The sequence below is a fragment of the Lutjanus erythropterus genome, chromosome 14 (genome assembly GCF_056507025.1).
Source record: "Lutjanus erythropterus isolate fLutEry1 chromosome 14, fLutEry1.hap2, whole genome shotgun sequence".
Taxonomy (NCBI): domain Eukaryota; kingdom Metazoa; phylum Chordata; class Actinopteri; order Lutjaniformes; family Lutjanidae; genus Lutjanus; species Lutjanus erythropterus.
Window position 1 is genome coordinate 17,850,168 of NC_139330.1, and position 143,177 is coordinate 17,993,344.

Below are 143,177 nucleotides of genomic sequence, written 5' to 3' on the forward strand. Positions count from 1 at the left end.
AGCATTAGTAAGTGATTCATTCACCATTAATAAATTAATTAGTTATAAATTATAACCCATTTATAAAGGTTGCTTTATTACAAAGATTTGGTGGTGAAATTAATAAAACAAGGTTATTTCTTTATTTCCAGTTTCCAAATTGTACAACATTTCCTGAGTCATAATAATACTCTAATGATTGATTGATTAAAGAAGAAAACATATAAAAAAACAAATATGTATCATTAAGGTTTGAATATATTCTTAAGGTCTCCAAAAGTTTTATTATTCTGAAGGTGTTTTTTATTGTTACTATTTTTAATCACCACTTTTATCTAAGTTTCTTGTTGGTGTTTCTTGGTGTCTGAAAATAAAATTTGAATTAACAAATGAACGAGGGCTTACAAACTGACAAAAATAAATGTTTGTGTTGCATTTATTGCCACTGCCATGAAATGAACTTTTGCAATGAACAACATCTGGACATCAGGACATAAATCTGCAAAAAAAAAAAAAAAAAAAAAAGTATGATAACTCCAACTTACCAGCAGCAGTAGGACCTCATGTGAGCCAGGAGGATGAAAATGTAATAGAAAACCTCCAAATGCATGAACATCCTGACAGGTGAGGGGAATGGCGGAGACTCTGAGCCCGTCCAAAGCGCCTGCTGACAGTCAACTGGATGGAGAGGAAACTGAGCTCCACCAGCACATGAAACTTCACCAGGATTCAAGGAGGGGGCTCTGAAATGGAGCTGCTCTCGTCCCAACAAGAGATTATCTGCTTAATTAAAGATTTTCCCCCTTCTTACTCTCTGGGCCAATCAGAAGTATTGCACCAAGGAGAGACTGAAATGATCAAAAGGGCACCCTGGGCCTTCAGGGCCGGGCAACGGTGGGTTCCCTGCCTCCATTCAAGGAGCGGAGGAAGATCTGTTTAATCCTATAGGAAAAGTGTAACACTGATCCTTTGAATTTCTGCTTAGAAGAAGAGTTTATTTAAGCTATCTAACGCGCAGCTGATTGTCAGGGATTAGTGGGAGATAGTGCGCTCTGGATGGCGGATTGTTGGTTTGATAGGACCTCAGAAATAAGGAAGTAATTCGTAGTTTTAACAAAAGTGTGATTGAATCATTGTTTATCACCCTGAAACACGAGGACTGTCACTCACACAGAAGAAGACAAGCAGCGGTTGCCTCAGAACTGTCATTTAAATGAGAGTTGGAATTAAACTGCCTCCTTAAAAATCAGCTACAGGTGGACAAGTAACTGCTTCTTATAGCCTATAATCATCATGGATAATCAATTCCCCCCGGGGCTATGCAGTTATAGTCGCAGAATTTGATGTTACTCGTCATTTGCAAGAGATGCAAATAAGAAAATTACACATATAGTATGATTTTCTATTTGAAAATGTCGCAGATACACATCAAGTTATATTCCGTATTGCAGTATTCGTTTGTAATTTTGACGAGTTTTCCTGCAATATTTCAACCACGTAAAACGTAGCCTACCATGAGATTATTCAAAAATTTTAAATAATGATTTATTTAGATTATTTACAAATGTTCTATATGCACAAAAAGTTGCAACAAAAACCATCGCGAACAACAATGCGAGACCAAAAATAAATTAAAGCAACATATCTGCAAAAGTGATTTCCAAGCCCTCTAAATAAAAAAAATATACCTTCATAATCTCACACCTTTTGAGAAACATCCATTTATATTTATATTCTAACTGTACAGACACAGCTGATCTCGATAACTTATGAACGTCAAAAAGAAGCATCAGTAATAAACTGATTCATAACCATTTCCCCTAATATAAAATAAGAGGTGGATTCGTTGGGACAGAGTGAAGGCCTGCGTGGCCATTGATCAGATGGGCCTAAGGGACATTTGCATCACTAATCCAGACGGTCGCTACCCTACCTAACGCTGGATGAAGGGTTATTCCCCAGTAACCCCGTCTGACCCTTAGGACCCTTTCCTTTGGCACAGGCAGCCCTTTAGCCATCTTCTTGTGTGCAAATTAGGATTAGAGAGGAAAAAAAGTGATTTGGAGGGGGGTGGACTTCTGAGGGATGTTTTTGGATTAAGACTCCAAGAGGAATGACAAGTAAAATGAGACAGCAGCAGTATCCGTCCTGTTGTTTTGGCATTTTTAATGCAAGATTAATTATTCTTTAACAGATAGCACCAAAAACGAACAGTTAGCAGTATATTTTATCAGAAAAGTTTCCAAAACTTCCATAAATGCAGTAAACACTTACCTCGTACTGGAGTGTGAGACTAATTGGACATGATGGGAATTTAAAAAGTAGGGGAGACTGGGGGCAATTGTAACACACTAGTCCTCCAATCAGAGACAAGTTAGTGATGACACTTACTTTGCACATGCTCAGTAGGATTCTCTCTCTGCCTGTGGAAAACAGCAGAAGAGGTGTGAAAGTTATTTTGTGCATGTACAGAATTTTTCCTCTTGTTTGGGCCTGAGCCATGTGGTACAATTAGCAAAAACAAAGATGGATGCTGTGTCGCCTTTTCCTCCCGCTGTATAAAAATGAAGCCAAACTATCCCAGACATCTTGTTTGTCATTGTTGACATATATTTTTGTTAGAAAATTAACATATTTAAGTCAATTTAAATGCAAAATTTCTTTGAACTCACTTCTAATAATTACAAGTAGTAGTAGTTACCACTAGAATAGTTGCCCAGTCTTCTGTAAAATCAGAAATAGACTTTTGGTTTGAATGTATACGGTGCCTGACATCTAAAAGAATTTAAACCATACAGAGAGCTGAAGTCATGCCCCTTCTGGTGGGCCACCATGAGACCTTACTTTGGAAAAAAATATGAACTGTAGTCAAGGGTCAAACATGTTTTTTAAATCCCATTTGAATTTTGAATTGTGTCATTAATTACACATATGATATGTTTGCCAATTAAAAAGGTCATTTTACAAGTCAAGAAAGTCACCATTTGTCATAAAACTGTTGAAGTATAAGATTATGAAGATACATAGTCAGAAAGATACACACCCAGAAGTGACATAAGTGACATCATGTCTTTCTCTCTCCATGCTAATGTTAGCCACTGAAGCTGCAATGCCGGTGTGTTTTTGTACCAGGATGTAGTCACACAACAGAGGTTCATACTCGTACTTTCTCTTCTCGGGTGATAAAAGAACCAGGTGTCACTGAATAAAACACTTCGGGTAAATAACGATACAATGGTCAACAAGATTGGTGTTGGTGATGTATAACAGGTGAGACAGCACATGTAGTTTACTTAGTACTTTTACATAAAACTAAACTTAACTACAACAAACTGAGACTTCCTTGACTTGTAAAATTATATTTTAAATTGACAAAAAAAAAAAAACGTGTGGAATTTGTGGCACAGTTCAAACAGAATCAAAAAATAAACTGTCTCTTGCCATGGACCACTGCTCATATTTTCTTTCCAGATTTAGGTCCCATGGAGCGCAAAAGAAAGGGTGTGACTTTGTCTCTCTGTAGGACCTTCCAAAAAATTTTATACTACAGCAGTAACATGATTACATTGTAAAACATTTTTGCTTTACCTTTAAAAAGTTATTATCCAGACTGCCTTGTGATTTTGTAATGATTCAAAACAAATAAACTTTTCTAGTAAAATCAATTTTTTAAAAATATAGTAATTCAATTGCGTTTGAGAAACCATGTTCAATACATTCAAGATATTAAGATACTTTCTTCAAGTAGTCTGTGAGTTATGAATGTAAAGGTAAGAAATGTTACAGTTGCCCCTGATTTCCCCTTCAAACACAGAATCATGCATTAAAAACTGAAATAAAATTTTCCAATAATAATACAAATGACAAATTCATCATGTATTTGAATAATTTCAGTCTTTTAAGCTGTGACATTACATCTCCTGAAAAGTTCCCTATGTTGCACAAGTTTGCACGTACTGAACTAAAACTGTGCGACTGACCACAGTGGAGTGTCTGAGCTCTCGCTGGCTGTGTGACCACACTGAGGTGTTACATGCCGAGAAGAGGATGGCCTGACAGTCAGCAGCCAATGGACAGAGGGCTGATGTCACTGTTGGGGCAACAGAGATCAGCAGTGGTGGGACCACTTACAGTAACATTTTGGACCGGACTCAAACTGCTGGCTGCACTCTGTAGCCTACTGCAACAGTCTGGCCAAAGAAATCACATATTGCAACAAACAAATCACACCGACGGGTTTTACACAGAGCAGAGGAGGGATGCACTGTTTGCTGCTTCTTTGACTTGCCATAAAGTAATTCTCCAGCAGAGGGAGCAAGTTCACAGATCCTTCAAATGTTTGAAAGATGTGTTGATAACAACAAACCCAGTGACCTCAGCAAGGAAATAAAAGGCTCTAACACAGGGCGATGACATCCGTCCACCCTGCTGCTCCCACCAATACTTTAAAACATAAGCATAGTGATACATAACAAGAAATCGAGAGTCTGTAAAGGAATGGACAAAGCTGCAAAGCAAGAATTACTGTATTTACAGTAATCTCAAGGATCCTCAAGGAATGTTTAAACAATATCTGCAGGAATTTTAAATATGTATGGTGGTGTCACGCATGCAGAGGTGTTTCAACAATGTCAGATGCGTGTGAGACAAGTGAGCCGCGCATGAAGCAGTGGTAGATGCCCATCAGCACAGGCATGTAGACAGGACACAAGGCTGTTAATTAACAAGTACAAGATGTCCAAGATGTCAGCTCATCTGCTGCTATTATGTCAGCAGAGAGATGGAGATAAAAACATTCTGCACCCCTGCTGGAACAACTCACAGGATCATATAAAAACATCTTGTGCAGATGGACTTTATTCACACCCACACAACTCTCAGTAAAGATCCCATGGTTTCTGAAAATGCGATATGACATATCACAACCTTGAATTTATAAAGCGTATCTGTGTTCTGAATGGTTTTGAGATATTGAGCTTGAAGGTTTTTGCATTCCAAATAGCAAAAATGATTTGATGTAGAACACTTCTCTTTCATACATGAAAATAACAGACACCCTAAAAGTATTCTAAATGTACAATGTCGAAATCTATCACATTTTTTAACTTTTTTTTTAACAGGTTAAATGCAGATAGAACCCTCAAATCCTAAGAACTCACTTTCTGCTAGGAATTATAAGGTTCTATCTCACAAATCACAAAAAAGCAATTAATTTCAAGGAACAAATAGAGTTTAGAGTGCCTACATGTATGAGAAAGTTAAATTAAATGCTTTTGATGACATTTGTTTTTCATCAGAAATGTTGATTATTATGCGCCAATGTCTTACTTTGGTGGTCAAGAAAAGAAAAAATAGATTGATGAATGAAATTTCTTATTGTTGTAAGTAAGGCCTCATCAGTTCAAATGCAGACCTTTATTTCATAAAATGTGAGACATTTCAAGAACTGCAAGAAGACAGACATGCTTTCATGTGTCAAGTTTTTTTTTTTCTCAATTGTTGAATTAACAGATGAGTTAACCTGATTGGTCTTGTTATGTACCTTCTAAGTGCTGATTGGCTCACAGTGAGAACCATATAAAACCAAGTCAGATAGAAACTTTTTGTTTTCTGAAAAAAAAAGTGTGGGAAGAAAAATAATCCCCAGTGAAAACATCTTAATTTATCAAGAAATTCATGAGATTTCATATTTTTATTTGTGCTTGTGAATAGTTCTTAATCGTATAGTTAATGTAATAACCATATAGTCCCTCCAGGATTTCATTGGACTTTTGTTCCAGCCAAAAATGCCTGACTTCATGGCAGCTTTTTTTTTTTTTTTTTTTTTTTTACATTGTGATGCATGTTGCAATGTTTTTAGTTGCAATAAATTTGCAGAACTAAGAAAAAATTGGGGAAAAACAGAAAGAAAAACATCGACTCAGTCCCCTGAGACATACATGTATGAAATTTCCACTGGGCATTGCTTTGATTGGTGGAACTCAGAGGAATCTATGATGATTGGTCAAATTTGTAAACTCATGCAGAATTCATGGACATTGAATTTATTAATTGCTGCGATCACAACATTGCAACTTCCTGGAGGGACTACCTTTATAGTAGTTCATTATCATTATCAGTAGATGTTGTTATTATTGTAGTATCCACAAGTGATAAACTACTGATACTGATAAAGAATATAACAGAAATAGCATGGTCATATTTTTTATTCAGTGTACGACAAACAAACAAAAACAGCAGAACATACTTTGTCACAAGTAGAAAATTTGGTTTATTTATGGTACATACAGTGGGCAAAAACATTCTTTGAAAAAAATGTGCCATTTTTTAAGGCTTTCAAACTTCAAGAAGTTAACACTGTAAAAAATTGTTGCTCTGTAAAAGAGGAAGTGTGACAAATACTACAACAGTATCTATAATGATATCATCACAAGTTTGGATCTTGTTTTATTTAGAGCAAAGTATTTTTTTTTCAACAAAATCATAGTAAGGAACCTATAATTTTATTTAGGATTTGTTGAATGGTCCCACTTTGTCTATTATAAATGAGGGAATTCAGTTTTTGAAATGTCCCTTAAAAACAGACAGACGCCACACAGCCGTGATTAGAGAAGCCCTAATTTCGTCCCAAAACTTGTACCCCTCATAAGGCATTTGGGCAAGAGTCCTGACACATTTTTCAATATCACACAGCACGAAAGGTAAATGCACCTCCTACACATGCCTCAATGGCCTTATCTGAGGGACAGGGAAACCTCATATCTCAGTGTTTTTCAAATGAATACAAAATAAATGCAAATAATTCTCTTTTTTCAGATTACGAGTGAGAACTCTGGTTCTATGTTTCAGTCCAGAGGCGCCTACATGAAAAGGGTTAATGATTAAGTCTGAGTTGGCTTCAATACTCAAACAGAGGTGTACACTGCTTTAAACCAGAGAGCTCGATCCTCATTAGGAGCCTGTTGGACAGGAGACAGTGGGTGTGAAAATATCCCAATCTGATCCGTATTCACCTAAGGTTACTCTGATATGGTAAACGGGGACAGTTCAGTTGACTGTCGTGGTGTTGGCATCGAACACGGCAGCTTATGGTTTAGTAAGACTACTAGCTTACCAAAAATAAAGATATACCTTAGCTTAAACTAGACAAACACATATCAAGATGAAACTCCACTCCCTGTGGAGGGAAATTTGAAGTTAGAGCAAAAGGCAAGTCAGCCTTGCCTGTAGAGAAACCTCACTGTTAAGGGCTTCAATAAAGCTTTCAAAGTGCCAAAGACTATCAATAAATAGCACATTAACAAATAAGAGATACCGTAAATTATTCTGTAATTGCTGCTTTTACACACCGCTCACACACAGACTTGTTTGGTTGTCCTACTGCTGCCAAAAGAGACTTAAAGCCCAGTTAGCCTTTTGCATTCTCTTCGTGCCCATTTGATATTATGGTGAAAAAGCTGTGCTTGCACATGTAGCCAAGTCGCTGGCTGTGGCTAATAGTCGGTGAGGACACTTCAAAACTTAAAAGAGACCCACACAATTTATGGAAAGGTCTACAACTCTTTAAAGCCAATATTAGTCTCAGGAAGAGGTTTAACTTAGAATCAGAAGCATGGTAATCACCCCCCATCACTGAAATGTCGCTATACTCGTTGCTACGTTCTGTCTTGGTTCGACACAGCGGTATCATGTGCAGAGTTTGTAGCTAGAGTGACTCAGCCACTTTTGTAGCTGCCATCACCCGTTCGCTGTACGCGGGCAATGATTGTTTCCTTCAACACCCTCCTGCGGTCCTTGGCTAAACCCAGGAAGCACATCAAGTCTATAAAGGCGGTGGTGAGGTTGAGCTTGCAGCCAAACTCGCTGGTGGCGTAGTCAAAGGGGAACGTGTGATGATAGTTGTGAAAGCCTTCCCCTGGAAAAAACGAAAAAACAGAAAGTTAGAAAAGGAGAAGAAGATAAGTGGGCTTTCTTCAGGCACACTTTCAGCAAGCCAATGATGTATTTAAAAGAGAAACCTTTATCTTATTTGCTGTAATAAATCATAAAAGTTAAGGAAACATGCTACTCGCTTCTCTGACAACAACGCTTCAGCCACAGTGTTTTTGTTTGCCTGTTTCCCAAAAGTTAGATGCTGAATGGTGAACATATAAGTGTCTGTTTATGAGTCATAAGAAAATATTAATAATCTAAACTGAGCTACACGTTAATTAAGTCTGTGAGGCAGTAAGGCTGATGGTCACTGAACTCCAACTTTACATTGACAAACATTTGACAGTTATAAACAGCTGATCAGCTCACAGCGTAGGATGCCTGAGCTTCCTCAAGTCTGGGGAAGAGATGGCAGGAAGAAACAACTTCACAACAAAAATATTAGATAGGATAGGAAACTCACTATTTGGACTAATTTTTGGACACACAATTTATAGATTACTTCTATAAAATGCCTTTATTAGTTAGGGCAAATCAGAGTAAATAAATAAATAACAAAAGGGGGAGGCCAACTGGTTTCAGCCCACACTGGGTCTTCCTCAGAGAAGTTAATACTCACATTAGTAATTATAATTGTAACAGCAAAATTAAAATAACAGCAGCACCAACAACAATTTAAGGGTTACACAAGTTTAGAAAAACAGTCTGAAATCTATTGCCTCCCTGAAAACCTAGATAAAGCAAAGCACCACATTTAAATATCCAATACAGGTCTCTCTGAAGTAGTTTATTAAGATGATTGTCACAATTACTTTTCTGAAAATGCTGTGCATTAGTCTTTATGGTGTGTTTGTGTTCTGCCACTCCATCTTTCAAATGCCTCTCAGTATGCCTGATGTAAAAACACTCACATGGGCATCTGAGGTGGTACACAACATAAATGAGTTACAAGAATTTTTTTTTTCCTTTTTGCTTCTGTGAACAAAAGTTAAAGTTAAAAAATATAACTTGAATGACAATATGCATGGCTATAATACAGTAGTTTATGAGACTGATAATCATATGGTAAATTCACACTAATTTGAACACACCACAGGACTGTGGCACAGTGACAAACAGCTACAAGCAGCATGTGACTGTTAATGTGATTTGATGCTAAGTGGAGAGCATGAAGTGGGGATTTACTCTTTGCATTTAATGTAATTTACAAGCAACCCAAATCAGATGTGTTCCATTAGTCATTATGAAACCGCTTGGTTGTCACTGTACCAACGCAGGCGTGCAGCGCAGGCTCAAAGCTCAGGCAGGCACTTTGACAATGACAAGAAATGAGGAGTCCTACGTGGATCAGCTGTTTATAACTGTCAGTTGTTTGTCAATGTTAAGTTATGCCTGGTATCCCAAAAACAAAAGCTCGCTGCTCTAAAAATACACACTCTGGAGTTGGAGTTTGGTAACTGCCCATATTACTGCCTGTCAAACCCCATTAACATATTGCTCAATTCAATAGTTATAAACATCCACTCCATCTGAAAGATTATTAATGATTTTTTGCAACTAACTAATTCAGTGAACATTCTGTATTAATTTAAACTCTAATTAACATGAAACCAGCAAACAAAAACAGGAGAACATGCTGGCTGTAGCGCTGTTGTTACAGATGCGAGAGTTTCAACTCAGCATGTCTCCTTAATCTCTGATGACATATCATGGTCATTTTATGATACAGTACAATAAATAAATGACATATTTCTCCTTAAAGTTTGAAAATGCCTCCAGAACAAGCAGCTACATTCTTTCACTTCTCTATTTACTAACAACGTGTTTACCACAGCTGCTCTGGGTGCTTAGGAACAAGTGAGTAACGTGGAACAACTGCTGTAACTAATTAAAACAACACATTAGGTGAAATTAAAAAAGAAGGTGTAAAATGGACTTCGGAACACAGTTGTTTCCGTTTGCTCTCACAGTTGCAAAAGAGCATTTAGTTCAGCACAGTTCAACAAAAACAAAACAATCTTGTTTAAAAGCTTGGTAGATAAAATGGGTCTGACAATGTTAATTCTTAATGCTCTGTGCTTTTCGCAGCATCATACCCCCATGGTGTCAGTCACCACAAATAAAGTCTTGACTCGTTGGAAACAATATTACTGAAAAGAACATCGCAATCTAAAAAAATAAATAAATAAACAAATCAAAAGTTGACCACCTCATAGTTTCAAAGTTACTAAACTGGCATAGCCAGGATAAAATAAACATCAGCCACAGGATTAGCACACTGCCCCGCTACAGATGCCAGACTCAATCAGCTGTCAGAGAGACCCCACTGTGGTTGACATGACAAGCTTTCAACAAGTGATGAAAAGATCATTTAAATATCCCACAGGCACAGAAATGCACTAAATTACACAAGGATGCTTATTGAGTCACAGTACAAGATAAGCACATCACTGGAGGTGAAATAATAGTGATTAAAATATGGCTTTGTTGAATACTTGATTCTGATTGGTCAATGACCCTTCATAACACACTTGAGCAAGCATGGTAGGCCGACCTGAGTTACCTTCCTCCTTTCCTGTAAAAGCAGCATCTAGTCACATCTTAAGTGATCTAATGTTAGCAAAACAGTAGCTAAGTAGTTAGCTAATGGTTTATTTAGATTTATTAGTGAGTTAGCTAGCGGTTTCCTAACAATGGCAAACTTAAGATGTGACTAGATGTCTGTTTTACAGGTCCCCCAGCAGCATCTTTTAACCATCTTCAAAATTTCTTTTCTACATAGACGAGTTGACCGAGGAACCAAGCTTGCTCAACTGTTATTAGAGCACAGAGCAAAGAGGAGCATTGACTGAGGAAGGTTAATTAGGGCATTTTCAGGTCTGCTATTTTTGAATTGCAGACCGCTGCCATGAATAACAGACTACTGCTATAAATAAAAATCTGTTGAATGAATAACAGACTGTAAGTATGGATGCAGTTCTAATCATAGATTCTATAGGATTGCATGGGTCATTCTGGTGAAATTAATTTGCAATAATGACCAGCTCACTGTGCATTATCCCTTAAATAATGAATGTGCTCTTTCCTTACCAATGGCACTGAAAGCAACCAGTGAGTTTTCCCTCGGGTTAATGGTCTTGTCATAAGGCCTGTTGCCCCATATGTGCGCAGCACTGTTGACCAGCCAGGTGGCGTTGAGCATCACGGTATATCTCAGGAGTCCAGGGATGAAGTATCCCACAACCAAGGATTCACCCCAGAAGTACCAGGGCACCAACATCGGCACAAGGAAGCAAAGGATCACCACAGAGATCTTGTAGTACCTGAAATGAAAGAACAAACCGTATCTCACACGGATCCATTCTCACTTAGTTGAATTTGAGGCAAGATTACATTAAAGCTTTAAACAGATTTTTAAACCATGTAAATAGTCTGTTCACATGGAACCGATATTGAATAGCAAAAGTCAAACAATACATTCTATATTCACACATCAAAAAAAGGAAGTGAAAAGTAATATTAGATCTTGTTAGGGAATTTTCCAATCTTGGCCTTGCAGCCACTGAGAGACCTACACTAACTTTTAACAAACCTACTGTCTCTCCTCCAGACAGTAGATGCAGCTGTCTTCGCCTTGCAGATAAACAAGGGAACAACCTGATAGTGTCGCTATGGTGGCTGAGGTCAGAGAGGCGCTGTCTTGTCTCTCTGAACAGAGAAGACGTAACTGTAATCTGGTTTGGATAACACTGACTGTGTCAGAGCTGTGGAGCCAGGGGTGTTGAACTGTGTTCTCAGACCTTGTGTATTCATAATTCCTGTGTTTGGATTTACAGACCGATAGGCTAATTCAGTGTGTTGGGCCTGACCTTACTTGGGCAAAGGTTCATCATGACCTTGTCTGTGAATGTTTAAAGACGATCTATACTCCAGAACTGAAAGGAACATCAATACCAACTATGTACTTGTTATCCCTTCATTCTCCTTGATCAAGTGTCAGCTTGACATATTGGATCACTGTGTACTTCCTTCTCCTGATGTATGGAGAAAGGATAAAATCATTGCTATTTCATTGATAAAACACCAAAAATCTACACACATGTCAAGATAAGGTGTACTCATTTTTGCCATAATTTATGGATAGTTCATATTGTCTCAGCACATGAACTCCATGCAATGATAAAGTTGAATCTGATCTAATCTAATGGGTCCCATAATGGCAGCAAATTTAATCCTACATCGCTATGACGGCAAATCTAAAGATATCAAAGTGATTATCTCAAGACAATTTGCACATTTCACTGTACAGAGCTGAAGGGGCCTTGTGATTAGGTGGCTCTGGCCAATGCTGATCTCATTTGCCAGAGAGCAGAAGTGAAAATCCACAGTAGTAATGTTGACAAATGACCAGTCAGTGGACACTACAGGGGCACGCTGTGGATGGATCCATGGTGCAAGAAGCATCCCTTATCAGTAGATCTATCCTCATAGTCACTGTAACCCCAGACTACAACATCCTGCACAGCTCAGGCCAGAGGGGAAATGACTGTTAATGATTATTACATGTGGACGCTCGTTACGGCTGACTACTATCTGTTTAGTCTGCAGCTTTGAGCTCAATTCAGACAGACACATTTGACAACATCATTAAAAAGAAATTGTGGGGACTGTTCACTCACCGTCTCTGGAACATGACCACTTTATCTGCCTTCAGGTCTGTCAGCTCCAGTTTTCTGCCCTTTTCAATGACATCGGGATGTTTACGAACCAGCAGCCAACCAACGTGAGCGAAGAAGAACCCCCGCGTGGCATTGTGGGGGTCTGCGTCCGTCTCGGAGTACTTGTGGTGGACGCGGTGATCTCTCGCCCATTCATATATGTCATTCTACTCACAGACAGATATGCAGAGATAGGGTGGATTATGTAAGACACCCATAGAAATGCATGGTTTCAGATCATCAGATTAAGGCCAGGGATCATGTGGTAACAAAGAAATAAATGCATATCCCTCACATTACATAATCTTACTGAAATCATACACAGTTATTTAAAACCACACCATTGCCACTTTATTATGCTAGTAAATGTTGGAAAAAGTACAAGGATGAATATAAAGCATTATGGGTTAACATTCCCTCCCTGCATGCTTTATGACATATTAAAGGACTGCTTTGAATAATATTTTGTGTTTAATTCTCCACATGGCAGCCATTTTCCTCTGACGTCACACTCAGGGTAGGAAACTTCAATGAAGTACTGCTATGTTCCAGGAGGAAAGTCATAACACAGGGAATCTTACAGATCATTATCATTTTGCCACTTTCTGATTGATCAGCAACTGAAAAATCAATGGAGAGTGAAAATCTGGGGACATCGAGCCATTTTTAAAGCTGAATGTGCATACTGATAATCCATTAGCTATGTTAACAACAGCCAACATTAGTATTTAACCACTGGAACACACTGAATACAAAAGTCTTATAAGTATGATATGGAAAAATGTTCGATCACACTGTTATTTTGTTCCAACCTAACATACTGGTGCTTTAGCTGCCTAGCTTACATACTTGCACAAGAGACAGCAAGACAGTAAACATCACATTGCGAGCCTGATTACATCCAGTGCATTTTATTCTCATGCTCAAGATGTGCATCGATATTTCAGATGTTTCCCATCATATTGTTTAACACCACCAAACAATACTGTTAGCTAGGAAGGGGAAGAATGCTAACATTAGCTCACAATGGGTTATCAAATATGCTATTTTAGTCTCAAATATGGTCCGATGTTCTTCCAGATTTTCACTGTTCATTATCTTTTCAGTTGCAGATCGATCAGGAAGTGGTGAAATGATATTTGTCAGACTTCCTGAGATTATACGTCTTACAACCTGGAACACAGCAGTATGACATTTGAGCTTCCCACCCTGAGTGTGAGGCCAGAGGAAAATGGGGATTATGGTACTACACTACCCATATTCCCAAAGTCTAACAGCAATGTCTCTGATTGGTGGAGCACGCTGTTGCCATGGAAATATTTACTGCACATGACAGTTACGCTAGAGGGCTGGCTAGCTAGGTAGCTAACATGAGTCATACAAATAATGTTGTTTTGCTGCAGTGGATACAATTTATATACACACAACACAAACTACAACATATTGCAACATTTTTGACAATAAACACTATAATATTGACAAAAATTAAAATTGAGAAGATGGCATCATTTGCAATGGTTCATGCTACGAGTAGTTCCTTCACTCTTAAAATAATTATGCACACTGTCTCATATCTTTGCCTTTTTTCTGTTTTCCAATCTTTTTTTTTTGCTCTGATTCAAATGTTTTTGGTCACGATTCATCTTGTACCTGGTTGGTTTGGTTCAAGGATTAAAAGTGTTTATATGAGGATTTTCAGAAGCGTCAGTGGAGTGAATTAACAGGAAATTCATTTCTGGAACCAGCAGCAGTTGAAAACGTGGGTGGTCACTGCTGAGCTCTATGTCTGTGCACTGGAAGCTCCAAGTTTCCTCATCACACTTGTTTATGTTGCATACTGGACCAAGACTGGCTTCCAAACCACCTGTGATATATATTTTGATATGCGAAAACAGCGCTCGGATGTCTTTTTTCTCTTTTTTTTTTCGGTTTTACCTGAAAGGCCATGGAGTTGGCAAGCGCGAGAAAGACTCGCAGGGGAAATGAGGCCTTGTAGGATCTGTGGCTCCACAATCTGTGTGCACCAGCAGTCACACCGAGAGCACTGATGAGGTAGCACACTGCAGCTGGAAGAGAGGGAGAGAGGTGGAAAGGACAGATATCTTAGGGGGAAACTGTCACCATTACACTGAGATTAATTTTACACTCATGAGGGCAGAGTCACTGGGACACCATGTTCTTTCCATTACAGCCAGGCCTCATTGTTCAGAGAAAAGTCATCTGTGTGGGGAGATGGGCTGCTGGGAGCGCGCAGGTCTGCCCTCACACGTTTGTTGTTCTAAAACTGCTGAATGTGTTTCTATGTGAAGCCCAGACAAGACTACCCAGGATTTGAGACCCGGGGGCTTCTGACTGGCAAAGAGCAGTCTGTTGTGGTGCCACGCAGCTCACAATGGGATGACTATGGGAATGGTGATTGTGCTTTGTCTTACCCAGTGAAATAATATGCAGCTCAGCATTGCAAAGAGAGGGGAAAATTATGCAGTGCCAAACTGGAAACAAAGTTGAGACTGTTCAGGAATTCAAGTCATGCCTCCATAGTCTACATATGTATATACATGTCCATATATAAAATAAAATTCTAATTATTTAGCAAATAGTTTGGCTTTCATCACTGAAATTCAAGCACTTGCTACAAATTCCAACATGCCCACATAGTTTTCAGCCAGCCACAGGTTTGAGCTGGTGAGGAAGGGACTAAATCGATTTGGAGGATTTACAAACATGGATGTGAATGATGAAAACTGCAAGGCCAGAGTGACTCATTCTCCATTATTCCCATAGGCATAACCCCTCAGGCAGTATGTACTGTAGTTAGCATTGATCACACAACATCAGCACATTCTGTACCCTGACTGTGGCCTACAGGGAGGGAAAAAACCAACAAAAGCTGCAAAGCTAAAGCCTGCTGCTACAGTATTTACAATACTTACTCCATGCAAGAGTTAAAACCGATGCAGAGGGGATGAGAACAAGTCCATAAAGCGCAGCGACATGTAGGAGGCTCATCAATATGATATTTCTCCACACCAGCCTCCTCGGCGGTTTGGGTCCCTCTTTCTCTTCGTAGGTGTCGTCAAAAACATCCTCCACCGTCGATGTCTCTGCCATGGCACCAGCTCCGTTCTGCTGCTTGCCAGCGTGATGATTCCGGGTTTCCGTTTCGGTCATTTTTGCTGAAGTGGTTTTCTGTTAACAGCAGCAGCGGCGGCGGCGGCAGTGCGCAGCGGCGGCAGCAGGAGAAAAGGACAGAGATGTTGTTCGGTGAAATGCGTACAAAGCGGATGGGATGCAGAGACAGAGAGGGGAAAGTACGGCGGCTGGCTGTGCACATGCAGCAGTCTGCGGTTAACTCTCGAGCAGCGCCCACATCGAAAGTGGCTGTGACAGCGTGCCACTCTTGTCCTATAAGCTCACGGTTATGTCACTGCTGGGGTTTGGTATGTCGCTGCCGTTATACTGGTTACTTATCCATGTTATCTTTGCTTCAGTCGCACACAGTGATGACATTTATCATCCCTGAGATATGCGAATCGGTTTATAATAAACAGATATACATTTTAATCAGCAGTTAAACCGGTTGTAGTTGCTGTATTACCTGCACGTGGCACAGGTGTCAGTCCGCTTCATTACCATATACGGAAGCACATTCACGCCAAAAAAAGAGAAACTTTCTCAAAATGACTTGTATCCCAAAATCATGAGATAGCAGGTCATTATTTTTGACGTACAAGTCGCCATTTTGATCAAGTTTCGAGACACTATGTCCTTATTTTTGAGATATTAAATCATTATTTTGAGAAGTTAAATCATTATTTCGAGATAAGTTGTTCTTCCAATTGTTTCTCATTATTTAAATGCTTATTTCTGAAAGGGTTTCTCGTCATTTTGGGATATTAAATCATTATTTTGAGTTACTTATTTTGAGGTATTAAATCATTATTTTGAGAAAGTGTCATATGTTTCTGAGATACTAAGTTATTATTTTACAATAAGATGTTATTTTGATAGTCTCTTATTATTTTGAGATACTAGTCATTATTTTAAGTTTCTCATTCAATTTAGATACTAAGTCATTATTTTGAGATATTAAATTATTTAGAAATAAAAAGTCATTATTTTGAGTCATTACGAGTTTTTTAGATATTAAGTTGTTATTTTTAGAGTTTTGCATTATGTTGTGATACTTAGTCATTATTCTGACAAAGTTAAAGTAAGTTAAAGTAAAATAAATATTGTTGAGTAAAAAGTACAATGTATATTTCTGGAATGCATAAAATGGAAATATTCAAGTAAAGTACAAGTAGCCTATGTCAAAATTGTACATGAAGTAGCAAATGCACTTATACTTTCATTCCACCACAGCATGTATTGATGGTGACTGTATTTGACCATTAAGAAGCCAAATGACAAGATGATGTATGTAAAAAGTGGTGCATGTCAGTGGTATGTCAGTGGTACGGCATTGTAACGTCAGGCATAACACTGGCATGTCTGTAATATGTCAGCAGGACATACTACTATTCAAATATCATTTAAATTTGCATATGACATTGGCGTCTGTATAGAAATGTCCATTCAAATTCCTTTCATTTAAATGTTTGCTGCTAACCCTGGTTGAACTTACCTTGCTTTTCACTGCATAGGAGGATACTACAGCTGCAGGGGATCCAGGCACACGTGAGATAAAGAATGAAAAATATGATGTGGAAGGTAATACCAACACAGGTTCCCAGTTAACATGAAATTGGTGTTATCTTGAAGTCTGTTCCCAGGTGGTTTTTAAAGCAGACGATGTAGAAATTAATGCCACAGCCTCTGAATATCCCATTGGCTGATTGCTTACCAGCCTTTTGGCCACCCTCCACTTTTTCAGCAGACAGTCTTATCATATAAAATCAATAGCTGTTGCCAAATCTTCCCTGTCTCGATCTTGTATGACATAATCTAATGAAAAGTTGCCAGAGACTGTAAACACAGTCAGCTTCTCTGACATCATGATGTCACACAGTAATGACTGCCTCAGTCTAAAAAGAGAGAGAGAGAGCAAACAAGAAAGTTGCATTCACATGACTGTGTGTGTCCCTCTTTTCCAAGCTAGTGCAAACAAGATCAAAGGCAATTTTGTTGTTTTGCAAGTTTCCCTTAAAGCTATTTAGAGAACTTTCATGTTTTGTTGATTTTGGAGGCCCCTGTGGACAAAAGTGGTAGTATTTCCACTGTAATAACCACAAAATATAATGTAAAAAAAATTATCTAATAAAATATCTCATCTCACTTCTTTTTAATGGGCTAAAATGTGACACCCTGTAATTTTTCTTTTAAAAAATGTAAACACAGGCTGGTTACATCTGATTTCAAGGAGAATGCGACCCATTGGCCGGTATTAAGAATAACTACATTGAAATAGCCATTAAATTATGTAGGTCATATAGAGGCATCCGCAATAAATTGAGACTGTTTCATAACCAGTTAAAACGCTGTGTAGTAGCTTTAAAATTTTCAAAACAATTTGACATAGTTTGTCTGACATAGTTGTCAGCTGTGGTCAAAGTATCCCAACTTTCAGTAGCTACTGCACATTAGAATATATTAAAAAAGATTTTCCACAGATGTTGACATCAGCAGTCAAAGATAGAATAGGTAAAAAAAACTGTTTACTTAAAATGAGAAAAATAAGTTTTTGTGTGAGACTTAGCAGATAAAATGTGACTATAACATATTTCAGACTTTTTACTCAACTTTCTAAGTAAAATCTGTCTTATATAAACTGCAAAAAGAGTTAAATATGTGACTGCTCATTGCCAGCATCCTGGCAGCGTTGTGGGGGTAAAAAAGTTCATTTCCCAATCTGTCTGCTGACCCTGGTAACCTATGATTTTGTGCACGAGGAAGATCATCCCATTACTTCACCCAAGAGATAAAAAGCACATCCTATCTGCCAAGGCCGCCTTGTCGCAACGTATGAGCTCACATAAACTGTGGTAAACTCTGAGGAACAAAACTGGGCCATTCATACTGTACTCTCATTATGCTATGAACTTTAGTGAACTGGAATGACAAGGGTATTTCCTAAAAAAAAAAAAAGATGGCTCCAAAGACGTTATAATGGCACCATCTGCTGCACAGATTCAGCTACTGCAGGACAGAACAAGAGAGACAAACATCAAACAACATCTTGTTGCAAAAAAGGTGAGCCTGTGAGACATCTGGCATATGTAAATAAAAATGACCACAGGAAAGAACATCTAAATCTCTTTGACAAAGTCTTAATAATTTAAAACTATATTGTAAGCTGAACAATAGTGGTATTTATTCTAGTTTTTTTCTAACTAGATTGCATTGTACTATCCCCCCTCTATAGTAAAACACCATCTGTCTGAGAACAATGACGTCCCGCTGCAGGGTTTACAGGCCTGCTACACTCACAAATATGTTTTCAATCATTATTGTTAAATAGTGCTCTGTTTAGGAGCTCAAGTGAGTTCACCAAACTCCATCAACTAACAACATTAATAAAGGTGTAAGTTGTCTAAATGAACAACAGATCAGAGGAGTTGTCAATCAAGCAGTATCTGTATGTGCCCACAAAGTCATGGCAAGGGCTCTTTCTCACAGCAGCCATACTGACAGGAAACAGTACAGTAAACACAGGTGATAATGAAGGTCCTTTTCCGTTTGTATGAGCCAGCATGCACAATAGCTGCAATTATTGTAATGTTTACAAACACTTCCATACAGCACACATAAATAGGGACAGTTTCACCATTTTTTCATGTCCGATACTGAAACCTTGAGTATATTAGCTATAAGCTATAAGTAACACATTTGTGTGGATGCACTTTGCTTAATCTAGCCACCTAAAAACATTATGCTCAAACTGTGAAACAAATATTGTACTCTCATGAAGGAATAAATACACAGCCCGCAACTTGACTCAGTTATGCAATGCTGCTGCTGCTTCTTTTTATTTAAACATTTTCACGCAAAAAACTTAAAGCAATATTTTTGATTGGTCAGAACCATTCAAACAATCAGAATGAAACTTAAATTAAATGTAGAAATACAGCCTCTGAACACCACAACAGGTGTTTTCAGTTATTCTTATTATTAGATCTTTGCTCAGGTTGATGGTGAGCTGGAGCTTTAATGGGAATTTATTAGGTCACAAATCTCATCTACCAGTAAGAATAATAGAGGTGTTGTTTGTACTCCCCTAACAAAGCTGACTGAGGCTTTATAATAACTCCACACAGATGACATGATGTCAAGCTGCTGACAGCTATCACTGAATTTCTAGCTGCTGTTCAAGTGACACAGGCTGCTCACTTGTGTTACTTAGCGTGTTGCTCCTTACTAAATTTAGCTTAGCATTTACACGATAGTTTAGAGTGATGGATCATATCTGACTATTCTCTAAAACAAAAAATATTTGCTACCTCTCAAAGAGCAGCACCAATTCACAGTGAGGAGTGTGTGGGAACATATCCACAGGCACAGCCAGAGTTGGAGAAAACGCCTCTCCTGTGAGTTTTTTTTGTGGGTCAGGAGCACAACAAAGCTCCCTGAAGTTCCTCATGGCCTCTCCATCCGGTTTACAGGAAACAAAGACCAGCCTGCGGATTGCAGTTTGGTTCCGTAAAGCGCGAACTACTCTGTAGTGCAGGCCAGCTCGAGAAGGGTTTACCACAGCTGCCACAAGGCCTCCACCTGCAGAGCTCAGCTGAGACATGAGGCCAGGAAGCACCACCTCTGCCTTCCCAGGGATAAACTCGCAGTTCTGTACGTTACTGAGAGTTGCGTTGTGTCTAGCATCCTCCACCGCCTGCTCTATGAGCTCTATACCAATAATTTTGTCAACTCTGGGAGATAAAGTGATACCAATGGCACCTGTCCCACAGCACACATCAAGGAGAGTACCACCAACTTTTGTTCTTTCCCCGCTTTCATTGTGGTTCGGGACACACAGGTCCCTCACTGTGCCATACAACACCTCAGCAGCCGCCTGGTTCACCTGGAAAAAGGCATCAGCAGAGATGCGGAACTTGAAGCCCAGCACCTGTGGATGACAAAGCAACAAATGAACAGCGGATATAATGTAGGCATTCATGGGTTTAAGGTTTCTAGAGTTACAGGGATTACACCAAATTTACATATAAATGTCATGTTGAACACATGCTGTGAAATAGCAAATATAAGAAAATGTAATCAGCGATCGTGGCTTGAGCTTGGACACTGCTAATCTGTAACAGAAAGCCTGCATTACAAATGACCTGTTAAGTTTGAAGGACATGAGCATTTCTACTGCATTCCTGTGCTCCTTGGATTAGTCCCATTTCCCAAGTTGTGAAGTCATTCTTCCAACTTTGATGTGCTCATGAGGTTTTAAGTCAACAACACAGATGCTGCATTAGTACATTCCTGTAAACCGTTAAAACATTGCTTTACCTGACCTCAGGGTTAATGCTAATGAATAACTAATAATAACTAATAACTAATGGCTAAATCCTAATACCATATAACAAATTATAGGTGAGGAAAAAATTGATATGCAATACATGAATAAATAAACTAAACATTTTCTGTTGCCCGTCATGTTTATAAGTATATGATGTCAACAGACAACCAAGCAAGTTGTGCAATGACATTTTCACTTTCTGAGTCATTGTTTCAACTGTGAGCGATCACATGCACTAGTCAAGAACTCATTTTTCTGATTATTCTGACAACACATGAATGGACGATTATTAGGTGAGGAGGGTCTAATGGAAGATACTACCACATTGTATCACATTTCATTGTAGGAACTGTGGGATCCAGTGTTCCTGAAACTTCTTTCTAAAATCTATTTCTTGCAGTCCCCCAACTCTATGTAAGTGTAACATTAAATCAGTAGTGAAGTAGAGTGAAATTCCTGTGTATGTAGTGCATTTGGCAAATAAAGTGATTCTGATGCAAATCCCCTTAAAGACTGTCTGTAATTTTGACCTGATGGTGCTTCTTACCTCCTCATATATATGTGGCTGACCGTGCAGCAGCTGGTAGGGGGACTCCTCATGAGTGCAGCGAGTCATGGTGCTCTCCTGGAAGAAAAGTGAGTCCAGCTGACAGACTGACCCCGGCCCACGAGTGAAGTAATCCACCAGGTCAGCCTTGTGGACCGCCACCTCTTCTGGAGTGAGTGTCTGTGGATGAAAGTACACTATGGCCATGGTGTGGCCCTCTGAGTTGGTCCTCACTGTGACCTCTCTCCAGTGACCCCCGGTGTGGAAAAGCAGGCAGGGCTCCAGAGGTGAGCGGCGGATGAAGTCCTGGTAGCACCTGGCTACCAGCTTGTGCTTCTCCGGCATATTGAGGAGGTGGTCTCCATTGACACAGACGATGTTTCTCTCCCTGCCTGTGCCCATGTAAAATCCAACTGTTTTTGGATTCCCATCCACTCCTCTATTGACAGAAAATGTAGACTTGTTGCGATAGCCATCCCTCACAGGCGATGGCAGAATAGGCAGGACGGGAAACCTGAGTTCACTGACAGGTGATGGGGATTGTAGATCACCTGAGAGGAACCCAGAGAGCTGAGACAGTATCTTCTCCTGAGGCTTTTGCTTTAGCTCAAGCTGCTCATCATAACTCAGCCTCCACAGAGGGGTGACCACATCAGCCAGCCTCTCCTCCCAGGACAGATTATCAGTCCAGGAAGGTTTCTTCTGACGTTTTCTCCCCTTTTTCTTTGATGAAGGTTTCTCCTTCTCAGCTGGGACTGTGTCATTAGTTGAACACAGACAGTTTTGCCGCAAAGTATACACAATCATCCGTTTGAATAAGACTGACCTGCATGTAGCCGTCAAAGTCATTTTGACTTTCAAAGAAGTGGCTATCAAGGTCGTTGATGCTGTGGGTATCACGAAGCACACTCCTCTATTGTTTCCTGTTGTATTCGGTTTGTGGCAGTTTTAATTTCCACCATTGTTGTTTGATTTTTTTTGTCTCAAACGTTTGCATATTTCGTCCCTGTATTGTTTTGCATATCCTAAATAAAGTCCAGAAGAGAAAATAGTGTCACTAAGACGCTACATATATAAAATTAACAACAGCTGACCTTTAAAGTATTCACAAGAGTATTTTCTTTCCAGTGAAGCGCATGCTGAAGGTTCAAGTCAACCGCTGTGACGTGTTTTTTACGAGCCCGTTGGCGTCGAACGTCATCTCCGAGCGTCCAGGGGCAAGTAAACATTTCCGCTGTGTCGCGATGGACTCAAACAAGGACGAAGCGGAGCGGTGCATTAAAATAGCCCTAAATGCCATCAGCAACAACCAGCAGGACAAAGCTAGGAAGTTTCTGGAGAAGGCCCAGCGCCTGTTTCCGACAGATCAGGCCAAAAGTACGTCGAATAAACGTGTCTTTCGACGGGGATTTTATGTGAGATGGTGGGCCGACGCTGTGAAACCAAATCAGCTAACGTTAGCATAACCGTCTTAACATTACACCAGCTGCTCCTAGCCGACACTGGTATTTGTAGTTTTTAAGCCCCCAACCCGCGATTTATGTACTATATTTGGTGATTTAATGCGACGAATTGATGTTTGTTTATTCGCTATTGGCATGTACATCCGTGACGTCCATGCTAGCAGCTACAGTGCTAGCCGTTAGCTTATTATGCTAGAGAAATACATAATTGGGAAGCAGATTCAGGTGGCATTCTTGAATAATGTATCTCTACTTTCTTTATAGACTTATTGGAGTCGTTGGCGCAGAATGGAAAGCCTCCAGATGAGAATGGCGGTCCTGTGAATGGAGATGGACCTACGATGAGGCACCGAGGCCACGGAGAGGAGGCAGATGGGTCCGCACAGGGGGCCACAGACTCGGCCAAATCATACACTGCAGAGCAGCTGGAAGCTGTCAGAAAGTCAGTGCTCACAAGGATCTGCTTTTTTCATTAAGTAATAACGTTACCACTATAAATGACATTGTAGAGCTGACTAAATCATATGACACTAAATGTTTTACTTAGTACTAGGGCTGAAACTAACAAGCTACTTTTAAGGTCTGTTAATGTCTCGACTATTCTCTTGATTAATTCATTAGTTGATTGGTCTTTTAAATGTCGATCAGTGTGTCCCAAAGCCCAAGATGATTTCATCATATGTATTTTGTCCACAAACCAAAACTATTCAATTTACTGTCATAGAGGAGTAAATAAACCAGGAATCGTTCACTTTATTAAGCTGAAATGAAATAATTTTGACTCTGCAATTAATTTTATAGTACTTTGATATTAAACAACTATGTGATGGTACTTTGGTTATACTCCATAGAAGGGCTGCACAATAGTTGATTATTTTGACAGATATTGCAATTGCAATATAATTCACAATGAGAGGGAATGATCATTTTTGCAGCAGTTTTCATTTTCACTGAAAAAAAAACTCTACAAAAAACAATATGGAACATTTGTTTGGGTCTGTACCAAAAAAATGTGTTTATGTGTTTGTTGCATCTGGAGAAGATTTGTTGATGAGATCATCTCTGCAGCACTACAGTGCTTGATTATGATGACGTTTCATCACACATTTTCTCTGTATCCAAAAATCACAGCTTCTCTGATTTGGATATTGCATCAGCCATATTGTGAATTTTTGATAATATTTTGATTAATTCTGCAGCCATACTCTATTGCATAGTCGATCTGGGAGTTGTGGTTTTTGAGAAAATATCATTATTGTCAGTGTGTAATGAGCAGTCACCTTGAATCACTGATGTCCATGTCACCCAGCTGGAGCAGTCAAATAAATACATTTTAGCTCTTCCTTTAGTGAGAGAAGATCCTTTGCATGGTGATGGTATGGAAACCACAATCTGACATGACATTGCAGACAACAGATAGAGTTGTATATATTAATTGGGATTTTTGTTGAAGATTAAGGCAAGTTACACAAAATAAATCCAGATTACACTTTTTGCTGGATGACCATTCACTGCTGTTGTTCAGAGTTTAGAGAGCAAACTGCATTGTCAGAAATGCTACAAAAGTGCACAAATTGAATGTAATAATCTCAGAATTATCATATAGTAGCTCATCAATGGACAGGTGTTTGTCTGTGTATGATGTGATGTGACATTAATATTTCAGTGAATTAATTTATATGTTTTGTTTCCAGTGTTTGTTGTTTGGTTGGTTTTTGTTCTGACAACATTTTCTATTTTTTTGCTGCAGGATTAAGAGCTGTAAAGATTATTACCAAATTCTGGGAGTTGAAAAGACAGCCTCTGAGGACGATCTGAAAAAGGCTTACAGAAAACTGGCTCTGAAATTTCACCCAGATAAAAATCACGCACCTGGAGCCACAGAGGCATTTAAAGGTAAATTAAAAGTAATATCCATTTTCTATGATATGTAAATGTGCATTTGCTGAGTGCAAATTTGTGTGGGTTTTCTGTCTCTGTCAGCTATTGGTAATGCCTACGCTGTGCTGAGTAACGCTGAGAAACGAAGGCAGTATGATCAGTATGGAGAGGAGAGATCACACCCAACCAGACACAGACACCATCGTGATTTTGAAGCAGATATCTCACCTGAGGACCTCTTCAACATGTTCTTTGGTGGAGGCTTCCCATCAAGTAAGTAGAGGTCAGGCGAGTATAGGGTCAGTCAGGATGTGGTTGTCTATTGATGCAATGCTATCAAGAACCTGGAGTTATTTGTTTTTTGTGTTTTTAGTAACATGTTTAAATGCCTCAGTAATGCATTTACTGCAAAAGCAAGCCGTCTTCTTCACCTGAGTGTTTAAAATAAAAGACTGGTGTGACTGACTTTAGATTGGCTTTCTACCTTCCAAGCAGCAGTCAGTACACAACATGCCGATATGGTATTAAAGTCAGCTTACTCAGCGTTTTAAAGTTTGTCTCCATGTAATGAATTTGCTTAGAGGGACTGCTCTGAAAACTCTTCCTGACACACCAAGCCAGCAGTCTTTGGCTGTGTGTAGCCATTATCTGTAGTTTTAGTACTGTGACTTGCACAACTTGCTCTATTCAGCTGTTATCAGTGATCATTCTCTGGTCAGAGTCAGCAAGACAGAGCTGTCTGACTGGCTTTTCAGCCTTGTGAATCTCTTTATTGTTTGACCGCCCTTTCTTTCCACATTCCCCAAGCTCAGCTTATATTGCCATTATTTTATCATTAACATCTTACGAGCAATATGACAAAACTCTTTAACAGACAGAATATCGTTTACAAGTTGTTTTGTTTGCATCCCTGTGATTTATTGGAGTGAAAATACAGGCTGCTTAGTAGTTATTTCCCACCATTTCCTCCTAATTGCTCCTTCTATTGCACAGCAGTGTAATGTAATGTGTGTACTATAATGGCTTTATCCTGAAAATAGATCAGTCTAACCAAATAATTAAAATAATAATAAAATATCTAATTTCCAGGTACTGTGTATGACGTTGGAGGATTAGCTCAGATTAAAAACAGAAGCGTAAGGGTCTGTATGAATGTATGCAGATTCGTTAAGAAAGTGAGGCTCTATCTTATCTGGGTCCGAATAGAGTTTTTTTGTTTGTTTGTTTGTTTTTTACAATGTATAAGTGTATGCTCAGTAGTGCTTTGTGAACTGGTGAGGTTAAGATTGGATTAAAAGTGAAAAGTTGAGCAAGGAAACATGGGACAGACTCAGAATTTTCTTTTGCAACATGTAACCCTCTATTACTGGATTCAAAGATTGAGCCAGCAGAAATAAAATGACTGAAGGTGTCCTAAATGATTGCACTTTGATTCACTTTTCTTTATTTCTTTTTTCACTTCTTTTCAGGTAACGTACACGTTTACAGAAATGGAAGAATGCACTTTGCACATCATAATAGGCAAGAAAGAAGAGAACAGCAGAGAGATGTAAGTCCTGCCTGCAATAGTTTAATTACACTTGAGTTTTACACCAGCTGATGTACTGTGTGTTTTTTTTTTCTTTCTGAACAGGGAGGTCTGGCTCTGTTTGTCCAGCTGATGCCCATCTTAATCCTCATCATTGTTTCTGCTCTCAGCCAGATGATGGTCACTCAGCCTCCCTACAGCCTTAGCTACCGCCCGTAAGTGGTTCGCCACTCATTGAGCACTCTGAAATTGTGTGAAAATGTGTAAACATCCGCCTCACTCTCAGTTATTTTATCTTCTCTATACATCAGGTCAGCTGGACATATTCACAAAAGGCATACATCAAACCTGAAGGTGCCTTTCTATGTTGGAGACCGTTTCAATGAAGAATATTCTGGGAATAACCTGAAGAATGTTGAGAGAAGTGTAGAAGAAGACTATATCTCCAACCTCAGAAACAACTGTTGGAAGGAGAAGCAGCAGAGTAAGTTTACAGCAGAGCTATGTCAGATAATTATTTTGATTTTCAATTAATGAGCTTTTTTTTCAACCTTATCAGTTAAAAATGTCAGAAGATAGTGAAAATTGCACATAAAAAGCCTATTTTTACATACAACCCCAATTTCAGAAAAGCTGGGACACTGTAAAATGTCAATAAAAACAGAGTGCAGTGATGATAGATATTGTTCAAACTGATAAACTTGATTGTTTTTGTAAATATGCCTGCAACAGGTTGCAAAAATGTTGGGACGGGGACAACAACACTCAGTACACGTTTGGACACTAATTGTTGAAGTTTTGAATGTAAAATTCTTTCCCATTCTTGCTTGATATACAACCTAAGATGCTCAGCAGTCCAGGGTCTTTGTTGTTGTGTTCTTTACTTCATGAAGCGCCACACGTTTTCAGTGGTAGACAGGTCTGGACTGCAGAAAAGCCAGTTTAGCACTTAAGCTTTTTTATTACAAAGTCACGCTGCTGTAAAACGTGCAGAATGTGACTTGGCATTGAGTTGCTGAAATAAGCAGGGATGTCCCTGAAAGGCATTGTCTGGATGGTACCATATGTTGCGTCAAAACCTGTATGTTCCTTTCAGCAGTAGTGGGGGCCTTCATAAATTTGACAGTTACCCATGATGCCATGGGTACAAACACACCCCCATACCATCACAGATTCCTCTGTATCCTCTGAATCTCTTAATATTATGGATTGTAGATGTGTGTTGAGAAATAATTTTCTTAAACTGTTGAGGATACTCCCTTAATACACAGTCAAGATACTACCACCTGTTACCAGTTAACCTGTTTACCTGGTGAAATGTTGTAAACAGGTTTAATTATTTAAATTGCCTGTTTTGTTGACCAACAGTCCCAAAGATGTTCAGTTTGTTTTCATAAAAGACAGAAAGAAAGAACAGAAAATATTCACATTTTTAAGGTTATTGTTCCTGATAAATCCTCTGCTCATTAGTTTAACGCTTTAACTGTATGATTTAATATTTTTAGAGTTGTTGATTGCGACCTGGCTTGCTGACATAGTCTTCTCCTGTGCTTTCAGAGGAAGGCTTACTGTATCGTGCTCGTTACTTTGGGGATTCTGAGTTGTACCAAAGGGCACAGAGAATGGGGACTCCCAGCTGTTCCAGACTATCTGAGATTCAGGTTATATTGGATGGATAAAAACCACTTGCACACATACAGGTAAGTTGTCGCAAACATAAGTGACATCACACTGTATCTGTATATAGTACGTGCATTTTAAAGGCTCCAGTGTTCTGCTTTTTTTTTTTAATCCCACTATCTGCACATCACACCCACGCTTCACTGCAGTTGACAGTTTTTCAAAACACACAGATGTTTTTGATGACTTACTTCCGGTATGTAATACATTACTGCGAGCATTTAGTCAGCTGTAACTTATTGACACATGCTAATGCAGTTGCAAGCAGGGACTGACACCTGATATTAGGGAGTCAGCTGTGTTATCTCAGATGTCAGAGTTTCCCACAGGCACATTAACTACACCACCAAAGAGTTTTTAAAACAGGCCCTGCTCACAACTGCTTTACAATGTAGTCACAGAACTTTGAGCAATAAAAAGGCATCAATAAATGATTGGTGACTGCCAGTAATTACCTTGATCTTGATAAAGGTTCAGGTCTCTACAAGTCGCTTCTCAATACTGAAATTCACTGAAACTTATGGCTGCTGCGAAGCTAGGAAATGCATTAAAAAAAAACATATTCCATGCAGGTTTCCTATGCAGTATAGAAAAGTATTGACTTTAGTCATTTCCATTTCTGGAAAAGTATGGAAACAAGAAAACAGAGTATCAAAAACAAAATGTGTTTCCCGACTATCGTCTCTATTCTGTTTTCTGAAATATAAAATTCTGAAGTTTTAAAAAAAGAAAGTGATAACACAAGCAGAGTGTTTTTCGTGGCATTTGGAGCAGATGTTTACCACTGAGAGTGAACCTGATGTTGTATAAAGTAAAGTATGAAGTATGGTCTGTGACTGAACACATGCTCCTACGCAGAGCCGCCTTTACACCTGAATGTCACATCCTGCAACACATCTCTGACCCAAGTGTAAAAGAAAATGCAACAATATGTTTGTATATACTGTAGGGGCTGGGAGAAATGTGATGTTGTGAATCTCTTACAATTCCTGAATCAATTTTTATCAACAAAAAGGTCCATTTTACTCAATGTGTTCAAAATATTTGCTCAGACTTGCAGGCATATATGTCCTCCACTCTGTGGAAGTGAACTGATTACTGCTGACTTCACATTGCTAACTCAATCTAGCTTCAACTCTCCACACTGATTACAGCAACCTCAAAGGGTCAAACCTAAAACTCAACGTTCTCAGTAGGTTAAAAAAAGCCAATTTTGGCCTAATGTTTTATTTTATTATTATTTTCTTATGGCATCACCTTGATGAACAGGAAGTTTATTTCAAAAAGGATTTTATTTACTAGTTTCATATACAATATAGTAATGAAATAAAACTCGGCAACACTGACTTCACCTGTGATGTTCATTGTTTTTGGAAACATTAGTTGTGAAATACAGTCTTAAGAAGTGTGATTCAACCCTGTTGTCTGCTGTTAAAAAAAAAAAAAATCGGAACATTGAATCACAATACACATGAAATCTGCACCCAAGTATCATTATAGTATCAAATTTGGAGATACATGTATCAACCTAATAAACTGTACATAGCATCAACAACAACCAAATACTACATTTATGAGCTATGCAGTTCTGCATAAGGACTCATATCTTTATGGCATTCATTGTCATTTTCATGGACACAGTGAATAAACATGACTGCACAGATGCCATAAAAATTAAGTTATTTAACTTTTTTCCAACTTTTTTTGTTCATGTTTATGAAAGAGACTAACCATATGGGGTGAGGTATAATATAATATTTATTCAATATGTAAAGGGAAAATAATGGGTTAGTTTATCTGCTCTTTGGGCAGAGATCTCCAACATGTGGGAAGCAACAATTGTAACAGAGAAGTGTGGGGAATTATGGGATTATGAAATGGAGAATGTGTAGAAACCCTGTGTGTAATTTGATAAATGATGAAGTAAGATAAAGCATTCAGAGTCATAGTTATTTGCTAAAACATGAAAAGTTTGAGTATGATGCATTTTTTTGGAGATGTTCCACTGATACTGATCTTGTGTGACGTTATCTGTGCGTGTACAGGAATCCACTAAAACTTTTTTCCATGCTGCATGACTAACATTGATTTTTTTCTTCTTCTTCTTAGGTTCATTGGTACTTGAATCTATTAGAAGAAATCGGTCAGAGCCCACTCAAATTGGAGCATATTTCTGCAGCAAACCAAGAGAATCAAACATGCCTTACGTGCGGTGGGCAGCAGACCTCATCAGGGAACCTCTCTGCATCCTTGTGTAGATTGACTTCCTGTAGAACTGTGAGAAGCTTTGAGTTGACTGCTGACATTTTCTTACTCTAGTGTCTTGAGGACGGTGGGAGTCCGCTTGGCGTCACGGTGGAAAGTAAGAGCATAGTTGTCTATTTGAACGGTAAACACAGCTGCTAAGATAAGCTTTCTCTGTCCCAGTCTTTTTGTTTTCCTTTTAACATTTTTGAGAAACCTCATGGCCTTCTCATAGACAGACGTCTGAGCCACTCACAAGGAAAAGTGTGTAATTTTTATAGTTCCGATGTACAGTATGTCACAAAAGTGAGGACACCCCTCACATTTCAGCAACCATTTTATTATATCTTCTCAAGGGACAATACTACAGAAATGAAACTCGGATATAACTTAGTCAGTGTACAGCCTGTATAGCAGTGTAGATTTACTGTCCTCTGAAAATAACTCAACACACAGCCATTATTGTCTAAATACTTGGCAACACAAGTGCACCTCACAGTGAACATGTCCAAATTGCGTCCAAAGTGTCAATACTTTGTGTGAGCATCATTGTTATCTAGAACCGTCTCAATCCTCTTGGGCATGGAGTTCACCAGAGCTGCACAGGTTGTTACTGGAATCCTCTCCTCCATGATGACATCACGGAGCTGGTGGATGTTAGACACCTTGCGCTCCTCCACCTTCCGCTTGAGGACGCCCCACAGGTGCTCAATTGGGTTCAGGTCTGGAGACATACTTGGCCGCTCCATCACCTTCACCTTCAGCTTCCTCGGCAAGGCAGTTGTCATCTTGGAGGTGTGTTTGGAGTCGTTATCATGTTGGAAAACTGTTCTGCGGCCCTGTCTCCGAAGGGAGGGGATCATGCTCTGCTTCAGAATGTCACAGTACATGTTGGAATTTATGTTTCCTTCAATGAACCGCAGCTCCTCAGTGCCGGCAGCATTCATGCAGCCCCAGACCATGACGCTACCACCACCATGCTCGACTGTAGGCAAGACACAATTATCTTGGTGCTCCTCACCAGGGCGCCGCCACACATGCTGGACGCCATCTGAGCCAAACAAGACCTCATCTTAGTCTCATCAGACCACAGGACATGGTTCCAGTAATTTTGCCCAGTTTGTGGGTTTTCTTGTGAGCCAGCTTCAGAAGAGGCTTCCTTCTGGGACGACGGCCATGCAGACCTGATGCAGTGTGCGGCGTATGTTCTGAGCACGGACAGACTGACCTCCCGCTTTTTCAACCTCTGCAGCAATGCATGCAGCATTCATGCATCTGTTTTTTTGAAGCCAACTTCTGGATATGACGCAGAGCACGAGGACTCAACTTCTTTGGTCGACCCTGGCGAGGCCTGTTCAGAGTGGAACCTGTCTTGGAAAACCGCTGTATGACCTTGGCCACAGTGCTGTAGCTCAGTTTGAGGGTGTTGGCAATCTTCTTATAGCCTAAGTCATCTTCGTGGAGAGCAACTATTCTATTTCTCACATTCTCAGAGAGTTCTTTGCCATGAGGTGCCATGTTGAACATCCAGTGGCCAATATGAGAGAATTGTACCCAAAGCACCAAATTTAACAGCTCTAATCCATGACATGCAAATTTGTATGGTTCATTCAGGCAGGCAAAAACATGAACATGATGAATAGGACAGGTGGCTTTGCAGGTTTGAACGACATGTACAGGTATCACTACGGGTGTACTCACTTGTGTTGCCAGCTATTTAGACAATAATGGCTGTGTTGAGCAATTTTCAGTGGATAGAAAATCCATACTGCTATACAAGCTGTACACTGACTACTCTAAAGTATATCCAAGTTTCATTTCTATAGTATTGTCCCTTGAGAAGATAAAATAAAATGGTTGCTGAAACGTGAGGGGTGTACTCACTTCTGTGACATACTGTAAATATTCATTTTACTTTTAACAGTGCAGGGTTTATTGGAGTTAATATCATTTACTATAATGTTATTATGTGGATTTGCTTGTAGCCTGTTGGATCATAAGTATTGAAAATCGTTGCACAAATAAAAGTAAAACCATATTTATTAAATTAACATGCTAAGATTGTATGAAAGTTTATTTGAATTAAATTTGTCCAATGATTGACTGGTGCATATTTTCTCTTAACAGCAAGACTAAGACAGACTGTGAGGCTGTAGCTCGGCACAGTGTTGCTTTGAGCTAAATACTATTGTGCTCACAATGACATCACTAATATGGTGATACTAAACAGGCATCTTTAGTTAGCATGCTAACTTTTCCTAATGAGCAATAACCATACAGGTCAGCAGAGACTGATGTCATTAGTTTTGCTGGTATTTGTTCAGAAAACAAAGTATGTTGTGTGACTGTGTTTTTAAAAGATTGTTCAGATTCACTGAAATAGCAGAAAGTACTGAGGCAGCGGTAGAACAGCAACTCCTGTGTTTTTGCAAAGTAGAATAACTGATTTCACCTATGAAGTTTGGATGGTTAGGAAATATTTGTGTGTTCTTATCATAAAAAGCTGTCTGGTAGCAAAGTAAAGTGGTGAAACATTTAGCATAAACTGACACTGAATTTTCTTTAGGTGGATCTTTTTTACATGGATATCTAATGGTTGAGACATTTCACTCTAAACAAATGTGAACCTGCTGCTGGTGCGAGAGGAAAAGTCAGAGCTCCACTAAGGACAACAGGATTCATCATCATGGAACCAGGAATGTTTGTGCAGATCCGTCTTATAGTTGTTGAGATATTTAAGTCTCAACCAGAGCAGTGGGCCAACTGATCCAATCTGCCATCCCTAGAGCCACACAGCTAGTTTGGCTACAAACACACAGGCACACTCTTTGTACAAGTTTTCAATTCCTTACAAGTTAGAATAGAAGAAAACTCTCACAGCAAATTAATAGAAAATAATTTATTCTTTCATGTTCTTTAAGTAGTGGAAAATACAAAACACCAATGTTTCAGGTCATATTTGACTATCAAATACATAAGCCACTCCCTTACGGACTTCACATTCATTGGAAAGACATCGACTCAGGTTCAAACATGAGTCTTCATTGTTGAGTCACCTGTAACCAGGTGAGTAGCTGCCATGAGACACAAGTTGATTCCAGGTAAACCATGATACACACAAAATACACCAACAAAGACACGTACTGCATGTGTTATTTCAGGACCATCCTATCAGTGCAATTTGAAGTCAAGATATTGTCTAAAAACGAAGACAATGCTTAACCCGTCTTCTTTGTTTAAAAGTACGTCTTCTGTTCGACTTATCAGGGACAGCTTGGTCAGCAGCACTCCTCTATCAGCAGCTCCCCTGAACAATACAGTTTCCTCTTGATGGCCCTGAAGCTCGTGCTCAGTCTTAGAGTGCTATGGTGCCTGCCAGATGTCTGCGGTGAGGTGCTTCCCTTGAAGAGCTTCTGAACCTTTGGCCACAGTCCACTGGACTCCAGCCTCAGCACCAGGGTCACATGAAAAGTTGGGACCAGGGTGGCATCCACTGCTATTTGGTCCACAGTGCACAGGGAGCCCTGCTCCCCTCTGTCCACACAGAGGTCAATTAGAGCTCCCCTGAGGCCGCAGGGCTCGCTGTAAGCCAGGTGGAGCAGCTCTTGGCTGATATTGTGCAGTAGAAAGTCAGGTAGGATGAGTTTGGAGCAGCCTAGGGTGTCGGATGCCTCGTTGAGGCTTTGTGCAATGGTTGCTACAACCTCTGTAGCCAAGGTCTCCTCCAGGGGATAACAGAAGAAACTGCTGTCTGAGTCTGACAGGGACATGTCTGCCACAGATCCTAAAACAAAAGAACACAGGGTTAAAGTCTTGTCTGGTAGATTCACTGTGGGAAAATAAAGAAAGATCACACTTATTTTACAATTCACTAACAAGACATAACAAGCCAACTTCAGATTAGACAAAAACTAGAGATAATATGTTCTTTATTAGACCCTTATTAAAGGATAATTAGGGACACATTACACCAGAACTGCACTGTATGCTAAAGTGCATTATTTTCTACAATTAGAGAGAGAAATCTCCTACTTGAGACACACCTTCTTTTGCTGTTCTAATACAACTGGCAGAGAAGCCAAAATATTCCTCCACCTCTATAATTTTGTCCTTTACTTTGTAGATCTGGTTCATATTGTACATGTAAGAGGCAGATATGTCACTTTAGTTTACAGTACAGTTCTATTATAATGTGTCTCTAATTACTCTCTAAGAAAGTCGAATAGGGGCCTGTGGAAAACAATACATTTTAGTTTACAGTACAGTTATGTTTAATTTGTCCCTTATACCCCTAATTAAGTACAATAAGTGTCTAATACTGCCTAATAAAGAACATGCATAGTTTTTGTCTCATTTGATAAAAGTACAGCCTGTTGCATCTGATTAGTGTAAAATTAGGTATATATTGTATAATTATGGTATAACTACTGTCTAGTAAAAACAAATCATTCCTAATTTTTGTCTAATTTGACAGTACATCAGTAAAAGCATCTGCCTCCCTCATATGCTTTGTCAGTCCATTGTTCTCTCAATTTAATAAGTGCAAGAACACAGTTTAAAATAAAACTGAGATACTCCTTAGTTACAGTGTGAATCAACCCAAATAAAAAAAAAGCAATAGAGCCTCATGAGACAAAAGGCTTTAACACTCACCAGTTTCACTGCTGCTGCACTGCTGGTCTGCTGCTGTGACCCTCTGATTGATCCCCTTCAGCTCAGAGAGTCTCTGCAGCAGACTGCTCCAGGACAGCCTCTTTGAGCCCCTGTCCTCCGCTGGAGACGGAGGAAAGCTGCCGTCCAGGGAGTGATTGCAAGAAAAAGACATATTTGCAAACAAACAAAAAAAAAGCGATTGTTTAAAAAGAAAAAGTGCAGTGGTGTCCTCTCCAGCAGTGAGGGAGCCCCTCCTAAGCCAGACCAGCTGGAAAACAGAATGCAACAATGGAACAAAGCATTAAATACCCCAGCCAGAAAGCCCCGCCCACTGTATTTCTCAGCCAATGAGGTGTCAGCTCACGTTCCCAGCTCTCTACCCTGCCTGGTAACATTTCTGATCCCTTTGATGAGGCAAAGGCCAGCCCCCTCCGTCCTCCGGACCCCTGCAGGCGATCGACCCCCATCCAAACTTTTCAAGACAGGGTTATCTTTTTTAAAAAAGTGATTTTTGACCGTCAAATATGAAATCAAACAGCCAAACAGGACTAAACAATGATCGGCCGGTGCCATGAAGCAATAAAACAGACACACCCCCCTGTTTTTCTGGACAAAAAGAAATGATGAAAGAGCAGTAATGTGGAAAGATTCATTGACGCGAGAGGCGGCTCAGACTGACACGTATCTCACGTAGGCCTCGTGTTTTGTCTGTAAATGATCGGAAATGTGAGTGCTGACTGTGAATTTTGGACATTTTTGCATTTTAAGTCATTTTTTTTTCACCTCCGAAGTTAACAAAATAGATCTCAGTCTTTTTGTCAGATGCTGTGGTATTCAGGAATTTAGGCTCAGTGTGTTAATTGTTTCACACGGTGTCAATAATTTGGTTAAATGTGAGCAAGTGTATTTTAATATGAGATGGGGCCGTTCACGGTCGTCGTTATTATTATTTTCATGTTTGTAAGAGTATGACATTTGTCATTTTTAGGAGAGAATCTGAATTGTAGAGATTTACAAAAGTGGTCAACCCAAACTGGAGGAACTCCTGATTTTAGACACGTAGGCCACGCACCTACAGACCCTCCCCCACCTCTCAAAAACTTTCCTCTCCTGCTGAGGATCAAACTTTAACACCACCATCGTTTATTGGTGTGATCTCCTTGAACTGAAATAGTGTTTCAGGTTTGTTAAATATGGAAGCAGAGCTCCAACTAATAACTATTTTCATGGTCAATCAATCTGTCGTTTATTTTCTTAATCGATCAATTAATGTCAGAAAATGTTGTCATGGTTTTCCAAAGACCAAGATGACATCCTCACTTGTCTTGAATTGTCTACAGCCCAAATATATTCAGTTTACTGTCAGAGAGGAGTAAAGAAATCAGAAAATAAATGGGTCATATGCAGGCAAAATAAAATGTGACTATCCAAAACGAAGACTTGCTGCACACAAAAGTTTATTTGTGTGTGGAAGTAGAAATGCCCAAACTCTCTATAACCACACTTAAAACTTGTTTATACTGGTAAAACTGGTTTATGTAAATGGGAGGGTATGACAGCTACAGTATTTGTAGATGTGTTTGTAACAATCTGACAACGTTGACAGAAATCAGCATTTATTTCATTAAAAAACAAAAAATCACTGAAAAAGATGATTGTCTGGCACAAGGGTGTTTTCTGGCTCAGAGCAAATTTAGACAATTAAGGATGATAAAAGATGTGTTTACAGTATGTGGTTTAAGTTGTTGTAGGATAATTTAAAATAACAGTATTCCATAATCTCTTATGGTCTGACTTAATTGAGCTGAATTAAATCTTTGTGTTTCAAGTGTTTTAGACATGGGAGTATAGAGGTCTATTGTATGCAGTTAAAATGCTGCTGGTCAAATGCAGGTATTATAAAATGTGGTTATCCTAAATGAATAAGACTTGATGCACACTAAAGCTCACCCCCACTGAATACAATTTATTTGACCTTTATCTTAAAGAAAATCATTAGTCCTGACATTTTTCCCAAAAGTGTGAGTCAAACTCAAAAATACTGCAGCATCAACAAAACCCAGAGGCATTTTGTGAGGAGAAACAGCTGAACCTCACATGAATTACTGCAGGAAATCTGACAAAGGTTTATTACTCAGAAATGTTTCCTCCATAATATTATAAAGACATCCAAGTGGTGGTTTAAAGGTGTTTCTTAGACATTACTTGGCACCATTTTTTGCTTTCTAAAATAATAATTCAAATCAACATCACTATATTATATGTAACATAAATTAGAATTAATCCATATAAATGGAGGCATAAAATTAAAACAAAATTAAATATCACTTAAATAGCAGTTTTATATTACTCTCAAAACATTCAGGAATGCAAAATTGGTGATAATCAGCATATATGTTGGCATCTATGTCGACCATAAACATGTGGCTTCTCAGTGAAACTCATTTTCATTACAAAGATACTGCAAGGAAACAAACCCACTGAGTCATTTTAATCCACTTATGTGTCTAAGGGTAAAGAATTTTCTTTTGTACACTCACTGTACTGCATCCAACTTTGTATCTAAAAGCAGAGCATGTAACACTGTTAAAACCTCAAAATGATCTCAGTCAAGATGAAAATGATTTATTCAGAATCAAAGCATCCGACATCAAACATGACCACTTCTTGTATTTAATATGTATGCCCAGACTTGTTTATATGTATATTTGTATATAAAGATATATGTAAAGATATGAATATAACAACTATATAATGTATATAAAAATGTGTGCATATCTCCCCTATGCTTTGTTTCTTTCGTTATGATGAACTGTAACTTTGGAAGCTAAGCTGCATGTATAAAATTAATCTTAGAACAAAAATAAAGTAATATAAGTACTTAAAAAATAATTTCTCAATACGGATCATGTGTTATATATGTTGAAAGAGTTTCTGCCTGTTTGGAAATGCTCTCTACACCCACTTAAAAATTGTTTATACTGGTAAAACTGGTTTATATAAATGGGAGTGTGTGACACATACAATATTTGTCCATGGATTTATGGATTTTAGTTGCCACATATAATATATTTTCTGCTCTGAGGCAGCAGTACTATGACAGTCCTGCAGGGTCAGTCCTAAATGTTGTAATTCACTGCAAGTGCAGATGATGGCGCCACTGTAACACCTTCAAATTACAGACAATGCAGACGCTTCAGTCAGTGTGGTGTGTGCGTGTTTGCATGTAAAATGTTTATGCCTGAGTACACCTATTGTTTGGAGTGAGTATCCCTATGAACCCAGTCTTTGACATGCATTAGTCCATGTGTGCTTTCATGGTCACAGCTCTGCTCCTTCAGTGTGTCTCTGCACTCTGGATGGGAAATTTACCGCTTAACTAAGCTTAAGCTTCTACACTGCTCTGTTAGAGGTAAAACATTACTTGTGGCATGTCATTGGAAAAAAAAAAGTAAAACAGAGGGGAGGAAATAAAGCGTGACAGGTCCTGTGTTTTACAATTCAAACAGGCCTGAGAGAGCTGTTATAGGCTGGCCAGCCTCAGGCTATGTAATTCATGTATAATAAATCTACTACCAAATGGATTGTTAAGAATGGATTTTTTTTTTTTTTTTTCTGGAACAATTTGCTTTAATCGGAGGTGGATTGGAGTAAATCAGAAAGAAAAAAGCAAACAATTTTACAGTCCAAAGAACTATTTGTTTCAATAACTGGTGTGAAAATAACCAGAGCAATTATGAAGCACTTCATTATTTACACCTGAATTAGCTCACATAAAACCTTCTTCTACACACTCTTTTGAATATGCTCATGTTGTTAATTAATTCAGGAAGGGGTAAAAGGGTCCCTGGGTTGTGTTTGTCAGGCTGTAGCTATAGCAACAACATGCTGTTGTGGGCAGGGTCCATCTCACTGAGACAACTGAAATGTTGGGTTGAAGCCGTAGAGTAACAGTCGTGGTTGCCTCATGTTTTTATCATTGTGGGTGACATGAAAAGTGGGGTGGTGTTGCATTCAGACAATATGATTTTAACAAAGGAAGAAATAAAGTGCCATGTCTACAGGAACTGTCCCAGCATGTAGCCTCTGATCCCTCTTGTCATCTGTGCCCTGTGTTTATCTGGAAAACCTGCAGCCCTGAGTGCATTTTGGCTACATGCGCTTGCGTCGCCTGAAGTTGGAGCTGGGACAGCGTTCCATTTAGGTTTTGATTTATTGCTGGAGGAAGCAGAAACAGACCTGCACTCTCAAGGGGGCGACAGGAGAAACTGTGATGTTTGGCAACTTTTGCTGAGACACACTCTTTTTTTTTGTCAAACCATTAACACTTTACACACCAACTTCAAAGAGCCTGTGTTTTGAACATCAGCTTAATGGAGAGATAGACTCTTTTGGCTGACTCTCTGTGGGTTTATTTAAATATTGGCACATTAAGCAGGGAAGAACTCACAAAAAAAGCATGACTCCATTAAGCAATGTCCTTTGCATTTTAATAATACAATATAATATAATAAGTTAAAGTAATTGGAAAACACGGCCAGTTTGACAAACAAGGTTTAGATTAATCCAGGTCCAGGTCTTAATCTGCACTGGTTAAACCAGGACACTGAAGTAGCTTTCATGAATGTGGCTTAAATTTGGTTTATTCAGAGAGTACGGAGCTCTGGAGTAGGACAACCAACGGTGCTCCCAAAAACCCTGAATGGAATAGAAAACACAGAAACAAGTGTAAATCTTGAGACAAAACAACAAGATTTGTACCATTTTGCATCTTTACTATACAATGCAATACATTAGGTGTGTGCTTTAAATGCTGTTATTTTTCAGTTTTTGCCTCCAAGTGTTTGTCTACTCCTGATGTAGATATTCCTACTTGTGGACGTTCCCTCGCGAACAGCAGTAAGCACAAATTAAACCTGCCTCTTTGAAGGATTAATTTAAATAATGTTATTATTAATGCCTGTTTATTAACTGGCTTCCTGTCATTATGCAAAAGTGTTCCTCAGGCAGAGAAAGACGAGTGTCCCTGATTTGCTTTAGTTTGTTTACTTCCTGTTCTAACAAAGTCTGGTGAATAGGACTTTTATTGTAGGTTTAGCATAGATGTCATGTAACTGAATTCATCTGACTTCATGGGGGTGATGTCACAAAAAGGGGCAGGCAACTTGTCAACCAGGAAACCTCGCTGGGGACTGCAAGACAAAACCACAGCTGTCTAATATGAACTTGACAGGTCATTGCCATTTAGTCTTAGCACCAAACTTTCCCAGTGTCCACTTGCAGTATTGCAGCAACGCAGCTGGTACACTTGGCATTTCGTTTACTTGCTCCATCGAGCCGTCAGTTAAAGCCAGCACTACTGCTGTGTGATTAAAAAGTTGGGGTTTGGGGTGCAGATAGATTACTCTCATTACTCTCCACCATTAGTAGGAAACATCCATCACCACTGAGACTGATGGATGCCCCACTTGTTTATATATTTCATAATATCTACCCTGTAAATGTTCCCCCAAAAAATCTAGTCCTCTTGGAATTTTATGGCCATGTTAAAAGTCCATATAAATCAGAAATGAAACAGTTTTATTTCATCTGGATTTAGTCTCTTCCTTATATTTTCTGTCTGTATTTTTATATCTAATTAAACTGAAACTGGTGTGGTGTCTTGGCTAGGTCTCCCTGAAAAAAGAGATTTCAATCTCAAGGGATTTCTAGTTAAATAAAGCTTAAATTAAATTTTGACAGTCAACTTGTGCTATAAAATAGATTTTTCTATATTTTCCTATTTAGTTTCTCTGAGAGGTACAAAGACAAAACTTAAATTGACATGTAAGGATGGAGATCTCAGTCCAAATTGTAGGATCCATCAGGATTATATGTAGCTTAATAATTCCTTTTATTGATGCTGGCATGTTTGTTTGTTTTTTTTGTTTCTTTGTTTTTTAGCAATTCACATTGCAAAACAATTACGTTAAACGATCCAATGCCTTTCTCAAAGGAAGCGGAAACGGTGCTAATTGTAATGTCTGTAAAATGATGATTTCAAGTCAGGGTGGCACCAACAATATGCTGAAACATCTTTCTACACAACATGAGCTAAAACTGAACACGAGTGCTACTGATTTCAAACCGTGCAGCACATCCGTTACTGAGGGTAAATAATTAGCACCATACAGGCAGGATTAGCGGGTTTTTGGTTTTTTTTCCAATAAGAAAACCTAATTGAAAACAAGTGCTGTACACATATTCTCTCATTTGTCAGATTCTACATTAAACATCTCTGAATATTAAAAACAAAATATTGTGTGGGAATCCAGAATGTGTAGCTCCTAGAAAAGTAGTTACAGGGTCTAAAGAGGACTGGTACAATATAATTTATGAAATCTTTATATTGAAAAGTATCACCTTCTCCATCAGGCCTCAGGAAATTAAACTTAAGGAGAAGTCTAACATTTCCCTGAAACTTGTCATTTGTATTTATGTTTTTTTCCCATTATGCTGTAAATTGGATCATTTTGTAACTAAAGATGGCAATTTAAAACACTGATTAGGTGATTCCAAGAAAAAAAGAAATGTTCTTCATTTGTACTTTATTGCACATGTACATTGTACCGTATATGAGAACTCAATACAAATTTCCTGTAGGAGAGGGTATTATTGTTTCCCTTGACCGCCTATCGACTTGACATAAAATACCCAAAGGAACTGGATTATTTGTAGTTTCCAGTTTGTATTTGTCGTGCCTGTGAATGAGCCTCATTACTGATATTGATTGGCTGTCATTACGCTCAGTCGCTGCATTACTAAGTAAAGGTGCAGGAGTAAGAAATTCAATGCATACATGATGAGCTGTGACCACATGACATCAGACGCAGAAAAAGATTCTGATCATTATTTATAAGTACTCTTACCGTGACTCGTCCCCGAGCAAAGCTATCTCTCATTTTAGAACCATGTGCATTATTTAGCAATGCTGCCAATGTTTCGCTTTTTGTATTTGGTTTTGAATTAAACAAGACTTGTAGGGCTGTTGTGACTGTACTTTGAATTTTAAAGTATTCTGGATATCATCTAGCCTATGTTTACCACACAGGACCAACTGTTAAATGCACTTTATAGTTTCAATTCTTTTACCTTACGGGAATAAAGGAATAGTTTTACATTCAGGTGAATACACTGGTTTGCTTTTTTGGCAAGAATTTCATGAGAAGATTGATACCACTCTTTTTTCCCCAAAGCTAAGAATGAAGCTAGCACAAGCAGCTGGTTAACTTAGACTGGAAACAGGGGGAAACAGATACCCCGGCTCTGTCCAACAGAATCCACCTAACAATACCTCAAACGCTCAATAACAGCAAATGAGCCTATTTTCTAAAAACTGTTGTTTTAATGGTGTCAGTTCAAGTTGTATTATTTTACTTTTTACTTCTCTTAGGGGAGAAATGCTTTAAAAAACTAAAGAGGCACAGTTTCATAAATCAGCATTTTCATCTTATCATGAAGACAGTCGTATTGTTATACAGGATAAAACTTGTATTGTTGATCAAGGTGGTCTGACAGACTATTTTGATATATGTGAAACTTTGTCAGTAAGATGAAGACATTCAGTGGCTGTTTCTGATGCACTTTGATTTTGTTTTCATGACTGTAGAGACTTGAGGAAGTATATAAAAAATGCCATTTATTTGACCGCTTGTTTGCAGTATTTCCTGCAGCTAATCAAATGATCATGAAACATAATGGAGACAGCAAACCTGAAGACAAAGTTTATCAAATAAATCACTTCACCACTGTAAAGTCACATGCAGATAGAAACTAAGAAAACAAGACTGAGATCCTTCTGTCATGCAAACATCTGTACTAAACTGAGGCACAGTGGTGCTTTGAGTTAAATGCTAACACATGCATGCTAACATGCTCACAATGACAAAGCATCAAATCTCAAAAATTTACCTCCCTAAAACTGAATCGGCATGCAGCCTTTGTTAATCTGTATGATTTGTACAGTGGTTCTTGAGGTTTAGGATTTAGTGGCATCTGGTGGTGAGCTTGCAGATTGCAAACCCCTCCCCTCACCCTCTCTTTCCAAGCCTGTAAGAGAACCTTCAGCTGCCATGAAACTAGCAAAATATGTGAAAAGCCCCTTCTTAAGCCAGTATTTGGATTGTCCATTCTGGGCTACTGTAAAAACATGCCAGTACAACAGGGTGGCCTTCATGTGAGAGGACTCACACCCTCTGTAGATATTAAACGGCTCATGCTAAGGTAACAAAATCACAATTATACTTACATTCAGGTGATTATACACTAATGAAAACATGCTTATGAATCCTATATTCCATTTCTGCCATATTCTGCCTATATAAATCCCTGTAAATCTTACATACTGGACCTTTAAGTAAATTAAAATGTAATCGTTAAACAATTTTCTTATCTCAGCAGCCTCTTTGTAATTCCCAAGTGGCCCATGGCTATCAGACATTATGTCTCGGCATGCACAGCGCCTGTTGCTGACAGTAGCCAACATGTTTTGTTAATGAGCTTCATCTGATCTTTACATTTCTCCACCCTGCAGCTGTTCCAGCCATCACAATTCGACCCCCTGTGCTTCACAAAGCATGAGACCTGGGGGAAACCACAGTCACATGAGTGACAGGGGAGTCTTTTCCCCAGCTTTTATAAGGAGATTACCTGAAACCCCCTATGGCTCTGTGACTCTAGGATTACTCAGCCATTTTCTCTTTAACTGGCTCCAATAAATGAGATGAACATTGTGGGCCTGCCATGTTCTGCCCTCCTCTTTCTGGATCCGGGCTCTGTGACTGTCACACTACATCTGTCTGCGGGTTCATGACCAGGCCCGTGCCTGACTCCCAGTGCAGCAGCAGTCCCAAGGATTTCACCTAATATGTAGCTTAAAGGAAGTGTAATGTTAATCACTCTGCCATTTTGCTTCATTTGACTCACTGCTCTTAGTTTGATTAATGTCACTGACAATGAAGCGGGCTGATTGCAGCAGCTGCAGAGCACTGTGTTAAAATGCATCACATATATTAGCTTATAGCAGGGAGTACAAACTGAAGATAGTCCAGTTCAAACAAACTGAATAATGCAGATCTGTTGTTTATGCACATAAATAATTTTTACCAACCTGAGTGTACAGCTGTGTTCGGTGCTGTAACTACTGAGGACAAGGAGGTCACGTCCTCAGTGGTTTTCTGGGAATTTGAGGGATTTTTTATTGAGTCTTTGTCTTTGAGGCCCGTTTTCTTGAAACATATCAAAAAACTGCTGGTTTAATAGGAGTATTTTTATCAATTCATTCATTATCTGAATAAAAATTAGTAAACATCAGTCAGTGAAAACAATAAAAGCCACACTACATGTAAAATTTCAACCTGCAAGCTGCATTGTCTTTTCTTTCTTTGAGATATAGACATAAATCTTGGAAAACTCATGTGAAAAAGTTAATATTATTCATGCATAAGAAGATGTATGCTTTTTTTATTCAAAGAATATTTGGTTTTAGGGCTCCATTTAGAAATAAATTGCTTAATTGTGTTGAGTTTTTTTTTTTTTTTTTGTAGTATAGACAAAATAAACAAAATAAATTGAAAATTTAAAAAAGATTTAAAGACTTTGACACAGTATTTAAATCATTATGTAGGCTGATAGAATTTTGCAGAAAAATTAGTTGATAAATATGAAACACTATAATAATCAGAAACTTTTTTTCTTCTTTTTTGGTTTCAAAAAGGAGGGGATTTAGGCTCCTGACCTCAGTATATCTAAACTCTACACAACCCTGGCTGAGAAAATGAGCACACTTGCTATATGCATCACATATATGTGGATTAAGACATGCTTTTTTGCTCGCAGACACTGATTTTATCCCAGTGTCTACATGTGTTCAATCTAAATAACTTCCTCTCTCTTTATCTTTGCTCGTAAACTTGATTGCGTTCAGCTGAGAGATTAGATGACGCCCCGTCTCGTGCCTGCCTTTATTAAGAAGGCCTCAAAGACACTCTTTTCAGGATGAAATGAAGATGGCATCAGTTAATCCAGCATTTCAATTACAAGCTGTCACTCTTGGTGTCTCTCTGGGGACTGGCTGAGACTGCAGCAGGCAGAGATACAGCAGGCAGGGCAGATACGGGCAGATACTGTGCAGTGTGGCACAATGCAAATGCTCTGCTTCGCTTCCCAGTGATGTATCACAGAACACTGCCATTACTATCTGTGGGCCATCTGAACACAGCAGAACAGCGATCAACAGTAACTAATCCAGATCAACAGAACTCCACTTTAATCAATCACAGAAACAGTTTTGAGGCATAGCAGCAGCACAGACTTCACTTCTCCGGCTTTATTAAGTTTAACCATCCAATTTTTGCCAAGTTATATCAGCAGTAAAGACAAAAGGGCAAATTATTCTTTTTTTTATGCAGCGTTGGACATGCTATAATAAAAGTAACACCTATATGGTCAAATATATCAACTATAACAACCCAGATCACAGGTTCACAGTAACGTCACAGCCCTGCAGTTAATACAAAATGCATGTTCAGTTTTTGTTAAACTTGTGTCAGAGGTGTTGATTCAGCTCAGTGATAATAGGCCCTTTTCACAGCATGCGATAGCAGGAATAGCACATGTATCATTAATAACATTAATTATGGCTGCATTGCATTTAGGTGCTCCAGTTCCAGCAGGACCCATGTTATGTGCGCTGTCCCACTGTCATGGCTTACTGGGACACTTAAATGGAACAGAGCCATCGTTAACGCTATTAGTAACACCTGTGCTTTCCCTACTATGACAAATCTAAAATGCTGGGAAAAACAGGCCTGTTCCAGTGGCTGACAGCTTTTTCAACTAGTCTGTCATGATCAAAAGAGACAGGATCTGCTTAGACAGCAAAATGACATGTTAAACCTAAAGCTCTTTAAATGATGTTAGAATACACATCATGAAGCGACTTGGCCTTCATTTTTGCTAAAATATAGTTTGAGTTTGCTATGAAAAAAGAAAAATATGGTATTATTCCATTATCTGACCACGTTAGACACAGTGGAGCAACACTTTTTAAGTAAATTTGGACACTTTTCATTTTATTTATGCAGGTCATCTTACTGAATTATCATCACAGTGACTGAAAATATCATTAGTCACTGTGATTGACTGATGTATTACATAAAGAGTATACATAAATTAATAAATATGTCTGTTATTCGCAGATAATTATATAATAAAGCAGTTTCTATTAGTTGATACTGCAGATTTTGATTAACATGAAATCATTTAATTGCTATGGATAAAACAAGAACAGCTATGTCAAATGAGCCATCTCCATGACAACTGAGTGAACTTCATCCACCGATGATGCCAGTGAGAGACAGGGTTGAACGCTCTGGAAAAAGTTAGGTGAGTTGGTATTGTTTTGTCAGACACTGTAGTCTTAAACGGATATTAGACAACACAACATGCAGCAGAAAATAGATATGACAGTACTTTTGTGGATTATTAGCGGAGCATTTGCTGCACTCACAACATTTTTTTTTAAAAATGTATCTATTAAACTTGTTTCGGAGCTTGGCACCTAAGGATTTCATTATACTGTACAGTAAATGCAGTGCAAAGAATAGTTCATTCCAGGATGATGAAGCACAATATTGATCAAAACCACAGCCTGTTCACCCTGCAGCTGTCCGACAAGAGATACAGAAGTATTCACCGCTGTACCACCAGAATACAGAGCAGCTTCTTCCCTCCTGACTGTGAGACTGTTTAGTTTATCCTCAGCACTCCACCATGCAAAACGGTTTGTTTTATTCTTGTTTCTATAACTTTGTACTTATTCAACCAGTCTACTGTGTATATTTTAGTGTACAGTACCAGTGCAACTTAATCTTGTTTGATTTTGAAGATCTTTTAAAAATTCAGACAAGAGTTGAAAATATTCGGGGGGGAAAATGACCAAAAAAAATACATAGCAACTAGTTTGACAGTTCATGTATCGTTTAAAGGTGATACTGATAAAACAATTTCCTGCCCTTTTCCATTCCATTTCATTCCATCCCATTCCAGTGGCTGGCCGGGAACCAAATGTCACATATCTTACAGAACTTAATAACATATTCAGTTTGTACCAGCCATCATTTTAAAAAGATTAATGCTACAGGATGGGAAGTCATATACACAACTTTGTGAACTTGGAGTTTTCAGAAAACTCCAAGTTCACGAAGTTGTTAACGTGACATGAGGGTAGCGTTCAGGACCCCATTTAAATGCAGCATAAATCGCAATTTGAAAAAATGGAAAAGTGATCATTTTATTCTACACCTTTCAAAAAGCTGTGAATGTATTTTTTCTTAATTATTTGTTTATATATATAAAAAAGTTATCACTAAAACCTTTAAGTAAATTGTCAAGACAAAAATACTAAAATTCTCTAATTTCTGTTTTTCTTCGTGTTCGGCATATATAAAACTAAATACTTCCAGGTTTTGCACCAACGGTCAAACAATTTGATACCACCACCAAGGACTTAAGGTACTGTGACAGTTTACTGACCAAATGATCCATCAATTAATTGAGAAAATAATCCGCAGATTACTCGATAATGGAAATAATCCCTCATTCAGAGTGCCCCACATACCAAACAAACCGTCCCACCTGAACACGCCGTGTGTGGGTGGGGGGCGTCACGTGACATTTGAAGGTGCAGCGTGCAAACACCAACTTTAACACTGAAATCCAATTAGATATTTGACGCATATACAAATATTTCAAAGCGTCCCACATGCAGCACCAGGACTGAACGCGTGTTGTGTCTCCGTGTCTCTCCTCCCCTCTGTCTCTCCCTCTCCCTCCCTGCCAGCAGGAGAAGGAGCATCCTATAGGCTAATCAGTTGGTACTTTGAATCCAGCCTCAGCATCCTCCCCCTCCCAGAAGAGGACAGCCGACAGCCGGTGTGAGCGAGGTGTTTTTGTCCGCTAACCATGGTGGGAATTACGGATATCGTGTGCCTTCTGGTCCCGCTGGTGATGCTGGCGGGCTCTACCTTCCAGAGCGACGTGAAGAGCGTCAAGGAGGCGGAAAAAACGGGGAATTTCATGGAAGACGAGCAGTGGCTGTCCACCATTTCACAGTACAGCCGCAAGATCAAGCACTGGAATCGCTTCAGAGACGTAAGTCCGCCGTGTTGATGGAGAGATGCGCGCTAATGCGGTATAAGATGCGCTGATAGGTAAACACGCACGGCCGTTTAGAAATAGTAATATTAGTTATTATCACATACTTTCTTAGCCTGATAATACACACAAACTTGGGACTGCTTTTGAAGCATAGCTCACACAGCAGAAACACACACACTTCAGAATTTTCAAAATAAGAAAATATTCAAAAATAATCTGTGTAAGGTATATTTGGGTGACCAAACACATACTTAGGGTTTGTAAAATGGAATAATAAGAATATATGGAAGGAAACATGTGACAATATATGAAGGATTGTGTATGCTTTATTTTGAATGAACGTCATCTCCACACTTTAAGCCTGATTTTGTGTTTGGTTTTAAAGAATTATTCAAAATATTTCATACACTAGATGTGAATTGGATAGTTTGGAAATAATGGCATACAGGGTTGTCATACCAGGATTTTTATACTTTGATACAATACTGGTATGAAAAAAGATACTTGATATGTCTTTCGATACCAGGCAAAAAGAAAAAAGTCCCAGTAGGCACACTAAATAGAATATGTTTTTTCTTTTTTCTTTTTTTTTCTTTTTTAATTAACAACCTGCACACAGTGCTGGTACTAAAAAGTCACAGAACACTATCTGTTTTTTATTCAAGCCATGTTTCAGGCAGGAAATGAAGACTTAACCAAGGTTTTGAATGAGCACTTATCTTTTCTTTTTTTATAGCCTCAGTACTTTCGATAATATTGAATGTTAGTATTGTATTATTTTTAAACGTGTGGTATTGAAAAAAGTATTGAAGTATCGATACTTTTGACAACCTTAATGTCAGTTTTGGTAAATGCAAACACTGACGGGATGTTTTACTTTTCTGACACCCTCAAAATTCAGGGATGTTTAAAGTGATATTTAATTCTTCATTAGAGGAAAACAAGTTTTGCCAGGAATGTTATAGGTCAATATTAAACTACAGCTGCAAAAATAAACCACATATACTCTACTACTCTTCCCACTTTTAGTATATGGGCCCTTGGTTAATTATACAGAGTTAATGTTTCAGTCGCTCTCGCACAGCAGGAGCAGTATAGTCCTATTCCATCATATCGCCCTTAATATGGGTTACCTCTCATGTGTCCCGGGAGATTTTCACAACAAGAGAATTAAGCAATTAGAGCAGAGGGGCGGTGATTGATTGATGTGCATATTCACCTACTGAACAGACTGAACTGGGTTGCAGGGATTGATTAAAGCCTGCAGGGTATGCACAGTGATATATTGCTGTGTCTGTAAATGTATGGATGTAGTTTTGCCTCTGGCTCTGTGAGATGATTACTAATGATCCCAGTAGGATTTGGACAATAGTGCAGTTGGATTATGTTCCATATAACTCCTGTTAATTGGGTTTTAATTGATCCAGGGTGGTTACTAGCACGTAATAGCCTAGGTATCTTTATTGGATTTGAAATGTGAGCAGTTGGCGTCAGCTCGAGCATCTGCACGAGAACAATGCCATGTCTTTTCTAAATAATAACCATCCTAGAGAGGCTGTGGTGTCATTTTGATATGCATTCATAGGGATCCCTAAATCATGGGTCATGGACGTCCCTGAGGAGGAGGTGAAAATTGGCAGCCGCCCCTCCTGGGATCGGATTACTCTGACTATGATTACTTAAAGAGAATGTCCTCTGGAGCTGTACTTAGGGAAGTAATGAAATTGTGTGCATGGAAAGATTAAGTCAGAATTATTGTGGGATTATAACTCACTGGATGCTGCTCTATATTTACACAGCTTTGATCCAAAATGTTAGTTAGAGCAGCAGCTTCACTCTGAATTCAGCACATCATGATTGGCTCTGCAAAACAAAAAAAGTAAAACCCCAGTAACACTTGATTTGAAGGAGCGAGGATAAGACTGTCATTACCTTGTCATAACCATTATATTGTGTGTGACATCCTTCTGAATGTTAATGACTGCTGTCATTAAGTTTCATTTAGTCAATTATGTCATTTTTAATGCAAACTCGACATTGTTTGAGATATCTTTGTTATGATAACTGATCACTCTAATTGAAGTCTAGTAAATGATTCATGACGCTGTTATAAAAGCTAGGACAAGTTCAAAATGTACCACTTTATTTGAGGTCAATGAAAAAATTCATGACACACTTATAATGATCTCATGACAGTCAGTGTCAAAACCAACCACATATGACGGTTTAATGTCATGAATGACACTCAATGACAACAGTAATAGACATTCATGAAATGATTATGAACATGGGTCATGGTTCATAAGTTTGGGTTATGCCATCTTGGTTAGTGTCAAGTTGTTATAACTAACAAATTTCAAACAATGTCAACTTTGTATTAAAAATGACATAATGACAACAATCATAAACATTCATAGAAACCTTTATTATACATTACATGTTTATGAACATGGTTAAGAATTTCAAGTTATGCTGTCTTGTTTAATGTCATGTGTTCATAACAAAGACATAGCCAGCTTGATCAATGTCAAGTTGTCATAAGAAAGATATTGACAGATTATGTTGTCTCGGTTAATTTCAATTTGTAGTAACAAAGACAGTTTCATCTTAGTCAATGTCAAGTTGTCATAGCAAAGACACCTCAAACAATATAAATTTTGCATTATAAATGACACAGTTGACTAAACGGCACTAAAATAGTTGTAAACATTCATGAAGACTCATGACGTGGTTATGACAGTCTTATGCATACCACTTTCAAATACAGTGTTACCAAAAACCTTCCATCCAAGAGTGAATAAAAACACAAACACAGTGAATATGTGGAGCATCCTGAAGATATAAACAGTTCGGGGAAAGTGGGATCATCTTCTTAACTTTGCTCAAGGGTTTGCCATCCCGTATGAAGATGTCACTTGCTCTGTTCTCCCTTTTTCTCTGAATTTAACATCAAAGCTGCTGTGTAACACAAACAGGCCCTACAGTCCTGCACTGTATCTCTTTCATGATCATTATTCCCTGAGGTGATTGTCTTAATATGTGTGAGTGTGTGTGTGTGTGCGCACTTGCTCATGCACTTGAGCGCACAGGAGCATGATTTTTTTTTTTAGGGCTGTTGCATTTGCGCGTGTTTTTGCAAGTGCGTTAAGGGCAGGAGTGGTGGTGGTGTCTCTGGTGATGATGATGATGACAGGAGAAACATCAGAGAAAGCGAACCACTGAACCTCCCAGGGGAATCGCCAATAGAAACCACTTTGATTTCAGCTTGCTGCCGTAGCAACAGCGGTCTCTGTGTGATGGTGTTGAAATGGAGCATGTATCACTGAGGGTTTGATGACTCTATCCCCATCACTTGTCCTGCTTCATGGTGGAGGAATCAGCGGAAACATCCTTTATTCCGATTTTGTCTGTAAAATTCTACACATGTATGAAACCAGCTACTATTTTCTCGATGATTCTTAATGAGAGCTGCTGAATATTGATTAGTGGCATAATGAACATTTAATTGGTGTTGCTTCATGTTCTTCTTTGAGCTAAAAAAAAATCTGAACTAGAAAATGAGCAGCTCAGTCTCTGGGAATTATTTGGTTGATGTATAAAAGACTGCCAATGACACAGTTATAGGTATTCAGCTTACACAAATTGATGTTGACTTGCACAGTCCTCCGAGAACCGAGCGTTGAATATTAATCCGACACTGGAAAGCAATAATCAAAGCTGCACAACATGAAAGATGAGTGCTTTCATTCTCTGCAAACACACAAATGCACAGAAACCCCTCGCACACACATAAACACACACACAATACATAGGCTGCAGAGGGTACACTGTAAATAATTCATATTTATTATTCTCTTACGAAATGTAAAAGCAGAATCAGGATAAGAGGCTCTTTCACTTTCAATAAAAATAGCTCCCACACTTCAATTCAATTTATTTTCACAGGAAGACAAGGAGATTAGATTTAACAGTTACAGTCAACAAATAATAGAATGGGATACCTCCAATCCTTTAATCTGACAGGTGCACTCAACATTTCATTCCACTAATGCACCAAATCCAGGAGAAAAAAGAGAAAACATGGGAACAGTGAAGGCAGTCATGGTAACTGAGTGCAGAGTTGTTATTTTAACCCAAAGACTGATATCCCTGCTGTTATTTGGCCAATTCTTATGGGACATTTAGTCACTTTTAGTTCCAATTAAAATGGGTGCAACATGGAATTTTTTATTGAAGTGATAGTTTAGTTTATTTAAAGTGGAGTTTTATGAGGTACTTATTAATAGTCAGTGTATTCGCTGCAGTTGATGGTGGTCGGCATGCCCCCAGTTTAGAGTGGCAGAGAGGAGTATCAGCATGAAAGCTAAGCAATGGACTGCTGTGGACAGGGTCTGCAGCAAAAGGTATTTTAGCCACTTAAAAAGGGTCTATTTAAAAAAAAAAAATCAATATCAGTTTAAGTGTACGCTATATGTAGTATGTTTTCATCACTTTACCTTGCCGTCAGACAGCGCTTTCTGATGTAAACCAGATATTGCTCTCTCCAAATCAACCAAACTTCACAGGCAAAATCAGTAATTTTACATCACAAAGCAGAGGTTGCTGGTCTACCACTGCCTCGATCTGTTTGTTTCTGTTATTGTTCGTGTACTTCAAAGGAAAATTCAGATTCACAGAAGTCACAAAATAACACAAACAATCTAACAAAATGAGGCAGCAGTAGACCAGCAACTCTGTGTTCTGAGGGTAAAATTGCAGATTTTTCCAGTGGAGTTTGGTTGTTTTGAAGAGGACAATATGTGGCTTATATAACAGTGGTTTTCCATCAGAAAAGGCTCTCTGCTGGCAAAATGAAGAGTTGAAAATATTCTAAATATAACACACACTTCATCTGAGATTTATTTTTGCTGGTGTTCCTCTCTGATTCTCCAAACCGACTATCGATAAGTACCTCACAAAACCCCACTTCACTTCAAATACTTTGAACTCTCCCTTTAATTTCTTAATGTTGTACTGTTGTTAATTTCTGACTAGAGTGGGTGACCAATGTTCAAAATAGAATTAGACAGCTCTATAATGCATGAATAAAAGATGGAGATATACAGAAGACAGAAAAAAGATAATATGATGATAAAAAAAAAAAATATATCTTTTTGTCCATCATGTGTGATGTAAGACATCCAGACACTCGATTATAGGGACAATTAGATGTCAACTGGGATAATCCCACCAATCGAGGCACTGTCTGTCTTTTTTCATTTCAGTATGAAATTAAATGGCTGCAGACTTCTGCATTTTGTGCATAGCGGATCCAATTTGGTATGTCTACTAAAGGCAAATCAACAGTAAATTCAATTTTTTGCTCAACTTCCCTTGTAAAAATGATACTGTCCGTGAAATCGCTAAGCCGTGAAATTGCTCTGATGTTTTACTCCTGTTGATTTAAATAAACTGAGATATACATCCAAAAAAAATGGATGATGAGTAGGACACAGCAGTGTAAGTTCACTCAGAGGGAGGTTGTTTATTGTCGGCATCCATCACACATGCCAGTGTGAACACGATGATGATTTTCGTTTCATATTTTTTGGGGGTTTCTCTCTCTATCCTTATTTTAAAAACGCATGCCTCTACAGTCAGACAGCTCTGGACCACCCAGCACCAATCCTGCGTGCACCTGTTATCCACTCACCTAATTTTGAAGAGAACAGCACAAAACATCAGATCCCTTGTCAATGCCAGTGGATTAAATATGCAGAATGGAGGAAGCACTTGCGGCAGACTCTGGCAGGCTGGCAGGAACATTTAAGGGGAGGTTTACTTTAGCTACTTGCCCGTTTTTAGCTTCTTGTGCTCTTAAACTGGCCACTGTCCAGCAGGATTTTAACACTTTGTGATTGCGGCTGCACCCGTCACTGCTCCTTTTTATCATTTCACCGTAGCATAATTGTGGATAATGGCATCTGTAACACTGGAGCCAAATACTCCATTAAAGACTATCTAGATGAACAGTAAATTATCACCACCAGCCCTGCGCTCAGTCTGGCTCTCGTTTCACAGAGCCGCTCATGCTTTTTGATGTTACCATAGACTGCTGCTGATGCATTAATGCTATGAATGATGATAACAGCTTATCAGAAATACATTAGTTTATCTGGTCATGCTTTGTGTTCTCTGGCATGAGTCACTCCTTATCATGCTCCAGATTCTCCATGACGGTGCAAACGTCTAGAGCTCTGTCCGTGATGTAGATGGAGCACGTTTCCATCACCTCCAATAGATGGTCCGGTCGTTCAGGGTGTGGCCGAGTCACTGGTGCGCTGTGGGGTGTCTTGGCTGGCTACCAGAAGCCTAGGTGGGCTGTAATTGAGTAGAGGGGGAAAAAAAACAAAAGACATGCCTTGCGTGTGTGGCTACAGCTGCTTTCCACTGCAGTACAATAGCCACAGCTGAAGGGCACAGGTGCCGCAGAGAGGCAGGGAGAGGACCTTCTAAGTAGTGAAGAAAGGTGATAAATTTCTCAGCAGATGCAATTGTATACAAAATTGAATAAATGCATCTTCCTGCAGAAATCTCTGTAGAGTTGTGACTAATAGCTGTAGGAAAAGAAGCAGGCCTTTTAAAGCATCCCTTTGTTCCTCACAGATGCTATAAATCCCCACATGCCAGCATTTCACATGCATGATTTCTCGGAGTGACCTGCTTCTGTGTTGGCTACACATGGGAGTCGGTATGCCAGATAGGTTGTTTGCTGCAGAGAACACCTGACATCCAGGAATCTGCCTGTAATGAGCGCCTTGAGGGATACTTCCAACCCTCTCCAGCAGTTAGACAACCTGTGTATTCTGTAAACAGCCCCAAAATAGTTTGAATGGCGCATCAATGTGTGAATTCAGATCCCAAACTCAAGACTTGCACTTGTTTCATGATTAACTCTCATTTTAAAATGCACTACACCTCTTAAATCACTATGAGACTGTGTGTGGCTTTTCAGATCAATAAATCACACCTTTTTTTCTTGTCAAACTAACAATAACTCTAAGTGGCGGTAGCTGTCCATACAGTAAATGCCACCTAAGTGTTATTACCTTTGGGCTTGAGCCAGACAGAGTCACAGCCAGTGTGAGCTCAGTTCCTGTGGCTGCCGTAGCTGATAGAAGAGAAGTTAATTAGAAAAAGTTAGAAGTGTAAATCCGGATGTTTTAGCACCTGAGAGCTCCTGAGAGAGGGCTTGTTAAGGAAGTGTTTCCTGTTATCAGGCTCACAAAAATATGCACACACATACAGATACATACTCACACAGAAACCTACGTTTGGAGAGAGATGCTTGTTTTGAGAGCAGCTTGTAGGTGAGAGTTCATGGACAGAACTTGCTCAAGACATAACACTTGACAGGTTGAAGCAGTGTGCACAGGGCTGTAGTAAAAGCTTTGCTGTTCTCCCGCAGCAGTAACTACCTTTACATGCACAGTATGTGTAGAATGTAGCATTTTCTGATAAAAGCATACGCCAGTATTATTCAGGTTTTTGGAGCTTTCTTTGGACGTGTATACAGCACATTCAGAATGTGCATCATTATCGCAGGTTGCTACACACTGTGTGTTGTAAACAAACCAATTAGCCGGCAGTTTGTAAGGCTGGAGCAGAGATGCATGCACAGCAGAAAAGTCCACATTTCCTGTCAGAAAAACATTACATTTACTTTTAAACATTATGAAAGACTTGGATATCAATGGGTTTTTGAATATGTGCAAATGTTGCAACGCTGACCTTTTCACGAGGATGGCAGAACGAATGAAGGAGGAGGGAGGCTGTGTTTGCACGGTTGAAAAAGTCTGTCACGAGTGGAAAACTTTGAAGAAACTATTTTTGACACAAAAAAGCCAATCAAGTTTGCATAGCGCCATGTAAACGGGAATATTAATGGAACATTCATTTTCATTAGCTGTGTAAACAACTTTAATATAAACTTTAAAATATTGTCTTTTGGGGGATAAGTGCAAAAAACTGAATATTTTGTACATGTAAAGAAACGGTACAAATAATTAGGCATAAATTTCTGTCTTGCTTATGTAAGCTAAGCAGCAGTGTTAGACTGATGTTAGAATGAAGCAGTCTAGTCTTGCATTTTTAATTCTTATAATGTGCCAAACCAGATCAGAAAGCTTGACAAGTGGGCCAGCTAGACAGGGAGCAATTCTAGGCTAACTAAAGGGATGTTCAGTGTTTTTGTACACAATTTAGATTAAGAAAATCAAATAAGTTTGAGCTTTTGAAAAATATCTGTGACGTTCAAAATAATTTGTATGAATGATACAAAAAAAGTATACAGTATGAATCTATTTTTAAGGAACCTTACCAGCATTAGAAATAAGCTGATGACGGAACTTGTTAGGAACTGGAAAAGACACCCCGTCTGCCTTTTCCACAAGACAAGCCACGTTTCAGTCAACTGCTGATCTGGTTGCGACTCTTATTCGATTACGTTGTTTTAGCCTCCCTTGTCTCAAATCATTGTCTGATTCTTATCTTCTTGTAGCCCCTACTAAGGCAATTTCATTGATTTTCCATTGTTGTACATGTCTGTTTTTCAGTTGAGATCAGTGTTTTCAGTGAAGTGTGAAGGTTCTCGCTGTTTGTACCAGATTCTCCTGTGAGTTGCAGACTGTTTTCTTATTCCCCGCAGGGCCCTGAAAGGCACAAGGTCTGATTTTATTTATAGATAGTGAGTACAGAGCTGGCATGAGTGCACAGAGACTTTGTGGACTAAGTGTGATTTTTATAGCTGTATCTGTGTGTGTGTGTGTGTGTGTGCGCGCGCGCGTGCGTATTATAAAACGTTAAGGACGAAGCAAGAAAGTTTTAGAACTCATCATCGATAAAATTTCTGTCAAATTCATTGGAACCAGTCTATTTTTTGTCCTCTCTGAACATGTATCCAGTGAAATGGAAAAAGCAATTCACCCTTTATATAATGGAGTCCAATTTTCAGTAGGTTTTGTATTTGACCTTTTATCTATCCTTTACTGTCACAGTATTTCTGATGTCACTCATCTCTATTTGAGTGTGAAAAGCGACTGTAGAGCCTCTCATGATCAAGGAAGTATGTATGATATACAATATCTAGTGTCACACCACTGATTGCAGATATAAATGAACACCTTTGGTCCACAGCCTTCAGTATTAAAGGGATTAGTCATGTATGAACCAGTGAAGATGAGTGCAATGCAGACAATGTGTCTATTCATCTCTCAAAGTGTGTTTTAAGATAGAAATCTATCTGCAAACTGAAGCATAAGAAATATGTAAATTATTCATTCTAACTTTGACTTTCAGTCGGGCCAGCGCTCGCAGTTGTTTTGCTTTTTTTGTGCAGCCTGGTGCATCTATTGTATCACGCACACAATCCATATTTGGATGTGCTTGGCTCACATTTCACATCTGATTTTAGATTTATATACAGATCTGACCAGGATTTTGCAGGAGTGTTATTTTCTGTACTCCATGATGCAATGCTCTCATGGTACATCATGAAAAACATGCAAGAAGACCAAACTTCCTGTTTATACCTAGGGTACTTTTCTGGTATTTTAATCTATTTATTTAATTCTTAATTTAAACAGAAGGATACTGGTGCACAGAAAATAAACATAAACAATGTGTAGTATCAAAAACACATAAGTAAGCATTGAAACCGCTTTGTATAAAGTTTTAAATGGTTGAAAAGAAACAAGAGGTTTAATTTCTAAACTTCTTAGCACAGTATTTAAAACCAGTTGTGTTTGAAATGAGGGATTAATAGAAAAAGGAACACTTTGTCATAATGAAGCCAAGCTTGCACTCACTATAGATATTCAGCAGGATAAATTACATCAGATAGAGCACAGGTACATGTGGGAAATGCAGTTCATAATTTTAGTCCCCAGAGTTGAAGTACTGTACAGAGAACAAGCAGAAAAAAACTATATGGGATATGTAAATACATATAAAAAAATGAGCCAGCAAACTATATTTATAGCACAATTATGTAAGTATATAGTTTAAGCCCACAGTGTAGAGAGTCTCAAGTGTGTATCCAAGGGTTTACATTTGGTTTCATGATACAATGAAGACACAATTATGCAATTATCCAGTTGGTTTTTTTGATAAAGTGAAGTAAAAAAACAAACAAACAAACAAACAAAAAAGGTATGTGTTACCCATGTATGTGTACTTCATATCTTGTTATACACTGTTTATACATATATACATATGTAAACTATATACTCTATAAATCCATCTTAAAAGTGGATAGTATAACAAAAAAACATGAAGGCAATGTGCTTTTCTGTTTTATCTTAAACTGATAAATTCTAGTTTAAGGGTCTTTTTAGGAGAATGCATACTGTACGTCTATCCCTGACTTAGGACAGAGTGTATACAGCCTGAGAGAAAGCAAAAAAAGGCCTCAAGCACCACCCTCTGCTGATCTTGAAGGAAAACAGATAAATAAGCATAATTTAGTGAGTTTAAATAAATGTTTTCACCTCCGATTTATCTTGCAACTCCTATCAAGAACCTCTGCTCTATGTCACTGCTTTGTCTCCACCTGTATTTTGTCCATCGATCGGTTTCCCAAAAGTACTAACCCCCGCTTCACCTCTTACTTACCCAGTCCTCCCAGCTCTCTTACATAAGCCTCGCTCTTGACTCCATCCTGCAAGGGAGGCAGACCAGACTCTCAGCGTTTGATGCTCTGCCTCTGCTCTGCAATCCTGAAGCATCGGCTCACAGCGCTGTGTGCAGCATGCGGGAACAGAGGAAGCAGCAGGCCTGCTTCTCGTGCCCTGCAGCCCAGCAAGCGTGAAGATAAGTGAGAACATATAGGATGAGAATATTGTTAAGGGGCTTTTGTTTCATCTCAGGCGTGCCTCATGTGATCTGTACACCAAAGCGGAGAGGCTGTGAACAGCAACTGGGTCTTTATGTGAATCTCTAGGTGGGAGGAAGTGACACAATTCTCTATGTAGCATCGATGCTGAAGACAGCCTCAGGGCAGTGTAATATTTTATTTCTCAGCTTTATTTCATCAGATTTTGGGATTATATTTTATACTGCAACAATATCCAACAGTTTATTTCAGTAGTGTGTTCCTACAGGACTTTCACTGATGTAGCCATCAGTATAGGAATTTGTTTTGTAAAGATGTCAAAAAAAAGATGTCTGTTACACTTGCAATGTTGAACCCACTGCAAGTCGCTTTTTCCACAGTTTTGAGCTAAAATTTGGATAATTTCCCCTGATCAGCTAATTGATGCTTTCCATCTCGGAGAGAAACCCTTATTTTGTACATGGCTAGCCTCTCAGTGCCCTTGTCTCTTGGTGTCTCTTGTCTTTGAAGGGCTTCTTGTATTTGCTTGAGGACCTTTCGCTGTCAACAGACAGACTTCAGCAGCAAAAGTGGTGGGCATGCAGCCCGGTCCCTGATGAGGTCTGGAGGGAGATTACAGTGAGGAGGACTTTCAGTGTAGAGTGGCACTCAGCCTCATTCTTCAAAGCAGGTGACTGTCTGATCTAACCCTCGCTAGCCTGCACGTCTCCTCTCTTAGATGAACATCCAAGTGTTGAGAAAACACACTTCTGAGACTGTCGTCCCAAAAAATTGTCAATGTCAGTCAGGCACAGAGTATCTAAACTGAAGAATTAACTGATTATGCTGGAACACAGCTGGAAAAAAATGTTAACAGCCTTAAGTGAATACAGCCATTCATTTACAGCAAACATTTGCTTTATGAGTGCGAATGTCACCAATGATTTGTTGATATATGCACAGCCTCTGAGAAGTGCCACGCCAGAGCAGAGCGCCATTACGTAGGACTGTTCACTGTGTTTACCTTCTTTAACTCACCTGAAAGCAACATCAGGCTGCTGCATTATAACCATACAGACAGGAGATGGGCTCATCTTTTTATACAACTTTCTTTTTATCCTTAGCATTGGTCCAATGTAATCATCACCAAATCAATTTCTTAACTCTTTTTTCCTGTAATTCTTATACATCTTATTTTCTGATGGAAAAACTGTTTTTGGATGCAGATTGGATGCTGAATTCAAAATGATTTTCTCAAAAAATGCACTGTGAATTACAAGGTTTTACAGAATAGTGTAATACAGCAGACTTACTTCATAAAGTTATTATTATTATCTCTAGTATACAAGGTTATGAACTAAAGTGGTGGGTCAGAGGCATGAAACTCCCCAGACTGGCAGTCCTGGTATTAGTTGTATCAGCCCCAAAACAACTATGTTTACGTTCAATTGACAAAGCCCTCTGGAGGCCGTAGTAATTATGACTCTTGTCCACTGGGAGCAAAAGAGTAAGTAGTGGGTTGTTGTTAAGGCCACGAAGTCCACAGAGGGAGGAGGTTGAGGTGGATCAACAAAACCTCAGAGTTTAACGCAGTTTCCTGTTTACTATCGACAGTCAGTGTGTTGGTTTCTTTTAAGCATGAACATGATCATTCCATAACCTTAAAGCATGTGCAAAGAAAATTTGGAGATTTGTTTCTGAACACTTTATGTCAGAAAACAGCTGCTGAAAATATGTGCAAAGGCTGTGAACTAAAGCAGTGAATTGTGCGTTCGGGATGCAGCAAGTAGGCTAACCACTGCCACTTCCTAATGAGATTGAGAAGGTCACTGTCCTCTGGCTTCAGTAGCTCAAACGTGAAGCTGCTGGAACAAGCATCGGTTTTTAGGTCGTAGTGGTTTTTGATGCTTGAGGAAGCTGATGCGCCCCTAGCATTTCAGAGCAGAGAAAACTTCTTTATCATGATTTTGAGACTTAATTTTTGCCATTTTTAAATAATTCAAATTTGGCTTGGTGGTTAAAAATACATTTGTCTGTGTTGTGACAGAGTCAGAGCACATATTTATTATTGCTTTACGCAGACTTTAACCAAGTGGTTATTATTGTAACAAAGAGACAAGGGTCCCACAAATGTTTTCTTAACCTATCAGTTATTTTAACCCAAACCATGATCTTTCCCTCACTTTAATCAGCCCTGTTTCGATCAAACCTGGACCACTGTTTTATTTTTCATCATAAAACGCAGAACATTGGAACTAGCTTACATTTACAGACTGGGGGACCTCCCTTGATGCTTGACTTTACTTTGCAGCAGCTGTGAGGCTTTTTCACCTCGCTCATAAAAAGATTCTGGCCACGGAAACACTGTCACACATGAAAACCAGAGATTGGGACCCGTGAGGGCTGAAATTGTCTGAATTTTAAGACCCCAAGTGCTTTTTTTTAATGCAGAGTGCTGTGCTTCCTGGGTTTGATGTATCCGCTGAAGGCAGATATTAACATTAATTGTGAGAAAAGGTCAAGTATAGCCCGTCATCCTGTGGACGAGGCTGCATGAATCTCCACATGAGAGTGTTATTACTGTGCCCTTTGTTACCGAAGAGGCAGTGGCGCACTGCGCTGTCACTGTGAACAAACCCCCCAGGATAACCACAGTGAACACAGAGTGCATCTGACAGCTGACATTACCTAGAAACACCTGTCAGTCACACACATGATCACAACCAGTTTTCTGTTTGGTCTTCCTTTTCAATCCACCCGACAATTTCTGTCGTCCGTTTTTCAGTGACACTGTGCAGTTCCTCGTGAGCTGAGCCCAATTTTTTCAGTGGACATGCTCATCGGGTCATGATCCTGCCCCCACAGATATGAGGGATTGTGATCTGTCAATCAGTATTGTGCAGCTTGGCAGCAGGGTGAACAGTCTGCCATGTTTGATGCAGAGGGTAAGCCTCCCTGCTCTGTTTAACAAGAGGAGATCTTTCTGATGTTATCAGGTATAGATCACAGAGCTCCTGGATACAGCTGAGTGTTTTCACCTCTCAGCTTGCTTCCTCTAATCACTTCTGTGTAAAAAAAAAAAAAAAAAACGTCAGTCTTTCTTCAGAATTTTGGTCTGTGAGTCATATTCTTCAAGTGATATAACTCCTCTGCTCTGTGCCAAACTTGTCACCGCGCTCTGCGTCTCATGCTCACTTTCATTGTGCGCTCAGGAGAATTTATTTTCCCCCGAATACATTTTCTGCTGCCTCTCTTTTATGAAATCATTGATTTCCAGTCCTGTCAGCACAGCAGGACACTTCCCTCATCGGCCCTGGCAGAAGCACAAATACAGACAGGCTGCTAAATAATGCAGGAGCTGGGGCATCAATGAAGGAGACAGGGCAGGCGTCAGATTAACGGCCAGGTCGTAAACTCTTTGAGGTCTTACCCTGCTAATGCGTGACTCCATCAAGCTCAACAAGGTTAAACAACATAACCGGTGATCATTCATGAGTGTTTGAGGTAGAATCCAGACACGAGCCGGTTTACTGGAAGTGATTTTTCTGTCGTTGAGCAGGGGAAATGAGCTCGGCAGCGCTGCAGCGAGCAGAGGATGAGCAGAGCAGCGGTGTGGTAGATTTCGATGCTCGAACGTAGTCCCTGCCAGTGATGAAAATATTTACCTCTGTGAAATAAAACTGTGAGGGTCAGGGAAGAAGGTCCCAGCTTTCATGAGGGCTGCTTATTTCACGTGTTGTGTCAGGATTTATCACCTTCCGGGGAGCTGTTTGGCACACGCTTCCAGTACAGTAAATGTTTACGGTGATGAGTAGTCATCGCTAGGGAGGGAGGAAGGGAGGTCGATTGTAAATATCTTGAAATTACTCATGTTTATTGTTTCAGAGCCAGCAATATGATCAGAAAGCTTTGCATCTACACTGTCTCCTATGGGACTGAAAGAAAAAACAATCATAAATGTGTCTAATGCTCGTACACTGTTGGGAATTCTGGGGTCCACACAAAGTTTTTCTTCACTTTTACTGTATTTGTTTAATATTAAAGGACCAGATTATATATATTCTTTTACTCGATTCATACTATGATTGATGGGACGGTACACAAACATGTTATTTTTTGTCAGAGTTAGAACAGTTTTGGTTATTTTACAGGAGAGATTTGTGTTTTTATGCTTTTTAAATTGCTTTTCTCCCTTATTCCCACGCACCAACCTGAGTTTAGAAACACCTGAATCAAAATGTCGTGACAGTTGTGATACTGTTTCTGATGCCATGTCTGTTGTTACTCATGCACAACCGATTTGCAACAGACAATACCTTTTTAGGGGTCGCAGTCTGAAAAATACAACATAAGTAGATATTTTGTTATTTAAAGGACTCTGCAAGTTGCAAAAATGTTAATACTGAACCTGTCAGTGAAATGTTCATGGATAATGTTTTTCATTTGTGAAATACATTGTAATACATTACATCTTGCAATGCACTTTCCAATTGCAGAGACAACAGCATTATTCAAAAGTTGAGACATGAGATTTCTGGGCATATACTGCATTTTGAGCCCGTTTCAGCTTCGCCTGGCATCGTTTGCCTTGCAGTGTGCAGAGTGGAGCGAGGACTGATCAGAGTCACAACAGAGCATCCGAAATTGCCATGTTAACACGACTCGTCATGTGGACAGTTAAAACAAAGATAGCTTACCTCCAATTCTCTCTGCAAAATGGACAAGCCATACTGTCCAGGTCTTCCTAGCCACCTAAAGTCCATATACAGCATTGTCTTTTCTTTTTTCTATTTTTTCAGCAGACAGGGTGGCACTGATGATAATCATGTTAGCATTATTGCTAGCAAACAAACAACAGCTTTCAAACTAATCTTTATTGACAGTTGTCAGTAGGCAGATTCCACAGGGGCCGACGCACCTGGACTGAATCAGACTGAATGGTGCAAGCGCATCAATCAGGAGCTTTGACTTTACATCACAGACGATTTATTTGTACAGTTGGAGATGTAATGTAATTTGAAAACAGTTTAGCAATATACAAACATAATTTCTAATAGTGATATTTTTTTGTGTTTCTGATGTTGCTAGGTTACTGTCATTGAAATCTGATCAAACACAAAGTCCTGATGGAGCACCTAATCTGAGTTTTTTTAGTTTTAAAGTCTTAATAAGGATGTTACTTTACTTTCACTTTCACTTTTATTGCTCATTCAGTCATGAATGTTTAATGTTATAATGAGACTTTTCAGAGGCTTTAGAATGAACATGGGCTTTACAGTGTCTTTGAGTGCAGCTTAATACCCTGTATCTAAAATTACACTTTTCTTCACTAACATTGGCTCTTTTCTCTCCTTTTTGCTGTCATTTCACCAGGAGGTAGAGGTCAGTTCTCTTCACTTTTTTTCCACCACGCTCCTCCGGCTGCCTTTGTGCCATGTCTTTTTCATTCATGACTCATTCTCTTGTCTTTTTGTGTGTCTTATCGCTGCTTCTCAATCCATCTACTCTCTGTTCTTTTTTTTCCAAATCTCCTTCAACTTGTGCATTTTAATTAGAACAATTAATGTTCTAATTAAGTGGGGAAAAAGGCAGACCACTTAAAAGGCTCACCCCTGACACCACACATATGTCTCACATATAGGTGTCAGACGTAGATTTGTCAGGCTCATTTCCATACAGATGTACAGACACAGTACATACCCATCTGTCTCTGGTGTTTATCACTTGGTTAATTATCATGCTGCAAGACTAACGTACACATTACAATCAGTGTGCAATGATAATGTAAACTACTTGACTTCACCATGAACATGACGGAGTGTTAATATGTTATGCTATCAGCAACCCTGTGCACTCAGGCCTGCAGTGTGAATTACTCCTCTTTCTCTGCAGCTGCTAAGAAATGATTTGTTGTTTTCTTCATGTTTCTGCAGGATGATTATGTTCGTACCTGGGATGAAAATCAAGGTTCTAATGACAGTAAGTCTCACACACCGTCTCATCTCACTCTCACTCATGATGCATAAATTATATTTTGAAAAATAAATGATCATGTACAGAAAAGTTTTATTTGAGCAAACAAAAACTATTCTGGACTCAATAAAATTTTATTTCAGTTTCTTAATCTAGTTTCAGCACAAAACAATTTGCTGAAATTATATTATTCTTTCTTTCTGCTTTCTCCATACAAAATACTATATTGGCACCAGTTTAGGACAATCTGAATATAAAATGATAATGATTATTAAGAAAAAATGCCTGTTTTTAGACTTTTTCCTGGTCCATAGTGTCTCAAGTTTTCCTGAGACACTGTTAGTCTGTGATACTTTTTCTCTCATGAAGGTCAAAGATGAAGCGCTTCCATTAAATGATCATGTAAACCCACAGTTTTGAAGCTTGTTTGAGTACATTTTAAGTGTCGTTGCTTCTCATTCTGTTTACATCAGTCACTCACAAACTCTCCTGTCGGGTGCTGTTCAGACTTTCTGAGTGCAGCCTCAGAAAATTCTGTTATGTCGCTGATTCTTGGCTGCCTGACAGATAATTCCAAGGTCGGTCAGTTTTTACAGTAAAGACTCTTTGCACTCACTGATCAGGGCAGACATTGAAGGACAGTGTGTAGGATTTAGAGTCAAGCTTCCCACGGACCAAACTAAAGGCAGTTAGAGGTTAGCTAACTTAAACCTATCTTTCCATCGGGAAAGTCCATGAACATCCTCGGTACTGTATTCCCTGTCAATCTCGGAGCCTGCTGAGCCCACGACTGCAGTTACTGTTGGCTACTTTAGGAACAAGTATGCTTAAGTCATCTGTCCATCAGGAAAGCTCTGTACTTATATCACATGGAGTTGGAGCTGAGCAGTCAGAGGAGATCAGAGGGAAAACAGAAAATATTTTCTCTATAAAATATGATCCAGTTTCACCTAAATTTATAATAAACTTAGAAAGTTTTGGTTTTGTACAGTGAGGCCCATTCCCCAGAATAACTCTACAGGAGTGGATGTATTCTCCTTCGCTCTGCTGCACCATGAGCATGAACAGATTTTATTGGCAGCAAATTTAGGGTATGTCCCGATTGCAGGATGAGTCATCAACAGTTTCAAGTCGTTTAATATCATCAAAATACCTGAGAATATTTACAAAATGACTATTTTGCTGCTGGTGGGACAAATACCATCATGTAGGTGACATTAAACACAACACGTGTGATAACACTGATTTAGAAGTCATGGGAACTTTAAGAAACTCTTTAGCTTAATAACGTAAGGGCTACAAATAACCCATAATGCAACACTTTCTCATTTCTCTCTCAGTTGTTAATACATGTTGTCATGAACAAATGTTGTCTGTTATCCTGTAAAATATGTTTAAGGGATCCTGAAAATAATGTTTATATTCACATATCTCAGTCCGAGATCAAAATAAAATCGGATTAAACCCAAGCTCCATGGTAAGCAAGATGAGACAAAATGGCATGAAGGTGATAAATTATGCTCACCTGCAAATTATTCATTTGAGAGTACAAGTTATTAAACTATGCGCAATAATCTGTTTTCTCCATGAAATCTCTTGCAGTTATGTGACTGCAAAAGAAAAGAAAAAAAACAGTTTTTCTGTGCTCAGAATCTTAGATCATTTGCTCAGGATTGAGGCACAAACATGAGTCCATACATGTAGGCCAAGTAAGGGGGAAAAAGTTGGTATAAGTGCCTTGGATGCATGCTGATGCAGTGAAAGCAAAACTCCATTATTTATTGAAAGTGAAAGTCATTAGCCTGTACTCTAGCATGGAGACATAATCTGTGGCCTGTGTTTGAACTGTGATGCTTCCTGGACTGTCTATGGTTCATCGTATTCGACAGCGCGCCATATGTTTTCTGTTTGTATTCGGGGGTCAGACGCTCGCTGTCCACACTTGTAGTGGTTCCTCAGCGAAAAAGGTCGAAAGATGTTAGCGCTCAGTTTTATCTGCCTGAGTGGATGTGATGTGCCTCTCCCAGGAGACGCTAAACACTGGCGAGACTTCAACCCGTCACCACTTTGTTCTGCTTCCTCCTTTTTCTCTCCCTCTGCCGCACTCGAGCAGAGCAGGAGACGTGTTGAGAGACTGTCTGAGGTCTCCTCCTCGACTCCTGCTGCGACTCCAGCCTTAATTGAGCCCCTGGAAAATGAAGTCATGACAGAGTCGTCCTCAACCATTGTCACTTGATTTGCAGCTCAAATGAAGTCGACTGAATGGCAGAGTCCATTAGCGCAATTTCCAAGGGCTTAATGAAGGACTAATTATGGTTTCCAATGAAAGGCCAGAGAGAGACTTAAAAGCAAAGGAAGAGAGTGAGACAAGGGTGAGAGCTAATATGGCTTGATTTAGTGTAAAGCGACTGACACCAACATTATTCCTGCCAACTCTAAGGCAGTTTGGTGATGAGGAAATTGTGGAGTCGTGGGAGGTGGCAAGTTGACTTGTGAAGGAGATTATGATAGGATGAAAGTGAAAAAGGGAAAAGTGAAAGGATGTCTTTGTTCATCTGTGAAGAGGAAGCTGTTTGTTCACTAGGATGAAAACAAAGAGGAGGTCATTAGTCTAAAAAAATCACACGCACAAAAACATGATACACCGACACTAATGAGCTGTGCAGTGCTTTAATGTGTCACACGTCTGTCTGCAGGCCTTCATTTATACTTTTAAATTTAAAATAAACCAGCCTCTTGAGAACAAACACCTGAAACTGTCATTTTCATTTAGAACTATTAACCTCAATGTAATCACTCTGTCAACACCTGGTAACCTGAGAAAGTGCATTTAAAACTGTTCATTTGCTATAAGGTGAAAACCTTGTAGCTCATAGCTGTCAAATATCAAATCGGAGACTTAAGGAAATGTCCTGCTCTTTAAACTAACAATTAGGATTGCAAATTTTGCGCTTTTTCCTTAACCAATAGTTGAAAATGCTGACAGCCTATTTATCGAGTAAAAACTGTATAATTTATGATCAGTAATTCCAAAAAAGACCTTCAGCAAACCCACAACAAAACCTTGTTTGTGATTTGAGAGCTACCAATCACATCAGCACCACTAATCAAGCAGCTGGTAAAGCAGTGATGCAGCGTGTAGATCTGGGGCTTTTGTTCAGGATGAAATGGAAGAAGTGATTGTGTGACGGGCTGTGACTGAATGTGTGAAGCGACACACAGTCACTGTCTTGTTCAGACGACGGAGTCTCTGTGTACTGTGGTGCATAGTTTTGCCTTTCAGTGTGGTGTCCTGGTCCCTTGGCTATTTCATTGTGTTTTTGCAAAATACAATGATTTTAATAACAATTTTACGATATTGATGCAAAACTGATATGGCTGACTTTCTCGCTCCTCGTACTTTTTTCTGTCATTCTTACCATGCCCATTAGAAGTTGCACTTAACAATAAACGGACACATCAGTCAGAGTAAGCTGCTTGTACAGTCGACCAACACACGTTTTTCTGGATCTACGCCAGGTTTTGCTCTTGAATTCTTGCCAGATTGGTTATTGTTTGACATTCAGTGCAAGGGGGCCACGTTGGTAGATTAATTATCTGAATGGTCAATCATCTGGCTCTTGGAGAAGTGGATGGATACCCGTTGTGTCTGAAATTTCAGTCAGCTGTCTTTTAGTTTGAGCACTTCCACGCTCTGATTTCCCACAGGGCTGCTGTCAAAAAACTTGTTATAAATTGTTGTGAGATTGTTTTAATATTACCGGAGTGGTGTTTTACATGTTGTGGCTAAAAGTTTTGACTGAGCCTGCTGTGAAATAAAACTGAACTTCGCTGGAGAACAGACAGACCATATGTCTGCATCTTCCAGCCATCTGTAGCACCATATTTTTCTTACTTTCCATTAATAGCAGAATAGACCTTTTTCACAGCAGCCATTTTGACATGAAATAGTGGTGTAAACACAGGTGTTACCAGTCATACTAATTAAGATCCTGTTTCATTCAGGTCAAACAAAGTCAGAGTGCTGTTGTTGTGCATGTTGGCTCACTGGAAATGCTCTGTTACACTAAATGCAATGGACCCTTAATTAGTATCATTGTTAAAAACTGGTGTTTACCCTGCTATTTCGTACCAATATGGCTGCTGTGTCTGTTGCACAGAGTAATGCTGCACAGTATGGTAAAAAAAAAAAAAAAAGTGATTATTTTGACAGTACTGCAATTGCAATATCATTCATAATCAGTGGGAATAACATTTTTGCCTCACAATTTTCATTTTCATTGAAAAAAAACAATTAAAGTCATGATAATGTTTGTTGTTGTCTATTAGCAAACAATCATCATTTCCTACATCTAGAGAACAAGATTTGTTGGCCAGGGCACTACAGCGCTTCATCATAATTCTCTTTTGTCAAACATTTTTCTTTCATCAAAAAATTGCAGCCTCTGTTATTTAGATATTGCACTTGGCCATATTGCGATTTTGATAATATTTCAATTACTTATGCAGTCCAAGTTAAGCATCTGCATTCATTATGTTTCTTCAAGCACTTATTCTGGTTTTTACTTAACACGAAAAACTTTGGAATAACAGATTTTGACCCATCTGGCTGTTTGACTTGTTTTATCTAATTAACATTCATAATGCTTTTAAATCACCAGCTCAGTATCCTACCAATTACTAGCCGAACATTGCCAGATTCATTTGCAAATTTGAATTACCAGAGCATATCAAAACATGGCATATTTTGTCTGGTCCCTAGGCTAACCAGTTACATCAATTTGAGATAATTATTGACTTGCATCCATTGCCTCTGTGCTTGTCCTATCAAAGACCTGCAATTTGTCTTAATTAACCTCACCTTTTCTGATTTGTTTTTGATACACAACTCTGACCTAACCTGATGTCTCAGATTTGTTAGACAAAGTCATGTGAGAAGTAATTTTTTAAAACTGTTTGGAAAAGGGCAGGCACTTTCAAAACTACATGGCTAAAAAACATGACGTGAAGCAGACTCAACTTTTTAAGTAACTCACACGTAAACACAAAACTTTTTGAAAGTTGTGTTTATGTTCTCCCATCTATCTCTGTATAGTTAAAACAAGAGGTGTAGTGTCGAGCCAGTCAGTACGTGTCATGTACGTCTGTTTGTACTTGATCACGGGTTAGTTAATGATGTTACTGAGTGAATGACATGTGTGCCGATAGATTGAAGTGAATTGGAAAAGAGTCTCGTGATGGAGCAATTAAAGTTTTTGTGAAAAAATATAGCCCTATCATAAACTCTATCTACTTCTTTCAGCTCATAGTAAAAATTCACGTAATAAACACAAACAAAATCAAAACAGAGACAACGTCTCTGCTCAGCTTTTTTCTGGCAAGATGGATTCTTGTGTGATTGTGCACACAAGAAGCAAACCCTACCCATGCCTTAACTATATTTTATTTGCCGTAACCACGTTTCCCTAATCTTGACATTACTATTGTTGCCATTCACAAATATCGCAGAATGTAAAAAACTGTGCCACTCAGTGATATCCTGGGTGTTGCAGACTTCCAATACTGACGTTCTAGTGTGACAGTGAGTTGAAATAATACGGCAACATTAGTCATTCTAGCTGCCATAGATCACCTTCACAAGTGGCATCTCTGTAATGTAGATGTTCAACTGTGTATGCTCAGCTTTTATGAAACTTTAGCAAAGCTTTATACGCTCGCCTTAGGTTTTAAGATGAATCGTAGCTCACTACTTTCATTTCACACAGCATAAAGCCCTTCATCTATGTTTCCCTTTCTCTCGTTTTGACATGAGTTTGCTATCTCCCTCCATTGATCTGCCTTCCTTTATGAGTGGCCCTAATGAAGTGAAGGAGCAAAAAAGGGGAGATTTTTCCCTCTGAGACATCACTAAATCAGTGTGATGTCTCAACTCGCAAGCTCGGATGAGCCTGTAGGCCTCATTTCTCAGCCAGGCAGCGCAGACCGCTACATCGCCGCACAGGGGAAGACGGAGCATTTGAACTATCAACACTCCTCTAACACACAGGCAGTCAATGCCAATGACAGACTGAGATGGAAATTTGCATTCAGGCACCACACTCCACTTCAGCCGGCGCTGTGCTGAGTGAGCGAGAGGTCAGGGTAATTTGCAGTCAATTTTTGCGGTCAATTCATCAATCAGGCAACTGATTGAATCACCTCACTCTTAAGACAGTAAACACTGCAGGAGGACGGTTGTAATTTGGACTTGTAAGAGCAAACAAGTGTGTGTGCACACACCAACACTGAAGTGTTTGTGTACAGCACTCATAGCAGACCTGATTTTTTTTATATATACACGAGTGTACCTTGTTTTTTCCGGAGCTAATCTCAGTCACAGAGGACAGGTAAATGATGAACGGACATTTTCTGGAAATCATATCAATTGTTTCAAATCAATGACACTGAGGAGATAAAACTCACAGAGTCCGCACTCCACACAGTCTACAGTTTGATACCTGTTGATGCTGTTAGATACTGGTATATGGGTAGCTCATACATACATACAGGCACCTAGTTATAGTTAAAAGTGGCAGTGCAGTTAATATAGAATATAATTAGTTTAGTATGTCACGGAAAATGTCATTTAAATAACATCCAAAAATGTTATTTCCTGCAATAAACTAAAAAAATACTCTGCAGTGAGTGGCAGATAAATGCTCAACAAGCGCAACCATTTACTGCATACTGCAGATAGAAACTCAGATCAATTAGCTAATAATTTGCTTGATCGGCACCTGTCAGCAATTAATACACACATTATTAAATCATTAATCAAACCAATAACTAACAGCAGTCAACACCAGTTGTTACCTTGTGTTTCTGACAACATGTTAAAAAATAAACATGACTTTGATTTCAATTAAAGCTCCCTGCTCTCCCTTTTTTTTGTTTTTTTTTTTTGTTACACAATTATTGAAGCAACATGGTTTGCTGCTTCCTGTTTGGTGCTAGAGAGAGTACACTTACCTTTAGATAAGAGTCAACGCGTTTGATGTTATCGAAACATCACAATGAGAAAAGACTGACATAAAGTTTCCAAGTCAAAATCAATATTTATGTTTTATATCACACCATACATCACCTCAACACCAACAGCCTCTGTGACCAGTGCAGAGATTGTTTATGGAGATTTCTGATGACATAACTTTTTCCTAAAGTTATGTAACCGCTCACTGTGTTAGCTCTGTTAGCCGTGACTCAGCCTGGTGCTGGGAGCCAAAACCAAGAAGAAAAACACCTTGGTCCTGTAGCCTGCTGTCTAACTGGCTCCACTGGTCTCAGAAGTTGTTTTGGTGCCAGTCCGGCCTTGTTACCTTGGGGCTTTCAGACCATGAAGAGTCAGCCAATAGGGCCGCTCTCCATCCTAGCATGACATCCATGAATTGCTTTAGCTGCATGGTAGGCGGGGAGAGTAACACACAGTGCCATTGGCTACTGTAAACGCCAAGCAATGTCTGCACTCAGCTAGCTGTTTCAGGGGAACTTCAAAACAGCTCAGCGTGACATTCATGACCACCTTACAGATGAATAGCAGAGCTTTTGTTTTTGTTTGTTTTTTTAATTTTTTTTCCATGTAGCTCAAATGTTTGAAGTTAGCAAAATTGTATGATCAAAAAGTGGGGACAAGCTTTACTGTTTACTCCACAACCTCTTAGTAGTGAGTTTGAAGCTGCTCCGTTTGCTCCGTTGCTCAGGCACCTAAGCACCCATACAGAATACAGTATAGTCAAACGCCTTGTTAAAGTCCTCCGCTGGATGTCTGCTCACCGGCTCAAAATTCAATATCAGAATGACTGAGCAACTCTTTCACTTTTTGTTGAAAAAACCCTGCCCTCTGTCAGACCTCTCCACTGCTATTAACACGTTTTTACGTCACAACATCCACCGAATCAGACTCTCGCCTCACCGGGGAGTCTGCCAGACTCTTTGTACAAGCTGTACACATCTTGTGTCTGGACACGCTACAACTCTCATCCTCCAAAAACAGCCACTACACTCCTGCAGGGACTTCTCCTGCCCTTCTCACCTTCACACTCCACAAATTTGTCCAGTGTCACCCCTTCCCACTCTCCTTCCTCACGCCACCTGAGGCTGCCTCTATCAAATTTAAAACCCCATGTACAAGGTTGAGAGAGGTTCAGCATGTTTCCAGAGGGGAGTCCACCCCCCTCCCATGTATTTAAAAATAATCTTTTTAAGACATGCCTCACATCATCCTCCTCTTGTGACTGAATCTGATTCAGTCAATCTGATTCTCGAATAACACTCCAAAATAAATCCTTCACATTTTTATCAAATTGTACTTGATTTGCTGTATCACCATCATTATTCATAAAGTCCCTGTCACTACAGGAAACAACAACTCCGAGCTAGTGATCTACATGCCGGACACGATGAGTTACCCTTACCTGGTCGCTAACAGTGTTAACATAAACATGCTATCAGCTGTTGTTGTATCTTTTCTTTTGTGTAGAGGTAGCCATTTTAGTGCAAGGGTTTTACCAAAACAAGTTCCCCAGAGACGATTGTGAATGATTTAAAGAAATGCAAACAAGTTCGAACTTTTTTTTACATTATAGCAGAATGATAATGTGTGGAGCCAGACCTTTCTCAAGCATGGACACAGCACTGTGGAGATGGTCTGGTATGTGAGACAAATAAACCTCCAGCTGAATGCTAGCATTGCTCTGTGTCTGCTGGACGTGTAAACAAGCAGCTTTCACCATCACTTGTAACAATACATCAGTTTTGTGTTTTCAGCTTGTTACACTGCCTGCAAGTAGCCGAGAAAATCAATAACTGCAGGTTTAAGTTTAGACCTTTATTCTCCTTTTCTTGGCTTGCTGGTTATTTTTTGTCACTGTGGGAATTCAAGCCTACTTCTGCCTTAACTGGACTAACAGTTATAGCCATTCAAGAGGCATGTCTGGCTTCACTGTTACCTAGAAAACAAGATTGCACTGATGACATTAGAGGCTGAGTGGGTAAATAGATGATAAGAGGGCTGATGATGAGGATGTGGACTGAGCTGTGCGTCCGTTATCCTCAATCTGCAGGGATAAACCTCATGCAAATCTGGATTGGATTAGACTGAAGCACGGGGAGCCTAATTAGGAGGGGTTTACTCCTGCTGGCATTAGTTTAATACTGAAGGAGAAAATTTCGAAAAGTAAAAATGGAACGAGGTGGATGCATTGAGGGTTGAACAGAGAAAGACTGGATGTGATGAGGAAACTAACAAACATGCAGGCAGAGCGGGAATGAGAATAAACGGTGAAGATGTCCGATCTGGGGAGAAGACAAAGGAATGTTAAAAGATGGCGGAAAAGGTAGATTGATAGACATGATTGCACGACGGGGGTTTCAGAAACGGAGCAGGAGAGAGTTCTCAGAAACACCAGATTGAGCTGCAAATCACAGTCAACCCAGAAATGATTCCCGGACCATGGAGAGAGCCTGTTGCTATGGAAACGTCATCATCGCAGGCACTGCTTTAATCCGTGGAAGCCTGTTAAGTTAACATGAGGCTCAGGCAGCCACCTTATGCTTCTGTACTCACAACACAAAGCTGTGCCAGCATTGTAGCCGCTCGCTCCCGACAAGATTTATTTACAAATGTTTTGCTATTAGACGGCAGGATTATCTGCTCTCTGTGTGCTGCTTCTTTTAATTTCTTTTGTGTTGGTTAAAGGAGAAAACCGTAATATATTTACTGTGATACATCATAAAATGACTGTGACATGTTGTCGGAGAATAAGGAAATGCGCTAAATTTAAATGCTCGCTACCGCCGCAGTGGCCTCCTTGAAATTTGTATTCCAGCTAGATATTGTGAATTTTTTTTGCCAGCTTCACATGAATTAGAGTTCAAATTAACGCAAAATGTTTGCCGAATGAGTAAGTGTCAGTCTGTGAGTCGTAACAAATCATTAATAATTTTGTGGAAGGAGCAGATGTTTGTAATGGTTAAATTGAGCAATATTTTAATTGAATCTTTATTGGCAAGTCACAGTGCTGTGCATGTCTTGTACTCCTGCAGTGTTCCTGCAGCCAGCTTGAGCATCCTCAAGTCTAGGGTCTGAGTCTTCAACCATAGAGTGTATATTAAAAATTATTTCAATCTATTTAATATACAGTCTATGACGCCAACTCATTATTTGGGCTGCAGAACTCATTTCTGGGTGCACAATTTTACATTTTGCTCCTTTGAATCTTCCTTGGGTAGACTGCAGAATACATAGTTTTGCATAGTTGCTTCCTCTGTATCCCCATTAATACCTTAATCTCCATGTCCTCCTTTGCATCAAAAGGTTTTGTAAGGGTTGCTGAAACTTGACTTTGCTGATGCGAAATATGTAGCAAGTGAAATGCCAAACCTGCAAGGGACAAAAAAGGTAGACAAGTGGAAATATTTGAGAAAGAATAAGACTAAAAACTGGGAGATGTGTGTGATACTACACAATCAATGCCAGCTGGGAAACGGGGCAACCAGAGAATAAGGCTCCACTGTTGACAGTCTAAATGGATGAGGAGTCTGCATCTGGGCATTAATGCCTCGGAGGCTCACTGTCTCTCAGTCAGAGCAGTCAGTCAGTCAGTTATACAACCGGCTCAGCCATGACAGGGGGGTGTATTGTTTTGGATTTGCTTCTCAAATCAGATATCTGTCGGTTCGCTTCAATAATCCTGTGATGTAGGCAGCATTAATGTATTCAGCCACAGCAGAGGACAAGAGAGGAGATCCTAAGCCTGTGTGCTAAATTATAATAGTGCCATAAAACAGGATACAGTGAGAGCAGGGGGGTTGAGTACAAGCACCTCTTTGAATAGTCTGTGAATAAGCTGTATTCCACTGCTGTACTGTACTGATGGATAGTGTAGGTGAATAAAGGCTGGGGGATATGAAGAGAATAGAGTGTGACATCCAGGTCGGGCTCCAGGCAGCCTGCTAGGAATAGACAGCTGTGACATATGAGTGTGTGTGGGGTGCTGACACACAGTCCAGCATTAGGTGCAAGCAGAGAGCGTGATGGATGGAGCAGAGAGAGGTAGCCATGCAGGCTTCAGCCTACATCGCCGAAAGTATTCGTCTTAGCAGGTGACCTAAAGTGTAATATTAAAAATGTATCCAGGGAGAGCAGGTACAAAAGCATAGGGGGGGTGGTTGCTTGTAACAGAGGCGTGAGGAACGTGGTACACAAAGACCACACAAAGTACATCCTGTCAGTGTGTCCACAGCTGAAAATCAGCCAACGTTTTGCCAGAGTTACAGTAGAAAAACTGTTTTTTTTTATTAGTAAACTGTTTTTAAAGTTATGTTTCCATGTTGAAGCATGCTAGCATGATAAGAAGTGATAACTTTAATGTTGTAGTTTGGCCCATGTCCTAGCTACTAAAATGAAGGGGGCAGGATTTATGACCTATGCTGCAGCCAGTCACTAGGGGTCGATTGAGATTTTTTGGCTTCACTGTTGTGGAACTTTGATGTTGTCTGTTTCTATATGTCAGTGGTCCCAACAGAGAAAAGTAACAATACGCAATTTCATTTTTTTGTCTTATTGTGTCATTCATCCAGAATTTTAAAAACTGGCTGTTATGGGTAGAGGACACGTCAATGTTTTTCACCTTGAAGTATTAATACTCTAAATCAACGTATCTCTGTGCAGAGAGGGAAATACAAAAAAGTCAGACTTTCATCCTGGCTCACCCTGCATTATCCCATAGATTGTAGCTGCATGAGAAACAAACTCATCTGCTTCATCCTGTCAAAATGTCTTTTTATTTTCATGTTTAGACAAAATGCCTCAAGATTTGTTACAGAGCAAGCCCACCGTTTCTGCACTGCTCTAATAATTTAGACTGACTCTCAGGTTACGCTGAGCAAATAGAGCGGAGAGATTTGGGATTTGAGACTGCAAGTGAAAAGCAGAATGATGGGCAGAAACACATAGAAAAAAACAGTTTTTTAAAGAGTGAGGTAGCGAGGATTGCTACAGTATACATCTCATTTTCTGTTTCTCCCCAGATGTAGACACCACCAAGGACCCCTGTCAAAAGGTTAAGTGTAGCCGACACAAGGTGTGTATCGCCCAGGGCTACCAGAGAGCTGTGTGCGTCAACCGCAAAAAACTTGAACACAGGTGAGTGTGTGTGTTTGTGTGCAGCCCCTGGGCAAGAACAGACTAATTCCCAAAACACACAGACACATAGTCAAAAATCTCTCCACAAACAAGTGTACAGTTAGTGGTTTGTGTTGGTCTGGAATGAGTGGTAATAATAAAGCTTGTTTGTGCACCAGTGCAGTGCGACAGCCTGCTGTGTAATGATAAGCTAATACATTCAGACAACATGGCGGAGGGCTGTTGGCTTCATGTCCAGGTTGTTGCCGCTGTGTCTGTACTCTGAATTAGCTCAGAGGTTGCTGTCTCAGCTGGACTTTGTGAGGCTGAAGTGTTTGTGCGTCCGCTGTCCTGCAGACTGAAGCAGCCTGCTCTCAGGTCTCCTGATGGAAACTGTCAGCCCTGTCCCATCTCCTCCACGGGGCCCGTGTGTGGATCAGACGGACACAACTACGCCTCAAAGGTACGCCGAAGCAAATACATAACCAGCTGGATGAAAGTTTTGTTTTGAACATTTGAAGAGATTGTCTGAGCATATAGCATATTTCATTGCATTGCACAGTGTCATTATTTTCATTTTGATTTTGGATACATTTGCAGTATTGTGATATACACTCAGTTGCCAATTTATTAGGAACACATGCAGCCTAATGCAACAGCCCTGCAGATCTTACCCTCATGAAGACTATGATATTTAATCTTTGTTGAGACTGTTTTAGAGAGATGCTTCAACTTGATTCATCTTAATGACAGCTAATTGTGGGGGCTGCGGTTTGTGGTGTTGCTGAATTATGTTGAATCACACTGAGAAGAGTGATTATGTCCAACCCATTTATATCAGTGAGTGTAGAGTAAACGCCCTCATCCTCCCAAATTACCACACAGCTGAATCATCACCCCACTTTCAACAAGAAAATGATATCCTTCATGAAGATAGGATTAATACTGTTTGTTTTTAGGGCTGCGACAAATGCTTATTTTCGTTGACAGTTAAGCTGATGATTATTTCACGATTAATTGTTTTTAACATGTCAAAAAAATGTGAGATGTGTTCATCACAATATCCCATAACCCAAACAGACGTACTCAAATTGCTTCTTTTGTCCAACCAAGAGGGCAAAATGCGAAGACGCTTCATTTACTGCCATAAATGACAAAGAAAAGCTGTGAATCTTGACAAGGTAGAACTAGCAAAGGTCTGGCATTTTTTGCTTAAAAATAACTGAATGATCAACTAACCGACTGATCAACTATTTGTTGCAGCTCTAGTTGTATCAGACCACATTAGTTAGCTGTTTGTATGTGTGTATCTGTGTAAAAATTTTATGCAGCTCTCACAGTCAGAGAGCAGAGGAAAGAGACAGAGGCAGTGATGGTTGGTTTCTATGTTTTGATAAAGTCCCAACCTCAAAACCTGCGTGCTGTTATTGGTTGGAGGCTACACAGGCTACGCACAGCAAAATATGAGAAAACAAGAAAATGCAGGCAGAGAGCAGGGCCTCTGCTGATACAGATACAGTCACACACTGCTAGTAGGTCATAAGTGATGATTTAGAGGGATTTTTTATGAGTTTATGTTGTTTTTTAGGAAGATGATGCATAGTATACCTTTAAACACACAGAAAAATATGTTTTCTTGAGCTAGTGTAATGTAATGTGCATTTCTCTGAAAAGAAATAATGACTGGGTGTAGGTGAAGGTGGGAATAATTGGCAGTGGAAGTGTACAGCATCCCCCACAACAAAGAAGTGAAAATGATGCTCATGTTCGTGTGGATTCAGCAGCACATATGTTGTGTGCTCATAAAATACAGTATGTTGTGTTTGTAAGAATTGCTAAAATAGTCTTAACACCTATTAGTGATGTAGGTTATACTAACAGACACGTGTTAAAAAAAATATGATACAGTACATATGCATAACAATATGTGCATCAATCATGTGCTGGTACATTTATTCACAGCTTTGACTTTGTGTTATATACGTGCTAGCATAATGTACCATGCATTGTCGGGTAAATAGTGCCATACACCTTGCACATTCAGAGCTGAGCGGTGTGAAGAGCCTCTCAGGGGGAAAAACCGAGACAAAGAGCCATGATATATGGCCACAGAAGGACCAATTGGTGGCTTGTGGTGACAGAATCCCGTGTGTTTATTGATTTATGCTTTGTCTTGTGGATCACTATTCCTGACCTTGTGTGCATGTAGAGGTGGGAAAGCGCATTCAGGAGCAAGTTTCAGATTTGAATTAAGGCATACAGTCGGTCACCTCATGAATATTTGATCTGTGTTGCAGCAATAACTCATTTTACTTCACCTTTTTGTCCCCTTGTCGTTGTCGTGGGCGTGTGTGTGTGTTAATGCATGTCTGTGTGTGTTTGTATTGCAGTGCAAGCTGGAACAGCAGGCGTGTCTTACTGGGAAGGATCTTACCCTGAAGTGTTCAGGTCTGTGTCCTTGTCCAACTGCTGCCCCTATGTCCAAGGAGAATAAACATGGTAAGATCAAACACACACAGCAAATATGACAATAACCAAATATATTTTATATGATATTCACTGGTAATCACAACGCTTCCTATCTGTCTTTCTTATTCTGTATCTCTTTGTCACACACATGATAAGTGCAAACCCTAATACCAAAAAAGTTGGGATGCTGTGTAACATGCAAATAAAAACAGAATTCAGTTATTTACAACAGGTTCAAAAACCAGCATCTGTGATTGTGGGGGTGTGTTAGGGTATGTTCGTGGGTAACTGTCACTTCTGTGAAAGCCCCATTAATGATGAAAGGTACATACAGGTGTTGGAGCAACATATTCTGCCATCCAGATGATTTTTCGGGACATCACTGCTTATTTCAGGAAGACAATGCCAAGACATATTCTGCACGTTACAACAGCGTGGCTTCGTATTAAGAGTGCGGCTACTAGACTGGCCTGCTGCAGTCCAGACCCGTCTCCTACTGAAAATAGGCTGATATCAAATTCAGTATTTTTTTTTTTACAAAAAACAGTAGTTTATCAGTTTGAGCATTAAGTATCTTGTCTTTGTTCTGTATTCAGTTGAATGAAGGTTAACAGCGTCTCAACATTTTTGGAATTTGGGTTTGTACAACAATCATCATAACAACATGAGCAAGTTCAGAAAACATCATATTATTCCTCTCATCCTCTCTTCCTCTTCTTCCTCTCTCTCTGGCCTCCGCAGAGAGCTGTACTGGACAGGATCTGGCTGATCTCGGGGAGCGTCTGAGAGACTGGTTTCAGCTACTGCAGACTAATGCCAAGCAGAACAACAATACCAAGCCCGGGGCCAGAAGCACTGCAGTCAGCACCACATCAGGTTAGAGCTGCTGTTTAATGAGTCCTGACTGCATTAAGAGGGAGTTACAGTACTTAAGTTACAGGCAGTATAACTATAAAAAAAATCTCTAAACAAGTTGTTATGTTTTTTATTATATATCGGTATAGATGATGATTGTTGTTGCCCTGGAGCTACTGCCATTGTGAAAAATACAGGGGCGTCTCCAGGGGTCCAAGAGCCTTTGATTGATATTTGAGATCCCCTGAAAGCCTCAGCAGAAAAAAACAGCAGAAAGAAATTTGGAAATTAAATAATTTTATCATCATTCAAGTTAAACCGTAAGTTAGCCGCTTGGTCAAAGGAAGTCTCTGCTGAAGTTGGGTTCATGCTCCTCTAAGCAGCTGTCATAGGAATGCAACGCTGCATCCAGTTCTTCTTCCATGAAGTTCTTACAGTAGTGCAACTCTGGACATGTAATGTTGCAAAAACCTATTCGCACCTCGAAAATAAATAGCTGGTGGCCTTTCACGTGGCATTTTCTGGCTCAAGACATAGCAGCCGTGTCATTTCAGTATCCAGTGACAGCAATTGTAAAAGCAAAAAGAAGTCCAACAGGGGAAATAAAATCCTCACAATTTTAGATTTATGGTTCTGCTGGTGCTGCTTCATGTGGATGAATTTTGCAACCAATTGCTGGACATCAAACACATTTGAAAATAGTTACAGAGGCGAGAAACTCTAACACTTTTGGGTGGATGAATCAAGATAGCGGTGCATCACACACAGGAGCATGCTGTGCTTCAAAGCAACAGGAAGTGAGCCTGAGAAGCACCAGGTCTTAACCAGGCTGTAAACTCTGAAGTGTGACATTCTTGTAATAGGTTGACAATGATAATGTCAAACGCTGTTTTCTTAGAAGAAGCTATTTGTATTGAAATCGGCAACACAAATTAATGAAATAATACGGTGGATTTGCTTGGAAACAGTGGATATTTCTGAACACACTGGCATGGTCTCATTTTCCATTTGTGCAGCTGTCCCCTGATAAAAATGAATGTTTGTTTGTCTTTGTGTTTGCAGTGCTGGACAGGAGCCTGGTGGCCAGCTGTAAGGACTCCATAGGCTGGATGTTTTCCAAGCTGGACACCAATAGCGACCTGTACCTGGACCAGGCTGAGCTGGCTGCCATCAACCTGGACAAGTACGAGGTCTGCATCCGGCCCTTTTTCAACTCCTGCGATTCCTACAGGGATGGCAAGGTCTCCACCGCCGAGTGGTGCCTCTGCTTTTGGAGAGAGAGTGAGTATTCTGGGAAGGATGTGAGGTTTGTGTCCACAGGCAAAGACACACACATTCACATGCCTGGGTGTTGACATATTCCCCTCGGCGCGTGCATTCAAACTTCCTCAGCTGCCCTCGGGTGTAGCTACCTTTGTGTTGTGTGCTGGTCCGTCACTATTTGTCTTCCTACTCATCCTCCTTTTCCCCAGTGGGGTGAAACGGTCACCGCAAGGAGCTAAAAACATCCCCGCTGCTTGTTGACAGCCTGGTTCTCCCACAGCTCTCAGAGATTGCGCCTGTCAGCCAACCAGCCAAGCAGAAACGAGGTCTAAGTCCCGAGCTCAGACAGTTTTGGGGGAGAGGAAATACAGGAGAATTGATTTTAAAATTTGCAAGAGGTCATTAGAAAACACTAGCTATGTTTACATGGACCCTAATATTCCACAGAACACCTTAATCGGAAGAGACTCCTGATCCGTCCTGATCTGTTCCGATCTGAAGGAATTTTCGGGATGTAAACTTTTGATAATCTGTTCAAAAGGAAAATAATAACCATGCAAATGCTTATTTCAATAGTTTCTCTCTGTATTCTTCTTCTGCATGTTTGCCCCACGTGGGGGTAGGTGACTTATCACAAATGAATTTCCAGGAGGGAAAGAAATATGAAAGTAGCAAAACAGAACTGGTCTGTGGTGGATGCAACTTTCTGTTAGAAACCTTAAATGATTAAAGGTTGCTAATGTTGTTCCCAGGGTACGATGTTGTTCCATCTTGAAATTTACCAAGTGGAAACACTTGTTCTTCTACTTTGTTTGTTTACTGGCAGTTGGTGAAGCAGGAGGCTAAAGAACAAAGTCATAACCTGCCCTACTGTGACTCTAATTATAATAAAAAAATAAAAAATAAAAAAAAAACAATAATAGAAATAAATAAATTAAATCTAATTGGCTAATAATCTTTGTTGGTTTTGGGTCATTTGGGTTGGATAGGTCTGGCAACAGGAGTGTGATTGGGTAAGGTTAGGCTAAGAATATCAGGCAAAGCCAATCAGAGGTAAAATAGGGCAGTTAATGCCATTTTCACCGTTTCATCATCTCTGTTGTGTTTTCAGCAGATTAGGTTAGATTACAGCAGGCAGAACCAGTTTGCACATATCGAAAAAACTGTATTTTGATTATTGTTTTGGCACACATGTTCTATCAAAATACTTTCTTTTTCTTATCCTTTGAAATTGACTGTTCTGGTATTTGGAAAATTATTTTCTGTTCCTTTCAGAGCCACCCTGCCTGGCCGAACTTGAGAGAATCCAAGTACTAGACGGCGGCAAGAGAAAGTTTGGTATGTATCTGACTTCTCATAAGAGCTTTTCAAAGCAATTGGATGTTTCTTTCCTTTTCGAGGGTTTTCATGGAGCAGATGACAAGCAGGAGGCGGGGATTAGTCTCTGATCAGTCTTGTGGATTAGAACTTGATACTGACAGACGGCAAAGGAAAGCAGCCATCAGTGTGTCTTACATGTACATGTGAGCGGATGAGTGTGTGTGTGTGTGTGTTTGGACATGCGTGCGTGCTCGCATGTGCGCACTGCAGATTTTGGCTGACTGACTGGGCTCTGAGTCAGGACTCTCCAAGGACACAGAGCAGCGAGGAAGGGGCAGTTTGCCAGCTCAACACTCAGATGTTCCCTTGAAAGACTGGACGATCAGTTCTGTTTTTTTGTTTTTTGTTTACATTGTTCTAAATTAGACTCAAAAACAATGAGTGTCACCTGAAGAATATGATGAAAATTAGCCCACAAGGGGATGTTTTGCCTCAGTCACAATTGCAACTACAGTATGTTTTCCACAGGCTGAATTTCATATTCATATTATGTTTCTGAAATTGAAAACTTTCCAATCCTGTGTCTTCCCTTATCCCATGATGATTAGCTAGCCATCCCCCGCGTACACCCCTACACCACCCCAATATGCTGCAATATGCTGACCTCATACTTATTCACCCCCATCTTGTTCCTTGAACATATTTGTATTCATGGAATATGGAATTGGCTGCCACATATGCTGCATGCATTACATTCTCACTTGGGCTCGATGCCATGTGTGATGAGGTGTGATTCATGGGGTTTGGAGAGATTATGCAGAATGTAGGGTCTTATAGGGTGCATGTGGCAGCTTCACCGTCCCTGACTCTTATTTGTTTGTGTTTCTGCGTGCGAATGCCAGGTCGATTCATCCCCAGCTGCGATGAGGACGGCTTCTACAGGAAGCAGCAGTGTGACAGGGGAGAGTGTTGGTGTGTTGACCAAAATGGAGGAGAAGTGGCAGGCTCTAGGATTCGTGGCAAGCCAGATTGCGGTAAGTCACATAGGTCTCAACTGTCAATATACTCTATACTTTGTTTTGTTTTGTCTCCCATCTTTCTGAGTTGAAGTTAAAAGAAATACAAGACTTCCTCTGTGCACACAAAAAGTTTATTTCTCTCAAATTCTGTTAACAAATTTGTTGAAATCTTCCCCACTTCTCCTTTGCCAAGATAATCCATCCACCTGACAGGTGTATCTTATAAAGACGCTGATTAAACAACATGATTCTGACACTGGTATGTGTTGGACTGGTCACAATAAAATGCCATTCTAAAATGGGACTCCCTACAAACTGGTATTTAACCCGGGGATGGTGCCTTAAATCCTGCATCACACATTCTTGTTCGCTCACCAAAGGTCGCCTTGTTGGATAAGCTAGCAAAACGATAACCTGAAAAGTTGTTTATTAACCTAATCTTTGCCTTAAACCCAACAACAAACATACAAGACACCTCACACCTGATTGTAACTTCAAACATAGTTGATTTTTTTTACTTTTTTGTGATCATCAGTTTACATAGATACACTCAGATTTTTACTCCTTTTCCGGCTGGCATGGCTGCAACTCTCAGTCTGACCATCATAACATTTTACTGGAAATATGTACAACTAAATAGCGTCTGTATTCTGATATCAATGTAATTTATTATCTTGCATCAATAAATGTCCAGTCTGAACAAGCTTACAAGGCAATTTCCATGTGTTAGAACAACTATATAAATGATAGGAAAATGTCAATAGGACACGTTTGTGCTGATTTTTTTAACACAAAAGACTAAGTGCAATTGATATTGGGTGCATGTTATGACATTTAAATGTTAGCATGACTGGATAGTGCAAATTAGAAGTAGTAGCCTATGTGATTTGTACTAAGCTAACTAAATCTGAAGTGTGCACTGCTACGTCCTGCCCATTTGGGGGAAATACGAGGGACTTCCTTGTTTATAGATTTATAGTTTATAGGGACTACCACTACCACTTCAAAATCTGCACTTGAATCTTGAAAAAAGACATTTATTAGTGAACTTATGGATATTTCATATTGGGCAAAAACAAAAGTATTGCCTGTTTTGTTGCATGCATTTGAATAGAATTTGAACTTGAAACCTGAATGTAGCAAGACAAAAAAAACCTCAAAATGTCTGCTACAGATTTGTCCACTTCTCCGCAGCACCCCCACATGCATTGTGTACAAGGCTTCCTTTATGTTAAAGGACTGAGGCCCACTGCAACATAACTCACTGCAGGGACCAGTGCCACATTCATGTGTCCGGAGTCATTTGCATTCTAAAGCACTGCTTGTCGCTGTGAGAAAAGTCTTTCAAGATAAATGAGGACTGGTTGGACTGAACCTGCGGTTGATAAGAATGGGTCCCCTGGCAAGGTTTAGAAATAGCTATTAAAATCCAGACAAAGTCAAACACATGCCCCCTTTTCTCTGGCGCTGCAGTCAATGTTTTTAAATTGATTTCAGTATTTCTCATTGGTATAGAAGGGACTCCATCAACGTTGAGAGGAAGACATACTGAACAGAATTCATTACAGTATACAAGATGGCAGCAGCGGATAATTCAATCTCCTTTTGCCCTGCATGTCTTCTCTCCGTCTCTCTACAGATGATGAAATGGTGTATTCAGGTGATTTTGGCAGCGGGGTTGGATGGGAAGACGAGGAGGAAAAAGAAGCCGAGGAGACTGCAGAGGAGGCCGAAGAGGAAGAGGGAGAGGTGGGAGAGGTGGATGATGGGGGCTATATCTGGTAAACATGTAGTCCAACCTCACCACAGGAGCATCTTGGTGGTCCCAAACACACACACACACACAAACACACACAGATCCTACAAAGAGATGGACACAGTGAAGCTCTCACACTCAGAACAACACTGGCGAGGGAGAGGGTTGCACAGGTTGGGAGAGGGAAGATGCAGATGTTATGGGAGTATTTAATGTTACAGGATGTTCTTAAAACGGGCAGGGGGAGGGGAAATATCACTATTAAGAAAATTATGGGTCTGGAGTCAAGAATTTTGTCCCCCCCCATACTTGTGAATCTTTGTTCTCTTCTGTTGTATGTCTTTTGAACCATCTTTGAGCAGTTTTTAGCTGATGCATAATGGAGACTTTAAGCAGCTGCAGGTGCTTGTCATGTGCTTGCATAAAAAAATGGAGAAAGATTGGGCGCATTTCAATGATCCAAATTGGCCTCTTTCATCTTTTCTCGCTGTAGATTAACAAAATTTAGATAACCAGTTTTGGTTTCAGGCAGGAATCGGGCGATAAAAGAGAGGAAGCCACATTAGAGTATTGAAAAGCGCCCTCTTACTTTACCCTTTTCATGTCATACGCTTCGGCTCATATGTGACAGTAGTGCTCTGTCTCATTCATGACTTATTAAAGAAAAAAAGTTTCTCACGCATCACTCTTTAGCTTGTATATAATGTGTGTATCAGAAGACAGATTGTCACCTATTAGTCCCGTTATCAATGCCTTGAAAGACTGGCAGAATATACTGCTCAGTTGACAAGTGTATCGTATCATAATGTGGATCAATTATTGTGTTTATTAAAAAAAAATAAAATAAACTGGTCTATGTGGCCCAGCTGGCCACCGTACATCTGAGTCTGTGCTTTTGTTCTCTCTTGTAGGATTTTACTGCTGTCATGATCCTCGAACAGTGATCTGCAACACATAGATGCCATTTATCTTTTTTTTTAGTACGTGTTGACTATTCTTTGTACAACAAATCGTTAAAAGAGAGGTCATACTGGGTTTTTGAGGCCATGCTAGCAGCTCTGTGAGGCTGTGTTAAGGGACCAGGGTTTAGTGGCATCTAGCGGGGATATTGCAGATTGCAACCAGCTCACTTCACCCTCCCCTTCCAAGCATGTAGAGAGCGTATGGTGGCTACTTCTGAATATTATGTTCAGTTTCTGCCATTATCAGCTAATAAACACCACCAAAATCTTACATGCTGGACTTTTAAGTAATAGTGATGCTAAATGGTAATGTCAGCATGCTAACTTAGGGGGCATATCTGTCCTTTGTGTCCTATGTTCACAAGGTCCTGTGTTCCATGCTAATGTATTATGTGTTATGTAGAGCTGGGAAACAAATAGGGCTCTGAGAACAGTACCTTGGGGAACATATGACTCTGGCAGGGCACATCTGCAGAACTGGGGAACTAGGACCCATGTGCCATGTGCGATAAATATGGGGAACTTAGGACCCTGGGAACATAGTAATAGTAATTTTACTATGTTCACCATCTTATCCTGGCCTAATAGCACACAAATATCTGCTAATTAACAGTAAACCCAAACTCATCTAAGGCTGGTGGTCTTGTGCTAACTAGTCAAAAAGTTTAGAGATTACCAAAATCATTACAGTTTATCCTGAGGAGAAAAGTAATGTCTGAATTTACACATCAGCTACTTATTCTTTAATAACAAAAACTGATCATTATTAATGATCATTATCAGAAAAAAAGTTTATTTTACTGTAAATCCATGTGTTTATGTTAAAAAAAAAAAAAACAAATATTGGCCAAATATATTATCATTTTCTTTGTTCTAGACTGAAACATCTCAACAAGAAATGATAGATTGTCATGGAAGTTGGTGCAATCATTACTAGAGTCTTCTCAGTCTTCCTCTTGTGTTACTATGACACTGACATATGTGCAAAGCATAAAAAGCATAAATGATCTGCACCATTATTTCTTGTAACATACTGACCAACATGCTTATGCCAGTATGTTTGTCATGAGCAGGAACTGTCATAACATCCACGCCAAAATATCTGTTGGATTCTATTAATCACATCTTCCATTATCGCTGTCCCTCCCTGAGCAAAAATCTCCCTCCTGCAATTTAACAATTAGGTCAGAGTTTTGTGCATAGAAATAAAATGTATGTGTGTGTCTTTCTCAATGGGTTCTTCATGATTTTACACAGATTCTGTTTTGGGTTGGGTGATATAATGACGATGTATTAGACGACTAAAATTTGGTAAACTACTCTACGCAATTTTCAGCCATCAGCATAAGAAAAGTTTTAAAATAAGTTACACTATAGTCTAGAAAACTTGAGTCTTCAGGAAATAACGTAATACTCGGACTTGGACCATCTTTTAAAATTAACATTTCAAAGACATATTCTATATCTCTGTGTCCTCCAAGGGGAAGATCTCATTGTCAGCTCACTTCTACTCTTGCCTTACCTCATTCTGCAGTGGAGTGTAGCTTATAGCTCTGGGAAACCAGCAGAAATGAGATACAGACTCAGGTCTGCATATCAGCACTTCTAACAGCACAATGCCTATAGAAAAGTCTCTCCTCAGCCTCCCCGGGACATTGCTCCTGCCTCTCCACTGTGAACTGCTCAGTCTGGGAACAGTGAAATAGAAACCTTATGGTATTTTACAGTGCATGCACCATGCACATCCTTGGGAGTCCAGGCCAAGAACGCTTGTCTTAGCATTGTAAAAACTGACAGTAACCAATCCTCTGAAATGTCATTTCTCAGTTTCACGTTTCACTGATAATGGAAATCAGTACCAGTAATGTCCCAGTGGGTGAAACCTTAAATGTGTTAGCTGTGACTGGCTATGCCTGCCAACAGATGTCTGAATACCTGATACCGACAGCAGAGTCTTCTGGCTACCCAAAGGGACCAATCATTTTCAGCAACCTGTCAGCCTATTATGCTGAGTATTCCTCCTGCTTGGTGAAAACAAGCCATATGTGACAGAACTAGGTGTAAATCCAAACATGCATATAACTCAAACCTAAGTGTAAAATGTGAAACCTGATGCCCTTTTTTATGCCATCATTTAATTTGATGCTTTATTACTTCATAGAGGGAGAAGTGTGGCTAATTAATTATGCCTTATTCAGCCCTTGAGCTTTAATTATGTTCCTTTGATAATTTAGTTGTAATAATGTGGGCAATTTGTGATGATTGTATACAGAAATATACCTGGTGCTAACCAAAATCTCACCAGAATAAACTATTTTATTCATTTAATTACATTACAGTACAATAAAACAATCTCCACAGGTATTAAAGTAACTTTAACTTGGCTGTTAAGCAGTATTTTAAATATTTCATATTGTTTACTGCATGATTCTGGTGTCAACATTAAGAATTCATTATTCTTGTTTTAGTTGCATTTACTGCTTCACATTGGTGACCTTCCTGCCTGGGTTTGTAACAAACTGAGGCATGAAATAGAGTTATACAGAATATTTTTTTTAAAAATTACCCATATATCAACTTATCAAATGTAATTTTGCATATAATCCATATTGATTAAACAATTATCTTTTTCTCTAGCATATTTCAAGGTGCTGTTATAGTTTGCTTTGTGCACTTTGTAGCCTCCACACCCTTTTGACTTTTTCTTCTCTGGTGTCCAACACACTGAACACACTGACATCCCTTGTCTGGTGAAATTGCTGCAACAATCCCTGGAAAACAGTCACTGGAATGCTGAAGTTGAGGTGTGGGTAAGTCACTTTGGCAGCCAAGTCCCTTGTGTTGCTAGAAACAATACCTGCAAAACAGCAAATAATTGTTATATTCTCTTTAAAATTATAAATACAGCAGTGTGTACAGAGCAATCTGACCTGTAGGTGCCTTTTTTTCTTCACATGTGCTGCATTGTTACAGTAAAGATTTTTTGTGGTCATCATGTGCCCCCCACTGATCAAAAAGAGTACATGATCTTGTGGGTTTCTTACCCAGGAGCTCTCCAGAGCGTCTCCGCACCACAGCACCCCCGCTGGTCCCTGCTTGTACCGCACATGTGGTCTGAAGCATGACAGGCTGGCCGTTCAAGTTAATGGCTTTGGAGAGGACACCACAGGTTAGGGACGGACCACAGCTGCGACCCAGCCCACCGTATCCCACCACGACTACAGAATCACCTGTAAGCAGAGAAACCAAGATGAGCATCAATTTTATAACAGTTTTATTAGTGCAAAGGAACAGAGAAGAAAGACGTTAGTTGAAGCCTCAACTTAAAGACTGAACTCAAACCTGGGTTGAAACTCTGAGCCATGTGAGGGACCACAGCCTCTGTGATGGAGTCTCTCAGCTGCACCAAAGCCAAATCATAGGGCGAAGATGCTTTAGTGGAAAACAGCACATCCCCAACAATATCACAGACTCTGTGAAACAGATATAAACAAAACAAACAGCCAACATTACATATTATGTACTGTTTGTGCCAAATTAGTATCAGCAATATTACAGCTTGGTAAAACACCCTGAACTCAAACAGGTGTTTAATTATAGACCTTTTTCACAGCAGCCATGTTGGTATGAAATAATGGGGTAAACACAGGTGTTCCCAATGATACTAATTAAGGTCCTGTTTCATTTAGTGTAGCAGAGTAAACATGCACAACAACAGCTCCCCAACTGTGTTTGACCTGAATGGAATGGAACCTTAATTAGCATCATTTGTAACACCTGTGTTTACCCTGTTTCATATCAATATGGATTAAACCTCTGCTCAAGTTGAAATTAGAAGTACTTGCCGGTAATTAAACATAAGGGCACCAAACTGCATGTACTTATAATAATGTTAAAGATATATAAAAAAAAACAACTTAATGACCACTTATGTAAAACACGTGCAGCACAGAACCACATATTTGAGGAAAGATGCATGGATGAATTTCACTCTCTTGTTGCCTTGTTGTGTCTGTTGCCTTGTTGTGTTTATACTATGTTTTCAAGTGGATGGTGGAGTTCATACCACAACTATAAAGTTTCAGTCTGGACACCAACATCCACCTGAGTTATGATGATTTTTAAAACAATATATGTATTGTTATTGTTAAAGTTATTCTTGGTGTGGACGGCCCTTTAGAGGAAAGGATTTTGCATAAGAGATAAGAACATGAATCAAATTACAAGCTGTTAGCTATTCACTTCTGAAGATTGCATTTACGCTTCAAAAATCAAACAGGTGGTGGTTTATTTGTGAAGATTACCTTGCTGAACAAAACGTGTAAAAAAAATCACAAACTTGTTTGCCACAGATCTTATTCTCTGCAATAATCCTAAATCCAATGGAACAATCCAGTTGGCTTTTTATGGAGAGAACCACAGTGACGCTAACTTCCAGGCTGGCCTAGAAAAATACGTAATCCCTGCAGCACTGCAAACACACAGTCCTGAGATGAAGTTTAAACTGGCAAAATACATGGAGGAGATGAATAAAGGCTGTGTAGGGATTTTAAAGGAGAGGAGTTAAAAAAAACAGTTCAACCAAAAACACAATATTAACAGTTCATCCAATCTCCTAGACTACCAAATAAACTGTTTTACCAACATGTCGAGTGATCCACTCAGACCAATACATCTTCCTCAGTCACCTTTGGGTCTAGTGTTCCATTTTCAGATCTGCATGGTGGCAAATCGGCATTGCAGGGCAATTGTTAATGGTATTAGTTCCATATGTGCTTTTCCTGCAATGATGATGTGATGTGTTTTGGGATGAATTTTCCCCTTCAAATCTCTCTTCTTCTTCAATCTCTTGCACAAAAAAGGGTGTGATTGGGGAGTACCTAACACACTTAACAGGGTCAAGACAATGAGTGTGCTCTCACCTGTCGCTGTGATGGAACTTCAGGGTGACCTTCGACTTCCCGTTGACAACATGCCGGCAGGTCACAACCAGCTTAGAGGTGACAGCAACCCCTGAGCCCCAGAGCTGTCCACTGTCCACCAGGCACACAGTGGGGTATTTGGCAGTGTTTGACTCCTTGGCTGTGGCGGCCATGTGGAGGTCAGCCTCTCCAAGATGGAGCCAAACGCCTCGGAGTGGGTCTTGAATGCTCACACAGCGGACGATGTTCCTGAAGATGGAGTGGACGGAGCAGACAAGAGTGAGACCTATCCACTCATTTGCCTTCCAACCAAAGGGAGACACAATCAGTCCAATGAGGTGCACATTGTCTGCGCCTTTCACCACAAACAGTCCTCCGCCCTCAGTGCCGGGCAAGCAGCGGGCATCAGTGAGGATGACAGCATTGTCCTCTCCAGCGACGTTACTGATGATACCTCTACTGAGGGTGCTGCTGAAGAGATCCACGCAGAGGGAGCCAAAGGGTGAGCCACAAGCAACAACCGGGCAGCCCTTCTGGAGAGATGAGCTGCTCTGCCAGGGTATGGTCCCTGAATCCAGGCTGCTGTCTGCCATCTAGGGTTGTCACAATGTTTTTTAAACATTTAAATTTCAAGACAATAGTGGTGTAAAAAAAAATTACACTAAATACATATATCAATACTACAGCAAAAAGAAAAAAGAAGCAAAAAGTGAAGTTTTTTCTCCTTTTTGTTTCTTTGTCTGGTGTTTGTCTTGAATGAGCACTTAAAGCTTATGTTTTTTGGTGGTTCAGTACTGTTGATATTATGAAATGCTTGTATTGTATTACTTTTAAACATGGTACTGACAAAGTATTTAACTATCCATACTTTTGACAACCTGACTATCACCATAATACTTGCCTTGAGAACAGCGAACCAGCTGAGGAACTGGGCATCTCTCACCAGCTTCTCATCCTCCTCGTCACCATGGAAACGCCACTGGTCAGCCTCTTGGAAAACTGCCTGGAAAGCCTGTTTGAACTCCAGGCAGTTCACCAGCATCAGCAACTCGGCTGAAACTTCCCGGGTACACGTTGTTTTGCTCGTGAGGGGTGACAATGCTTCTCCGTGTGCAGACTGGCTGCCGTCCAGATCTCGCTGAGGAGAAAAGCTGACGCGGATTTTAAGTTTGTCACTGAAGCTGCGGGGTGACAGGAACCTGTGGTCCGCAGCCAGGGGCTCTGTGTCGGTGATAAAACGGGAGAACGGGAGGCCGGTGCATATCACTGTTCCAGTCTGAGGATGGACGATAACTCCGCTGCAGCTCACAGGCTTCTTTGCTGAAAAAGGCTCCCACACATTAACTACACAGCAGCACCTCTCTACCTCCTTTACCTCCATGCTGTCAGAAATACAGATGAACTTTACCCACCATGCGTCAATAACGGAGTTTAGAAACTTGAAGACACTGGAAAACCGTCGAAAAGCAGCATATTAAAAACAGTTACAGTCCAGTGGTGAGACAATAAAAAAACAAACCTCCATGCTGGGCAAGTATAAAAGATTTAGTTCATATTTAAACTAATGTTCAATCGCTAATATTCACTGAAGTGTGTAACAGCCGAAGTTATGTGGAGTAGCTTCCTGGTTGATTCTCATTGGCTCCCGAGACCCCACGAGACTTCTACCCATTAATATGATTGGTCAGAATGTAAACACGAACAGCTTCGAGCCAATAGGATACAAGGAGGTGGGAATATAGTTGCTTGCATGGCTTTTATGTGTATTTAAATATATGTAGTGTATGAGGGACAAAAATTGCATGCCCATAAATTAATAAGTAAATGTAGAAGTTAATAAATGCATGAATAAATAAATAAATAAAACGTACATCGATTTGTTTTTATTTGTATTTATAAATGCATTTGAGTATTTAATTACTAATTTTTGCATTTACTTATATTATACTTATGTCAGTTTTTTTGGTCCTTCATAGATGTATATCCTCTGACACTGATAATAACGTATGTTAAGTGGAAAGTGAAACTGTTGTACGGTTGCCAGTTATCAGTTTCTATGTAGTTCAGTTATTCAGTTTGTTTGTTGCAATGGTAATTCTGTTTACAGCATGTGAATATTAAAAATATGCAACAATTTAGTTAGGGGTGTAGTGGTAAATACAGGGGTGGGTAAAGTGTGGATCAGATATAGTTCACCCACCTTGTTTCCCCTCATTGATTGATGCAGTTGATCTAAAATAGATGAGTAAACACAGCCTCATTTTGAAAGAGGTGGATTTCTTGAGTTAACCTCCACTTAGCCCCTGGAAACAATAAAGGTTTAATTGAAAAAAGGTCCCATATTATAGAAAGATTTGGAAGAAGATTTTGCATTAGCATAATATTTTTAAAACCTATTTGACCTAATAATATAATGTATTAATAATCACTTGGTTTGGTTGTATTTATAACTTGTATGTATGAGTCAGACAAGTATTAAAGGATTGTCAAAAATATTTATTATGCTCAAACTTCACACATGTTTAATAACAATATGACCTACCATTTGTAAGAGATACAGTACTTCAGAGCTCGATGCTTGATGTAAAAGGCAAGCCTATTTTTTATTGCAAAATATAAATAAGAGCTTATATACAAAATAATGTATAATATTGCACTAAGAGGTAATTCCATGCATACCTTTTGACTGCCCTATTTTTAGGCACCAACCGAGTACTCTCATAATATGACTGCATGTTGTGAGCAGCTACTAATCACAAAGTACTCAAGTCATTTCACAGCAATTAGCTAACCAAAAACAGGTACCAACAAGTAAGAGTTTGTTACATCACCTGGCTGTGCTGATGCAGTTAACATATACTGCCATTGTTTAACACTGTCCTGTGCTATTAAATAAAGCTCCTCGTAACAAAATGTCAGTTAATGCACTTGTGGTCACATTCATATAAATGGCCTGTAGTGTATTCTCCATTTATTAAAAAAAAACATGCAATCAGCAGAACTGACCTTGGATGTAGCACACTACTGTATTAACACTGCTCTCATTTATAAATATGGCACCAAATCTCTGCAGCACTCTCCTGAAAAACTATTATGTCCTTGGAAAAAAAACTGATGGTAATTAAAGATTCCCATTAGTTTGAAAGAAATAGGACAAATATAAAGATACAGTATTCATCCTCTATCAAGGAAGAGTAACTCAGAGCACGAAGTGTTTAACCAAATTGACCTTCACTGTAAATCTACACCAGCGGCTAAAAATAAACCCGGGTCAGAAACTGGTTCACAGCGATGACATGTTCTATATGGCGGACAGAATTCTCCACAGGCCTTAAGTAAAGGTAGGAACCACACCATGAAGATTATTCTCCACACTCAATCTAAATAAACATTCTAGACTAATCTTTGACTCGTTGTGGTGTGATACAGATTTCTTTGAACACATGGAGAACAAAAGGTATATTAACACAAAACACTACTTGAAACACATTTCCTACTAACACAGTTCATAAATAAGGTATTATTTAATAAAACCTCTCTCTACAGCAGGTAGTTTTGTGTGGAACATGTCTTTGTGTGCACAGGCAGCACGGTAAATCCGGTTAAGGTTATTAAAAGAATCAGTCAATATACTGGGAGAGCCAGCGGAAACCGTCTCCATATCCTTGTCTCTTCAGCACGCTGCACATGAAAACCTCCATTGGCCTCAAATTCAGCTCCTTCAGTGACACTTTGCCCTGTAAAGAAACAAAAAAAATAAAATTTAAAAGCACAGATTTTAATTCACAACTCAAACGTTTCAACATATTTTACAATATACACTGAACATGTATGATCAGTATATTTAACCTGTAACGCTCTGCATGTTGTACAACAGAGAAGCATAGTGGGGCTGCAACTACTGATTGATTTGGTGTTTGGTCTGGAAAATTGTAAAAAAAATAAATAAATAAATAAATATATATATATATATATATATATTGATCAGTGTTTCCAAAATCCCAAGGTGCTGTCCTCAAATGTCTTGTTCTGTCCACAACACAAAATATTCAGTTTACTTAATAATAAATAAATTAAACTAGTTAAAGATTAATTTAGTAGTTGACAGCTTATCAATTAATTGACTAATCATTGCAGCTCTTGAATACAGTGCAATATTTGGAGGGCTGTGGTGTGACTCATGGATCACTGACACAGGCTTTTCCTTTTGCTCATTTTTCTCATCTATTCTTGCATTTTCGTCTCTTGCTGAGAAACAGCAGGTGGTAAATAAGACTAACACTAACTATGAAAAATTTGCATGAGACAGGTAATGTGCCAAATGCTTCTCAACAGTATATTTCACCCCACTGCCGCTGGATTTAACAAGAGCAGCGGTGCATCCAAACACAGTTTCGCCTGCCCTTGGCAAGTCAGATTTGTACTAGAAATTCAAGCAACTCTGAGCTTTCAACTATCTCAGAGTGAAAGTGGGTGGAAAAACGCCTTTCTTCTGTGCTGAAAGGAAGGTAGGTCTGGCCTTGCAAATTTTTGTGAAGCTTGCTGTTGTTTTTATGCAGTGAAAATGTCCTTGAAGGACCAGGTAACATGGACACAAAGGCGTGATTTACTGAAGTCACAGAGAGGAGGAAAGAGGCAGTCTTTAACTATAGTATTGATAGTATTTTAGTGTGTGTTTCTACTTCTTTCACCCAGACAGATGGATGCAATAACTGTATAAATTAAATAAACTGACAAAATAGACTTCAGCTTTCAATCACATCATTTAATCTAGAGCTTCAACAATTAATAGATTATGAATCATGTTGATTAGGATCACAATTATTAAATAAATTGCCCTCTATTTTGATAATCGATTAACCAGTTTGAATTATTTTTAAAGGAAAAAAACCTGAATTCTCTGAGTCCAGCTTCTCAAATGTGACTATTTTCTGGTTTATTTACTCCTTTATGACAGTAAGCTGAATATTTTGGGTTGTGGGCAAAACAAAACAATTGAGTATGTCATCAACATCAACATTTTTTTCACAATCTTTTAGACCAAACAACTAATCAATTAATGGAGAAAATAAACAACAGATTAAGCGATAATTAAAGTAAGTATTGTTAAGTAAGTATTATTTGGAGCCCCAATTTAATTGCACAGGTGTTCATTACCTTTCCAGTTGTGTGTCCGTGAAGACCAAACATTCCTCTGAGTGCATCCTCACTGATGGCCTCTGGACGGTCTATTTTATTCCCCAGGATGAGAACCGGGACATTTGAGATGGTTTCATCTGTTAACAGGGCCTGCAGACAGGAGGAGGTGTCATATATTCATCAAAGAGACCATTCCTATCAGAGAAAGCTATAAACAGCTGTGTTATGTGTGTTATGCCTGGACTACTGTAACAGCCTTTTTACATGTCTTAAAAGAAAAACTGCAGACCGGCTACAGAGAGAACAGAACTCAGCTGCCAGGCTTTTAACCACAGAAAACAGGTTTGAACACATCACCACACCGGTTTTAGACTCTTTATTCTGTCTTCCAGTACATTTTAGGATTGGCACTGAACAACCTGCCTCCTCAGTATATCTCAGATCTTTTAGACTTGTACAACACTGCACTGTGAGATACTTGAGCAGGAGTCTTTTATCTGTTACAGAGTCTACGGTGAGACATGGCGAGAAAATATGACAGGCTGAGTCAGTAGCTTTTTAAAAATCTAAACTTAAAGGAGAAATATGAAATACATTTACTGTACTAAATTATAAAATGACCATGATATCTCATCAAAGCTTAAAGAAGCATGCCAAGTTGAAATTCTGCTCAATCAAATTCTAGTATTTCCACTGAAATCAGTGTAATTAACTTACATCCAGTTCAACTTTAGCCTCCGCTAGCCGCTCATGATCAGCACAATCCACCATGTAGACTATACCATTTATGGCTGGGAGGTAGTTCTTCCAGATCCTTCGTGCTGTGAGAGAAACAGAATTTCAGTGTTCATGTAACACATTATTTATATCGCTGCCAGTGCATTAAACAGCATTTTCCTTAGTGCCACCTTGTGTGTGACCCCCAAGGTCAAAGGTTGTAAAGGTCATTCCAGCTATAGTCAGCTCCTCCGATGCTGTGGACACAGAGGGGAAGCACTGACTTTAGATACGTCATGAAAAAAGAAAAACGAGGCTGATTGCTGCAGTGACAACATGTCAAATCGGTGGATGTACTTGGATGTAGCGTTGGCACGTGCTGTCCCAGCCTGTCGTCTCTGAGCATGTGCAGGAGTGTCGTTTTTCCAGCGTTGTCTAGTCCAAGGAACACTAGCTTGCCGGTCTTCTTGTACAACCCTGATGATCAGAAGAAAAACTGATCAGTATTTAAAATAAACTCATTCTAAACTTGTATTATGTTTTTTTTTTCTTTCTCAGTCTTAAAGAGGATAAAGGAAGGCCCTGACACACTCAGCACCAAGACTGAGGGGGTCCTTTGTTCTTGTCATATTCAGCTACTGAAGTTATAATTAATCAGTGTTATTTCACATTTATGCCATCAATTGGTAGTTTCAATACAGATAATACCAAAAAGTGGAATTGGTGAAATACAAAAACATAAAAATATAAATGTAAATTGAATCAGGATAACTTATAGTTACTGTGGGAACATTTGGAGTCTCCAACTAAAACATTTGGTGATCTGCTTTAACTTATATATTAAGTAAGGGATAACATACAGTAAGTGGGTTTGATGGAGGTCTTGAGTCATCCCAAAAGCCGCTCATTGCACGGATACATACGCAAAAAATAATAATAATTTCACACAAGATATTTATTTAAAAATAAATATTAATTAATATTAATATTTTTAAAAAACTGCACCTATAGCATGTTGTAGCTATGTTATTCATAGCAGCAGTCTGCTATTCAGAAATAACGGGACTGTAGAATTCTGTAACTGCCCGATCAGAACTGAGTACTCAACAAAACTGTGTATTAAAATACACCAAATAACTGTCATACTACTTGTGCTGGCCTCTAAGTTTCCTTTACCTTCACTGACAATGAGACAGACATTCAAACTAAAAAGATTTTTTTCCTTTTTTACTGTTTTTTAAGACCTGATCCTCTGCTAATGTAACCAAATGTTTCTGACTCACAATGGGATTGTGATATAATTCACGATTACTGGGAATGATAATTTTTTACATCGCAAATTTCATTGTCACTGAAAAAATCATGATGACGTGACATTTGTTGGAGTCTGTAGCAAACAAACATGTTTTCTTACAGCTAGACAACAATATTTGTAGGCCAGAGCACCTCTGCAGCATTATAGTACTTCATTATAATGCTGTTTTGTCATACAGTTTAGCTTTATCAAAAAAATTGCAGCTTCTGCTGGATATTGCACTTGGCCATATTGCAATTTTGATAATATTTTGATTAAGTGTGTAGCCCTGCATATGACAAGAATATTGTGGTGTTTACTGTTGGACAATATTGTTGACATTCATGTATAATACTCTACCTAATAGTTGCAAGACACTGCTGAAGCTCCTGCAGATCCAGTCAAATATAAAAGACATTTCTCTTGACTGCCTGTAAAACAGATAATATAACTGATATTATTTATTATGGCACATTAAACATTAACACATTACAGTACACAAAGCAAGCCCCTGCCTCATTAAAGCATACCTCAAAAATGGCACATATTGGAAAATAAAGAATAAGTCAGTAAATATTTATACAATTCAAAGTCCTGTTGCAAAAGGACATGATTGCATTACACTTTTGAGCACTGAAGCTCATTGTTAATGATTATTCCTGACCCTGGATTACTCTGCTGGTATGTGTAAGCTCTGCGTAATCACACAAGCTGTAATGCATGAAAGGGAAAAGAGGGCAAACTAGGCAGCAAGCAGAGTTTAGATGATTTTTAGATGCTAGTTTGTTCTGAGAGCTGTCTCAGTGAGTCACACTGATCTTCCTCTGACTATTTTTATGACGGGTTGTGGCAAGGACACTTGATCTGGACAGTCACCCCCTGCTTCCCTCTCTCACTCACTCACTCACTCACTCACTGACACACACTCACACACACCTGTCACTCTCTGTGGGACGGGATGTGCTTGTTGCAGTGATTGGTGAGGCCTTCAGTGACCAAGGCTTCGGGAAATTACACAATTGTTGACTACTTTACCTTGCAATGTTTCAGCTGGATCACCAGACTCCATATATAAAGTATGACATTTAATTTATACGTCTGTTGATTAAATATAACAGAACAGACCCCGTGTACTGAGTCAACCCTCAGAATTGTAATAAACAACCGCAGGTTTGCATGTGAATCTCAAATCAGTATCCCATAGCAAAAATACATTAATTACACCATAAAACACATTAGGACACTAAACTCCTGACAGAGCTCATCAGAGACGATTGTTCCAGTGACTTCACCATTACTGACACAGTTCGGCTTATAACATGAAGCTCGTAGCAGCAACGTCAGCTGTCACAGCGTAAACAATGATAAATTTAGTAAACAACATGAGCGCGCAGGAGGTCCAGAATGATAAAACTAGACCATTAATATTATAATGTCAGGAAAGTGTTTCAACAAGCAGAAAACAAGACTTTAAAAAAATGGTGATGTGGTAACTGGAACAAAGTAAACTAATATAAGATTTGTGTTGTTATTATTACCTTGGTCTGACGAATTTATGAACTGTCCGCTGGATTTTGGTCCGAGCCCGTCCCGTCAACTGACATGAAGCCCAGAACTTTGACAGTTAACCGGAAATACGTCATCGAGCTAGCTAAAAGCGGGAGGGGCGCACGCATGCCAGTCATATTTTTTTACTGAAAAATGAACCACAAATCTCTCTCTGCCAGTGAGAGGAAAAGTACTGTACTTAGATATTTTATTCAAATAAAAATAGCGATAAAACAGTGCATAAATATTGTGGTGAAATTAAGTAAAATTCATGCATTTATTTTTGTAAGTATAAGCATCAACTGTACTTAAAGTACAAAAAGTAAACGTACAAATCAGTACCGGCCCCTGACTGGTCGGTATCAAAATATGATATCTGATATATACATATATATATATTTTCCATTTTTTAACTTTATCTGTATTTTTTATAGTATTCTATTGTCATGCCCCTCTTTCTATTTGTACTGCTTGAGCTGCTGTGACGTGTGAATTTTCCCGGTGTGGGATCAATAAAGTTTTCTTATACCATCTTACTTTATCTTATCTTATCTTATCTTATCGATAAGATACTGAACAAACGATATTGTTATTGGTATTGCTTTTCAGGGTAAAACCTTGCATAGTAGCATACAAGTACCTCAAAAATATAATTACGTTCAAATACTTGTACTTGGGTAAATTTATTTAAATGTACTTACTTAACTCCCGGCAGTCCTTTCTTTTGCAACAACAATCTTACTGCAACGTTTTGGGGAGATTTTAGATCCTGCTGAGTAAATTTTATTCACGAATGTAGATTTTGTTTAAAAAATACCAATGTGTTATAATTTCCCTTAAGACAATTTTGTTATAAATCCTTAAAAACAACACAAAATTTACAACCCTAGCTTGGAGAGGTGACTGTGACATCAACGATTATAAGTTACTAATACTTTGAGTAGTTTTTGAGACAAACACCTTGTACTTTTACTTAAGTATATTTCTAACACCAGTACTTTTACTTGTAATTGAGTAATATTTAAGCAATGTAAGCAACACAATGCATTACAAAAAGAAAGGTCATGTAGATTATTGAACACTAGGTGGCAGCATTATATGACAACTTAGTCCACTGAAGTTTATTTGCTCTACTTTGACACTAACAGCTCTACTCAAACTTCTGAGTCATGGCAGCAACAGAGAATCTCGAGTGTTAATGCAGATAGTTTTTAATCCAGTGCTCAGTGGGAAAGAAATCACACTCTGATGATAATTTAACCCGAGAAGCTTTATTAAAGCAGTTAAGAGTCTCATACAGGGCAAGTATCTACGAGGCACAGTACTCATACTGTTTATGACAGCACATCTCCAACGAGATCTTTGTTAAATAAGTGAAAATTCATTGGTCAAGACATGAGTGCTTTTTTTTTGACATTTCTGTTTCTCTACAGTATCTATCCACAATTTCTCCACATAAAGGAAAACAGCCAGCCCAGCCCAGCCCCAACCATCCACATCCCATCCCATCACCCCATTGGTTCCTAATGTGAGACCATCTTCAAGTGTTGCTGAAGAATGAGTCTTTCACTGTGCTACAATCCAACCAGCTCCTGGTTTACTTCTTCTCATAGTAGAACCATGTATCCACTGCAAATGAAAACAGTACAGTCAGTTTCATATCAGGTTCGGCAGAAAATCAGCTAGACATTTCATACTGGAATATTTTCTGAAATGCTACCTGATGAGGGGATAGGATCTTCTTTTCCGCAAGGACAGGTCTAAAAATAGAGTGAAACATAATTTATGAAATAATAATCAAAGAGTAAAGCAGCTCAGTGTTGAAACTTTGTATGTTGCATAAGGGAATGAACAAAATTGTACTTACTTCATCAACAGCAGCTTTAGCCTCATCTGCTGAGCAGCAGAAAGGGCTGTCTGACACACAGGTGTTTTTGCTGTAATGAATGATTAGACACATTTACAGTCAAAAATCCATAAATGTATATGAACCCCTATTACGAAAAATGCTACAGGGTTTGAAGCAACATATGCTGCCATCTAGATGTCTTTTTTTAGGGACGTCCCTGCTTATTTCAGCGATACAATGCTAAGACACATTGTGCATGTGTTATAACAGCAAGGCTACGTAATAAAAAAAGAGTTCAGACACTAGACTGGTCTGCCTGCACAGACTGTTGAGCAACTGAAGTCATATATCAAGCAAGCATGAGACAGAATTTAACTTTCAAAACCTCAGTGAGTGTCCTCAGTTTTTTAACACTTACTGAGTGTTGTTAAAAGAAAAGGTGATGTAACACAGGGGTAAACATGCCCCTGTCCCAACTTTTTTTGGAACATGTTGCAGACATCAAATTTGGAATGAGTGTATATTCACAAAAAAAAAAACAATAAAGTTGTTTTTGTACTGTATTAATGTAGGTCAAAAAGAATTTGCAGAATATTACATAATGTTTTTATATGTTTTACACAGCATACCAGTTTTTGGGAACTGGTATTTGTACAACTAAGCGTAAATTTCTCCTAAAAGGACCTGTATTACTTTTAGCTGTAGTCAAAGCAGTAAGAAGGATGTTTACCAGTTCAATTCACCACCATTGGCTTTTTGGGAAATGAGGGCTTTCCAGAATTTGTGAGTGCTCTTGATTACTTCAATGGCAAAGTCCTGAAACACACACAAAAAAAAGAGCTTAGCTAAAAGTAAGCTTTTTACAGTTAACTATTATATTAATGCAAGAAAAATCAGTATACAATTCTATTTTAATGTGGTGTTTTGCAGTGATTTTTGGCATATTTTATTAAACCAGGGGGAGCAGAACAACAATGACAAAGCAGAAAAGTCTTCATGATTAATCTCAAATAAATAATGACTGAGCACGGTGTGTTAGGTGGAGACCTTGTCTTTGAACTCATCGTTGAAAGCGAACCGGTTCTCTGGTTTCCCGTCTGGCACCTTGTACCTCCTGAACCAGTCGACCGTGGCCTCCAGATAGCCGGGTTTCAGGTGCTGGACATCACTGATGTCTGAAAACAGACAATGAGAGTTCAGCATGACTGTTCAGCATGACTGATGAAGGGCTGCTCAAAAACTCAGAGAAAAAAGAGAAGGGCTTAAATAAATTGAGCCACTTACTGTTCAAGCTGTTGGCTTCAGGGTCCTCGACATTGATTGCAATCACTTTCCAATCAGTCTCACCCTCATCGATCATGGCCAGGACCCCGAGCACCTTTACTTTGATTACCTCCCCACGGGAACACACCTGGAGAAGAAGATATTTCAGTTTGCAATTTATTTTCTGTTATCATTAGCAAAATTATCCTTTGTCCGTGAAATAAACATGCCCAGTAAATAATCAAATACAACCCCAACTAAAATCGGCAACTAAGTATGTGGGCTTGAGTTCATCTGCAATCAACTGACACTAAGTGGAAAAGTGTGCCGTGGTCTGAAGAGTCCACATGTTAAATTTTTTTTGGAAATCGTGGACGTTGTGTCCTCTGGGCTAAAGAGGAGAGGGACCATCCAGATCACTACTAGAGTCAAATAATAATTGAAATTTTATCGAATGTGCAAGATCACTTACTGCAAATTTCAAATAGTAGGATGTGCAGTATTTGTTTAAGACAAAATGTGTGTCAAAATACCATTTTAAATCAAATACTTTGGTGCTGTGGGGATGTCTACATCATATTCTACAGACTTAAGAAAACATCTTTGTTTGGTAGAGATCCCTGCAAAAATCACTCCACAATCTGTTTAATACGTTTTTCAACTTGAGAATAATGTCAAAATTATCAATCCCTCTAATAACATAAATCGTATCAGACTGTCCTGCCTACAGCCCAGACCTGTCTGACATTGACAATGTGTGGTGCATTATGAGGTGCAAAATGCAGCAACAGAAACCCTGAACTGTTGAAGTAAATGTCTTACATCAAGCCAGAATGAGAAAGAATTTCAGTTTCAACATTTCAGCAACTAGTTTCCTGAGTTCCCAAAGGCTTAGTGAGTGTTGCTAAAAGAACGAATGTAATGCAGCGGTTAACAGGCCCCTGTCCCAACACTTTTGGAACATGTGGCAGGAATCTAATTCAGTATAAGTGTATATTTACAAAAAAACATCAGATTTTATCAGCGTGAACATGAAAATATTGTCCTTGTATTGTATTCACTTGAAAACAGGTTAAAAAGTTAAAAATTGTATTCCGTTTTTATTTATGTTTTACACACTGTACAAACATTTTTTGAATTGGGGATGTAGATAATCACTGCGGCTTAATGACCTGCTGAAAGATGAACAACAACACTATGAAACCATCAGCCTGTGTCGTACCTTACTGCCGATTTCACAGACATCAATGGGGTCGTTGTCACCACAGCAGTCGGTGTCTCCGTCTTTGTGTGCGGGATCCTCCCATGTCTGAAACGTCACAAAACAAACCACGGGTGCAGAATGAAGTAAAACTCCTGAACAATTTCTGTTGCACATTTTAAAATACTGCAGGACTGTCAATCTTTCAAACCAAAAAACTAACCTGAGGAATGGCTCCATAGTTCCAGATGTAGCCCTTATGTGGGAAAACATTGGCAACATATCGCAGCTTGCCCTTCTTCACGTCTTGCTTTATTGGGTTCATCAGGTCTTTTGTGGCAATCTGAAAAAAAATGTATCACTGTTACTTTTAGAGACAATAAAATACTAGAAAAACACTGTTAATGCTGCATCGGTGCAGCAGAGGAACTTCACGTTTAAATCCAGATAATCTAATAAACTAATTGGCATGACTAAATTCACTTTATATTCACATCATTTAAATAATGCCAAAGCTAAAAATGGTAAATCTCTATGTAGGGCTGTAACGAATAGTTTGAATCTTTGCTCAATTAATAACTTTGACATTCAAATTCTCAACCTTCAAATGCTGTGCAGCTTTTTTAAAACTGCATTTCTATTAATTTTGTTTAAACCCAGCATTTCTCCACAGGTGCAGATAAAGAATAGGCTAAACTAATATTACTATTATACTCTTTGTGGAATCACATTCTGGCTGTGTAGGATTGTTTCCAAATTGTGTGACCCAAACATTTCCACTAGCTCAAGAACCAGGTTTCAAATTTATTGAAAAAAAAAAAAAAAGATGCATGCAATCATTAAGACATTATATATTAATTAAAAAAAAAAAAAGAGTCAAAGCTGCTGAAATGTGTTCCAAAAGTTGATGGTGGAAAATAATTTGAGACTTGTACCTCCATCTTTGCATTTGTCCATCTTGGTACCTCAACAACCATGTGGAAGATGTTCTGTAAGACACAAGAATCTGTGATAATTATCTGTAAATTATTTTTAATCAGTACAACACAAACACATAATGCTTACATAATGTGCTACATTAGGGCTTTTCCTTAGTCATTCCACAAATAGGATGAATTGTTTCAAAAAGATAAGATAATAGATAATCTACTGCAATCACAAAATATGTTGACGCACCACTGAGAAAATAGAGTAAAGGCCACTGCCTTTGCAAACAGACTATGACCTCGCTATTCTGGACCAGTATTACTTAAAAGAGTTCAATGTCTGTATTTGATATCTGCAGCTAAGAACAAAACTACAGGTTCACAGCCAAATGTCAAGTGGCATTTTAACCAGCGGTTGGGTTTAAAGTGCACACACACATTTACATATTTAATGGGGTAAAGGTGACCTTACCTGACTCTCATCAGCATATATTGGGATGTCATGGAATGGTGAGATGTACTTTCCGTCACCATTTTCTGTAAGACAGACAAGATTAAACACTGTGTGAATATATCAGATAAAAGCTGCTTTTGTATCTGTCTCATAGTGACAACTGAGTGCAGCAGGTAAACCATTTCATCATGTTAAGTGGATTACTTTCACTTCTGACTGAAGGCGTGTCAGTAAGATGTTCAGTGAGCCTGCCAGCACCCCTCACAGATTTCTGCTGGTACATTTTGTCCATATATGGTTGAAGCAAGTAGTTCCACTGATGTCAGAGAAGTGTGTATTTCAACTAAACATGTTTCCTACATCTCCAATGACATAACATGGTCATTTTATGATTTATTACAGTAAATATATGTTCTATATTTACTGTTTTCACTGATTTCTCCTTTAGAAAGAAAATCATTTTTATAATAACAAAAATGTGGTTGCAATACACATTATCCCGCCTTGAGTTTTTGGTATGTTGACATCCCTATTATTGATTAATGTGCTGATTATTTTCAGGATTAATCAACTAAACATTTAGCCCAAAAATATGTCTAAAATCATCAATCAATTATAAATGACAAAGAAAAGCAGCAAATACTCAAATTTACAAAACTGGAACCAACAAATGCTTGATGTTTTTGCTTGGAAATTACTTAAATGATTAACAGATTATCAAAAAACACTGTAAATAATTTTCTTTTGATCGACTAAACGCTTAATGGACTATTCATTGTAGCTCAATATTATAATAATGACCATGGTCTGCATTCAAAGACCTTAAAATCTCGCATTTTGATAAAGACTAGTGTTTTAAAAGTTTATTATGACAGACCTGAGACTGAGCTATGAGAAATTATGAAAATGTTAATACAGGGTGCATTTTCTCCAGCAACTGCTGGTCTGCCCTCTTAATATCAATGGGTTTATTAACAATTATAATCAGACAGGGCGTTGTCACACCAACTTCAGGCTTTTTATGATTTTACAATGGGTGACGTGTTTAAGCACCTTGAGACATTTCCCGAAATAACAAACTTCCTTCTGCCAAAGTTCGGGCAAGAATAAATGGTGCAAGGTCGCTGAATTGAATGGACATTACTGCAGGTTAATGCTGTGTCACAAACCAAATCATCTCACTGGAGACCCGGGTGTTACCAAGCACAACAGGCACAACCGGTTGACGCAACTTTCAATGACCCGAGGGACAACGACGAGCCAAACAAGTCGGGCTTAACTTGTAATTGTACAGTTTAAGAACATAATGCCAACACGGTTACTGATCTGATGAAACACGCCAGCGACGATAAATGAATAAGTGACACGTGGGAAGTTGCGGTCGGCCTGCGGGGTTTGAGCAGAGAGCTCAAAAGTAGCAAACAATGACACAAATGTTGTATTTCTACTCGGTTTCTACTTACTGAAGAACAAGCGATAGCTCAGGGAGTTCGGGTTTCCCCTCTCTACCACCGAGAAGCTCATGTTTTACTGCAGGTTTGTGTTGCTGTCTGGTCGGGGATGGAGGATGTCGGCGGAAGGAAACGACCGCGTTAGGTGGTAGGTAGAGCACACAGACAGGATACAGCGCATGCGCAGTTTGCTACAGAAACCTTCAGGGACTGTTGGAAATATCATAGTTAGCAGATGACAAAATTAATAAGTACATGTACACCACTACCATTTCACGGACGATATATCAGTTTCCCTATACCACTAAAACCGAAGAAGAGCATTTTAGAACAATGAATGATATTTATCACTGTCATTAATTTTAAAGAGATACATTCAACATTGATTTTAATGAATTTCAATTCTGTAAAACTGTAACAGAAACAATTGAACATCTGATGTTTTCTTGCAATGTATCAACTTGATTTGGGAGGATTTCAAGAATTTGGTTACTGAATAATAATTTCATCACTCCAGAATCTTTTGGGCCTCTTCTCTGTCTCAGCAACTGTCACCGGGAGGTCGTTTTTAACACTATGAAACACAGGGTTATGAGACATTTCTGAAAATAATTACTATTATTGTGGTATAGATTATTTTCAAACCCTTATGTGCATTCTGGGTATAGTCCATCCTTCTTTCTTAATTCAGGTTTATGATATACATTTGCATTTTTTAAATGCAGAGTTATCACACTTATAATAAATGTTATATATATTATTTTTATTATAATATATAATGTCTGAACAGCATGCCATAGCTTGTTTTCATTAATTATTCCTGCCCTCCACATCATTAGTTCATCAGCACATATTCTTTGAACAGCATACATTATCACTGTATTTATATTTATCACAACATTGATTTTAATGAATTTCAATCATATATATATATATATACAGACTGAGTTAAAGTCAGCAGCTATTAGTTTGTTTCTACAGAGCAAATATGGCTGAAAGTATGAGCACACGTCATTTAACATTTGAAGTCAAATAGGTCTGTTTGTTTTGAAAATAATTACTGTGGTTGCAATGCTAATTTCAATTAGCATGTTAATGGTAATTCCCATTATGTGTCAGCATCAAGCTAAGAAATAATACACATTGAAAACACAAGGTGGTGTCAGTCGGATGATGTTAAATTTCATTCCATATATTCAAGTTTCATTCCATATGTTCAAACTTCATATCATACATAATTTCCTAAATGGCATGCTTATCATGTTATCTACACCATTCTGTTGTGTGCTGTTACAGTGGATGTATCCATATATTTGCTGCAACTTTACTCACTATCATTGAACTTTTAGACAGTACTGCACTATAGGCTTCAATTTATGTATGCTGCTTGACTGTAGCATTTTACTTGAATGGTTATAAATTTTAGCTTCCCTCATATAATATTTGTCTCCATTCTCAATCAACATTGGAGCCACATTCATGTGCACATGCACACTGGTGTGACCATGTGCAAACAGCATGTTAGGACTTTAGGAGACTTGATGTATGCCAGATGACAAGTATGGAGGCATTTTATACTTTGTAGCCATTTTTTTACCATTTGAAAACTGATCACCATTCACTTAGACTGTTTGGGAGATTCTACAACACCATTTTAATAAAATAAACGAAATAAACTCAACCCTCTCCCCAACCCCGTTTGTTGTCCATTACACATCAAATATTTCTGTCCACCCAGTTCCTATAAAATAATGATTTTCTTTTGTGGATTACGATGCTCCACAATGATGTATTGTGAGGTGTAAAGTTGTGTTTGTAGAATTATTTCTGAAAAAGTAAATTTGGTTACACTGTAAACACATTTAAAACAAATTCAGTACCACCCATTTCATCAAATAAAGTTTGAGGGAATATATGTCAGATACTGCAAGGGATTTTAACACATTGTTTTAACCAGTTCATTTTTCAAGTTCCATTCATACATTCAAAGTCTCTTGGCTTTAGCCCACCTACACAGAGGTGATATGGTCAGTTTGATTCCTCCATGTAAACTTGAAGTTGAGTCGGCTTACAGACTTAACAAAGTCTGGACTAAGTGCTAATGAATATGCAGGGTGAACATCTCTCAAGGTACTTTCCATCTTGGTGCGATACGTGCTACCAAAAATTGATAAATCTCTTAGCAAACAATTATTAAATTGAACACACCGAAGTCGAAAGAACAGCTTCCCAACTCGGAAATTGGATCATCCAAGGAGACCATGAATGCAGCACACCGAGTCTCATTATTGGGAAGTAACTAGTTACAGTAATATTATTTTTCTTCTGGTTGTGTTGTGTTGTGTGTGTGTGTGTGTGTGTGTCTGTGTGTGTGTGTGTGTGTGTGTGTGTGTGTGTGTGTGTGTACATACTGTTTCATAAAATGAAAACAAAATTTAAAAATGTTTCATGGACAGATATCACAGAAACATTTTACAGTATAACACTACTAAATTCAGTCTTTTTTTCTTTCTCTCCAACTGCAGGAAATATCAACAAATACATGTTTTTTTTTTCTAATGACAGATATGTTTCTGAAAGTACAAAAAAGTGGGCTGCCGTGGTTGGCTGACGCTCCGCGCTGCTGACCTCACATCCGCCCGCAGCGTGTCGTGCTTCCTGCCTTGCCGAGGGAGGGGACGGTGCTGACGGCTGGGAGGACGAAAGGAAAGACAAGAAAGCCTCTGGGAAGATAAAAGAGAGTGGGGAAGGGCCCGGGTTTCCACCGTCCGTCGGGATATAGACACCTCGGTTTTCTGTAGCTGCTGCATTTGTCACCCAATCGGCGCCGAAAATGTCCTCTCGTCAGCTGAGTGAGAGCAGGGCCATCCCGACCAGGACGGTGATGATCAACGACACAACGCAGCTACCTCATGACTATTGCACCACCCCTGGAGGCACTTTATTCTCTACCACTCCCGGAGGTGAGGACACGTCCAGTCTAGCTCATCAGATTTTTAAAGAAAATACGGGATAACGAGCTCTCAGCACACCTTTAGCTGTTCATGTCAGTGTGGCCTATGCTGCCTTGTCATCCAGATAAAAACAAAAACAAAGCTAAGTCCCGCCCCCTTGCTCTCAGGCTGCTGCCTGATTGGCTTAGTCGCAGCGCAGAGATTCTCATGAATGCATTGTTATCTAGTAGTTATTATATTAAATTTTAAAGGGTAAAACTCATGCAAGGAAAATGACTGGTGTAACCAGTAGTTTAGAGAAAATACAGTACATCAGTTGTGTATCAAATTGCTGAAGTATATCAGGATTTTCAATATGATTCATTTCAGGAAGTAGGCCTCCAGTAAATCTGGCCAGTATCACTGCACGACTGTGATGTTATCTCAACTAGCTGCAATTAAAAATAAGACCTTTTCTATGTGGTTTGTCCACGACCTTTGCTCCGATACGACTATTCAAAGGTCTTCAGAAGTATGTTTTCTTAAACGGATAACTCTATTAAAGAATATTATATACTTTATGTAACATATACACATGCCTACCAATTGTGGCAAGGAACACCAAGAAAATAAAGAATAAATACAAATAAGATGGGTTAATAAACATTAGTACTGTTCAGTATCACTCAGTTGCTTAATGCTTTAATACTGTATCAATAAGGGGCAGATTGTAAAATAAGAAGCAGCATTTACAGCTGGCAGGGAGCTCCTCTTATTCACGTAAATGTTTTCCATCTAAATCACCCCAGGAATCATTTTCTGCATTATATGTGCTTTAAAAAAAGGTTTCATATTGATGCATATCAGTAAACATATACAGTGATACTGATATATCTGTGATAGACCAAGATCAGGCCAGTCAGACCTGATCAGTTGTTCAGGCTCTATTCTCTCTTTCTGTTGTTCTTTCTTTCTTTTCCATTTGTTTGTTTTTCATTAAGAAGTCATCATTTGCCAAAATGTCCAAATAATTGCAATTTGTTTTTCCCATATCATGCAGCCCTACTTTACAGTGATGTAAAACAGATCATCTGTACACCAGAGAACCATATGTTTAGAACAATACAATATTGGTTAATTATAGTATTGAAAATACCAAAGCTTTAAAAAATTATTCAAGTGTTCATTTGAGACCACAGTTCAGTCTTAATTGTCTTGCCTGAAATTGTGCCTGAAATCAGTTAGTCAACTGATCTTTTCATCTTTAATTCAGATATACAGTTTGAGAATATCAGGATAAAAATCATTTAAAGACAGAGAAACTATAAAGTGAACAGCAGACAATTTGAACTGTCAGGTGCTTCTGATAAAATGAATTGCTGTGTTGCATTGCAGTAATGTCTGGCACTGAGCCATTGTTATCATTACTTCCACCTGTGCTTTTTTCCCCCCCCTTGACAAGTGTCTGCTGTGTAAAAGGTCAGTGAATCCGATTAATGTGGGAACAATAAATAAACCAGACTGCTGAGATGCCAGCAAGACTATGGAGGCTGAGGTTAACCGGATTTATTCAGAAGGCAAACAACATGTAGAGTACAAGATAGACACGTGATTGATAGAAAGAAAACCTCCTTAACACTTAAATCAATTTTGTTAGTCAAATCCAAACCATGAAGCGATCCATCTTTCTGTCACTGTCAGTAAAGCAGGAGAAACTTTTGTGTGTATAAACTCTGTTAGTCTGACCAGTGTTCAACTATTACACAAGAGAATGTGTGCAAAAAGAAACATGCAACTACAAGGAGTTTTTAACTGGTTATGAAACTGTCTCAATTTATTACTGATGCCTCTGCTCAGTTTTCTTGGACTCCCAAGGAAAAACACCATGCAGTCACACTGGCTGGTCCATGTTCTTTATTTCTCAAATTTAGTTTTAATCTCTTTGTGCTTTTTGGGTTGGAAATTTGATTGGCATCTTAATTTGGACAGAACAGATTGAAACTAAAAGGTTTAAACAGAGAACTCTGCAGCAAATTATTAAAACCACGCAGTACATCATTCAACTAGACAGTCAACTAGTCACGGGAGACACTTTTTGCTTTTGATAGTCAGCTAGTCTGCAAAACCCCGACCATTTACTGAGTATCAATGATATCGGTGAGGTGAGGTGCTTAAACTGAGTGCAAAAGAGGCTGAGGCCAGGTCACTGAGGCTGCTTAATTCATCCTCATGAAGAATGTTTTTATTTTATGACTCACTTATTCATTCATTTATGTAACTTATGTTTTGTGAGTAGCATAAATCAACCACAGCTTTCATTTCGTTATACAGCCCGGTGTTGTAGAATATTAAATATATGAAACTTGTACCTTGTAAGGAAGTTAGATGCTCACAGACAGGGTGGCTTGAATCTGGGCCCTCTGGGGGGGGGGGCAGGTCTTACAACACATTTGACAGCACTCACAATTCCTCAGATAGAGCATGAGTAACTGAAACATGATATGTGTCCTGTTGCAGGAACCCGGATCATCTATGACCGTAAGTTCCTACTGGAAATGCGCAGTTCCCCCATTGCGCAGACTCCCCCAGCTCACCTGCCTGTCATCCCCGGAGTGACCAGCCAAAATGTCCTGAGAGAGAACCAGAAGAACGAAGCCAACAACCACATCAACAACCATGATGGCAAGCCCACAAACGGTAAGAGTTACAAATTTCACATTCAAAACAATAAACATTTTTTTGTTTTTGTAAATAAACACTCATTATGGATTTGATGCTAGGACAGGGCTCCCAAAGACTGGGAAAGTTGTAGAAAGCTTAAAAAACACTCAGTGGGTAAACAGGTTGATTGTACTCTCTGAGCTAAAGAGGAGAGGGACCATCTAGATTGTTACAAGGCAGAAAACCAGCCAACAATATTATTAATGTAATTTGCATGCAAAATAGGACCACCCAACTAATGGACAAAAAACTCAGCCCGGCACGGCAACACTTAAAAAGTAACCCAATTCTGTGGAAAACATGCAGACCTGGCAACACTGGTATGTGGGTGTGTAAGTGCACATGGCATCATGGGTAACTGTCACATCTGAGAAAGCTCCATTAATGCACATACAGGTTTTGGAGCAACACATGCTGCCATCCAGACAACGTCTTTTACAGAGACGTCCCTGGTTATTTCAGCAAGACGGTGCCAAGGCACTTTCTACATGTTACAACAGCGTGGCTTCATAGTGAAAGAGTTCAGCTTCTAGATCGGCCTGCCTGCAGTCCAGATCTGTCTCTCGTTGAAAATGCGTGGTGCGTTATGTAGAGCAAAAAAAAACCACACCGGACTGCCGGGCACCTGAAATCATACATCAGGCAAGATTGGGAAAGAATTTCACTTTCAAAATGTCAACAGTTCGTGTCCTCAATTCCCATTGCCTGCAACACATTCTGAAAAAAAGCTTGGACAGGGACATGTTTACCACGGTGTTATGTCACCTCTTTTTCAGTGTTATGCCTGGCCCATCTTTTTTAGACACTCAGAATAAGTGTATATTTAAAAAAAAACAATAAAGTTTATCGGCTTGAACATGAAATATTTTGTATTTGTACTGTAGTCAGTAGAATATAAGTCAAAAGAATTTGCAAATCATTGCATTCTGTTTTTATTTACACAGAATCCCAATTATTTGTAATCAGTGTTGTAGAAAGTGTTTTTAAAGGTGTAATCACCGAACCCTCAGACATGTGACAAACTCTCCCTCTTTTGTTGTAATGTAATTATTTCCAGCTAATAACTAACTGCCATGATAACAAAACCTGTTCCGGACATGTCTCAACATCTTGCTGTCTTTTTTTTTTTTTTCTGTTTTTAAGGTGACGATGCTCAGTTTGAAATGGACATCTAACAGACTGGAACCTCACCAGCAAAAGCAAATGACCTGGCATCACACGTGCCAGTGGCTTGGCTTGTAGAAACCAATGTTGTGAGCCCTCATGGCAGCCATCTTCTTTAGCTCTCTGTCTCGCTGCTGGATGTAATGTGTGCAAACCATGGGGATTCAGTGTATCATACATACCGGTACAGCGTGGCCAGCTCTGGAAACTAGGTTTATTTGTATAGATTTCCACGTTTCCCAGTCGCTGTTCAACTCAACAACCACACAGTGAGGGCGCAGGCCTAAATATTATGTACCCAGACACATTGTCCAGTTAGTAGATTGCAGTGCTCATCTTACAGCTTTCTGTGAGTCAGGATATCTAACAGAGCACACCGTAAAACCGATCATATTCCAAGTTAATTGGGGGAGGAAGTGGTAATATTTAGTACTGGCCTTAGAATCAGTCAAAAGCTTTGATATTCATCACAGTCTTTGGTTTTGAAGACCCTTGTTAAGCATGTTATTTAAGTGATTTTTATTTCTTTTTTTGGAACTACTTGAAAAGCTCCACAATCTATTATTGGTTGTTTGGTCTGTTTTGGTTTCCCGTGATGGTATGTAAAGGGATGCTGTGTTTTTATTTTGCAACTAGGTGAAGATTTCATGCCATTCCAAGATTTTAGTTTCCATTACCAACGACAAGTTTCCAGTTTTCAGGGGAAAACATTTTTTAAAAGAATTTTAGGCCGTGATTTAACTGTTTTGTAATAATCAAATGATTGTATTCCCCTCTGTTACATAAAGCTTATTAGAAATCCGGCAATTGAGAACAAACTTTTCGGTCAAAATAACAATATATTACGGTAATATTACCAAAATTTTGTGCTGGGGATCAATAAAGGTTTATCTTACCTTAACTTTATCAAGCCACATGATTCACCACTACCTGTGACCTTCCTATTAATCTGTTTGCACATTTCTCTCCTGCCAAGACAATTTAAGACACTTTTCTCCAGTTTTTTTTTCTGACTCAACTGGTTTGCTGTTTTGGCGAGAGCTTTGTGTTTATAATTTGATAAATCCAAGAAAATAGGTCATGCATGTCAACATCTGTCCATTACTTTTGAACATTCAGACCAGATAAACATTTAGATTAATGTGAAAATGGTTAAAATCCCAGATTTGATTTTTTGGGTAAAATACTAGAAGATTTTTTGAAAAACTTGAAATAATTCAGATGTTTTATATGCATTTTATTTTTGAATACAGTTTCTTAGTATCGAGGATATTTGTTTGGGTATAAGCACTGTCAAGCCTTTGGATTTGATAAAAGTGTCATGGAAACAGAAGACATTGTTTGCATCAGGCTTGATGGGTGCTGTCCCTTACTCTACAAATCTGTCCCCAGTGTCCTTAATCCACTTTACATTACCTTATTCTTTTCATGTGTCATGTCTGCCCATGCCTTACTTTACATCAAATGCAGTAACTAAAGTAAAACTAGGGTTCCTTGTCATCAATTTGTACTTTCCAACAGATGTTTATTTTTTCACTGTAACATTGAACAGGCAGCAATTGAGTAAAACAAGAACTTTTTATGTTTTTTTTTTTTTTCTAAATAGTTTCTTCCACAAGCAGCTGTGAAGTTTGAAAGTGTGATGGCGTACCTGTCATGTTAGGATTCTGAAGTTCAGATGAAGATGTGGTTAAAAGAATGCCACGTGCTCATTTTGTCCCAGTCTTTTATTTTAGTTTTTACACCACAATCATTGTCGTGTCTGCTAATTGTACTCGGTCCAAGTAGCAGCTCTGAACTTGGCAAATAAATCACCATGAAGGTCCTGTTTTTGTTTCTCTGTGTGACTGGAACCACTGAATGGCTGAAATGATGTCTATCAAAGATTTTATTTTTTCTTTTCGGCTTTGCAATTAATTCTGGCGATGTTTGGTGACGAACACATCGAGGGGGTCGAACCCGATTTGCGTTGCACATTTTTTTGGCGATAAACCTCTTTCTATTACGGCATCATAATTCAGATTGCAGATTTATTTCAAATCAATTTGGTTTGACAATGAGGGCTTAACATTGTGTGTTGAAAGAGATTCGAAACAAACTTACTGTAACTTTCTGTTCTGATTTTGAATAACTTTATTTTAAATGAAACTCCAATGCCAGTGGACACTGTTGCTGCAAGATCAATAAAAAGTTCCGTAACAAACAAAATAAGATGTTGTGTTTTTAATGGTCTCTGTTTTGTGGAGTTTCAGGTTTGACTTGCATTTTGTGTTATTGTACCCACTAATTTTCTTATTCATTGGACTCCACATGTTTTCAGACCAGCTGTTAATAGAAAAGAGAAGAAGACAGGCAATGCATGGAAATGATAGATAGATAAAACTGACTACCCATATTTTAAGAATATTTCATATAGTATTCAATGTATAACAATCACAGTACAGAACAAAAGATAAAATGAACCATTAACAGCACACAATACATGCAGGATGTTTGTGTAAAACAAGCGATTTAGATGCATTTGAGTTAATTATTTCCTGTGAATATTGCATCAGAGATGAGCTCTCCTGACATTTTGGGGATTTTTCTTTTCACAATTCCCTGTCTGAATGAGGTAATTTTTATTTTTCAGCAAATATACATACTTAATAGGCATCCTTTTTTGACAAATTCAGTGTTTTCTTCTCCCTGATGCCTGGTCATCATTTAACTAGCTCTTTGGCTGTTGTGACTGCATACTTTTCTAATGCAAGATATAGCTTGTTCTCAGGTCTTCACTGTATCATGTGAGATTATTATATTTTATGATAACATCTCAAATAATAATCTAAATAAATAAGTAACAATTTAATTTAGTCTTCTTCAAAGAAAGTAATGAAATGCTGAGTGGTAACCCTGAGTTTTCTTACACTCCATAAAAGTAAGAAGGCCTCACCCATGTAGCTCTGGCGCCCCCTTGTGGGGAGTCAGGACCTCCAGGACAGGTTCCGAACCAGTGATTGAAACAACCTCTTCTTCATGTGTACATCCAACCTTTTCACAGCAGCCATACTATTATGAAATAATAATGTAAACGTGTTGCAAATGATACTAATTCAGGTCCTGTTCCATTTAGTGTAGCACGGCCTTTCCTTTAAGCCAACATCTACAATAGCAGCACCCTGACTGTCTGACATGAATGCAACAGAACCTTAATTAGTAACATGAGTAACGCCTGTGTTTACTGTGTCAAAATGACTGTCATGAAATCAGTTTTGGTAACTTGATTAAATGCAAATTTTAAGGGAAATTACACCACTGAAGTACAAAATCCACTTTCTTGTAGTAGGGTACTGTGTCGACATTTAGTTTTGAGTTCTTTATCACTGAGTTAAAAATACATTTTAACTGTACATATATTGTGTTCACATGGTGGATATTCTTTAAAAAATGTCTTGTCATCAAATAAACATAAACAAAATAAACTGCAAACCTAGGGGCCAGGCAGTGTTAATCGAGCACAGTACTTGTTAGTTTCTGGGTGTCGAGGTAAATCACATTTTCTATGTGTTATCGTCCATCAATTTGTCTTGATGTTGGGAAGGTGGCATGCAGTGATGTAAAATAAAGATAATCGATAATTCTGCTCAAATGCGTTAAAACTAAAGTAACAAGCCTAGTTGTCAGAAAAATAAAAAAGAAAGAAAGCAGAAAGCCTTTTTCTACATTGCAGGTTGTATCATTTAATTGAACCCCAGACAGAAAAAAATAATAGATCTATTTTTCATACTTTTTTTTTATTAATTTAATCTTTTTTTTTCTTTTTTTTTTACTTTCTATTATTTGGTAGTTGTATTGCTTAGTCTTACACTGTGTTTTTCTTGGAAGTTACCAATGACTGTTACAAAGAATTACATGACTGCTGCCTAGTGGATAAAAGATGAACCGCAGGTGGTGTTTTCCTAAATGTCAGTTTACCCCATAAACTTAGCGTTACATGGTTTACTCACAGTACGTTACAATTTACAGTGTACATTCAAGCGGCACAGCCTATGTTTTTACTTCAGAGTTAATGTGTTTTTCTGACCTGTCAGCATGAACGCTGGAGAAAAAAAGAATTCTAGCGAAAAAAAAAGAAAATCTGTGTTTGCCTAAATATTCCATCATTTCAGGCCAAATTTATTTGTAACGCATTTGAAATACCTGGTAACCCACTAGTTGCATATTACTTTTACTGAAACAAAAAAATAAATCAGTTTTTGATTTTTGTTTACGTTTTTCCATCAGGCAAGGTAAGTGCGTGCCCATTCATTTTTCGGCAGGCATTAATCCGGTCGCCTGCTGGTCCTTCCTCCTTTTCTACGTCCCTGAGCGAGGCCGGCGTCAAGATGGTGAGTCTTGTGGCAAAAATTATAAGTAAAATCCGTTCATCATCGAAGCCATCCATGCATCGATACACTTTTCACGCCCATTAAATGATCTTTTAAGTCTCCCATGTAGTAAAATATCAATATTGATGGGATCTGAAATTATATGAGAGGAAACTTAGCGATACCATTCAGATGCTACCTGACTTGACCGTCCGTACGTTATACACACTGTATTTACCTTGTCTAGGGTGGCCTATATAGTTGCCACTGTGTGTTTTTATGAGTTCGTATTCACTACACAACCCCTCAAATCTACATAGTTGCTCTAAAAACAGACTGTATATTTTAGACGTAAATTAGTAACCAATACAGGAAGGTGAAGTTCTAGCTCCTAGCGGCTAACGTTAGCATACAGTACACTGTTAGCCATGCAAGGCCCTCGTGAAGTTAACAAGCATGTTAAATTATAATGTTACCATTTAAACTTATTAACTGCTTGATTTTTGTTTAGGATTCAGCTACTTTGAGTCTGTGCGAGCATAATTTCTAAGACAGCAAGCTATCTTGCTAGTAAGATAGCCATGATGCTGACATAGTGTTCTGACATAATATAGTAGTACCAACGAGGTAACTTAAATTGCAAGGAAATGCTGGAGCCTCTGTTTTTAGGGTATGGCTGTAAATCAATTAGTTGTTGAAATATTGTCTGGTAATTTTCTACTCTCCATCTTCAGAATGACACAGTGACAGTCAGGACCCGCAAGTTCATGACGAACCGGCTGCTTCAGAGGAAGCAAATGGTAAGGTTTTATTAAATTTCTCTACACTATTTATTGAGTTGATGCCATTATAAGTTGAATTTTCTTTTATTCACTTGTGTATTCTGCCTGTTCTCTCTGTAGGTCGTTGATGTCCTGCATCCCGGCAAGGCCACAGTCCCCAAGACTGAAATCAGGGAGAAACTTGCCAAGATGTACAAGACCACCCCTGATGTTGTGTTCGTCTTTGGCTTCAGGACTCAGTTTGGTGGCGGCAAAACAACAGGCTTTGCCATGGTGTACGACTCCCTAGACTACGCTAAGAAGAATGAGCCCAAACACAGACTGGCCAGAGTGAGTTTTGAACCATTTGCGAAGTGTCCAGTTGAATCCTTTGGTAGTTTTACTCACAGACAATGATCAGAGAGCCTTTTTGTGTTAGGTTGTTAAGCAGAAGGCGCAAACAGCTTGCAGGTTTTGCAGCAGCAAGCAGCTGTAATGTCTTGTTCAGGGGCTATATTACAGAAACTTATTGTTTTAAGTGTAGAGAGTCTTAAGATGGGATTTTTCCAAATTTGGTACTACAGATGAAAATTTGAACTAATATTATGAATCTTTTTTTTACTTAATGTTATCACATCTGAGGGAAGGAAATCATAAGTGCCAGATTTGATTGTTACACAGCAAGTGACACTATTTTCTCATCTCACTGAGGTAAACCAAAAATGGAGCAAAATCAGTGACAGGCATTTCTAGACAGATGAGTTAAAGGTTTTATCAGCATCTGTAGAGAGAGCCACAGATGTTCTTTTTGTGAGATGTACTGTACTTTAACAAGACTGGGCAAGATAGGTAGTCTCTGTCGTACGTGTAAAAGCAGAAAGTCAGCAGCTATATGGATTAAATACGTTAGCAAACACTGCCTGTGGCAAAGTGGAAGTTAGGACATTTAATGTTATTGTAAAGTTTGGGAGTTTATAGAAGATTTTGGGAAGTTAGGGTGGTTGTGTAATACTTTCTTGTATCCTAACTTAGGATAGGAAAATTGACTGAGAAAGTGTTCATCTGTATTGATTGACTTTTCATTTCGTGTTCTGCCCAAAATGACCATGGTAACCAAACTGTTAAGATAGAATCTGCAAGTAATGAGGTTTCCATAATATGGCCCCTGGACTTAAAATGCATTTTTATGGGAAAGAATTTTTGACTGGAAGCCCTTTTTCTATTGTAGTGACTCTTAACTCCCCTCAGAATTGTTATCTATTGAATATATGTCATATTTTGCGTGCACATGATGTTAAATCATTTCCAGAAGGCAGTGGAGCAGTACTTGATAGTGTGACCTGTAAATTAAAAGGTGATAATGTGGAAAGTTACACCATCAAATGCAAGTTGATTATCTACAATTTACATTGCACATTGTGGGTGATTTTGGAACAAGCCATTCATTTGGAAGCAGTTTGATTATTCTTTTGTTTAATGTAGAAATATTCATAATATGAGATAAATTGGCGGCAAAAGCTAATCAGTTTGAAGGCAAGTCACTCACTGTTGCTCCATAGAATGTTTTCAAGTTGTAACTGTCATTAATTTATACTTCGATGCAGTAAAGTGTTAGAGTATAACATTAAATGCTGGTTTATTTGTGTCTCTCAGCATGGTCTCTATGAGAAGAAGAAGACCTCAAGGAAACAGCGCAAGGAACGCAAGAACAGAATGAAGAAAGTACGAGGCATCAAGAAGGCCAGTGTGGGTGCTGCTGGCAAAAAGGTAATGTGATCGTTTTGAATACTTGTGCCAAGCAAACAGTCACTGACCAAAATGAGTATTCCTGTGATAGTATGCCTTGTGAAAATAGACTATTTATTGTCTTTCCTAATTAAAATCAAGACAGCAGAAAAGTAAGAGGGAGGGATCATTTAATTCAATGCACTTGATTGCTTCTTGATTTTCATTGCTCACTTCTTCTTTTCCTATCCTGCTAATATTTGTTTTTCACAACTCTTTTACTGTTTTTAATTTCCTTTTGTCATCTTTCCAATTGTATCAAATGTTCTTCGGGAACTGTAGAAGGTAAACGTTGTTCATAAATAGACTAACTGCAACATGCAGATAATACAGGAGTGATAGATACTAGCTAACTCCTCCCTTGATACCCTCACCTACCCATCTGAGAGCCACAACCTTAATGCTTTTCCCTCTGGATGTACATGATGCATCTATGATGCATTTGGTATGAAACGATTTGACCCACTGGGTAATACTTACAGGTGATTCCTTCTCTTAATACTAATTAAACTAATAGTCTTGTAGGCCCTGTGAGGAGATACTACAGCTAATAAAGGAAATTACTTCATAAAAGTCCAGTACTAATCAGTGAATTCTCCTGGTGTAGTTTGTTTCAGTGAAACCCTGCATACTCCTGTACTCCCTATACCAGTCACCTAGAATAGATCTCTGAATTAGTAAACCCAGCTGGGCTGTTCGATGCCATGCAGTTGCATCTGTAATGGCGTGTAAATATTTATTGCGCAGCCACATCTACTGTGGTTTTCATTGGCTTGGTTCTAAATGTGGTACATGACCTGTGGAGTACAGCCACTACACATCCATTCAGAGATCTGTTCTATTCCATGTTTCAATTTTCAACATGTTAACATTATTTTGTTCCATCTTTTGTTCTCGATTTTGCTTCCCATGGATTTCTATTGCAGAAATGAAGTGTCAGTGTGCAGGTATAATAGCAGAAAAAGCATGGTGTGCCATTGTGTTGCACATCAAAAGCTTTATAGAGCTGTGCCAAGCATGTCACGCCCTACTTTCCCCTGCAGTTTTCCTTCAGTGCCCCTCTATCCTCCCCTTTCCATGTTGTTTTAAACTCCCCGCTAATAGGTTTTCCTTCTACCCCAGTCCTTTGTACCACTGTCTCTGCTAAAACGGGCATATCCATTAGGCTTTGCCCACTTTGGCTTACATTTAAACAGACACGTGTGCTTTGACAACGCTTCTGATCTCTAGCTAATAGAAGCAGAACCTGAGTGTAGCATGTGGGTCTTAGTGTCTTTAGTGTGTTGTGTGGGGCAGCTCAACTAAAAAACCGCGCAGAATTTCTCACTGAAATTTGTTCTTTGCTTAACTTGTTATAAAATGTGTATTTTTTTTAAAAAAAGCTACAAACTTCAACACTGTTTGTCTAGCCAAAAAATACTGTTTATTGAAATTTGTTGTCTCAGTATGCACTCTTTAACTTAAAATAACCTACAATGTCAAGAATGTTTTTTGTTGCCAAAGTAAATTTGCTCTTTTATTAATTTCTCTGTTCTTTCCCCACAGTGAGCCCGGACAGCCAGGGAGAATCTCCGTGCTCAAGATGTTCTTGTATATTGTCATCAAATAAAGTTTGGAAAAAATTGGAAAAAAAAAGTATTTGGTCCTCTGGTATATTTATTTGAACAACCATTTGAATATGGTGATATTTTGAGTAAAGATTAAAGTTGATACATTTTTGGACTTGAAACAAGTTGAAACATGTTGGTTTCTGCACCAACACCCAAATTTGTTTTAATTCCAGTAACACAGTTAGCAGCCAGAATTCACTAATGTGACGTGTGAATACTGTCTATCCAAAAGCAGCTTACATCCCTTTAGGTGTATTGAATTTGGGTTTGATGCATGGGTGGTTTCCAGTACTGCATACACTAATAATTTGGTTTTGATTTAAATTTAACTGGAGCTGCACAAACTTGAACTTTGTTGACAGTGACATCCAGTGGTTTTGCAGTGACATTACTTCAAAGTAGCCAAATAGCTGATCTTGTTTTCAGCTGTTCACTGATGTACAGTTTTAACTGTGCCTGGCCATGTCAAATTTATTGAGTTACTAAAATAATTTAAAAAAGCTCCTTAGTATTGCTTTAAAAGTGCTGAACAATTTGAGCCACATTTTCTGTTTTGTGCTTCATGATTTGCAAATTGCAATTTAGGCTTACTGGTAGCCTTTTCCCTGTGTGGATCAGTCAAAACAAAATCAGTTGGTAGAGCCTCTACCCCATGTATGGAGGCTGTTGGTCCTCTGCAGCGGCCACTGGTTCGACTCCTGTCTGTGGCCCTTTGCTGCGTGTCTTCCCCCCTCTCTTCACCTCATTTCCTGTCTGCTCTTCAGCTGTCCTATCATAATAAAGGCAAAAAAAGCCCAAAATTTGCAAACATTGTTACAGTAGTTTTGAACTTATTACTGTATTTAGACAACATGTTGCAGTTTACAAAGTAACAGCAAGATACAGAGGCAATTAACAACAGAAACCCAAACAGCATAGAAGCAAGAGAGCAAGTGAAGCTAAAATGGATTTAAAATTAAAACTCACACTGAAATGTAGTAAAAACTTGTCAACACATAAATAGAAGTAAAGGGGACATAATGTTGATATAATGGGGAAAAAAATTGTTCAGATGTTAGGTTGTAGTAACTCAAATGGCCACATGAGGACTCCCTTCATTGAAGAAAATCTGAAACTAGTTAGACACGCTGAGCCAGTCCCTTAAAGTATTTACCTGTTGGACAAAGTATTCACTGATTCATCCTAAATGCAAACCGCCCTGATGGTAAAATTAAACTAATGTACCGAGAGTTCAGTCTATGTGTGGACTTTTCCTGTTTATAAACACCGATTGGAACAGAATAGATATCCCTCTTCACAGCATGACCTTTTGAGATAATTTGCATAGAAATACCCTGAGAGCGTGTGTAAATGAAGTGATTAAAATGCCAGGGAATGGTCTGTCCTCAGGGTAACCACCCCCCCACCCCACGTCTGCCTCCCATTCTTTTATGGATATCAGCGTTTCTTCATGCAGGAGCTCCAACCAGGTTGTACCTTATGGAATTTCTCTTTGTGGTTTCAGAGCTACATAAATGTTTATGTCTTCTAAGAGGCTGAAGAAAAAAGCAAAAATGTTAATGGGCAATATAATATCGACTCCATCAATAATGAATAATGTCATGCAATGAGAAAAATACAACCTGTCATGCACTAAAACACTAAAGATAACTTGCAAACTCCAGTGACCTTCACTTTCTTGCCGGTATTAACTTCCCCAGGAGCATTATCCGAAGTGCTGCAACTACTTTGTCTGACTTCATGCAACCTGTTAGAGGCTGCACTCAACCTCTGTTAAACTTGTTAAATAATTGTCTTCAGCCCTGTAGTTTGACATATTTTCATGTCTGTTCAAAGTATTGAATGTAGGGCAGACATTTCTCCACCAGAGTCCTCTGTGTCTCCACCACCGGGAAGAAAAGGGAAAACAGTAGCTTGGAGGCACTTCCATTGACACATTTTGAGTTGTGGGCTTCTTTCCCAGTGGAAAGGCCTATATATATAGATATATACACACACCCAGCATCCCCTGTGGGCTCTTCTTCAATCGATGCCAGCCGGCCAAGATTAAACACTGACAGTTTATCAAGATAATTTGGACTCCAGCACAACAGAAACCAGAGTTACTGTATCAAGACCCCATTGATTTAAGTGGGCGGTGAACTGGTGTAAAGGTGAATATATTAAAAGGAAAATCCATTTTCCTGCAGAGCACAGGGGACATCTAACATGTTGGCACCCAAATAATTCGACTTTATTTTTTCCTCAACAGAATCTTAAACCCACTATGACCCAGAAAATAGCAGGCAGCTCCATTTATCTCAGCTAAAGTGTGTGGAGGATGCGAGTGTGTGGGTGACTGTTGCATATAGGTGTGGAGGAGAAAAAAGGTGCCGGGGACACAGACAAGGAAGAGGCAGTGGGGTCTCTCACGGCTCTGCGGTGCTCTACTGGTGTGTGGTTGTGGGAGGTTTGACATAAGTGGAGCTTTCAACCCAGGGACTGGTAACAGATGGTGTTGGGAAATTAAGCTCCTCTCCTCACAGCCCTGTCGCTCCGTCCCAGGAGTCTCTGCCTCTCTGTCTTTGTCTCTCTGTCTCTCTTCTCCTTCTCCCTGCAGCATCTTTTTTTCAGTGTATCTCACTCATTTGTCTTGCTCCTGTTTCTTATCATCTGCCCCCCTCCTTTGTTTCAGTTGTTTTGGACGGGTGAAATCATGCTCCTCCTGTTGTTTTTGTTAAAACAGGAAAGGAGGATGACATCAGAAGTATAGTTAGCAGGCTAATGCAATAAGTGGGATATTATCAAGAGCGTAACGGGAAGAAATAAACTGAAAATACAAAAAAATATGATGCAATGGGAGAAAGGCTGAAGGGTTGAGGGTCACACTTTCGTTTACAGTACACTCATGATACACAATCAAACTGGACAAAAACTAGAAATAATATGTTATTTATTGGACACTATGAGACCCTTTATTGGACCCTTGTTTGACTTTATTAGAGGGGAGAAAGGGAGACATGTTACAAAAGAACTGTACTGTAAATTAAAGTGTATTATACAACAGTTAATTCTGAACAAGTCATTTGATTGGATGAGAGACATTTCATGTGTGTTGATATAAAGTACAACAGCACTGGACTTTTAACTAAATGCATCAATATGTTCTAATAACCATTATCTTAGATTTTCCCAAATATAATCTATACATGACTTAAACAGATAAGTATAAGATCTGAACAGTTTTCATGATCAGCAGATGGATTATTTGTAGTTTAGCTTCTTAAAACAGCTAAAACCACATAGCTGCCATTGTGAAATCCTGTGGTTGGTTTGTTTGCTTTCAGACCACAAATGAACCATAGACCCGCCTTTATATGCAGTCTCGATCCTGTTGTTTGGATGAGTCTCGAAAACTAAACATGGACATTGAGAAGTGCAAGCTGAATACAGTCTTGAGGCAGTTTTTCGACCCATTGGGACAACTGATCTGTTAATGAATAAATGCCGCTTGTTTTACTGATGTATAAAAGCAGTCGGGCTCGTGCTGGTCCTGTACAACTGGCAGAGTACCAACGACCAATGATGACTTCATTGATCAAATCACATTATTACACTTTGATTTACAGTACAGTACAGTACAGTACACTCTAATAAAGTACAGCAGTCTAATAAAAGGGCTAATACTATCTAATAAAGAACATATTATTTCTATTTTTTCCCAATTTGATACAACGTACAGGTTGTTAGTGTATTGTAAAATAAAGTGAGACCGGGCTGAGGATGCAAATGAGAGATAGTTGGTCAGACAGTGATGTATGACGTCGAGCTGCAGGGCAAATGTGATGCTAGGCTGGTGTGTTTGCAGGCACTGTACAGTAGCTGCAGTCTCAGCATCAGGGGCCTCCAGGGACCCTCATACATACCAAATACGACCAGATAAAGGACGATATTCACCTCTGATTTCCTTTAGGGCAGGAGAGAGCTCTGTAATGTGAATATGCCTCGGCCTGCTTCTACGGCAAAGGTGTTTTTGCAGTCCGGTTCATGATAGATGGTTATGAGGAACACATGTTTACGCCTTCACAACAGGTGCAGTTTTAATGGCCTGTCTCTCTCCATGCAGAGTTGAGATGTGGTATTATAAGGAGAAAATGAACAGAATTCCTGATGACTCACTGTGTGTTTTTGCCAGCACGTCCATGCAGATATCAATTGATATCAAAGACTGTGATCATGCTGTTTTCCGTGTCATAATATTGTGTATACCAGTTCATTAATGTGCAACAATGTGGCTCTAAACCTGATATTTCTTTCATATTTGGTGTTCTATCAAATTTATAATTACCAAGCTGGCCTCTGTTTGTTCTCCAACCATCGGCTCCAAACTGTATGTTTTCAATGGCACTGTGATCGTTTCTGCAAGGGGCAACTTGGTGCTGTAAAGTGTGGCCGGGCATTCGAGGATGCTATGCATCTTAATGAGGTATGTCTCTCTTGTTGGCCTCAGCAGGGGAATCATCACAGCTCATTTTGCAGTCCTGCAGTGTCCTATCAGCTTTGGCAGCCTGCACTAAGTTCACTCCATCTGCCAGTTGCTAGGTGCTGATATATAAAATGATCTGTGCCTTGGTAGCCCCTGAGCACCAGGGAAGTGATTTGCTTTTGAGGACAAACTGTGTTTCGTGAATCCTAATTATCCTCTTTGCATCACCAGCCTGACATGGTTTTGTCATTTATCCCACTCTGGAAGTGGCAGGGAGGGGAAAAACCAGCAGAGACTGCAGCAAACTACATCTGCCCAAACAGACAGAGCTCCCGTGGATGTACAATACATTTGCTGAAATGCAACAATGGTATTTTCCATCAATTCATTTTCACAGGTTCAGGGAGAGGTGAAAAAATGATACCTGCTGTCTAATTCTGGCACTCTAACCGGTGTGCACATGTGAAAAATCACTTCTCGGTTTCAATCATGTGAGGTGTATTGAAACCGCTCTGTGCCCCTTTTTCAGACTGCGAACATGCTGTCTGAGGCTCCGAGGACATCAGACTGCTGTAAAAGCGTGTCAGCCCACCTGCCTCCCCACCACCCACCTCCGTTCCTCAGGAATTTGGTTCATTTTTGTTGGCATTGGAAGGAGAGTCTGTTAAGCAGGAAGAAAACGGGAGCAGGGGGGAATAATGTGGATGGTTGTAGAAGAGGAGAGAAAAAAAGGGTTTTGCTGAAGGGGAGGTAAAGGAGAGAGGGAGAATCGGGAGGGTGCAGTAATGAGAAAGGGCAGCAGATGTGAGTGACAGTATGATGGAATGCTCTGTGTGATAGCCATGCTGTACTCTCTACACCGGGAGGTGTGTGTGTGTGTGTGTGTGTGTGTGTGTGTGTGTGTGTGTGTGTGTGTGTGTGTGTATGTGTGTGTGTGTGTGTGTGTGTGTGTGCAGTCATTGAGGAATCATGTGTGCATGTGTGTGTCCTTGGGTTTTAGAGAAAGGATACTTGATAAAGGCTTATCGGGTTTGTGCAAAAATATATTTATAAGCCCTGCATGCCATTTTCCAGGCAATTCATCATGGTCCATCAATTTGCTAATTAGATTGAATTATACCAAACTGCTATACAGTACAATCCAGCATTACTGCCCTCATGTTGTAATATCATGCAGATATATTTGTTGCAGCTGTGGTGCACTGAAGGGATGTAATGATACCTAAAACTCAAGGTACGATAATACCACGATAAAAAGTCCATGGTATGATATTTTGAGATACCAAAAAAAAAGAAAAAAGAAAAAATGTGTTCAAATAAAATTATTTATTTCTTTTAACTTCTGCTTTTCTTCTTAATTAAGTAAAATAAAAAACAGCCATCTGCAAAAAATAAATGCATGAGTTGGCAATGAATGCTTTAAATGATAATATTGTTATATTTGATATATTGTTACATCCCTAGTAAGCTGTTATTACCCTGCTCTATTCTTGACATGATGTTGGACTGGAAACAGGTGGAAGTTGTTAGTGTGGCTCTATGCAAAGGTGACAAAGGTGACAAACTCTGTCTCCCAGCACCTCATTAAGACATTCAAAAATGATAAATTTAGGTTTTACAGCAGTTTGTAGCAAAATGACAGAATTGTTGACAATACATATGAGTGAACTAGCATGGGCATGAACAGAAATACCACCAGTCAGCACGTCTCATGAAAAGGCACCAAGTTCAACTGAAGCAAGTAGAGCAAAAATAACTTTACGCTTCCAAAGTAACAGGACCCGGGAGAACAAGCTCACATTACATTTACAGTGAAGTAATGTAACAAAACACCAGTGAATCTGAGTCCTTCCAGTCATCAGTCTGTGTTACCAATCTCTAAGGTAGGGATAGATATTATTAAGATTTTATAGTATTTTATAGTACTAGTCTTACTGATACCGCTTATCAATCCAGTATTTTTAGAGTACTCTTATCGGTACTTTTTTATTACTAAGTAACTGATTTTTAAAAATATATGTGAAGAAATTCAAAAGAGAATTATAATTCAATATTTTTATAACTAACAATAACTAGAGGAGCAACACTGATGTTTACAATAGCAAAGTCACTATACAAACTCATTTATATCTCACTGTAAACAAGTCTAAAATGTCAATAAAGTAAATCATACTCCTGACATCACGATACTGAGTGATGTTTAGAAATAATGAAGAACACAGACATCAGTCAGTCTCATTCATCCTGTCCTCTGTCCTCCTCCCTCTGACGCTGATGTGATTCACTGCCTGCAGGTCTCTGCCTGCACAGAGATGAGGGCTCTTTGTCTCAGGGGCTCCTCGTTTACAACAGTTTGACAAATTTTAACACGAGGCGAGCTAAATTAAACAGTTTGACAACACACAGGCAGCTTTGGCTTTAGCTCGTTTCAAGTCGCTATTAGCCAAGCTAATGCACTGTGCTTGTGTAAACAAGGGGTGGTGGATGAGAGACGTATTGTATTGATAAAGTATTGGCTTTTCAGTCGTGAGGGTGGTATTGCACTTACTTGCAGTTATGAGCGTAGTTGTTGTCAATTCAAGTAATCTTGGAGTTATCTCACCTGTTTTATTTCACTCTACTGGTGCCGCCTCCACTCTGCTGCACACTGACCTCGCTCCATGTGTGTATATATGTGTGGAGGAACTGCATTGACAGAGAAGAAGAGTCCCTGCACCAAGTTTGGGTACCCATCCCTATGTTTATATTTGGGGAAATCATGAAAATTCACATTTATAAGTTCCGCTGTACAGTAGCAGTGGTTTAGAGGAGGCATGCTATCATCATTTCCACTTGACGATAAAGCCAAAACTGGAAACCAAACACATTTGGCCTAGAAAACTGCATCTGTTTAACAGTTTCATATTGCATACAACACTGCATACTACTGTATGTTCATGAGTAGTATAGTAGGTGGTTTCTAATGCAGCTTATTTGAGTGGTATTGATCATCTCATCCAACTCAACGGCAAGAAAGTGAATGAGCTTATTTACAAAAATGTCGAACTATTCCTTTAAATATCTTTGTCCCACTCTTCAAATGTCAATTGTATTTTCTCATAAAGGCTTAAGAATGACATTTATGTGAATCCAGTGGGGATACAGAGGGAAACATGATATGAAAAGCAAAAAGAAATTACATCCCGCAAACCCAAATGGTTTCTAACTTATCCCTATTCTATGGATGTTAACTGCATATTGGCAAATTTATAGATTCAATTTATGAACAAAATACTCCCTCGAGCTCAAGCCTGGTCCAGTTTTCTTCAATCAATGAAACAAATTTGTGTTTGGGACTTATCGTTGCATCATGCAGCTTCCAAAGTACCAATATGACTGTGGTACATGGTTTTCCAATAGCAGTCTAAAACCAAATTGTCCCAGTCTCTTGTGGGTGCACAGCAGTTTGATATAGTCTCTCTATATCATCAGAGAACGCGGTCAAATTGTAATGGACTTTATTCCTAGTGAGGATGGGACAAGGTTGTGTTTGGACTACACACAGCACTTGGCTGTCTGTATGGCTGAGTTATTCTGCCATTTTTCAGCCCATGCACATTCCTCCACTCATTGGTATTCCTGTTCATATTACCCTCTTCAATCAGCAGCAGAGAAGCTCTGATTAATGGCAACAGTGAGAGCAATCTCCCAGTGATTCATTAAACAGGACTGGCATGAATAAAAAGGGAGATTTGCTCATATTGCCTCTCAGATCCTATAATATGTTCTGTCGCTGGAGAAATGCATAATTCATGGTGTTGTTAGTGGCTCTCCACATATCCACACGTACAGTACATAGAGCTATATGAAATAAATGAAAAAGTCAAATTACTCATCATCATTATATCAGGTCATAGTTGGAATAATTGATGTACCCTGTTTCAGTTTGGGACTCTCAATTTACTCACCAGTCTTTTAACACTTGCCCAAGTAATTAAAATGTAATAGATCTTATAATGGCTGTTTGACTGATCATCTCATCACTGAACCATTTGTGGTAGTCCAAAGCCTTGGCATGTCAAGATAGGTCTCTTTAAGAAACTCACTCAACATAGGAGGCTAAATATTTATTCGTGGCAGATAATATCAGTCTTAATGTTTCGTAAGATATTTTAACCCATCTGTAACTCACAAAAATGTACTTTTCCTGGCAGAGGCTTGCAATAATAATAAATAAACGTGATATTTCTTTCCTACTATTTTATGTATTATGCATCTAAAACATTTTCGTAAGATTTTCTTTACAGAAAATGTTCAACGGCTCAACGAACAAGAGAGCAGTAGATAGACTGAATGGAGTGAGGAGGCGCCGTCAACAAGAACAAAGCAGTGAATCAGAGAAATAACATGAAATTTTCTGATTGTTTCAAAACAGTTACATTCTAAACCACGTATAAACGCACCCACAGCTCTACACAACACCAGATTAAGTGTGACAACGGCTGAGGTGGTCCTCAATCTGTTCTGGCTATGTGTAAAACTCTTTCTGCAGATGGAAAATGCGATCTAACTGTTGGTCGCTATGTTTTTATAGAGTTTCAATCTCAAAACCTGTGTGCTGTATTAGCTGGTGGCTACACACCACTGTCAAAAAGGCTTGCATGTTATGACTTTAACTGAAAATACAAGATTTGTAGTTTGTTTTCAGGTCATCAATCCAGAATTTGGCCTCGTTGGTCTTGCTGTATGTAAGCAATGCAACTGAACTTGCTCAAAATGGTCAAATTAGCTCAACACATATAAGCTTTGTAAGAATAACAAACAGGTTTCTCATCATCTGACTTCTCTAACGGGCTAAATTGGTTGAAGAGGGACCTTCTAATCATTTATGTTTATGACAGATCAGCCTTTTGACTCTCAGATCTCAGATATTAACATTTCCATATTATTGACGTGCTGACACCATGCATCTCTCACCCATCCACATACCATATGACTGGGTGCCAAACTTTTGTAAGATTTAAGGTCTTTAATGTGTGTGAGCTTGGAGAAAAAACAAGGTAGTTCACTTTGGCAATAGGAAATTGAAGGCAGAATTATCGCTTCAACATGTTTTCCTGACCTTAGATATCCTAAAATAGTTCTGTTGCTTACATCCCAGTATCTTTAACATGGCTGCTATTACTAATCAAATTGTGACATCATTGCAAACACATATGCTTTCAATTCATAAAAGCATTTCTCTGTTTTAATTCACAATTTAATAAATGCAAATCGTAAAAGAGTTCTAATGACTACCATAACAAGCACTGCTAAACACCATAAGGCAAAAACACCATAATCCTTCTAATGTGTGTTTTAGGGGTCATAGGTTAAAAATGCTTGACAATATTGCTTGGCTTGCAGGCTGAGTTGGAAGCAAAAAGAGACATCCCCAGCTCGCGAACCATTGCACCAAACCCATCTCCAGAAAATCACCTCAGCGCTGCCATCCACCATATTATCATGGATTGATTTCTATCAAACATTACCCCTGCAAATGTGCATGAGCATGGGCCATCAGGCGGGTGTCATTACTGCTGCTCATTTGCGAGGTAAGAGACGATGGGATGTGACAGGGGCGGAATTAGCTTTGTGTTGGCTCTCCGTCACTCTCATCCTAAACTGCTGCTGGGTGGGGGAGCATGATTAAAAGGATATATAATTCCACCCTGCACATTAAAGACCCCGTGCCCCACTTTCCCTCCCACTTTTACTGTAGAGCACACAAAGGCCGTAGCCCCGGCTGCCATGCCGTTGTGCACGACGCTGCAATGGAAGCCTCCCCTGTTTCTGCCGCCTTTCTTCTTCAAGGTGATTGCTGATCTGAGAGATAAAATGGATGAAAGCATCCAGGTGGAAAGCCAATCATATAGAGATCCTTCTGTATTGCTTTTTCATTATAGTACACCTACATGAAATGGATGTAGCAGCCAGTGTAACTGCGCTGAGGCCATGTTTCTTTACACTGCCTCTATAATGCTATCTTTTGCTCTGAGCAGGCTGTTGTCTCATTGAGCAGTGTTAAAAATCAATAGGCTCTGACCTTACCTCTGTCAGGAGCTATGTTGGAGACCACATCTGGACACAGTATGTCCTCCACTGTCTCCACACAAGAACTGGACGGCTACTAAAGCCACTAGTCAAAGCTGTGGGCGGCAGTATAGTTTTAGTCAGTATGACAGCAGTATCTCAGCAGGTAATTGTTGAACACTGGTGATATTATTTTATTCAGCGCTATTGCAATATTTCCACAGTTACAAATTAAAATATGAGGCACTTTTTTTTAAGCGCAAAGGTTCTAAATGCTCGATTTTCTCACTGCATGTGCTGCACATGCTTGTAGTGAATTAGCAAAGACTGTTTCCCTGTGCTTTTAAAGTGTTGAACAACTAATGACACCCAATCCCAAAGACTTCAGCCTTGGTTGATTTGGCAACACCTGTAGCTGCTGGTGGTAACAACAAAAGCGGTTTCATACTACACGTCACAGAATTTGGGGCAGCAAAGAAAACTATTGTTGTTTTAATAACAAAGCCAGGAAATGATTGGCCTTTTTTCATCATTCTGTGAGCGACTGTGATATGATTTAACGCTACACACGGCATGAGTTACCTTGCTGAACAGCTCACTGTGGCTGCTCCTTGTTCTATGACAGTAGTCTTGTTTTGTAGAGATATTCTGACAAACACATTGCGCTTCCTGTGACTACTTCATACTAAAAGTCAATTCATGTTTTATCAGTGAAGCGGCAGCAGTAGGAAATGTTAGCAGCAACCATTTAGCATTCATATGCAGATATTTGTTTGTAGAGATTACATTAACAGTAGCTTTATTTCAGGGACTGTCACCACAGACATCCAGTTTATAATACTTTCACCACTGGGTCACTGACTCTATCACCATTGTGCTAGTTAATAGATAGTGACTGAAGATACATTTATTTAAAAGAAAATTTTCAGGATTGCCACTTTAAGTGAAATTGATGAACCTGAAGAAAATGTCACCCTACAATAAATATTAAATATCTGTTCTAACTATAACCTATAATTCCACTGTACCTACTGTAAAACCAGGTGAAAGTGGGTCAGCCTCTAATCACACAAGGAAAGTCACACCTCAGAAAGTGATTTCTCCCTACGTCAGTATTTCAAGTTGTGTAGATGGATTAGGCTACGTGTTGAGAAGCCCATTAATAATTAAGAGGAACCCAGAATATAAGCTGCTCCCTGTTGTGCAGTCAACTGCACTGGCACAAGAAAAAGAGCTGGGATAGAGGAGAAGGGGATGAATGGTGAGAAGGAGTGCTTATGAAATATGGATACCAGGAAGAGAGCAGTTCAGGAAAGTTAACAGGGAGATGCTCATTCATTGCTTTAATGATGCAACGTCGGACTAACCTAGATTTTTCTTAGAAGTGACACGTGTTTCTAAATCAAAGATGGTGCATCAGAGTGAAAATCATCTTTCTTTAGAAGTTTGAAAGCCCCTTAGTCACATGAAGGTCAGGAGTAAATACAATTACAGTGGACTCTTAGAATTAAAGGAACCAACAAGAACATTAAAGGGTTCTTCTTCTTTGGTTCCTGGTAGAACCTTTTATAAAGGGTCCACTTTCGAACCCTTTCAGAGCATTCCACCTAGAACCCATCATAAAGACCTACCTAGAACCATGTGTGAAAGGTTTTATCCTGAACCCCTTGTGAGAGGTGCTACAGAGAACCCTTCTATGGTGAATTCACTCAGGGGGCTCTAGTGATTTTTTTTTTTTTTACGTAGAACTCACATAGGGGCCTTTACCAAGAACCTTTTTATACTCCAAGTGTTTTATCTGGAACCCACCGAGGGGGTTCTACCAAGCAATCTTTTATATTCCAGGGGTTTTATCTAGAAGGCAAACAGGATGTTCTACCGAGAACCTTGTTATATTACAAGGGTTTCTACGTAGGGCATGATATGGTACAAAGATCTTTTGATGAACAAGTTCCTCAAGGATTTCAACAATCCTTGAAGAACTCTTTTGATTCTCTCTTTTGATTGTAAAGGATTCTTCATGGTTCCCTTACTCTTATGAAGTACCTTTCATTAACCTTTTCCTCAAAAAAGGGTTTGTCAGAAGCAAATGGTTCTAGGTAGGACCTCAGTGTTTCCTTATGAGAGGTTCTACAGAGAACCCTTCTATGGTATCATGACTCTACTCATTAACCCTCTCTGGGGGGTTCAATCCAAAATCTTTCCACCTTCTAAGGGTGCTACCAAGAAGCCACACAGGGGGCTCTACTGAAAATCCTTATATTTCAACGTTTTTATGTTGAACCCACCAAGAGGGCTGGTTTATAGAACCCCTTGTATTCCAAAGGTTTTATCTAGAACCCAACCAGGGTGTTCTACTGAGAACCATGTCATATTACAAGGGTTTGTATGTAGGGCATAATCTGGTACAAAGATCTTTTGATGAATGAGCTCTTCAAAGATTTCAACAATCCTTGAAGAACTCTTTCTTTCTAGGAGGGGTCTTTTGAGTAAAAAGGTTCTTAATGCAACCCTTAGTCTTACAAAGTACCTTTCATGAAGCTGTAGCTGAAGCTTGTCTTCAAAAAAAAGGGTTTGTTAGAAAAAAATAGTTCTGGGTAGAACCTCAGCCCTGCAGGAAGAACCCTTTCAAACCCTTATATCTAAGAGTGTAGAGTGGCAATGCAGTATGTGATATATGACTACCATACACTTAAATAGGCTCACTCAGAAGCATCATGTTCATATAAGACAGCACTAATCGTCTCCACAGACCATCATCTGTTTTATATATCAATAGAAGGCTCATTAGCATCCATTACAGGAAGAACAATTTCTTTAAGTACTTCCCTCTGTGTGTTTGTTGCAGAGGAGATATAAAATAGAACACCTAGGTAATCCCTAATGGCTGCTGTAACGTATGCATGATTTCATGCCTGCTGGCACAGCTATTCCAAGAGCAACAGCTATGATTAGCATCCCAGCGGTGATGTTTATTCCCAGTGAGGTTCAACTCCGAATCTGAGACATCTGATGCACAGACTTGAACATAAAAACTGATCAAATACGATGAATACGGATTGTGTTGTGAGTGCGGTATTGCCCGGGTGGAGTTTATGTTTACTACCAGGGCAACATTATTCACTGAACGGTATTATTGCTTTGGGCTTCTCGGGCTGTATCTGCTTCCTGAAGTATTTTAAAAGCAGTGGGAGAAGAGCAAGCGTGATCTTGAATGTGAACCCATGCCATCATGAATATTTACTTAATACTTCAGAAGACTAAAGCACCAGGATCCTCCTCAGCTTTGGTTATATTAACTTGAAATGAGTGCATTATGAGCTACTTGAGTTGCTTTATGCCAAATGTTACATGCTCTGCTGAGCAAATGACTGCGAGACTTTCACTGGCCTCTGTTAAAGCCCGGGCCACGATATTAAGATTTAACATTGCTGCTGACATAGGTTGGAGGAAGAAGCTGTTTTGTATTCCCTCTAGCCCGGCTGAAGACCAGCATCATACAAACTAGTGGGGAGAGTAGCACGCTATCAATGGGCTGACTGGCCGACTGGCTCTGCCGTTCAGCTTCAAAGAACCGCCTGCGGGCATCGTTTCTAATATTGTCTCAGAGTCTGTGTTTTTCACAAAACTACTGATGCATGAGTGGCCTGGAAAAACAGAGGGGAAACATCAAAAGTGCTTTTGAAGTGCACGGGGTTTTTTTGTCAGACCACAACTAAACGTTTCCACCTGAATCCTGATTGGTACACAGCCATCATCTGAAGGAGATGAACTATGTTTTTGCCTCCGTCCAGATAATATTTTGATCGATCAAATGGGCAGATACAGGCAGAGAATGTGGTTCTCATCCTCAAACATGTACACTGTAAAGTGTTTACTGCCAAATTAAAGCTTCTACAATTAGTTTTTAACTGGTTATGAAACAGTCTCTGATTTTTAATACTGCCTTTATATGACCTACATAAGTGAACAAGACCGTCAGCGAGAAGATTTGCTTTTTTTTTATAGTTATTCTTAATGTCTGTTTCATCTGATTGCAAGGAGAATCTGATCTGGCTGGATTCTCCTTGCAACAAAAACAACCTTGTTTTTACATTTTCTCAGACAAACTTGCAGTGAATAGCGTTACGTTAGCCAGTTAAGAAGAAGCAGGAGGAGTAATTTTATTTTTGATGTGTTTTTTGTGGTTATTATGGTAGAAACACCACCAATTTTGTCCACAGGGGGGAAAAATCAACACAATGTGAAAGTTCCTTGCATAAGCTTGAACAGTAACTTATCCAGTAGTTACTGTATTTCGTTCAACAGTAAAATTACAGTAGTTTTATTGTAGTTTTTAGCATACTGTAAGAGGAAGTCCAGCATTATCTGCATCAGCCCAATCCTTTATGGGGACCTAAGCAGAATTTGATTTGTTCCTCATCTGTGGTTTATTTACTGGTAAGATTACAGACCACCAAAGTCATGGTCAGTTCTTTTAGACTAATGTTAAAGGGACAGTTGACCTTAAAATCAAAAATACATATGTCTCCTCTGGCATGTAGTGCTATTTATTAATCTAGATTAGTTTTGGTGTGAGTTGCAGAGTTCTGGGGATATCGGCTGTAAAGATTTCTGCTTTCTGTCGAATATAATGGGACTGAATGGCAGGACTTGTTAAAAAAAAACATTTGGAAAAACTCAATAGCAAAGTCTCTTTGCAGATATCATGACCTGCTTACTCTGGTTAAAGACCTTATTGTGAGCAATTTCATGCAGAAACTACCGTCTTTCTGCAGTAGAATCTACCAAAACTACTTTCTTTCCATGAGAAAACTTCCTGAGCTGTGGTGGTAAAATTTACAATGTAATAAAATATAGTCTTTTAATTGAGGATGGAGGTCTGTGGTTGTTTTCATGGCCAGTGAGTATGACTGTATGTAGAGTCACAGTGATATTTTCCCAGAATGCATTGAAAATCTACAGTAAATAGGACAAAATGTTGGACACAAACATCAATTTAAAAAAAAATCTATAGCAACATACTCTACAAAGCTTATACAGTAAGAAAGTAATTAGAATACAGTAATAATACTGTGAAAACAACAAAAATAATTTCAAGTGAAGTGATTAAACACTTTTCTCTACACATGCTGAACGAGCTGCAGCTCCTTTATCACCAGGCTGAACAGCTGTGTTTGCCCATGCCACAGCTCATGTCTGGCATTTTAATCCGCAACCAAAACAGCAGTATCAAAGTGGAGGATATGTCTAATTGTATCATCATTCAGCCCGAGCACACGGCTTGAGCAGTGTGTAGATTTCTGCCCCTGCCCCCACCCACATCCCTTTCTTTCTCACATACTACCCACATGCATGTACAGAGCATTATGTAACCCAGGGACTGGGCGTTGCGATGAGAGTGGTCCTCCGTAGGGAATGTGTAAACAGCTGCAATGTCAGTGCTGGGCACATTTTATCATCACAGTGCAACACAAGACCCCAGGCATCTTGTGCAGCAGAGACAGTGTGAGTGTAAGCAGTGCTTGCATGGAAAATCACAATGACCTGTCGTTACTGAGACCTTTTCTTGTGGAATTCAAGTCACTGCGTTTTTCTTCTGTTTCCTCATATTATCAGAGAGTTCACTTGATTTTTCCATAGATGTTAAATCCACAGCTTTGTGATTAAAATAACTGCAGAAAATCATTGTTATTGTGTTGGTTTCTTACCCCTACGCTCACTGAGAGAGACAGTGTCAGAGCTGTACTCTGGGAAATGACTGGTCTGTCACGCTCTGGTTGACTTCCATCTTTCATCCCCTCAGTCCCCGCCATGTTGTTTTCTGACTGTCACTTTAGATTGGCCTCACAGTACAGTAAGCCTCTGCTCATATCTAATTGGAGAGACGACAGAGACCCATCTCAAGCCCCGCGGTGTGTCCAAATGCAGCTACTTAGGCACTTAGAATCTCATTAAACTTGCCAACATGGTCCTTTAGCTCCACCTGACATTTTCATACCAAGTATCATAGAGAAAAATCATCAACATAGACACACGCATTAAGTAACGGGAGAGTGTCTATTGTCAATTATCTATCTGAGTCTTTTGTTTGAAAGTTAATTGGTGTCATAACCAAAATATGAGTTTTAAACTACAAAACTTTGGAATCACACTCAGTAATAATTGGTCCAATCAGATGTAACTTCAAACTATTTTTAGCATGTTTGCTTGCTGCAGCTATGTGGCCAAATGAATGTGGATAAATCTTGTCCAAATACCATAGACAGTATAATAAATAGTAGACAGGGTGTCTGTGAAGTCACCCATAGGTTTATGAAGAGCTATTTGTGATAGTACCACCTGTCACTCAGGGGAGGCTTTCCGTTAATTATGCATAACTTTAACAAGTGAGTTATATAAAAAAAAATCACCCTGTACAGTTGTTATGAACTCAGCTATACAGACCAAAACTGCTTTTGTACCAGGCTGCCAACATGTTTATTTCTGCTGTAGAGTTGGGCTCTTTATTGCTGTGGGCATTGACTCATTTTTTGAGCCAGCCTCAAGTGGCCATTCAACTGCAGTTTTTGCCTTTTTTTTTTTTTTTTTTTTTTTTTTGCATTGGCCTCATTTTTCAGCTCCTGTTATCTTTTTGCACTTTTGGTCTGCAGACATATTTTATGATTTATGCTAAGTTCTGAGGAAAGACATTTTTTTGATGGTACAGTATACAATAATATTCTAGACCCTCAGACTATGGTACAAGTACCACTAGTTACCACTTAGGAATCTCCCAAAAATGAAATAAATTAATGTAAAAACATAATATAATCAAAATTCTACAAAATATCAAATGAAAAGACTTAAACTGTGAGATCGATGTTTCGATACCAGCCCGCTATGTAGTCACATTCATACACATTGTGCGCTCATATGTCATCCATGATTAGTTATGAGCTAAACTATGATAGCAGTAAGCTACTACCTTACTGCAAAGACAGTGTGGGTCAACAATAAATAATCTTTTTATGAGGAATAAACTTGCCTCCTGCATGAATTCTTCATAACTGAATAAGTTAGGCCCATGCTGCTGTATTTCAGAATCAGTCATAGTAGTGGTACTCAGAGACCCTCATATTTTCAGAGATGGTATGTGACGGAGAAACACTGCTTTAGATCTCAGTGTATTTCCAACTTTGTGGCAGCAGTTTTGGAATGAATCTTTCCTTTTTCAGTATTGCAATGCTCCAGTGCACAAAGCCAGGTCCATAACAAAATGATTTTCCAAGTTTGGTGTGGAAGAATTGACTTGCATGGAGCCCTGACTGAAACCTCATGCAACACCTTTGGGATGAACTGGAATGTGAGACAGGCCTTGTTTATTTCCATCCACCTGTTTTTATGTGCATTTTCAATTTGAGCTCCACTGAAGAGATGAAAATGGCAGCAGACGAAAACATCAGATACGAGAGGAACGATTGGGAAACTGAGACGGTTCTCAAATGAACACTCACAACAAACAGAAATGGCATTAACATCACATTTTCCATGCGGTTTTCCATAGTTTTAGGTTGAGTGGTGCTCATTTAATTACTGTAGGTCACTGCGATCTCTGAGAGGGTTCAATGGGATGAACTCTCCTTCACCTGCCTGTCAAGGTTCACAGCACCTCGTACAGGTGCTATATCGCACTATCCTAGTGGACTCTCTACTGTATCTATTAGCCCTATTTGTCTTTCATGCCTATTATCTTACACTGGAATTCTGAATACATCACTGTATAAAAACCAGGTCGATTTCACTGTACTGAGGCCACACATGTAGATGTATTATTGTGTCAAGTTGTTTTATTTTGAGCCCTGGAGTACTTTTTACCCTTTGTCATGTCATGCAGGGGTGCACCCACACGTGTCAACAGATGCAGATGTGAACACACACATGCAGTTCACACACACAGCGAATTCACACAAGAGGAGGCAGTCGGAGTGGGCCACGGACACATTTGTCACTCTGGCAGGCACGCCTCCCATTCTCCGGGTTGGTGGCCTGGTTTCTGCACAGGGGCTGGGCATCTCCCCGCCTGTGCTGCCTAGTAACTGTCAGATCTACACTGTGATTTATGCAAATTGGCAGGCAAGGGCTTGTGGGTCAGCCGCGATATGTGGTAAGACCATCATTGGGACGGTGTACAAAGGCAAGTCAACAGAAGCAGTCATGCTGCATATTGAGCCAGGATAAAAGTTGAAATTGAAACAGTGTTTGGCATAACGTTTTTGGGGGCAATATTAGATCATACATTATGCCAATAGACTATTTGTTAATTTTGAACAGGTGGGATGGACCTGGTTCATTTTGTTTACCTGCAACTAGCAAAGTGACTCATGAGTGACTACCCCTCAAACTGCCTACTGCATTTAATTTAAAATTTAGCAGTTTGTCACAAAGATTTGCAAACAGTATATACACTTTTAAAAATTAGTATGTTATTACTATGTTATTACTGGAGCATCTAAATGTTTATAATGGCTATATGTAACATATAACCAAAAAACAGGGTAAAGAAAGATAGAAAGTGAACTAGAAAGGGCATTAGATAACTCTCACATATCTGAAGAAATATAGCAAAGGTTACTTCAATATCTTCAAATCCGATTTTTCTATAACATCAAAAGTCAATATAAAACCACACAATCCAAAGCATCCATAACTGCAGAATAAATTACAAGCTTAAACACTCAACAGCACAGACAGACCCTTCCATTTCTCTCCAGAAGACAAAATGGGAGAAATATCTATCAATCACGCCTGCTGCCAACTTCTGGACTCAAATCTGTCCCAAATGGATCTCTCACAATCAAACACCTGCTCACTTTGTTCCCCAAACACTTTAGATGATTACTGTTCACAATCTGGCACTGTCCACCCGCACAACACTTCTGGAAGGAGATCGCTAATAAGCAATCTAACATATTGGACCACTGTAATCGGCTCTCCCAATCTTTGTGTCAACAGGAAAGCACACAGCAACTGTTGTCAATCACCTCAACACCGAGGTGGAAAGTAACTAAGTACAAATACTATGTTACTGTACTTGAGAAGAGTTTTCAGGTACTTTACTTGAGTAGGCGTATTTCTTTTTCTGACAACTTTTTACTTTTACCTCCTACATTTTAACACACATATTAGTACTTTCTACTCCCTACATTTTCAAAACAAGCTTGTTATTTTAGTTTTAATGCACTTAAAGGAAATTATTGTAGAATTATTTTTATTTTGCATCATTGTGCACAGCCTTCCCAGCATCGAGACTGATTTCAACCGAAATGAATGGGACAGTAACACATAGGAAATATGATGTCATGCTTCTACAAGACCTAGCAAGACAAACAAAAGGAAAACATGCGAAAACAAAAAACAAAAATGATGTAGTAAGATGTAACAGGACATAAATGATGCAACAAGACCTAACAAGACTGTAGACAGTAAACAATGTGTGTACTTTTGCCTCCTCTGCCTCTACATAGTCACACTGATTGTGTTATTTGTCAACAAAGAGTACACATTCTTTGTCTGGAAAAGCAGACAACTGACTGTTTTTATGACATATTTCATCTCTGTGGATAAAGAGACTGGCTAAAAGAATCATGACACACAATATCTGTAGATGATATATATCCCTGACATTA

At 39.1% G+C, this 143,177-nt stretch overlaps 11 protein-coding genes across 11 annotated transcripts in view; 4 read left to right on the plus strand and 7 right to left on the minus strand.

Moving 5' to 3' along the window:
- wnt8b (wingless-type MMTV integration site family, member 8b) overlaps positions 1-701 on the minus strand; it is an 8,579-nt gene extending 7,878 nt beyond the window's left edge. Inside the window, exon 1 of the mRNA XM_084735739.1 lies at positions 525-701. Coding sequence (XP_084591865.1) covers positions 525-595 — 71 coding nt within the window. The 5' untranslated portion in view covers positions 596-701. The remainder of the gene's footprint in view (positions 1-524) is intronic.
- A 5,466-nt stretch (positions 702-6,167) lies between these two features.
- On the minus strand, positions 6,168-17,414 carry scdb (stearoyl-CoA desaturase b). Its single transcript, XM_084735405.1, has 6 exons — positions 17,257-17,414; positions 15,563-15,818; positions 14,565-14,695; positions 12,591-12,796; positions 11,002-11,234; positions 6,168-7,894 (listed from the first exon to the last, which is right to left on the minus strand). Exons 2-6 carry the CDS (start codon positions 15,798-15,800, stop codon positions 7,695-7,697), a joined length of 1,008 nt encoding a protein of 335 aa, XP_084591531.1. The 5' UTR covers positions 15,801-15,818; positions 17,257-17,414; the 3' UTR covers positions 6,168-7,694.
- A 2,451-nt stretch (positions 17,415-19,865) lies between these two features.
- On the minus strand, positions 19,866-22,761 carry trmt2b (tRNA methyltransferase 2B). The gene is made up of 2 exons (XM_084735662.1): positions 21,635-22,761; positions 19,866-20,688 (listed from the first exon to the last, which is right to left on the minus strand). The coding sequence occupies exons 1-2, from the start codon at positions 22,481-22,483 to the stop codon at positions 20,065-20,067; spliced, it is 1,473 nt and encodes a 490-aa protein (XP_084591788.1). The 5' UTR covers positions 22,484-22,761; the 3' UTR covers positions 19,866-20,064.
- Positions 22,762-22,842: 81 nt separating this feature from the next.
- On the plus strand, positions 22,843-32,533 carry dnajb12a (DnaJ heat shock protein family (Hsp40) member B12a). Its single transcript, XM_084735663.1, has 9 exons — positions 22,843-23,011; positions 23,362-23,539; positions 24,848-24,993; positions 25,081-25,251; positions 26,448-26,527; positions 26,612-26,721; positions 26,818-26,990; positions 28,064-28,206; positions 30,296-32,533. Exons 1-8 carry the CDS (start codon positions 22,879-22,881, stop codon positions 28,183-28,185), a joined length of 1,113 nt encoding a protein of 370 aa, XP_084591789.1. The 5' UTR covers positions 22,843-22,878; the 3' UTR covers positions 28,186-28,206; positions 30,296-32,533.
- Positions 32,534-33,314: 781 nt separating this feature from the next.
- Positions 33,315-35,357, minus strand: LOC146315450 (DNA damage-inducible transcript 4 protein-like). Its single transcript, XM_084736572.1, has 2 exons — positions 35,084-35,357; positions 33,315-34,214 (listed from the first exon to the last, which is right to left on the minus strand). Exons 1-2 carry the CDS (start codon positions 35,253-35,255, stop codon positions 33,709-33,711), a joined length of 678 nt encoding a protein of 225 aa, XP_084592698.1. The 5' UTR covers positions 35,256-35,357; the 3' UTR covers positions 33,315-33,708.
- Positions 35,358-47,896: 12,539 nt separating this feature from the next.
- spock2 (SPARC (osteonectin), cwcv and kazal like domains proteoglycan 2) lies at positions 47,897-86,822 on the plus strand. Its single transcript, XM_084736391.1, has 10 exons — positions 47,897-48,274; positions 65,063-65,108; positions 77,169-77,283; positions 77,620-77,725; positions 79,653-79,761; positions 80,473-80,607; positions 81,649-81,867; positions 83,125-83,187; positions 84,072-84,203; positions 85,828-86,822. The coding sequence occupies exons 1-10, from the start codon at positions 48,086-48,088 to the stop codon at positions 85,971-85,973; spliced, it is 1,260 nt and encodes a 419-aa protein (XP_084592517.1). The 5' UTR covers positions 47,897-48,085; the 3' UTR covers positions 85,974-86,822.
- Positions 86,823-89,202: 2,380 nt separating this feature from the next.
- Positions 89,203-93,252, minus strand: tysnd1 (trypsin like peroxisomal matrix peptidase 1). Its single transcript, XM_084735978.1, has 5 exons — positions 92,718-93,252; positions 91,829-92,421; positions 90,249-90,379; positions 89,951-90,136; positions 89,203-89,763 (listed from the first exon to the last, which is right to left on the minus strand). Exons 1-5 carry the CDS (start codon positions 93,207-93,209, stop codon positions 89,561-89,563), a joined length of 1,605 nt encoding a protein of 534 aa, XP_084592104.1. The 5' UTR covers positions 93,210-93,252; the 3' UTR covers positions 89,203-89,560.
- A 1,051-nt stretch (positions 93,253-94,303) lies between these two features.
- On the minus strand, positions 94,304-100,616 carry sar1ab (secretion associated, Ras related GTPase 1Ab). Its single transcript, XM_084735976.1, has 7 exons — positions 100,517-100,616; positions 99,339-99,409; positions 98,042-98,161; positions 97,876-97,941; positions 97,685-97,788; positions 96,986-97,117; positions 94,304-95,565 (listed from the first exon to the last, which is right to left on the minus strand). The coding sequence occupies exons 2-7, from the start codon at positions 99,394-99,396 to the stop codon at positions 95,449-95,451; spliced, it is 597 nt and encodes a 198-aa protein (XP_084592102.1). The 5' UTR covers positions 99,397-99,409; positions 100,517-100,616; the 3' UTR covers positions 94,304-95,448.
- A 1,159-nt stretch (positions 100,617-101,775) lies between these two features.
- On the minus strand, positions 101,776-107,837 carry ppa1b (inorganic pyrophosphatase 1b). Its single transcript, XM_084735975.1, has 11 exons — positions 107,683-107,837; positions 106,238-106,302; positions 105,775-105,828; positions 105,063-105,182; positions 104,861-104,947; positions 103,660-103,786; positions 103,423-103,550; positions 103,106-103,191; positions 102,394-102,463; positions 102,247-102,286; positions 101,776-102,155 (listed from the first exon to the last, which is right to left on the minus strand). The coding sequence occupies exons 1-11, from the start codon at positions 107,741-107,743 to the stop codon at positions 102,124-102,126; spliced, it is 870 nt and encodes a 289-aa protein (XP_084592101.1). The 5' UTR covers positions 107,744-107,837; the 3' UTR covers positions 101,776-102,123.
- Positions 107,838-110,314: 2,477 nt separating this feature from the next.
- Positions 110,315-116,699, plus strand: eif4ebp2 (eukaryotic translation initiation factor 4E binding protein 2). Its single transcript, XM_084735977.1, has 3 exons — positions 110,315-110,633; positions 113,121-113,300; positions 114,468-116,699. The coding sequence occupies exons 1-3, from the start codon at positions 110,504-110,506 to the stop codon at positions 114,497-114,499; spliced, it is 342 nt and encodes a 113-aa protein (XP_084592103.1). The 5' UTR covers positions 110,315-110,503; the 3' UTR covers positions 114,500-116,699.
- Positions 116,700-118,767: 2,068 nt separating this feature from the next.
- Positions 118,768-123,018, plus strand: rps24 (ribosomal protein S24). Its single transcript, XM_084736183.1, has 5 exons — positions 118,768-118,858; positions 119,572-119,637; positions 119,740-119,949; positions 121,252-121,365; positions 122,929-123,018. Exons 1-5 carry the CDS (start codon positions 118,856-118,858, stop codon positions 122,929-122,931), a joined length of 396 nt encoding a protein of 131 aa, XP_084592309.1. The 5' UTR covers positions 118,768-118,855; the 3' UTR covers positions 122,932-123,018.
- Positions 123,019-143,177: the final 20,159 nt, after the last annotated feature.

What these genes read in the sequence shown, in the direction of transcription:
- scdb (XM_084735405.1), bottom strand. Translation starts at nt 15,800, where the DNA reads ATGACCGAAACGGAAACCCGGAATCATCACGCTGGCAAGCAGCAGAAC. An exon ending in CCAACTCCATGGCCTTTCAG is followed by an intron (nt 12,797 to 14,564) that starts GTAAAACCGAAA and finishes GTCTGTGAGTAG; the next exon opens with AATGACATATATGAATGGGC. An exon ending in GTGGTCATGTTCCAGAGACG is followed by an intron (nt 11,235 to 12,590) that starts GTGAGTGAACAG and finishes CTTTCATTTCAG; the next exon opens with GTACTACAAGATCTCTGTGG.
- trmt2b (XM_084735662.1), bottom strand. Translation starts at nt 22,483, where the DNA reads ATGACTTTGACGGCTACATGCAGGTCAGTCTTATTCAAACGGATGATT. An exon ending in AGCCACATATATATGAGGAG is followed by an intron (nt 20,689 to 21,634) that starts GTAAGAAGCACC and finishes TGTCATCCACAG; the next exon opens with GTGCTGGGCTTCAAGTTCCG.
- dnajb12a (XM_084735663.1), top strand. Translation starts at nt 22,879, where the DNA reads ATGGACTCAAACAAGGACGAAGCGGAGCGGTGCATTAAAATAGCCCTA. An exon ending in TCCGACAGATCAGGCCAAAA is followed by an intron (nt 23,012 to 23,361) that starts GTACGTCGAATA and finishes CTTTCTTTATAG; the next exon opens with ACTTATTGGAGTCGTTGGCG. An exon ending in TTGGAAGGAGAAGCAGCAGA is followed by an intron (nt 26,991 to 28,063) that starts GTAAGTTTACAG and finishes CTGTGCTTTCAG; the next exon opens with AGGAAGGCTTACTGTATCGT.
- LOC146315450 (XM_084736572.1), bottom strand. Translation starts at nt 35,255, where the DNA reads ATGTCTTTTTCTTGCAATCACTCCCTGGACGGCAGCTTTCCTCCGTCT. An exon ending in GTGCAGCAGCAGTGAAACTG is followed by an intron (nt 34,215 to 35,083) that starts GTGAGTGTTAAA and finishes CTTTTGTTTTAG; the next exon opens with GATCTGTGGCAGACATGTCC.
- spock2 (XM_084736391.1), top strand. Translation starts at nt 48,086, where the DNA reads ATGGTGGGAATTACGGATATCGTGTGCCTTCTGGTCCCGCTGGTGATG. An exon ending in GACACAACTACGCCTCAAAG is followed by an intron (nt 77,726 to 79,652) that starts GTACGCCGAAGC and finishes TTTGTATTGCAG; the next exon opens with TGCAAGCTGGAACAGCAGGC. An exon ending in TGCAGTCAGCACCACATCAG is followed by an intron (nt 80,608 to 81,648) that starts GTTAGAGCTGCT and finishes TTGTGTTTGCAG; the next exon opens with TGCTGGACAGGAGCCTGGTG.
- tysnd1 (XM_084735978.1), bottom strand. Translation starts at nt 93,209, where the DNA reads ATGGAGGTAAAGGAGGTAGAGAGGTGCTGCTGTGTAGTTAATGTGTGG. An exon ending in TTCTCAAGGCAAGTATTATG is followed by an intron (nt 92,422 to 92,717) that starts GTGATAGTCAGG and finishes TGACAACCCTAG; the next exon opens with ATGGCAGACAGCAGCCTGGA. An exon ending in GGCTCAGAGTTTCAACCCAG is followed by an intron (nt 90,137 to 90,248) that starts GTTTGAGTTCAG and finishes CTCTGCTTACAG; the next exon opens with GTGATTCTGTAGTCGTGGTG.
- sar1ab (XM_084735976.1), bottom strand. Translation starts at nt 99,396, where the DNA reads ATGTCTTTTATATTTGACTGGATCTGCAGGAGCTTCAGCAGTGTCTTG. An exon ending in CCTTGGGGGTCACACACAAG is followed by an intron (nt 97,789 to 97,875) that starts GTGGCACTAAGG and finishes TTTCTCTCACAG; the next exon opens with CACGAAGGATCTGGAAGAAC. An exon ending in AGGCTAAAGTTGAACTGGAT is followed by an intron (nt 97,118 to 97,684) that starts GTAAGTTAATTA and finishes TCCTGTCTGCAG; the next exon opens with GCCCTGTTAACAGATGAAAC.
- ppa1b (XM_084735975.1), bottom strand. Translation starts at nt 107,743, where the DNA reads ATGAGCTTCTCGGTGGTAGAGAGGGGAAACCCGAACTCCCTGAGCTAT. An exon ending in TGAAGCCAACAGCTTGAACA is followed by an intron (nt 103,551 to 103,659) that starts GTAAGTGGCTCA and finishes GTCTGTTTTCAG; the next exon opens with ACATCAGTGATGTCCAGCAC. An exon ending in CTAAAGCTGCTGTTGATGAA is followed by an intron (nt 102,287 to 102,393) that starts GTAAGTACAATT and finishes CTCTATTTTTAG; the next exon opens with ACCTGTCCTTGCGGAAAAGA.
- eif4ebp2 (XM_084735977.1), top strand. Translation starts at nt 110,504, where the DNA reads ATGTCCTCTCGTCAGCTGAGTGAGAGCAGGGCCATCCCGACCAGGACG. An exon ending in ATTCTCTACCACTCCCGGAG is followed by an intron (nt 110,634 to 113,120) that starts GTGAGGACACGT and finishes GTCCTGTTGCAG; the next exon opens with GAACCCGGATCATCTATGAC. An exon ending in TGATGGCAAGCCCACAAACG is followed by an intron (nt 113,301 to 114,467) that starts GTAAGAGTTACA and finishes TCTGTTTTTAAG; the next exon opens with GTGACGATGCTCAGTTTGAA.
- rps24 (XM_084736183.1), top strand. An exon ending in TGCTTCAGAGGAAGCAAATG is followed by an intron (nt 119,638 to 119,739) that starts GTAAGGTTTTAT and finishes TTCTCTCTGTAG; the next exon opens with GTCGTTGATGTCCTGCATCC. An exon ending in CCAAACACAGACTGGCCAGA is followed by an intron (nt 119,950 to 121,251) that starts GTGAGTTTTGAA and finishes TGTGTCTCTCAG; the next exon opens with CATGGTCTCTATGAGAAGAA.